We start from the raw sequence: 121,896 nt of genomic DNA on the forward strand, positions 1-121,896 counted from the left end.
ACAAAGTGCAGGCACTCTTAGAGAAAAATGAAAAGACTGGAGGAGAGAGTGGCCTATTCACCATGTGTGTCACTGCAGAGGGCACAAGGAGGGAAGTCAGTGGATTCAGTGGCCTGAGCTGGTGACTCCTCAGCCCTCCCCCAGCCAGAAAAGAACAAAAGATTAAGCCCTCCTGCTATCCAAAGTGATAACAAGCTGTCAACTTCTAAAATGTAATCTGCTGACTCCGGGAGGAAGTGGTGGTGTCAGTGGAGTGGGCTGCCAGCTGATGCTTATCTTCTGAATGGCATGCCATTGATGGAGAGAGCTGTGGCCTGGCTGGCAGACACATAAAAGCCACCTCTGTCTGCTTCCAAACAAAGAGGTCTGCACGAGCAAAGTAATCCATAGTGAGTCAATTTTCGACATATTTATATACATATATCCCCTCCAGACCTCCTCTTGATTTGTGATTTGGGGCACAAAGGAAAGGTGATGAGAAAGATAAATGACATGGATAGAGGCCAATAGACTGGGGATAATAAGGAATTGCCCCCGACAATGCTGACAAGTGATGGGAGGCTCCCCTCTGTTAACTTGTCTCTTGAGCTCTTCCACTCAGTCTGGGCACAGATTGTTAAATGTAAAAGCCATCTTGCTGCCAACGCCAAGTCCTAATGCATACTTCAGTGGGCAGTGAGGCTGCGATATGGGAGCTGTCACCAGACTGAAGCCACTGAATCAATCCAAACTGGGCATTGTCCAGACTTTTAACAAGGGGATTGCCATACAGCTAATTGCCTGCACCTAGTGTATCTTTCTGTCTCTTATCAACCTCATGCCCCTACACCCCCACTCTGTTTGTTTCTCCCAAATGCTACAACTCCAAAATTGCTTTTAAATTACCCAACTGAGCTGCCAGATGGCTAATAAAACATGCACAGCCATCTTTGATCATATTAGCTATTAATATTGACAAGCCAGATTTTTTTATGTCAGATTTGTGTAGGGGTTGTATCTCTAATAGGGTAAAGAATCTGATTTTCTGGTCCATACAAAAAGCCACTTGCAATCTCAGTAGATATGGCAGAGAGACGGAATTAGTCACAGAGGAGCTATTTCAGGCTGTTTACAATGTGATTTCAAACCAGTACTGGGTGGGGGGTCTCTTGTGGATTTGAGGCTATTGATCTCTGAGCACCAGTCATATGACAAGAAATAGATCCTCTTGGTTGTTTTCTGTACAGCTGAATGAGAATGAAATGACTTTGACCTGGTGCTATTTCAGATACATTGGAGTCACTCTGTATGTGTTGGTGTTGTTGCAGTGCTTGAGAATGAACCTGAAGATTTAGTTGATGGATCTAAATCCATCAACTAAATCTAAGTTGAGCATTCATATAGGAAACTATAAGTAACAGATGGGTTGTTTTTTTTTTTCTTTTTTGTCCAATTTAGCAGATTACACTCTATTTAAACAAGGCTTTGCTCTAAGGCGCAGAGGTGTTTTGGGTAAAATGCTAAATTAAATGGTCTGTATTTATATAACGCTTTACTAGTCCCTAAGGACCCCAAAGCGCTTTACATATCCAGTCATTCACCCATACATTCACAGACTGGTGATAGCAAGCTACATTGTAGCCACAGCCACCCTGGGGCGCACTGACAGAGGCGAGGCTGCCGGACACTGGCGCCACCGGGCCCTCTGTCCACCACCAGTAGGCAACGGGTGAAGTGTCTTGCCCAAGGACACAACGACCGAGACTGTCCAAGCCGGGGCTCGAACCAGCAACCTTCTGATTACAAGGCAAACTCCCAACTCTTGAGCCACGATCGCCCATGCTAGCATGGCCAGAGTTGCCATAATCGCACATTGTATAATGTCTAGCATTTTCCATTTACCAAACTGTTTTAGTTTGTGTCAATGGCATGTTACTAAAAACAAGCTGCAATGAAAGTTGTCATAAACCCAAGCATTGGAAGAATTTGTGGCACTAGATTAAAATCAGTATTGGAGAAAATCAGTATTGCAAAGTATATAGGCCAAATATGACTAGATTCCCCACAGGCCTTTTGCAGCATCTGAAAGCCATGAATAACTTATTTTAAGTTGGTCTGACATTAGTCCCTCTATTCAGGACATTTCCATCACTTGAAAAATGATTCTGACACTGTCATATTAGTGTTATGAATCATGGTGGAGAGTGGTCCCTTACTAACACAGTACGTACTATTAGAAAGTGTTGTCTTGAGATTTCATCCAGAAATCACTTTTGCTGATCAAACAGTGACAGTAGTTGGCAAATATCAAACACGATGAGCTTGGCCTTGGACAAAAAGTCAATTTCCTGCCTTGTGGCTGGGTTACTGGACAGGTAATAAGTGTGTTTGAGCCTATGTGTAATTAAAGTAAATCCAGTGGGACACAAAAAAGATAATTATATTGACTGAAGATCCTGTTATTTGTCGTGCTCAATTATTTTTACACTGATGTGTAAGGTAGTAAATTTACAGTGCAGCAATGCTTATTCCAGATTTTAATTTAATAACAGCCACAAAAGCTAAAATTCTTTCCAATCCCTGGTGAAATATAAGAAAATATTTTTATTTAATACAACCATGTATTCAAAAACAACTTTGGATACTTTGTAAATGTAAATTAGAAATGAATGCAGTTATTTTCAAATCACATAAACCCTATTTTCAGCTGAAAATAGTAAGTACTTAATTATAAATAAATTGTAAAGTTGATGCATAAACTACTAATAACAAATCTCATAATGCTGTAGCAACAATTTGAAAGCATAAGTTTTAAAAGGTAACAATAGTAAGGTATTTACTAACAAACATGATTGTTTCTATTGTCAGATCGTGATTTTTAATTTAGCTGAAATGCTGTTATTTCCATGATTGCTCTCACATTTTAGCCCGTTTTGTCAGGTTTAGGAAATTTTTGTATTCATTCATTCATTCATTCATTTAAATTGCCAGCCTTTGGAAACTTGTGCATGTAAAAACTCAAAAAGGTACTCAGACAGTAGAGTAGACTACATCGCATTGCCAGTGACACAATGCAGTAAGACCTTGTGTTTATTTCACATACTAACCACTTATAGTTTATTGAATTCAGTCCACTGATCATCATAGCAAAAGAAGATTGGCAGTGTTGTCTCCAAAATAAATTATTCAGGAACAACTCTGCAATCAGGTAACATACAGCATGTTTTATCTGCGTTATTTCCCTCTGGATAGGCAACATACCCAGTGGGGCACTGTATTTCAAATACAGCTATTACATGGTGCTGTGCATCTTCCCACCTTATCTCAACTCCAAAGCTTTGTCCTTTTTAGCTAATGGCCTTCAGCAACTCAATGAGAGGCCATTAATGTCAATTCTGAGGATGCATCACAACAATCTAAACCTCATTTCTGACTCTATTACTGTCAGATGATGAACACATCTGTGATGAGGAGAGTTTTGTGAAATGAAAAATTAGTGCCCATCATGCCATTGACAGCCTTTATTCTAGAAGCTATTCAATGTTTTCATGCTTGACATATAAATAAACCCCCTAATTTTGTTTTCAAGTTAGGAAAAATGACCTGAAAATTGCACCTATCATAGTTTTCTTTCAGAGTATATGACAACCTTCTTAAGACTGCCATTATTTGAGAATATTATATTTTGACATTAAGGGGAATTAAGAACTTTTGTCCTTGGGTTTATTTATTTTTCTATTTTTTCTGTTGCCCCTTTTCTTTTATTTGTCTTATTCTGCCTTTTACACTAGGACCTTTTAGCGCAGACTTCACAGAAAATTGAAAGGCTTTCAGGCGACTGCCAGGCAGTTTGCAGCCTGTTTTCCTGAGTCAGAACCATTTTTGCTCATTGTGTTTTACTGCATTAGACTGAGCCCATAACAGGTGCAGGCCATTAAATTACATGAAGACAAATTGAGCTGTTCACTACCCATTTCCAATTTTCTCAGAGGTTGGCACAAAAGGGAATTAGACATAGATCCCCCTATATTTATTTCGTGATATCTCTGTGAGTCTTTGAGGTATTTTGTCTTCCTGCACCATAAAAACACAGCACTGCTTGTTTTATGAGAAGTGAAGGTTACACAGAGGCTAAGGGAGTTAACCTCCATATATACAGTAAGACTGCCTTTCATTTCCAATTGCTGCTCAATGATCATAGATGAGTTTGTCCACCTGCACTAGAAATGATACACTTACCCCCACTATACTGTACTGTATGCCTCACTGGTCCTTCGGCTTATTGGTGCAGAAAATAGGACCCCACCTTCCACACCCACTTCTATTGATTATGAATCAGACTGTATTTCATCACAGAATATTTCCTCATTTTTTTGCCAACTTCATTGTGGGTGTTTATGTGCAAAGAGGATTCCAGTGGTTCCATACAAAATTGCAATAGCACTGTTAAGAAATAAGCCCACTTCAATGGAAGGATTTGCAGAGCCCACTCAGAGGTAGGAGGGAGCCTTTCAAAGCCACCCTTTTTCTAAGGCTGTTTAGTGTACTCCACACTGAGACTGGCACTACTCAGCATGTTTCCTCTCAGCTTTCTGCCAGCAGAACCAATACCATATTTAAAAACTTAATGCTCCACCAAAGACCTGTCAAAGCCAGCTGTGTCTTTATATGTGTTGTTTATTATTTATTATTTATTAAAATCTTGTTGAAGACATTCTTACCTTTTATTATAAGTTTTCGTTATTTACTGGCAATGTTTAAACGTCAAAATGACTGTTTTCTAGATTCAAAAGTCAAGAATTAAAATCTTGCTGAAGAAAGAGACAGCGACCTCTGAACTTGTGCCTGTAATCTGCTGGGGCCTCTCTTTTAGTTTCCGGGTTACAGCTTCTGATGCTCCTATTAACACTGGTACCACTTTGAACTTTTCTTTTCACATCTGCTCCAATTGTTTCTTAAGCCTCTGGCACTTCTGTTTTCTAATGCTCCTGATGTTGCAGTCTGCTGGGATTGTTTCATCTATCACATCTGGGGTTTTCTGCTTTTCTCACTCGCTCTCTCTCCCTCTCTCTTAATATATATATGTGTGTGTGTGTGTGTGTGTATATATATACATATTTATATATATATATTATATATATTATATATATATATATATATATATATATATATATATTGTGCTCAGTGAATACCTCAGGCAGCAGAAACCCAAGAAAGAGGAGGGAGACGAGGAACCATCATGGAAGGACAGGCCCCTGCACGGTATGTACCACCGGCAGATAGAGGAGGTGGCTGATATCCAGAAATCCTACCAGTGGCTGGACAAAGCTGGACTGAAAGACAGCACAGAGGCACTAATCATGGCAGCACAAGAACAAGCTCTGAGTACAAGATCCATAGAGGCTGGGGTCTATCACACCAGGCAAGACTCCAGGTGCAGGCTGTGTAAAGATGCCCCAGAAACAATCCAGCACATAACAGCAGGGTGCAAGATGCTAGCAGGCAAGGCATACATGGAACGCCATAACCAAGTGGCCGGCATAGTGTACAGGAACATCTGTGCCGAGTATAACCTGGAAGTCCCGAGGTCAAAATGGGAGATGCCCCCAAGGGTGGTGGAGAATGACCGAGCTAAGATCCTGTGGGACTTCCAGATACAGACGGACAAAATGGTGGTGGCTAACCAACCGGACATAGTGGTGGTAGACAAACAGAAGAAGACGGCCGTAGTGATCGATGTAGCGGTTCCGAATGACAGCAATATCAGGAAGAAGGAACACGAGAAGCTGGAGAAATACCAAGGGCTCAGAGAAGAGCTCGAGAGGATGTGGAGGGTGAAGGTAATGGTGGTCCCCGTGGTAATCGGAGCACTAGGTGCGGTGACTCCCAAGCTAGGCGAGTGGCTCCAGCAGATCCCGGGAACAACATCGGAGATCTCTGTCCAGAAGAGCGCAGTCCTGGGAACAGCTAAGATACTGCGCAGGACCCTCAAGCTCCCAGGCCTCTGGTAGAGGACCCGAGCTTGAAGGATAAACCGCCCGCAGGGGCGTGCTGGGTGTTTTTTTTTATATATATATATATATATATATATATATATATATATATAAACAATAAACAAATCAATATATGCTTAAACCTCACAAAGACATTGCCGGCTCTGTTTCGCCAAAAATGGTATGACTGACCCTTAAATGGCAACTCTATCAACTCTGTGGCAATCCTCCTCCTAGCAGAGTCACAGAGGGAAGTGAGGCAGCATTAATTATGAGCCTCCAAGCTCGAGGGGACAGTTAATCTTTGTCATTTTGTTCCTGGAGACATTTGGTTCTGCCACCAAGATTGGCGCCAGGTCACAGCTCATGACCCTTAACTAAAAATAAGAATTCTACTCACGTTAATGGAAGAAACCTATTCTGGTTTTTTTTTCCAACACATCCCCTCATGGGTGTTTTAGTTCATGCAGTAAACTCTTCTCTGCCTGAAAAGTTTCCATGAACTGAAGAGAAAAGTTACAATTACCATGTCAAGAAAAGTTTGTATATTTTGCAACATGCTGTTAAATAAAATAAAAAAAATAAAAAAACTATGAAATGTTAACTTATGGAAACCTTTATTTAAGTAACAGAAGTAAATGTTTTACTGACCAGCTTAAGTGTATACTGCTCAAAAAATACAAAATAACACAAGAATGTGTTTTAGTAGTAAGGATTATGCATCTTATGATGGAAATGAAAGATACATTCAAGGACACCCTAAAAGTCAATGTGAAAGAATTATTTGTCCATGTAGTCAATTTTACCAAAATTACATTGCAGTAACTCAAAATGGTAATCAGCAGTTTGTATGGCCCCCACATAATTGCATGTGTGACAATGTTGGGGCAACCTCCTAATCAGATAACAGATGGTCTTGTGAGGGATCTCTTCCCAGATCTGGACCAGGGCATTCATTCCGATATCTAATGGTAGTCAGGGTGCTGTTGCCTAGCCTGTTAGTTCTCGATGGATATGCGTCTCCAGAAAATCACTGGCCCACCACCAAATGGGCCATGCTGACTGATGATACAGGCAGAAAAATGTTCTCCACAACTTCTCTAGACCCCTTCACAAGTGTCACATGTGAATCTTCAAAAAATATAAATCATTAAAATTGCTCAAAATATCCAAATTTTCTGGAAAATGGTTTTATAGCAAAGAAATTTTTTCTTAAAGTTTAAACTCAACTAACAACTGAACTATGCTTTCAATAAATCTGGATAACAGGAATGACAGGATAACTGGATATCAGTTAGCTAGTTTAATGTATTTTATTTTATGTTGTTAAGCCACATATTGTTAAGCTGATTTACAATTATCCAGTTGCTATTTTATTTTTAAATTTTAGACAACATTATAAATATTTTCTTTTGTACATATAATTTGTGTATAAGCTGTTTCCTATCTAATTATAGTTTCCTTGCTGAAATTGTTCAGGCACTGCAATTAAATTGTCAGCTACTTGGAAAAAATAAGTCTTTCACTTATGGTGCCACAGTAACACATTGATGTTAGTGGGAACCATCATAACTCAGGTGTAAAGGGCTGATTGATTCTTGCAGGCAACAAAGCACTGCAGAAAAAAGCAGGGGAGGACTCAGTGAGGCAACAATTTGACAGAATTGGGGCATCGCCTCGATTATACCTTCTCAGTGCCCTTTTGTGTGTGTTTAATATCTTTGGAACAAGACAGCAATAAAAACGATCATGATAGTAAAAACAGCCTTTTTTTTAAGTTGCTCCTTCAAAGTCCATCTATTCACATTAGACAGACCCTCATGGGTGCATGCATACATTGTCCCTATACTGACAGCAGGCTGAGGACACAAATGCTTACTTTTAACAACCTAAGCGCCACTGCTGTCTCCAGGGTCATGGGCACAGGTGTAGGAAATATAAAGAGGAGATTTCAGAGCTGCTTAAGCTGTTAATTCTGTTAATGTCCTCACACAGGTTATATTAAAATGCACACCCTGTTTGCCTTTCATCTGCTTTTTACCACGTGCAGAATCTTTTGCCGTGACAACGTGCTGCACCTTCAAGATGTTGAATAGTGCTCTCAAGAGAATATGCCACATAGCAGACAGGCAACGAGAAGCAGGAAACTCTGACTTGAGCTCCTATAAAGATTAATGAGGCTCCGGTTGTCGATGTCATTTTTAGGCCATCTCTGCATGGAAACGAGCGTGGGATGTTTGAGAAAAGAAACCTGCCGTGCAGCATCTCCTGGTTTGAGCTCTGTCCTTCTTATCTTGAAAAGACAAAGATGGGTTGGAAGAGATACAGATTCTGATGTTGGCAATCAGTGTGTCTATCTGAGGATGCATGTGGGGGGGTTGTAGGGAGGCAACGTGTGCTGTTGGGAAGGATCATCAGCTTCATTTATGTAATCAAATCTTACTCGACCCAGGAAAACCCCAACAGCTGCTCCATCTGGACTCCTCGCTTCTGCCACTAACATTTCCACAGTTACACCTGAGGTGGAGCATAGTGAGCTTTCTGTGACGCTGACAAGAACAGACAGCACATGAGGAATACAATAGTGGATGACCAACTATCTTTTCTGCTTCGGTCTCTTAAATGTATTTGTTGGTAGCCTAATGTGCTGTAAAATAGTGCCATTTTTCATAGATATTTATAGGCTACATCTTGACTGATTTTCCACCTGTAACTCTTCCCCCAAAAATAGTAAGTTTACTTATCTGCCACCTGTATTATTGAGATTTCCTGGCGATCATCTGTTCAGGACTCACTAAGACCAAGAAATAAAACATTAGTAACGTGAGATGATTAGTGATGAACAATGCCACAGGACATGTTTTTGATACACATAAATTTACACATCCATTTATCAATATCAGACAGTCTGCAACATTTGAGGCTCTGTAGATGTCACTAAGAGATACAGCTGTTTGTCACCGGCATAGCAGTGGAAAAAAATGTTATATTTCTCTATAATCTCCCAGTATAGACCCGTGAGGAACTCCTCAGAGTAAGGACAGCCATGGTCACTAATAGAAGTACAAATTTTCAGTTGTACTCAATAAGATATAATCCATTCCAAAGTCTTTCCAGATATACCAACCCAGTGCCGCAATTTCTAAATCAAATTTTTCTGCACTACTGTAATTCTTAAAATATAATTTGTTACCCGAATAAGCACAGACTCAACTGTGATGCTGCCTAAAACCTGACTTAAAATTTTAAAATATGTTGTTTTGACTTAATGCTTCTAGAAGCTGTATCTAGGCCGTCTTTCCAAAAGCTTTGCTATAAAATGTAACTTTGAAATTGGTTTTTACTTGTTGCAATGTTGATAGATCAACAACAGATAAGTGATTACACACAGATTGCCTTTAAATATACTGGAAGATAGCCAGAGGATAGTCAATTATTATCCTCATAATAATATAATTTCAGTTACTGAACACAACCAAGATCCAGGTTGCTTAACCTTTGCCTTTTGTTTATTTGTAATAAGTAGTTCCAGCTGGCTGGATGGTTTGTTGGTCTTGTTGTCACAGCCTTATTTTTTTTTTTTTTTTTAATTAACACAGTTTTGGTGTTCTGTTATCACTAAAGGTGTCCCATGTTTCCATGCATTGTCAACCCAGAGATGTTAATGTATTTTATTATTAGCATTAGTATTATTCATGGATTGTTTTTCTTTTTCTTTTAAGCTAAGGCTTAAATCACTCTTCCTGCTACACCGAGAATGAAATTTAATCATGCAAACATCTATACAAAAAATACACATTTCTGTGAATATCCTCATGGCTCACTGTATTCAAGAAGAATGATGCCGTGGATAATAAGTGATTATAAATTCCTTACTTTGTATTCTAAGGTTTGAAGAGGAAATGCAAAAAAAAAAATAAAATAGGCACTTTTCTTGCACCTCAATAAATTGACACTATGTTGAAAGAAAGTATTTAAGTTAGTTCCGTCTTCAGTGCAGACTGGCCTTATTTGAAGTGACTCTGTGCCAATCACAGATCACAAAGATAATTACCATGGCTAAATATGAACAGCTGATTAGGTAGACTTTTTATGGTTTACACTACCTTTAATACATGGGTGGGAAAGGCTCAATTCTGTGTCCTGTACTTAGGGGGGGAAATGCCTGAAGAAACTGAGTAATTATTTGTCAAAGTTATTATCAGAGTAAATCAGCTGACACTTTTCCAGCTGCCAGAATAAATGGTATTGCAGAGATTTATTTTTGTTCCAAACTACACTGTTTATTTCATCAAAGCATGACAAAAGGTTCCATTAATTACAATAGAAACAAATTACAGTCTCTTTGTAATATACAGTAATTGCTTTTTCCAAAGTCTTTTAAATTTGTTGCTAACAACGTAGCTCAAAATTAATGAAGGCAAAACATGTGAAACATATTTCATCAACTCGCTGAGCTTTACCTCAATCTATTCATCATTGTCCACAGGGAGGCAAACTTGACTACAACAGAATAGATTTCGATATTCTGACTCCTCTGATTCAATGTAAGGCCAAAACATAATAACTGCGAGAAAAATCTTTTTTGGCCAAATTTTTTTTTTGGCCAAATTTGATACAGTTACTAAGACATGACATCTAGAACTGACAGTTAACATTGTATACTAGTTAACTTTCAGTGATATGTAATAGTCATGTTGCAACTGTTATGGAAACTGTCTCTTCATTAATCCATCCATTTTCTTAATCACTTACCTAACTTATGGTCGTGGAGGGCCTAGAGCCTTTCCCAGCTATCAGACCCCAGTCCATCAAAAGCTTCCCACAATGAGATAAACCACACATGCCCACATATACCCTCATAGCCTTTCAAATCATTAATTAACCTAACAATCATGACTTTAGGAGAAAGAAGGCGTATCCAGAGGAAACCCACACAGCCATGGGCAGAATATTTTTAAATACAAGGGGTTGAGGTAACTAAATGGTTCAAATCTGGAACCTTATTGCTGTGAGGCAACAGCATAACAACTGCACCTGTGTGCTGCCTTAGGTTAACTCTAGGTTAAATACATAAAATAAATAAAGAAGTCCATATATATATAGCAAACTTGTTTAAAATGTTGCATGTTCATGATGTATAGGTTATTAAACTGTGATTTTAACTAGATTCTGTGGCCTAAGAGGTTTTTGTAAATTACTGCTTATGAAACTTGTTTAATGGCCTAAAATGTCAAATCAGCTTTTCAAGAAACTTGTGTAACCTGAATGAGTGAGAAAAATAAAAACTGAAAACAATGCAAAAGAACTCCTGCGCATTGTGTTGCTACTTATTGCTGAAATTCAGCGTGGCAATATACTTAACCTGATAAAGACTGTACAGACCAAAATGTTTCCGTCAAAATAAATATTCCACCAGTACATGAGACAGTGTGCAGAGGTTTTTCATTGTTTTGAAATTAGAAAAAAGAATTGAAACAGTATCTTCATAATTAGTCAATTATTCCCTTACAGTGGCATGACTACACTAATGTAGGTTTCATCCCTGTGTCTTTGACTCAGTGTTTCCTCCTGGCAGAGTTTGTGGGTGTTTTTCTTGTTTCTGTAGATATATTTGCTGGCCAAAGCCCAATACCTCCCCCGCATCATGTCTCATTTGTCCTCCTATGGCATTGCTCTGTCTTGACACTTACTCCACACTTATCCATCCACATGAGGAATCCCTCTTTGAGTGCAAGTTTAGTTTGCTGTGTAGTTAACTGTAATTAATGTTTTTTCTTGTTTTGGGGGTCACTCTTGCCAAAAAGAAACACAGAAGGTTTGATAGAACCAAGAAGCTCAGGTGGACATTGCAAAAACAGGGCAGGCAAGAGGTACTTTCTCAAAAATTATTAAGTTTTGATGCCAGCAGCAGCAGCTCACACAGAAACAGTCTTCATATCAGGTCTGGAATTGATGTTAAATGAATGGATGAGACCGTGGTGTGGCTTTAGATGACTGTGAAAGGTGTCTGACTTTGTCGTGTGTTGATGCAGGTGTAAACTCAGGAAGTGAGAAAAAATTCACAGTGAAATAACAGGAGGAAAGGCAAGTCAAGGAATAGCAGGGATGGTGGCTGGAGTTCTGAGCACCTGGCTCTAAACAAAGCTAGAAAGCAATAAGCCAGTGGCACTATGTGGTGGTGAGTCAGTTATGTTGAAAGCCTCATTTTCTTATCAAAGTTATTAGAAATGTTAATTGGCATCTCAAAAAGCTGTTTCCTAGAAATTGCCAGTGATAATGCTGAAGTTTGGCAACTTAGGAACAGCACCTTGTACGGTTTAGATCCAGGTCATGCATGTCAAACCTGATGAACATTGACTCAGAAGTATTGCTTACAGATAGCAGAGCTGTAGATTGTTGACTTAGTACCTGGAATAGGAGGATGAGGAGGCTTCTAACTGCTGGGCTGGAGAATAACTGGTGTAATAGGGTGGTGTCTCAGAAACAAGCTGAAGGACAGTATGCAGAAAGGCAGGAATAGGTAGGAATGTACAAGGCCAGAGGTTAACTGACTCAGGAAATGGAGCTGGTTGGGTGCTAGTAGCTTATTAGCTTCTATTGAGATCTGAATTTCATTAGAATATTTAGCCATCCTAGAGCTAACCCAGCACTAGATGTAATGGTCTCCTCCATAAAGGCACGTGCTCTCAGCCTCCTCTCAATTTCTGAAGTGGTTTTACTTATTAGGCAAAAAGTCCAACAACTTATCACTCACAAAAAATGTCTTACCTTCCCAGGCTCATCTATAGAAAATATTTGCTCTGCTCATTCTTGATCAGTTATATGTAGAGTTAAAAAAAAAAACAACAAAACCACAGACAAGAAGGTAAAGCGCACAAAAAACACATAGCTAACAGATGTCCAACAAGAAGGTAACGCAACAAAAATGAACAATATGAAAAGGGTAACCAGATTTTAGGAACAACATTGAAACACTGGGAGAGAAACTTGCAGGTCACAGACAAACTGAACGCTATAATAGGAGAAGGTAAAAACAGTGTCACATGGGCTGGTACAAAGACAGGAAATTAAATTAACCAAAGAAAAACATTGTATTCAGATTAAAACAGGAAACAGAGGAACAAAGACCATGACACATGTTTGACCATAAAATAACAACTATCTGACTATGTTCAGGTGAGTGGGAGATGTAGGACAAAGGAAGTGTGAAGAATGGGAGAGGCCTCCCTGCATAGCCAAGCTCATCTAATGAGTCGTCTTAGTGTAATTTGGCCTTGTGGTTTGTTTCTCTGTTCCCCTTGCTCATCAAGGCCGGAAGGGTCAGCAGGCTCAATATCATTTCCTTAATTACTCACCTCATTAACACATGGCTCCTCTCACTCTATTGCTGCTCAATTGATACTCACATCAACTGCAGTGGGCCTCTCATAACACAGCCTGATCGATTGGGCTCACTCTTGTTACAGCTGTTAACATTATTGGCAAAGTCAAAAAAGAGGTCTGGGATTGGAGCTCAGGGTGTGTCAAGAAAGGAACCACTTTCTGATTATACATAGGCAGTAATATATGATGTGAGGTGACACCTTTTTTTCTTATGTAAATTACATTTACTGACAAAGATCATTTGTGGCTTCAGTGACATCTGCACTTAGCTTCTCCTGATGATATGTATAAAATAATACGCTTAAACTAAGAGAAAAGTAGAAAGCACATTTCTACTAAGCCTTTGGAAAAAGAACAAAAGAATTTTCCCCTTGTAATTCTAAAGTTGCAGATTAAAAAAAGGTTTGAATAATGCATAAACACAAACCTCTTTCAGGGATCAGTAGCCTCTCTGCTGACCAGTGATAAATCACGTCTGCACTATCAGTCCTGCTAAAGTTAAGCGGACGATAAGTCAGGTGCTAGAGAGACAATGATAAATTCTTATCCTTTCCAGTGGAGATGGGGGAATTTTTGGATCCGCTTTGGTCTATCTTGACATTTGTATTATTGATTCTCTTTCTTTTGTGCTGCTTTGGCTTAGGTTTCTAATTGGATCCATTCTCTACCTGACTTGTACTTTATAGTCCATTCAAATTATACTTTTCCCCAGAGTGTCAACATAAGGTTAAATCCCTTTTTTTTTTTTTTTTTGGAAGACTGCATGAAAAGGCATGCATTTTTATTTAGTATAATCCAAACAGAAAAAGGAAAATGAGATTGGATAAAATGCGTTGTATCAATGGTACATAAATACTAGCTGCTTAGTGGTTTCCCCCAGCAGAGGGAAATAAAAAGACTGCTTCTTTGTCCTTTATGCAAATCTTATTTTTTAGTTTTCCTTGAGTAAATCTTCCAGCAGTCTATTTAATTTTAAACAATTTTGCAATTATTGTACTGTAATTCTGATACATTTCACAAAGTGATAAAGTAAAGGCCTTTTGGTTATGTTTTTGGTTTAACTGAATATCCCAAATAGCATATTTTTAAGATACAGGTGCTACAGCTAAGCTGAACACTGTAAATCTAACCTAAAGGATACAGAGGGTAGCTTCTTATATTGGCACAGAGGTATCTAATACAGTGACATATCACTTCCACTCAGTTTGCTCCATTTATTTGATGCCTCTCTCTGAAAGGACGATATTGTGTTTGAGGCTGGAGTTATTGCAGCCATTTGTTTGCTGTAGAGTGGCTTTATCGAAGAGCAGATATAGGAGAGTATGTTTTCTGAATATAACAAGCTGCTTCAATCCTGTCCTCCACTTTGTCGGAGGTTTGATGTGATTAATACTGTCGTGGACAGGATTAATGAAAGTCTATTTTTAAAATACAAAGGCTTGCTTGTGCAAAAATACACTTAGAGCTACAGCTTTATGAGAACAAATAAGACATCAGGTCTTCCTCTGATTTTTTTTTTTTACTTTTTTATGTCTATTTTTAACCACTGTATATTCTGTCTATGCATCAGTGTATGTTTTGGTCTCTTTCTCAGTATCTTTTGCATATAAACATTTAATATTTAAGGGTGTAATTATTCTGATAAAACATAGTCTTCTGTCCTAGTGCCATTTCTTTGCATCAAGACAACAGATACGCTGTTATAGAAATACACCTTTTGTATGTAAGCAAAGTTTTGTGTATAACTGTATATCTGTTTAATATAGTGAATATATCTCTCAAAGAAATCATGCTTTTGCACTGGTACAACACATTCAAACAGATAAATAAATGCTATTAGAAGTATATTGCCACTTAATAGTAAATATGTACAAAGAATTGAATCCTTACTTAGTACTTGAACATTTTGAAGATTTGCATGCTGTCATATTGTACACTTAATTATTTGCACAGTACACAGCTCTTCATAATTTTGTGGAGATACGATACAATACAATACAATACATGTACATTTAGGAACACATGTAAGATTTGGATGTGGAAAGTCAACACAAAAATCTCAACTTTAGAATCCATGATTTATTGAGTTCAAAATCTTGTGAAATAAATATCAAAATTAGAAGTCGGACAAATTTCAGCTTGACATGACATTAACAGGCCATTTATCAGTCCCTTTTAACTAATGTTGCCAGTGCTATTATCCATCAGCAAGATATCATTCAATCACATCATCATATTCATCACTGTCATCAGTAATTATCATACCCTTGGTATCCTTGTCAATCTGGTAGAAAACTAATTATTAAAGGCCTTTTGAAAATGTTTCGTTTTACAATATCCACAGAGGATGTTTTGTTAATGTTTTACAATTTCATAGTACCTTAATACATATGGCATACTAATTTTAAATATTTAAATTTTAAATAAAATGCATTAAGAATTACATATTCCATCAGGGGGAATATTCTTTCCTGACATTCTGCGATAGTAAAAAGTGCAAAAACACTTGAGCTACTTGAAAAGTAGAAAGTACATTTGTAAGTCAACAGTAACGATAGGATAATGATGATTATTGTAACTATTCATTTATGTTAAAAAGCCACAATTTTTTTTTATGTATATTTTTTTTTATTTTAGCAAACAGCACATGGTGTTTTGGTCATGATATGCAGTGAGTTGTGTGTGTGAGTCCACATAGCCATGTCCTTACCAGTCAAGTGAAGCCGTTCTCTGGCTTGTGATGCCAGCATGCATGGTTTGCTGTGCAGCAGCCCGTTCATGTGTGTTCTTATATGCCCTGCTTAACAACAGTGCCTAGTCAAAATAATCAACCCGTTATCACATGTATCATTTGAGCGTGGTTAATTCTTCAGGTTATATGCATGTAATATATTATTACATTTACATAGAGAAGGAACAACAAAGGTAGTATGTAACACCTACACTAAAAGGCAAACTAATTAATTTGTCCAAAATCTCTTCAGAATAATTCCTGTATCTACACAATTTCGTACCACTTTATATAATAAATTTACCTACATGCCAATTTAAATGTTTTTTGTAGAGTTCTGTAGTGTTATTGGTTATTGCCTGGTACGGACAGCAGATGTCAGATAATTTAGCTCCCAAGATGCTTGTTTTCATTTTTAGTGTTCAAGGGGGTTTTATTTCCAGAATACATCTGTTGTATATTTTCACCTGTTTGCAGGTTAGCCCGACTCCTAACTCATTATGTGATGCTGAGGCAAAACCCCTCAGCATTACATTTTATTTCACAGGCTGAGTTTTCATTACTGTTTGTTGATGAGATGTTTCTCTCTTCCTTTCTTAAAGTGAAGTAAAGTGAATTGTCCCTAAACAGCTTCACTGTTACTAATTTGCTACATGTATGTGGTATGGCGGATGGGCATATTAGAGCACATCAGAGTCATCACTATGGCAATCAACAAATTCGAAGTGAAGGTTGCTGCAGATGGGTTAAATTTTAAAAATGTTGTATTTTAACTATAACCATGGTCCTTTCTTACACCAGTGGGCTTTAGGTCCTAAAATTAATCAAAGAGTGACTGAACACAAATAGTATGAAAGGAAAGTCTTAAAATAATAGTCCCACAAAAGACCGCATCCTCTTGGGTGAGCATCCAGCTAATAATTTATACCTCAAATCTGTCAACCTCTAATATGTTGACTCATGTAAACATAACGCATTACTGTCACATATCCAGTATATTTTAATATATAATATCCCCCCACTTGATGATTGCTCTTTCCTCATCAAACATCCCAGCGTGTCATTGTACTGACAGGCAGATCATTCTCCAGCAGTTCATAATCTCTCAGGTTACACCTTCTCAACCGATATCAGTCACTTATGGTATAAAGGATAAGCTGGGTGAGGCATGAGGAAATAGCTTTTTTAAAAATCACATCTGGGTAATGAGCCCTGCATTTCCATGGCAGCACCAGGGAACACGGTGGAATAAATGAATATCTACATCCTTGAGGTGTTTCTGTTTCGTGGGAAAGTTCCATGTTATTGGCCCATGGCACCTCCTGTTTTGGAGGTCTTAAGAGGGCAAGAAGAAGCATGAGGGAGAAAGTCATTATGAGCGGTCTTCCTCAGCACCAGCGTGGGTCAGCAGTGTAGATTAGCATTTTAATGAGAGGAGCACTTGGAAAGCACAGCAGGATGACCTATCAGGTGGCACTCAGTGTATGTAAATGATTAATTAGAGTCTCTAAAATTCATGGGGATCATTCCCTTGTTAAGCGAATGGGGAGCCAATCAGAGTGCAATTTCAGAATTAATACTGTCTTGCTGTATCACAGTCATCCACCAAATGGAATATGATGATAATTGAGTGTGGATTAATAAGATTTCTTTACAAATATTTAAGAACATTGTGACTGGAAGCTGCTATAAAAAAACATGCTGGAGAGCCATGAGCAGTTACTTGAAGCAACAACAAAGATTTTTATAGTTTTATTAGTTTAAAATTAAACCTGTGTTATATCTAAATTAGCAAAATCCTTTAAAAGGAGGTTTGTAGGTGAAAAACTGGCATGGTACCTGATTTCTTTTTTCCCCTAGGATTTGATTACCAGTTAAGTTGATTTTCTGTTGTGGAGTTGTTTTTAAATCCTTTTTGTTTTTTAATTCAGCTTAAGTTCATACTTCAGTTCCTGCTCCTCCCTCTGTCTTGTCTTTCTGTGCTCTCCCAGAGTTGGTTCTTTCGGATCAGTTTTGATTGGTGTTCATTTCCTGTTTTATTCTGATAGCTGGTTTCCAGTTGTTTATAGCTTTGGGGTTTTTTTTTTACTCCTGTCTGTTGTTTTGCATTTATTTGTGTCTTGTTCCCATTCTGCACGAGTCCTCTGTGTATAAACAGTTTTGTCTTTACGTCTTTCTGTCACGGTCTCGCTGGCAGACCGTGGGGATGTGGGGAAAGGAGGACCCAAAATGCAGGACTCTACAGTGCAACAGTGTTTATTTACAGTGGTGACAATCCGAACAACAATAAATCCCCCCGTGCGATCCCAACTCCCGTTCCGTGTCTTCTCCTTTATCCCGTGCTCCGTGCTCTGTCTCCGTTCCCTGTGTACTCTCCGTGTGCTGCCTCCTGGTCGCCACAATTCCTCCTGAGGAAACACACATACCAAAGGCAGCCGTGAGTACAAAACCTAACAGTAGACTTGCACTAACCTTGCACAATACACTTAAGACTGACGGGAAGTCACTCAACGATCCAGCGTCGAGGAGCTCTCAGCCACACTGTTTTGAAGCTCCTCTGACGAGGCTTGATCGGCGCCAGGTGTGTGTGGATTCCTGGGTGGGACCGGTCAGCTGGCAGGGCCACACCCACCAGGCCTAAAAGTGCCTGCCACGACCGCACCCTCACATACACAAGCACACACCCCTAAACACCTGACAGTACACCAACACGGAAAAACAGGACAGCAGACACAACCATAATAACAACAACCACAATAATGATAATAATAATAATAATAATAATAATAATAATAATAATAATAATAATAATAATAATAATAATAATAACTACAATAGTAGTCCACACTGCTCACGGACCCCGAATCCCTGGAACTGGGTCCGTGACAGTTTCACTTAAAAGGATGACTGTTTTACCGCCTGTATCTCTCACATGGGTTTTCCATGTCCCCAGTTCAAGGTAAACCTTGTTTTCTTTTTCTTTTCTTTTTTTTTACTCCAAGTTCTGATCTGCATTTGGGTCCATTTTAGGAAATGAAACGTTATACCTACCAAATTTGGAAAGAATTTGTTGTTATGCATATCAAAAATGAAGCTAACTTTGACAAGAACAAGCTAAAACATGCTTGTATATTTCATGTTACCCAACTTCTTTCAAGACTAAATAAAACAGGACATCGCAGCATATTGTAATTTGTGGGTGATGAGTGTGATTACATAAATAATATAAATTTGAATACAATGTTAATTTCATGAATTTAAAATAAGTTAACCGTTTTTTGTGCAGATTTCTTTTATAAATGTCCATACACTTGATTATCATTTAAATCTACCCTGGTAAAACAAAACCAAGAACAACAACAAAAAAACGCTCCCTCAGCAAGTCAAAGAAAAGTAATTTGTGAGAAAGATTGGGCGTGCTTTATAAAACTGCCCAAGCAGAGCTTATACAGAACATTTACTCGTCCTTTTAGTCACTTCATTAATAAAATTCAGTAGGTATTCAGGGTGAGAAAAATATTAAAATAGAACTGACTTTTTAACCATTTCCCCTCAAAGACTATTAAAAAGTATCTCAGAAACAATTTGTTATATTTAATGTCTGCCACAACCGGCATTAACTTTGTGAAATTTGCACTTAAAATTTGAAACGTGTCATAGGTCTGACGTCCAAGGTAAGGCATCCTAACTGAAAAAGAGAGTGTGAATGGCTCCTTTTCTGATGTGAGCGGAGTTTCCTGATTGGAGATGATCTATCATCCGTGTGAGACTGTGCAAGTCAGTGTGTGTGTGTGTGTGTGTGTGTGTGTGTGTGTGTGTGTGTGTGTGTGTGTGTGTGTGTGTGTGTGTGTGAGATTAGTGGAAAATCCAATATCACATGAATATCATGAGCTATGCATCTCTTTTTAGTTATACAAAACTGCATCAGTGGTCCAGTAAAAATATATCAGTATCACAACAGTTTTGCCCAGGTGTATCCCAACACCGTCTGGGGAGAGATTCATAGTAAAGTTAGACATAGACAGTATTCTTCACCAAACTATAATTTTAGTAGGATCAGGAGGCGCAACACTGATGTAACCATGCAACAAGGTCATTTTAAGGAGATTCATTCCACGCAATGAACGTGAACCTTCAAAATGTCACAGAGTGTTGATTCAAGAATATCTTTGTTCACCTTTTATAGTTCAGCAAAGCAACTCATTCATACCTGAAACACATCTATTATCTATCCTTAATGTATATGTGATAAGAGCTTGTTTTTCCTGTACTGCTCAATGCTGGTTAACAACTGTTTTTGCAGGAGTGAGTTTTAAACAGAACTCCTTATACCTGCACATTTCCCAAGTTACTACATAAAAAATTCCTTAGTAGGAGATCAGGTTGGGGCTTTTTTGTTTGTTTGTTTTAGTTTTACTTTGTGAATGCAGGAGGAATAATTCAAACTACTTTCATGCAATTGAAGGCCAGTGCAGCAAAACCTTGAACAAAGCTCAGGCTGGTCGTGTATACATGTAATCACCACCCAGGGATTGTGCTTAGTGGTTCTTGGCATCCAAAACACTGCCTGCCCAATGCTTTCTTAATCACTCTAATTACACTGCTGATTCTTTTTGCTTTTGATTACTTCCTGAGAAAAAGCCAGTGGGGAGCACACTAATTCATGCACAAGATTTAGGTAAAGCTTTGAAAACACATCCTAAAAAACTCTAATTGGAACCTCGTGGCCACAGCAGATATGTGCCTGTTGATGTGACAGTTTGATCAGAAGTTAGTAGTGTGTAGGATTCTTTAATTTAAGAATTAAATCCATTGCTTTATCAACATTTTGTTGCAACAGAGATACGTTTTCTGAAAGGTGCTGGAAAGACAAACAGGTTTGTGTATTGCCCAAGGACACTAAAGCACATGGAGGGGCTAGATAATAAACCACTAGCCCTGGAAAACCCAGAATCACCTAAGCTATAGCCAACATATTCTCATATTCTCATAGTCTGATTTTCCTTAATCAAATAAAATGTGACCCTAAGTGGTCAAACTAAAGGAATGAATTAAAAGCCATTATCTCAGTTTCATTACACTTTTCTTCATTGCACTACTCTGGCAGTTGTATGGGTTTCAACACTGACATTCTCATTATTGTGTTAAACATGAATAATGTATGAGAACGTTAATATTCTAATTCACTGTGTGTTTAGTTTCTGTAACATCCTGCAGTGCAGCTTTCACTTATTGCGGCATCTTTTTCCTCACATTGTCTGAATTCATTTCCATTCTTCAATCTTCTGGAGGCCTGTACATACATGTAATTCATGACAGTATTGACAACAATCTTGAATGCACTTCACCACCAAGAACTCCTTGTGTAAAACTTGGGTTTATTAAATGGATCATATAGCAGTGAGATATTCATACGGTGCTGTGCTGAATAAAATGGAGACAATTCCAATTCCAGTAGCCAGGTCCCACTCCCCAACAAAAACCACCATCATCACCACAACACTTTGGTTTGTCTGGCAATAGAGGCAATAAATAATATATTACAAGACATAATGATAAGTTAATCAGCGGGATAAAATATCCTCTTGCTTTCTTACAGGATAAAGAACTCATAGCAATAGATAACCGGACATCTGGCAAAGTGGAAAGCTATGTTGTCCATCGTTATAACAGGGGAGCACACTGCTCACTATGAGGCAATACTAGTGTGAGCCAAATCTTTTAATTAATTCTCAAATTTTCATCACACTGTGAAAGTGGTCTGTAGATTAGCAGACTGGATTATAAACAATGAAATTGTAATTTTTTTCAAATATACTGCACACCGTGGTCAAATTTCACTTTACGAGTGATGTTAACAGATGTTATGTTATGGGTTTGTGCTGGCTCTTTTTATTTCTTCTGGCTTTGTTGCACATTTAGCGATTGGAGTTACACAAATCCCCTGATAAGTAGCAATTGAGGCTGCTTTATTTCTCAGCAGAGATTTATTTACTAAGTCGTTTGGGAAATTAAGTAAAAAGGGGGAAATGCCTGTTTTTGTTTGGTATGAAACTGAAGACTTTCTATGGAGAGTGGATTTCTGCTCTGCTGATAATGGCTTCCTCCTTGGAGAAAACACACAGTGTTGTGCCAAACCCAGCTCGGTAAATTAAGGGTTTCATATAGTGAAGTGTTATCCCTCTGTAATAGGAACAGAACCACTCCACCAGTCAATAATGAATGAAACTAATAATAATGTAACTACCTACATTATTCAAATGATCCCTCAGCAGACAGAACTGTGTGTAATGACGCTTTCTGTTTGACAGTATGAAACTGCAGCCGTTCATTCAGAAGACACACAAAATCCAGAGGTACATGACATGATTATGCATGCTTGTCGTGTCATTGGAAAATGACAAGGCCATAGTGCCTGCATGGCTTACACTTTCTTTTTTTTCTTTGAAAAATCTCACTCAGAATTTGAATTACCTCATTCTCAATGCCAATATACATTCATTTCTTATTCTAACTATATTATAGAGAGTTTTGTGGTTATTTTACAAATAAAAGAAAATTGCACAATCTTTTGAGCTGTTCACTAAAAAAAGTTTTTCACAAGTGATTAACTAGATAAACCTGGACTCTGGGAGTACTGTATATCACATTTGTTGGGAATGGGTGTACACTCTATGAAAAACATTCGAGACTATCTGAGACCATACCACGGCCGTGATTAGATATATTACAGCTATAGACTTGATAATGTTAATGATTACCATGGTGGTGCAAGAGATTACCCTGTAAGTAGGTGGTCAAAGAACAAAACAACAGACTAGTATTTACCAAGTACGAATGTATTTCCCTGGTGATACGTCTTTCCGATTCTGAGACCTTATCCTTCATTGAGGTAGTGTAATGATCTAGTACCTGCTCCATAACCTAGTTCTAATTGCCCCATTGGTGCAGTGTTTTATAATGGATGTCTCTTACAGGGAAATATTGGATAGTATGGCCTAATGACTCTGTGAACAATGTAGCAGTTAAAGTGCTCCAATTAGATATGGTCCCACCTGTGACTCTAAGGTCTCTGTGTTGCGGAGACCAAGACTTTGACACAGGTAAGTGGGCTGCTTAAGGAGAAGACAGATGACACAGCAGAAGCATCTCACAGGCTGACTGCATTATCCAGTTTACCCACCCACTCCCAACCAAGAGTAAGGCAACCAGCAGGGCAGATGGGACCAGAATTTGACTCATTTAAATAGGCCTTGGAGTTGCCAGTTGGCATTTAGCCTGTGAACTGAGGCAGAAAATAACACCGTGTAAATAATGAAATAAGCCTTCATTTAATGAAAGATTCAGGCTCCATGTCCTTTAACTAAAAGTTTCCCACATGCCAGTGAGTGATGTGGTATACAATGAATATTACTCACTTGTCTCTCTTCTTTCTACCTGTCTTTCCTTTGGTTATATACTGTCTTACATCTCTCCAACACAACAGATTTGTTTCATAACATAGCAAGCTAATCAGTGCTGTTAACAAGACAGTTACACAATAACAGATGGGTAATTTACATGTAAGACACAATACAATGGGGCATCATGTATGAAACATATGGGGCATACCATCTAATAACAGAGCAAAGATAGTGGAAGCATGACAAGTATAGCTTCAAAGCCAACAATGTGTATGCATCAGGAGACGGCTGGTAAACAAGATTTATACTGTGAACACTGAGGGGGCTGAAAACCCATCAAACCATAACTTATCATGCTCTTCTAATTAGCCTTTTCTACTGTGCATTTCAGTGCCCTTACCAGCAGACAGGAATTATAGGTTATTAATATTCTGCTATTACTTGCAATTCTCGCATAATTTTTCATAAGCATAATATGACTTAACAACAAACGATGTCAAGTCACATCAGCACCGCCAGCAAGATTCCTTGTTATACTTAATAAACAGTTTGTCACGGAAAAGAGGGACCCAGGCGCGGTTCTTGCTCACAGAAACACAGTGCGTTTATTTACAGTGAAACAGACAAGTCCAACAATCCATTCAAAAGTGCAATTTTCCAATCGTGCTCGTCCCTTGCTCCCAGTGCGTTCCGTGTAGTAACTCCCTTCGTGTGTGTGCTCCCCAACTCGCTTCTCCGCTCGCCCCTCCTGGAGGAAGAAGGAAAATCCAGCGTTAGCCACACGCTAGCCGAATAACACACTCACACTGCTCGCACAGACTGTACCAGTTCGGAGTAATAATCCCACGTCGACTGTCGCCGTGAGTCCAGGTTAAATACCCCTTTCTAGCCTGGAGGAATGATTACCAACCACTGGTCAGGTAATCAGCTGCAGGTGGGCCGGCAACAGCGAAGGGGGACTCCCAATGACGACAGTCGCCAGGACACGCCTCTCCCACGGCGCGCACTTCCGTAAACAACCCCGAGGGCCAGGGAGGGAGAAGCAAACACATATACAGAAAACATAAACACAAGCAGGGTCGTCCGGAAAGGGCCGTCCGACCGTGACACAGTTGCCTAAATAATGTTCAAGAACATAATGTAACAATCAAAGTCACACAAATTTATGGCAGCAAAGGCTTTGTGTTTCCATGTTGGGAACATGCAAAGTCAATTTGTATTTTCAAGTCCACCCTCGGGCGCAAAATGCCAAACTTAGCAGCTTTTCAAACCTCAGGAAGTTGCCTGTCATTACCTGTTGGTATCTCTTTTACACACAAATGTATTTTAAAAATGATGTAATCTTGTCATTTGTTTGGCATTTAAACTGTAAAAGCATATTTTTTTCTGGGGTGACTTACCCTCTGGTATTTCACTGGTTTAAAACTATAGAATGACTAATCCTGCATTATGCACTGCCCCCAAAATCATGTTGACCATGTTAGCCTATAGTAGATAAAATGACACGTAAGTAGTAAATTTATAGAACTAATTTTATTGTAGGTCTTTGGCCTTTATTGGAAAAGGGGACTCACTGCCGTATAAGAGACAGCTCACTTTTAGCATAGTGTAGGGCGGTTTGCCCTTTTCTTTCTGTGTAGACAGGTTAGGTGACTGACTTCACAACAAAAAATATAGAATACAAGAGAGAGGCAAACAGTTTTAGACAAAGTATCAAGGGAACAAAATTAATTGGTCATATCTTTGAGCCCAAAGTCATCATAAGATGCAATACAGAAAGAGCTGTCTTCAAGAGTAGTATTACAATAAAGGACAGCAGTAACTGGTTAGTGAAGAAGTACAGTTGAGAGAAGTAGGCAGGTAGATGTGTAAATCATAATGTCTAGGATCACTTGTACTAAGCATAGCGCTAATTTTGAAACGTGCTCATGTTCTTGCTTGTTTATGATTAATGATTAATTAGACAAAATTAGATAATTAATTTCATGTTTCATGACTTGCGTTTTGAGTTTTCTAGGTCTCCATTGCAGAGTTTGCTTTTTACTACAATGTAAAACAACAGACGCTCACTTTTTCTGCCATTCTGTCAATAACAAATAAATGTGCATATTTTTTATTCTATTTAAAGCCACATTAACAAACAATTCAACTCTATACATCTAAAAAAAACCACTTTTTTTAGTGTATTTAAAAATACTGTAAATTCTAGTAAACACTTTAATTTTCTCCTGTCTCAATTATTGTAACTCATTTTTCACATGCATTTTTCAGTTCTCCTTAGTCCCTCTTTAAATGTTCCAGAATTCAGCAGCTAGGCTGTTAATAAAAACTAGCTGGCACTGACACATCACCCTTATTCTTGTTTCCATTCACTGGTTTCCAGTGAAATTCAGAATTTTGTTTGAAATGTTACTAATAACATACAAAACCCTACATGCCCAGGCCTATATAGCAGATCTGTTGAGTCTTTCCAAATTCTGAGCGGGGTGCTTTAACTGTTCCATGCTCATATCGAATTTGTTTGGCTCTTGGCATATCTAATGCGCTTCTGGAAGAGTGCATGTAGGAATGAATGTACGACTGTACATTTGACTGTGGGTTTGGATAAAACCATACATTAAAGATAAGAATGCATGTCCGAACAAACTCGGAAGCACTTTGCAACTCTGTGTTTTCAAGTGCTATACAAATAAAGTTATTATTATTATTAAATCAATATAGATGCATTATAATAAAGGGATCTATTTTTTTTTTCTCTTTTTGTATATTGATTAAATCAAGTCAGAATAAAAAAAATAGCTTGAAGTGGCATCCACATGCAGACTGAAACTCACAATGTAAGTTTCTCCTCCTCTAGTGTTTATTCAGTCTTATCAAAGATTCCTATTACAGTGAATATTCCATGAAATTTCCCCAGTGCCTTACACAATACTGAAAAAACAAATGAGTTTGTATCACACAGCAGAAATGAGGATCTATAAACAAAGCAGAGAATTGTTATCTGAAATAAGACACTTTTTGACAAGATCACATCCTCAGTAGAGGTCAGATGTCTTGGGTCTGATGCGCTCCTCGGTGATTGGATTATTCTGCTATTCAAGCAGAAACGCTGCTTGACACACAAATGTAAAGTGAGAAAATCCAATGTGTAAGGCCAAATGAGATGCTAATAGAAAAGAAGAATTGCCAGAAGAAATTCAAAGGAGAGGCAACGCATATGATATTTTGAGACTGAGGGCAAGACTGATGTCTAATGCCATCTCAGCTTTACTGCTATAAGAGGAGGATGAGACTCAGAGAGAGAGATAATCACAGAGCGTGATCAGCTTTTATGTAGGCAATCATATCAACACTAATCCCTTCCTTGCCAAACAATTTCAGTGTTGGCATGCTTGTAGCTAGGCACCCAGCTGGCAGCAGCATTCACTGACCAGTGCAGTGTTATTTGATTGTCTTGCACAGTCTTTCCTTTTTGATAAAGCACACAGTTAGGGCTGGATCAGTTGGCCCTGAATCCTCCCTTAGTAACAATGCAATAGGTCTAGGCTACCGAGGGCTTCCCATGATGCACTGTGTTTCTTCTTCACTCATCTTTTTCACTCACTGTGTGTTTATACACCACTCTGCATTTAATCATTAATTATTGTTAACCTCTGGCTCTCTTCTACAGCATGTCGTTGCCCTGTCTCCCTCCCCTCACCCAGAACCGGGCACGGCAGATGGCCGCCCCTGTCTGTCTGAGGCGTTCTTCCTGTTAAAAGGGAATTTTTCCTTCCTTCTATCGCCAAAGTGCATGTTCACAGAGGGTCCTCTGATTGTTGGTTTCTCTTCTGTTTTCTCTGTATTATTTTGGTTCTTTACCTTACAATATAACACTCCTTGAGGCAATGGTTGTTGTGATTTGGCACTATATGAATTCAATTTAATTGAACTGAGTTTAACATTCTGCCACACAAACCTTATTAGACCAGGAAAAGGCAGCCCAACCAAAACTAGTGTAATCGTACCAGCAGATCAGCACTGAAGTCTACACCACGCAGTAGCCACCTTTAATTAGCCCATGTAAGCCGACCCATATTCGTTGCACGAAAAGCTGTTCCTCTCACTAAATTAGCCTGTCAGTCAAAGTACATTCCCAAGACTCTCCCATTTCCCTCTGCTGCTGATTAATGGCATAAAGTGAGTTTATCAATGTGCCATATGCGGAACACAATTCATTACCCTCATCTCCAGGATTCAGCAAAAAGCATGTCCTGCTTCACTAGGTGTGATCGTCCACAAGCACACACACAGTAATAGTGCTTGTTAGTATGCTAATGCAAATATCAGTTTAACACACACCTACAATTTTCCAAGGAGCATGTCATGAGACAAGCAAGTATCCCCTCCAGGATGACATGCATCATGGGAGAGGGAGACCAGGAAGGCTAGCTATTAATCAAATCATCCACAGCTAACAAGCCAAGCTTGTTTTTCTTGCTGCACCGGCAAATATGAGCCCGGGGATTCACAGCTGGTACATATGCAATAACCCCAGGGTGACTTCACACAAAATGGAGGCTATACTTGTTCACCAATCTGATTATTTTACTGGCTTCAAGATACTTTATCAGTGATGATTCATACAAAGCTTACATAATGATTGCTCTTTTGATCGTTGCAGTAAATGAGATTCTTTGGTGGTAACTAATGTCCAAGATTTTCTTTTTTAAATACATATTTTATGAAAAAATAAACATTCAGGAAAACAAGTATTCTTAAATTCTCAGTCAAATGTCAGCTCTAATTACACAACATGTTCCAATATTTTAGCAAATAAATGTTTTAAACATTTAATTTAGAATTGCGCAGTCTATCTGAAACTCTGACCTTTGTAAACAATGTAAAATTTCATGTAAACTCTACAGACAATTTCCATTTGTTTAATTCACATGAATTTATTACACTTAAATTAACTTGGGCAGCTGTGTGCGCTCTATACATAACCACAAAGGATAGAGACCCTTGCCCCTTGCACTGTAAAATCTAGTGTTGCTATAAGTAACATCACTTTATCTGGTAAACCAAGGCTTCGGTGACTCCTAAGTAGCTGGTGCTGCCTTTTATCCTTGTGTCTCTAACTTTATCTTGGCAGATGTATGATGTCGTCTGAAGCCAGAGCTCCCAGTGAGACCTTAGAGACAGCATGAACAGAGAGTTGCTCCATAGTAAAGAGATGCAACAAGTTCAAAGGAGAAGCCTGTAGTTCAGAGAGTATGTGTGAAGTAGTTACCTTAAGGTGCTGGAAAAGCCTAGACTTTGCTTTATTTGTGGCATATATATTCTCACTATAAGCTAATTTGGCTCTATGATGGAACATATTACACTGCCTTAGCAATTCCTTAAATCCCAGCGCAAACTGAGAACATTTTCTTCATGAAGGGTATATGTAAGCTATTTAGCAACCACCATGGACAGGTATCAGGACCATTGCTGATGTACCTTTTGCTTCTAGTAATGTTGCTCTTAAATCATGGCTTTTATCTTATTAAACACTATCTAGTAGTTTTCTAAAAAGTAGATCACATTAGAGAATAGGTGTGCAATAATCATATTAAGGCAGGTAGTTAAAATTACTTTAAGATGACATTAACTTTTAAAGACATTTGTAATGTCTTGTTGAGCTAGTCTTATGAGCAACCCTGCTAACAATAACAAGCTTACAGTGTAACCAAACATGACCATTTGTTTAAAATAGTTAGTGTAATAGTGTATGAGACCAGTGTCCTGAATTGTAATAAACAAATTTCCTATAAATATTGCACGCTATAATGTATGCTTTATTTGCCCATGAATCATTAAACCTTAATATTGTTGTGATAACATCAGCCTGTTACCCCCTCTACTCTAAATGTCCCCTCTGCTAACCTATCAGCACCGAGAGAGTTTCTATGGTTACAACGACTGTCTATGTCCACATGTGCACCTGCATCTCTGCAGCATCTCCTCAAACTGCAAAACTGAGGTGTGAGCACAAAATGCTTTTTGTAAAATGTGAGTAATAGGCTCAGGAGGGACAATTTTGGCTCTATAAAGGTTATTGTATGATTTGTAAACGAGAGTGAGTGACTTCAGAGAACAGATACACCTTCATCTTGAACTAGCTGTAACAATGATGCTAACCTTACAAATCTGTTCCAGTTCCTGACTAGATTAACTTTATTTAGGCTGCTTTGCTTTTAAATAAATTCTGAAAATGTTTGACATTAATGACCCTCTGTGCTTTTTGCATGATGCAAGCATTGAATAACTTCAGAAGACCGTGCAGTGTAGATGGGTTTTTACATTTGCACACAGGAAAAAAAGTACAATGCAATTTAAGCTTTGTTGGAGTTGCTTTGCTCAGCTTCTGACCACAGTTGAAAAATTCTTCCTTATTTAAGGAAATGCTTGAATGTAAAATGGCAATTTGCTAGAGTCACGTGAATTGTACAAGTAAGAGACATAATATCTGATATTTATTAGAATTTGCTTTCAAATAACAGAATCAAACTGAAGATAAACACACAATGTGCAAACAGAATTCTTGTTGTTTTCAATAGTACAGTTGTTATAGAAAGAATTTAACCACATGGATTTACATAAATGTACTTTTGATAAGCATTGGCCTTGAAAATATACAGAGTAGCCAATGCAGCCCAATTAAACACCATCAAGGAGGCATGTTTTACAATACATGACCCTTATTAGTAAAACCAATTCATTTACTTTAGTGAGAAACACAAATTGGAAAACCACATGGGAAATCATATCAAATCACAGTTTTGTCTATAGACTAATAGAAGTGTATGTTGGAATATTGGTTCGATTACATCATGGAATTACAGATTGTGATTGCTTGTGAATAAAGAGTCGACAGCAATTGCTTCTTATTTAATTTGCATGTCAAATGACTCAGGAGTGAACCCCCCACACCACCCCTGCCTTCTCATTTACTAGTCTATTACTGTAACCGCTATTGAGTAGATTGACACACATCTACGCTCACCATGTCTGTGTGTATTGTTACTATAATGCAGCAATGAAAGATTCTCAGTATAACATAATTACTTACAAAGCCTTTCACTATTGTGGGAAAGTAGTTTCTATTCAATCACAGTGATGAAATAAAGCGCTGATTTAATGAGTTATAAGATGAATATTAGAAGGGTTAAAGATATCTCAGTGGTTACAAAGTTTTTGCGTTTGTGTTGTTTTTAAATGCAGCTTATTCTTTAGCTGTTCTGTTATTGTGTATGTGCCTATATTTGAGTTTTGAGTTCAAGAGGATGGCTTTTTAAATGTTTTTGATGTGTTTTTTGGACATAAAAGTATGTATGGCTGTGCAGTACTGTATGTGTAGTTACTTGCTGTCTGTGTTTTCTGTTAACTTGCAAATCAATTTACTGCTGCTTTTATAGTGATGAAATGCGAAGCCTGAAAGAGGCAGTGAGAGAACATGATGGTGATGAATTTAATATCAGAGTTTAACGCCGGGCGGAATAAACATGAAGCACATTATCTCATGATGAAGATGTTAGCCGGACTGACCGTGAATACTGAAAGCTTTTTTAAGTAGAGGTTTTGAGAACTGCCTGGTGATTGTGTTGCAAATCAAGAGGAGGCAGCAGGGGTGCAAACCGCTGGGAGGATAATAGACTGTTGTTTAAAGGGTCAGAGAAAACTAACTATACAAACACAGCTTCTATATTACCACTTACTCTTTTTCAATTCGACTCGAGGTAAAAAAAAAAAACGTTTCCTATTTTAATTTTTATTTTATTTGTTAGCTTTGTAAATGCTGGGCAGCATTCCATCTGGAAAGTAATTATGCAGGGATGAGTGTCAAGTATAACTCGTATGATGTTGGTGTGAGAGGAGCACTGGGAAAGGTCGCTGATTTATCAAACTCTAAGTGATGTGCTTAGAATGTGTCCATGTCTCCATGTTAAAACTATGTCCCTGCTACCCTTGGTACCTGGTTCATATTTAAAGATCCAGCATTGATTTCAACTATAATCTATTCTACTCACCACTATTTTAATCCTGCAACAGAAAAAGATCTGTCAGTCCGTTTGTCTCAGTGACACGTGTAGCAGACCTTGAAGTCATTATCCAGTTTCGGTATTAAAAAGTCCCCTGAGTTGGGACACTGTGTTACAGAGATCGCACCTCAGCGCTTATAAGGTTTGTATCAACCACAAATACACATGAATGGTGCCTGCAGAGCCAACAAGCTGCAAAAGGTTTTATAGCTACTACTGGCAGCCCCATTAAAATAACACTCTGAACTTGGCTATAACTCACACTCCTGCACATCTCTACATTGACCCATTGCTGCATAGATTGGACGTTTCTGTCAAAAGGTCTGCTGTCACTATAGGGGAGGTTTATGAGGCATAGCCAGAAGCCACGTTTATTTTATGACAAGCTTTTCAACTGGAAAAAAGAAGAAGCAGCAATATCATCAATTCCACCACATAGCCATGAAATATTCCTTTGTATGTTTGTTGCCATAATTTTTTGTGCGCGTGTGTGTTATTAAAGTTCTCGTTTATAGTTCAGCGTTGTTTGTTCAATGCAGCTCATTTAATTCAGGCAAACCATCTTATGGTCTGCTGGACCTTAATGCACCTCTAGCCTCCTACACTTTCACTGAAGCTCTGTATCATGCTGCTGTACTTGTGTGCCGTTCTTTATATTTATTTATTTTCCCACACTGCTTCTTATGTTGTGCAGCCTGCCGGTCTACTGAAAACACTTTTTTAGACAGAATATATGACTACTACTTGAAAGAGTGACAATTTATCCTTGTACCTTCTTATTTTGCCTGGTGTGAAAGGTGTCAGAATTCTCAGATGGTGATTTATTACGTACAAAATTCAAGCGATCTCTCCTGAGAGATAGCAGCATACAGTAATAGTTTCAATAAGACCAATATGCCAGGGCACTGCTGCACATAAGGTACCCTTAATTAAATCACTACTTAACACTATTGAGATTTGTTGTCTTGACACAGTTACTCAGATTACTATTTTTTGCAAGCCCAATACATGCACAAAACAATTGATGTGGAGTTATACAGATTTGCTTCAAGATTTAATCTTCGGGATTTCGATCTGTTCAACAGCAAGGAGGTAGCATCTTAGTAACCCCAAAATGTTGATTTGGTGTCTAAGTACACGGCAGCTCAAGGTTTCTCTCAGCGTTATGTCTGCTCTATAAACAAGTAGACTTTCTATTAAACTGAGTATCAACCTTGAATGTGTGCAGAGGCCATCTTGTCATCAGTGAAAGAATTCAGACCATGCTCACTTAGATTTTTATTTATCAGTAAAGCCTGTCTTATATATGGAGAGAACACAGACAAGACATGCATACTCTTTCGTTAAAAAAAAAAAGGGTCCTTTTCAGAGACAATCTTCCGCTACCTATAATGGCAGCTAGCCAGCAACATGACATATGACTTGTTGTTAAAGAAAAACATGTAATAGTTCAAAGGTTGCTTTTATTTTGAGTCTCATTTTCAACAGCCACATTAATATTTGAATGAATTTACTTTTTAATTTACTTTATCTTTAACTCACATTACTCAAAGCATATTAGAGGTGTCTCCAATCACCATTATTAATCATAATCATAAATAGACACCCAGTTCTGTTGGATTGGGCATCTTTTAATGTCTGTTTATAAGAGGGGACACCTGCAGTCAGCTGAGACTGAAGAAGTCACTTGGATGAGTGACGAAACGTTTCCAGATGTCCAGATGAACAGAATCAACTTTTGGAGATTTAATGTTGTTTCCCATTTATACCTGCTATTTACATGTGATTTATGTCTGTGTATGGTGCATGGATGATGACATCCAATCTGCAGGATTTAGCAAGATTCTATTCATCTTATCATATTGTGACCTTTAGACTCTTTGGGTGGGCTTTCTTTCTTGAAAATGTGGCCATAGAGTAAAGAAATTTATGTGGGCTTATATGGTCCATTTCTCTTAAGGTTATGTTGTGTTTTGTCCCATTCGTGTTATTTTTTTCTTTTCCTTATCTGACAAAATCTCCAGATCCAAGTTGCCTCTTAATGCCAACTGCAAATAGATGCTTTTAACTAAACAAGTCAATTCAGTTAATATCCACTGAATGTGTTTTTACTCTGATTACTTTACTGTTTCTCCTAGTAATTGCAAAGGATTGTAGATACCAAGATTCGTAGCTTTGTTGTCATTGATCTACAATCACAGCAGTTTCTTGCATAGCGTGGAGGCTAAAATAAGACATTAGAAGCCTGGCAGGTGTATTAAAGTCCATTAGGCAGATTTATTGTTCTTTCTAAGAATGCTTATTTGAACCAAACATCCATTTCACATTTCCAATGAGTCATGCTCGATTAAATTCAATGTGACCGAGGAGGGTGTTATTAAGCTGAGCGGGTATGTGAATTAATTAAAGTCCTACTTTTTAATTCAATATAAATGTCAAGCTCTTTGTGTGGCAGGATATTGAAATCAATCAAGCTTTAATATAACGAGATTCTCTCCCTGTGACAGGGATCCACACGTCTATGTCACATGTTGGCGGCTCATGTATCGTTGTGGGAGGAGGTCTGAAGACTCAGACTGTCTGTCCTCTGATCTAGAACTGTGTTTCCATGTTTTTGACACCAGAGCAGAAGCGTGGCATTGGAAAATAGCTCCTTCTTAAGAACAGTGAATCACAGCTGGAAAACCAGATTTGTTGTGGCTACTTAACACTATGTTGTCATTGTTGCTAGGAATATATTGCCTTTAGCATTTTGTCACAACCAACAGAAATTCATTGGCCTGAAAGTGACAGCTAATCCTCAGTTTTATATGTCCCTTTGTGGCAACTTTATAGGGTCTATAGCAAAGAAAGGGATTCACTAAGGAAAACAAACTCCCATGTACCAAACATCCAGTTTCTTGTTTTCCGTGAACCCAACTATAAAATACAATCTCCTTATACTACCACTCACCACGTAGCAGTAATTTCATGTGCATGCAGATGAGGTTTGAAATTGGTATAACACACAAAAGAGTGCATAAAATTGCTTCCATATGCATGACACTGACATCCAACACTGTGTCTGTCATGTTAGTAGGGTCATTATTTATATATGCAGCTGCCTGCAATAATGCACAAAAAGAGAAATTAGGGGAAAAAAAGGTTAAAAAGGTTAAAAATTGCATTTGATTTCTCCCTGTAAATAAACACAGGACTACCACCAGGATATCTAACCTGAAAATCTGTATTGTCCTGGTGTTTTTACAGGTATTTAACTTCGTTCAGGAGTAAGGAGGAAGTAGCAGGAATAAAATGTGATTTTGTCAGTTTTCTTTAGTGCATAGGGAACGTAACAAAATTAATCTATGAAAAACATTTCAAGCTGTATCAGCGGTAATTCAATTCAATTCAATTCAATTTTATTTATATAGCGGCAAATCACAACAAAAGTCGCCTCAAGGCGCTTCATAGATACAGAGAAAAACCCAACAATCATATGACCCCCTATGAGCAAGCACTTTGGCGACAGTAGGAAGGAAAAACTCCCTTTTAACAGGAAGAAACCTCCAGCAGAACCAGGCTCAGGGAGGGGCGGCCATCTGCTGCGACCGGTTGGGGTGAGAGAAGGAAGACAGGATAAAAGACATGCTGTGGAAGAGAGACAGAGGTTAATAACAGATATGATTCAATGCAGAGAGGTCTATTAATACATGGTGTCACTATGACAAAATCTTGGAACTGATTTGTACCTAATGGCAATTAAAATGTACACAGGCCAACCACCAAGTCACAATATCCAAGCTGCCTATCTGCATGGCCCTGGTGTTTCTTTGGGTATTTAACAGCTTCATTCAACAGTAACGACCCAACAAATCCCAGTTGTGATTTTATCAATTTTCATTAGTGCACACGGAATGTACTCAGATGAAAAACCAGAGGTGATATCATGCTGTATCAGCGGTAATAATGTCAGTAAAAGTGAAATGTATACATAATAATGACTGTCTTTTAATCATCTCTACCTCTAGCCAAATCATTATCACTTGGTCCAGTTGAAAAGTTGCAGGTAGTAATCATAAACCAATTTATATTCTAATGAGCATGACATTAGATGGAAGTGTTGAAAGGACTGTACTCAACGATGCTAAGCAAAAGAAAGTTCTGAGCCCCATTAAAGGAAGCAGAAAACCAGCTGACTATGATTTGTGGTAATTGGCAAGGCGTTTTGCTTGAGTGCACATACACAGCACATTCAGTCACACTGTGTGGCTTCAATTCAAAAAGCAGCAAAAAGCATAATTATGTTTATTACTTTTCCCCACACAAAGTGAGTGCAATCGATCCCTACTGGATGGTTTCAGTCTCTCACAAGATATGACACTGGGTAATATAACACCTAATTATTTTTGCTGACTGATCTGGAGCATGGCAACATTCACGTAATGAGCTGCACTTCTGCCCTTCCCAGCTGATTTGTTCCCCACAAGTTACAGCGGATTGGTTAAAATAGGGGCTTATGTGAATTTAAATCCCCTGGCAAAAAATAAATAAAGTGCAGCACTCAAGGCAATAAGAGTCATTTGTGAACCAATTTTTTAAAGTGGATATTCCAAAAAGATGTTTTGATATAAAAGGTTAATATTCTAAGTTGTGATCATATAAAATAATAGATTTCCCTAAAATTAGATTAGTTTCAAAGGTTGAATAAATATGAACCATAACTGTCAATAAATTCCCCAACACAACAGAATTTGTATAATGTCAATGATTTGCCCAAAAAAAAAATACTACCAAAGGGAATATGGTTGAAACACTATATAAATACCAAGCCATAACTGGTTGTAGTAATAAATACAAATTCAGCACTGTAGATGGACAGATGTTGACTTGACATGCCCAAGTCCAAAGAGTTAAACAAAGAGTAATACACAAGCACTAGGAAACCACAAAGGGGCACATAAGGAAACAAGACAGCAAAATAACATGGCAGAGAGAAAGCTGATAAACAATCTGAGGAAGGGCAGATGTAGAACAAGACACAGGTGAGCATAATCACACAGGTGAAGATAATAACTTACAAAAAAGGAAGTAATAAAAGAAAAGACAAAGTAAAACTGAAAATAATCCATTCATCCACCCACCCATCTATTCATTCATCCATCGATGTTTATTTTAATTCTTTTTTTCCACACTTTGTGTAATACTTCAGTTTGTGGTGCTTGCACAGTCAAGTCACAGTGGCAACACTTTACACCAACTACACGTTCAAATTCCTCCTAGGGGATCGCCCCACCCAAAAAACTCACCTTAAGTTCCACTCCTCAGTCTGGCTCCACGAGAGGGCCCCAGTTTCCCACTTCTGAACTAGGTTACAGAGTTCTGAAATTTCTGCTCCATTGGGATTTTTCCAAATCACTCATTGTACCTTCCATCCACTGGGACCAGTTTGCCATGGGAGACCCTACCAGAGGCTATTTCCCAGGACAACAGAGATCACAGGAACAAACCATGTGCGCGTGTCTGTCCGTCTGTCTGTTGGGGCCAAAGGTTTACCACTTCTTAAACTTCATTACAAGAATCCACTTCCTCCAACAACCAATTTTCTTTTTTTGCACACTAAACTGAAAGTGCCAGACTAATTGTGCTGAGCATAGACTGCAAATATATCGGCTCTAATTAATTAACAGTATGCTGCCTTCAGTGCCTGTGAGAAATATCAGAATTAGCTGAAATTTGTTAGTGGGGATCGTGAGAACTACAATGTGTCAACAATATAAATAACACAGAATGGGAATGGTCACATTTTATGTGATTCTCAGCCTGTTGAGATATTCATAGGCAGAAAATGTGCAAACTTTGAACTGAAGATGAAAATGTGATGTTTGTAATATATCAAATTAACGATATTAGAAATTAAGTGATTGCCACAAAACATTTTATTAACATAAAAAATCACTTAAAATGTATTTTTTGAGGCTATGAAACCTATTTGTTCCAGGTGGATTCTCTTTTTTCCTCCTTTCACATTTACTGCTACACCTTTGAACAGAAGAATTAGTGCTACATAAAGGCACTAGCTGTACTTCAAACGAGTCATGTGTCAGAGAGCTGGAGGATCAATGAACCTAAGCCTTAATCCATTTTCTTTGTTAAACATGAACATTACCGTGCTAGTCTGCTTTTTGAGGTCAAAATTAGCTATACAAAAGAATCTATAACCATGTAGAATTTTAGCATTTTAATAATTATAGCGCATCATCCTCCCATTAAACCGGAGTACACCACTATAGGCTATTATGCAAATTTTCACTGCAGTGTACAGGTGGGAATTTGCACTGCTGCATAACATTTATTATATGATGGACACCTTTATTCCAAATGCCTCAGAGTAATATTACTGCAAACCATTCAGCTATACAGGTTTTGCATTTCAATTTAGCGTACTGTTCTGTGATTGACAGCTTATCTGAACAGATCTGAATTGTCAGTCCCACCTGCACTATTCCCAATAGTTCAAGGCAAACATTAATAGGTATTTGCAAATGGTTTTTGAGCTAGCTCTGATCTGTTTATTCAAGTCTAGAAATCCATTGCTAATATCTGTGTAATTAAATATTTAAGACAAACTCCCATTAACTGAGGTAATTACTGAAGATAGATGGTTGGCTCTGTTTCATTACTGGTTCAGAAGATAATTATATTTGCTATCAAAAGCAGCTATATGTAATTCTCAGTGTAAAGGCCTGGTCAGTCAAAATCAGATGTTTTTCTCTGGCATCACGACATATTTAAAATGCAGACTGCTCCTATTCATTACATTTAAAAAATCATTTTGTCAAAGCGTGCAATGTTTTTAACCTTACATGCTAAAATCAAAGGGCAAGCTGTGACCAGGCAAATTTGAATGCATTATGCACTCGTGTGACCGTGATAGTTATAAACATCAGCTTTTGAAAAAGCAACAGTAATGCGCAGAAAAGAACCCAAGGTATTTTCCATCAGTTTTAATTAAAACCATAAGACAATGTGGTTCCCATAAAACACACGTTTTTGTCTTTGAGTGTGGTTTTTTGTTTCTGGAAATCATCACTGCATAATCACAACAAAAAGCGTAATAGTTTTGTTTAAGAGATGCTAATAGATTAAATTAATTATAGGAACATTCACTACCATTTGCACAATGTTTTAGGGAAGAATATGTATGATATGCGGGTTTATAGTGCAGCCACCAGTGATTTTCTTAATTTCAACAAACCAGACCATGTTAAATGTAGATTAATTGGAATTAAGGTGAACACTTAATTCATTATAATATAATTTTCCTAATGTTTTATTTAAGGGCCCTGTATAATTTATTAGATCCCCCACAATTTATTATGAAACAGGAATGCAGGGCATGAAACCTAAAAAGGAGACAGGTATGAAACGTGTTCAAAACCAATGGCTTGGATTCAGTTCTTACATTTTGAACTCAAAAATTCATTCTTTATTCCATCCTTTTTGCATAATTAAAATGAGCAATTCAACAAATGTAAGTGTACCTTATTTCACCTCATCTGATGATACAAACCACCCCACACTGTTCCACACATTGATTTTGGTCGATTTTGCCTTGGGCAAGGCCTCAAAGCCAAGCTGTATTTGCTGGCAGAGGCTAGAGTCCAAGGGCAGTCCTCACTGAGGCCCCAGGGATGATGGCTAGGGGCAGGAGCAGGAAGACACAGGCCGATAAAAGACCGCAGGGTATGGGTCTTGCATTAATTAGAAAGTAGGGGGTTGAGAAATAGCTATTAGGAAGGAAAACGAGTCTGCAGGGATTGTCTTGAGATTCTCTTGAATCGACCCTGGAGATTTCTCTGTTTCATGGTGAGTGAGGTTAAGTTGCTCTTTGCCTTTTGCTGTGTCCGGCTTCTTGACACAGAGTAATGTGCATAATGTGATGTAAAAGCAGAAGAATGTGGTAATGCATATAATGAAGCAGAACAGCAACACGGCAGCACTTCACACTGTATTATATATAACAATGACTTGGAAAATTATCGTCATTTTTAAATTTGGGGGGAAATTTGCAATAATGACTTCGTAAAGAAATAAATCCTCAAGTACTTGTTCTGTATGTTTCTTTTTTCCTTCATCTGTTTGGCAGATATTTAAAATATAACATGAACATTCTTATATCTGTTCATGCTGTAGTAACAGCAGAGGGACAAAGTTGATGAGCCATACCATGAAGTTGGGAAAGTGTTGTTGAAGCTGGGTTAAGACAAAAGGTGACAGTAAGTGAGCAGCAGTATGGCTTCATGACAAAAGAGCACTACAGATGTGGTGATTGCTTTGAGTTTTGATGGAGACGTAGAGAGAACGTCAGAAGGAGCTTCACTGTGTTTTTGTGGATCTAGGGAAATGATATGATGTAGTGCCATGAGAGGAACTGTGGTACTGCACAGGAGTCAGGAGTGGCAGAGAAGTCTCCATGGATTATAATGTTTGCGGACAACAATGTGATCTGCAGAATGAGTAGGGAGCAGGTGGAAGAGAGCCTGGAGAGGCATGTTCTGGAGAGAAGAGGAATGAAAGTCAGTGGAAGCAAGAAAGAATGTATGTGTCTGGATGAGAGCGAGACAGGTCTAACAGTGAAGCTGCAAAGAGCAGGGGTAGTGAAGGTAGCTGAGTTTAAATACCTGGGGTTAACCATTCAAAGCAACAGTACACAGGAGAGGTGAAGAATGCATGAACGTTAGTGGATGGAGATGAGTGTCAGGGGTGATTAGCAGGATAGCGGCTAGAGTGAAAGGGAGTGTTTATAAGACAGTAGTGAGACCTGTTATGATATTGATGATGACAGAGCTGGGAGTGGCAGTGCTGATGCTAAGATTTTCATTGGGAGAGAGAAGGAGGGACATGACTAGAAATGAGGATAGTGAGGGAGTGGCTCGGGTTGAGCGGTTTTAAGTAGAGATGGCACGATACCACTTTTTTATGTCCGATACCGATATCATAAATTTGGATATCTGCCGATACCGATATAAATCCGATATAGTGTGTTTTTTAATCAATAAAACTGCTTTTTTAATATCTTGCTGCTTTTTGTATAAGTTCATACTCAAGTTAAAAAACAAACAAACACTAAAGCTATTCTGTTATACCTGTATGCAAAAATTCACTGCACCCAAAATATTTCATAGTTCAGCAATGCTGATCAATCTAACAAACTTAAACCTTCTCCATCCTCCCTATTCTGGTATTTTAAAGAGTAAGCAACCTAACTAATAGGGTTGCAAACTCCCAGCAAAAAAAAAAGAAAAAAAGAAAAAAAGGGAACCACCCTCCACCTCATGATGCTTAATTGACATAATCAACTTTAATTTGATGCAGTGTGAAAAAAAAATTAAATCGATTATTTTTCAAGAATAATTAAATAGATTCAACATCTTTCTTCAACAGAATTGCAGACTGCACAGATGGTACCTTCCCAAAGGAAAAAGTACTATAGCTTACTAGGGTATATTAGACTTAATAGTTAATATATACAGTAATGGACTTCTATACATTTTACATCAGATTAAAACTTTGGGTGTAAGATTCAGATAATTATTTATTAAAAGCTAGACATTTTAAATGAGAATAAGAAAGAAAAGTATGTCTTTGTGCTCCCTTTTTCCTATCGGCCCCCCTGGCCAAACTTTGCTAGATCCGCCCCTGCACAGTTACCAGCTGTCAGCTATGTAGAAAGGGATCCTGGTCTTGAAAGTAATATTAAATAAATTCTAACAATACATCATCAAGCTTAAACTTGCTGCTGTTGTTCAGCCGCTGGTTTCCTCTTTCTGGCGCGAAGTGGGCAATAAAAAAAGAAGAGAGACGACTCCCGACAGAAAAGCCGATCAGCTGATTATTGATCAGAAAAGAGGCAGTCGCGCCATATATCGGTTGTTAAGCTTAACGAGGGAATGTTTTACAAACATTCAGAGATGAACTTACACACTTGCTTTACTTCTCTCTGGGATAACTTCCTCGGAGATAAAATGCTGGTTTGGTAGCGAGGCTACAAATACACACAGCTGCTCTATCACCTGATGCATACTGCTCCAACATGCTAAGGTTATAAGCAGAGTTACGCCATGTCGCAAGTTTTGTGAGGTGCTTTTTTGGATCGGATTACATTTTTTTAATTCTCTCCTGTTAAGATATTCATTGTGTGTACTCATGTTGTACAGTGTTTAACTGCATTATGGTTACTGTGGTTTAACAGAGACAGTATTTTAGTTGCCACCACAAGGAGGCACTGTTTCATTGTAAGAGCACGGATGCTGCGTCATCACGCCCCTAAGAAAAAAAAAGTATACCACAACGAAAATGGCACCCATGAGAAAAGTTTTGCCGCGTGTTAATGAGGAATAAAGTTCCCAAAATATTAAGGACATTTTTGCCTCCGTCGTCATTTTCCTTCGAGTTGATCGCTGTCGATGCTGCAATACTCAACAGGTTATGGGCCCAGGGCCGACTCGAAGAAGAGTTTTTTCTCATAAAGATCCGGAGCCACAACTGATAGCGGGCTAACGGCTAAATAGCAACATGGATCAACGAGGAGCAAGCAGGCTGCCTCGACTCATGTTTGACGGAGATGAGACCAGGTATGAACTTTGGGAAACTAAGGTGCTTGGATATTTGCACTTGTTGGGATTAAAAGACACCGTTCTGAAGGAACCGAACGGCGCGGCTGAAGTAGCAGCAGACGGTAAGAAGAACGCTGACGCTTACGCCGAGTTAATCCAATTCTTGGACGATAAAAGCCTCTCACTGATTATGAGAGATGCCCCTGATAATGGGAGAAGAGCATTAGAAATACTAAGGGACTACTACGCGGGAAAGGGGAAGCCCCGAATCATCAACCTGTACACCACGCTATCGTCGCTTCAGAAAAAGAGGGAAGAGACTGTCACAGACTATGTCATCAGAGCAGAGGCCGCCATTACAGCACTGCGCAATGCGGGTGAGACTTTAGGTGATGGATTATTGATTGCTATGGTTTTAAAAGGTCTACCTGAAAGTTTTAAGCCATTTGCAATACACGTTACTCACGATAAAGACGATATGACATTTGCTGAGTTCAAAACAAAGCTACGGAGTTTCGAAGACACTGAAAAGTCAAGCGCATCCGAGTGTAGCGACAACGTAATGAAAACAGGAGGAAGAACCGGGCGTGAGCACACGAGATCCAGCGCACAATGCAGATACAAGAGCGATGTGGACATTGTGTGTTTCAAGTGTGGACTAAAAGGCCACCGAGCAAAAGTGTGCAGACGGAGGACGTGGTGCAGTCATTGCAAAAGCAGCACACACAGTGATACCACATGTAGACATAAAGACAAACAAGATGGCGCGCGGAAGGTCGCAGATGAGAGCGGCAACGGATCCAAAGCAGAAACGCCAGATTATGCCTTCAGGATTAAGGGCGTAGACATCAAAGTCCAGCAGTCAGCGTACAGCATTGAGGAGAAAGGCCTGTTGGTGGACACTGGGGCTACCTCACACATCATTAACAGCATCGCCAAGTTCAAGAGCTTCGACGACGCGTTCAGACCGGAGTCACACAGCGTAGAACTGGCAGACGGTACCCAGTGCAGGGGCGTCGCCCAACAGAGGGGGGACGCAGAGGTGTTCCTGATTGACAGTACAGGCCAGCGACGAAAGGCAACGCTGAAAGACGCACTGTTTATTCCATCATACCCCCAGAACATATTCTCTGTAAAGTCAGCCACTGCATTAGGAGCAACAGTCACCTTCAAACAAGGGCAGGACGTGTTGACCCACAAAGACGGTACTAACTTTAACATTCATGTGTATGGAAAGTTGTACTATTTGCAGACTGAAGTAGAGGGTAATGATAAGTGTAACACCTATCATGACATACAAGCATGGCACGAGATATTAGGCCATTGCAACTATGAAGATGTAGCAAGATTGCAAGGTGTGGTTAACGGTATGCAGATTAAGGGGAGAACCGACAGACCTGAAAAGAAATGTGAAGTGTGTATCCAGGGAAAGTTTGCACAAACCCGAAACAGAGATCCTGATACCAGAGCAAAGGCCCCTTTACAAATGGTACACACAGATTTAGCAGGCCCGATAACCACTGAATCTATTGATGGCTTCAAATATGTGCAGTCATTCACTGATGACTATTCAAACTCAGTGTTTGTATATTTCCTGAAGACGAAAACTGATACAGTGCAGGCAACAGAGAAATTTCTAGCGGATGTTGCACCATATGGCAACGTAAAATGCATTAGATCAGACAATGGGACAGAGTTCATATGCAGAGATTTTCAAACCCTGTTAAGGAAAAATGGCATTAAACATGAAACATCAGCCCCGTACTCACCCCATCAAAACGGTACAGCCGAGAGGGGGTGGCGTACTCTTTTCGAGATGGGCAAGTGCATGCTGATTGAGAGTCAGCTACCGAAGTGCCTATGGAACTATGCCATTCAAACTGCTGCTGTAACACGGAACAGATGTTTTAATAAGCGAACAGGGAAAACACCCTACCAAATGCTGACAGGTAAAAAGCCAGACCTGTCAAGAATGCAGAAATTTGGGTTGGTGTGCTATGGATACAAACAGAACAAGGGGAAACTTGATTCAAAATGTGACCAAGGTTTCTTTGTAGGTTATGATAAGAACAGTCCCGCCTACTTAGTTTACCACCCTGAAATTGAGAAAATTCAGAAACATAGACTTGTTAAGTTTGTGAGCAAGGTAAATGTAGAAAGACAAACACAGACAGATGAGGGAGAACTAAATGACGACTGTAGCAGAGTAAGACAGCCTGCGGCAAACAGACCTTCAGAGAAAAGTGACATGTACAATGAGGAGGTTCCGGAACCTATGGTGACAGACAGAAGTCCACAAAGCAGTACACCTGATGAGTGTGAACGAAAAGAGACAACTGTGACAAGTGATGAATTCGTCAACAAAAGGTATCCTCCTAGGGAGAGAAGAAAACCGGGACATTTAAATGACTTTGTAGCTGCCAACAGTAGCAGCGATGAGATCCACACTACCATAGACTACTGCTACAGGGCAGTGTGTGGTGTCCCAAACACATTTAAGGAAGCCATAGAATCAGCTAACTCAAAGAACTGGATCAAAGCCATGGATGAAGAAATTCACTCGTTACGGGAAAATGACACTTTTACCCTAACCACTTTGCCAAAGGGAAAGAAAACTGTAGGGGGGAAGTGGGTTTATTCCGTTAAGAGTGACATTGAGGGAAACGACAGATACAAGGCAAGGTTCGTAGCCAAAGGTTACAGCCAACAGTTGGGGATAGATTATGGAGAGACATTCTCACCAACAGCCAACTTACCCAGCATAAGAGTTTTGTTACAGAAAGCAGCGCAGGAGAGCCTGTTACTCCATCAAATGGATGTGAAGACAGCATATTTACACGCTCCCATTGATTATGAAATCTACATTGATCAGCCAGAAGGTTATGAAGAGGGAGAAGGGCTAGTCTGTAGATTACAAAAATCCTTGTATGGGTTAAAAGAATGTGGTGGTATCTGGAATAGGATCTTGCATGAATACCTAACAGCGAACAGTTTCAGGCAAAACCCAGCAGACCACTGTGTTTATACCAAAGAGACAAAAGATGGTAAGGTGATTATGATCATCTGGGTGGACGACCTGATAATTGCTGCTGGCAATGAAAAGGTAATGAAGGATGCGAAAGAAATGCTTTCAGTCAAATTTAAGATGAAAGACTTGGGCAGACTTAAGCATTTTCTGGGTATTGATTTCACTCAGTCTGATGGATGTGTAACAATGTCACAAGAAACCTATGTCAACAAGATACTGATGAGGTCTAACATGCAGAACTGTAAACCCAGAGGAACTCCCTGTGATCAGAAGTTGTGTTACACAGAAGGTGCTACTAAGATAAGAGATGTGAGGATGTATAGGGAGGCTGTAGGCAGTCTTATATACCTCGCATCAGGTACCCGCCCTGACCTGAGTTTTGTGGTAAGCAAGTTGTCACAACATTTCCATGAACCCACAGAAGAACAGTGGGGAACTGTGAAACACGTGTTGAGATATCTCAAAGGTCCAAGGATAAGAAGTTGTGTTTTAGAAGAAACACAGATGAGAATTTAGGTCTAGTGGCCTACAGTGATGCTGACTGGGCAGGTGACACTGCCGATCGACGCAGCACTACTGGGTACTGTGTACGCCTAGGTAACAACAGTTCTTTGGTTTCATGGAAGACCAAGAAACAGCCCACTGTGGCGCTCTCCACCTGTGAAGCAGAGTATATGGCTTTGGCTTCCACAATGCAAGAGTGTATATATTTAGAACAGCTTTTGAAAGGTATAGATGACTACAGATACACTCAAACAGTAGTGTGTGAGGACAACCAGGGAACAATTGCAACCTGAGTACAAGAGGGGGTGTTAAGATATTCATTGTGTGTACTCATGTTGTACAGTGTTTAACTGCATTATGGTTACTGTGGTTTAACAGAGACAGTATTTTAGTTGCCACGACAAGGAGGCACTGTTTCATTGTAAGAGCACGGATGCTGCGTCATCACGCCCCTAAGAAAAAAAAAAAAGTATACCACAACGAAAATGGCACCCATGAGAAAAGTTTTGCCGCGTGTTAATGAGGAATAAAGTTCCCAAAATATTAAGGACATTTTTGCCTCCATCGTCATTTTCCTTCGAGTTGATCGCTGTCGATGCTGCAATACTCAACATCTCCCACATCCAATCCAGGAATTTACGTCAGTATCGGACCGATACTGATACAGTCTCGGTCGTTGTGTCCTTGGGCAAGACACTTCACCCGTTGCCTACTGGTGGTGGTCAGAGGGCCCGGTGGCGCCAGTGTCCGGCAGCCTCGCGTCTGTCAGTGCGCCCCAGGGTGGCTGTGGTTACAATGTAGCTTGCCATCACCAGTGTGTGAATGGGTGGATGACTGGATATTTAAAGCGCTTTGGGGTCCTTGGGGACTAGTAAAGCGCTATATAAATACAGGCCATTTACCATTTACATAAAATCCATCTCTAGTTTTAAGACAAAGTTAGAGATGCAGGGTTGAGATGGGCTGGACATTTACAGAGGTGGGATTGTCAGAGATCGCAAAGGTTTAAACATTCTATACTTATACAGATACTGGTGTTGAAACATATTCAAGTAAAAGCTGAAACACTGATTCAACTTCTTTACTCAAGTTAAAGTGAAAAAATATAGGCTGTAAAATGTACTCAAAGTAAGAAAGTAAAAAAGTAGCACTTTGTTGGACATTTCTACCAGCTATTTTTGTGCAAAGCTAACAGAAGCTTATGCTATATTAATAAAATAATAAAATAAAATAATATTAATAAATGAGAATAAAAACTTTACTTCAGTTTAAATTGTAATTCTACATCTCTTCTCCCCTCTATTTTTCTTTCTCTCCCTCTCTTTCTTTCATTCTTTCTCCCTGTCCTATCCCCCAGTCATGTCTATCCCGTCTTTAAAAAACGAAAATAAAATAAATACATAATTATAATAAAGGTCAATCAAATGGACCAATATGGCAAGGCCATGATGATCCACTTGGTAAAGTAAATCCACTTGGCATCTTTCTTGGCCTTCAGACAACAATTCTGATGGCTAAAGATCCAAATGGGACAGGCAAAAGAAAAAAGAAATAAAGAAATAAAGAAATAGTAATTCTACTAAATGTACTTAGCTTAAATCACTCAAGTGAAAAATGAGCAGTAGAAAAACTATTCTCTGTTGCCTACAGGAAGTAGGTGCAGTCAGGGGCTAAAGTGGGATTCAGCAACCCTAAAATCAGTTGTAGTGGCTCAGCGTGGGGAAGAGAATCACAATTTCTATTTGTTCCAGTGGATTTTCTTAATGTACAGGTTGTGATCAGCTGAATTCAACAAGATGGAAGCAGATGTCTTATGAGTTGTGTTGTTCCATCCTCTACACTCATAGTACACTGTTTTTGCTGCCTTTATACTAAAAAAGTTATGAGGAATGCAGTGAATGAGTCTAAACATCAACAGCTTAACTTGAAATCAATCTCTGTTACACTTAAAGTAACCAAACTCTGACCATGAACGCCACAGCCACTGTGCACTAGTCCAGCACAGTGTTTTATTTTAAATCCATCACACTAAAATATAATGTCACAAGTACAGACCAAATATCTCATTTGAAAATGTGAGAACTTACATATCAGTATTAAATTTCCAGTTTATCAAATAACACTGAGCAGTCCTTACCTTTAAATCTAACCCGTTTTCTTCCTCAGCTGTCCTGTATTTCGTATCTTTCTCTATCTATGAGTGAAGTTAGCTCTTTTTCCTTTTTCTCCCTGTAAAAAACAGCAGCTGTACCTTTAGCTAGCGGCACACTTCCTGCCAAACTGCACACAAACAGTTTGTTTGCTGATGTTTGTTGAGCTGATAGAAAGGCTGCATTTTATATTACCTTATATTACCTGCTACTTAGAAAACATAATTCCTTTTATGCTCCTGTTGCTCCACGCTCCTCTTTAGTTGCACTAGCTACATGCTAAAGCACAGCAACCCCATCTACATCTGCACTCTTTCCGGTGTTGTGCCTAAAAAGCAAACAAACAAACAAAACTACCAACCCAATTTAACCTCTGACTATGGCACATGGTTCTGCCTCTTTTATCTCTTTTTATGTGTTATACCCTGGTGATTAACACATGAATAGCATTGCCTTTCATGTGTTTAGGCTGTTAGGCTCAAATGGGTTTGATGATTGAAGGCCTGTAGCAATGTGAAAAATAACTCGCCTCAAGTGCATTTAACCAAAAATAACAAGCTTGTTTTTAAAATGTAAAGAGTAGAAAGTACAGATATTTGTTTAAAAATGTAGGGAAGTAAAACGTAGTAAAAAGGCAGGAAGAAACTAGGAAGACCACAGAAACGACTCATGGATATAAGTGAGGAAGGATTATCCAAAGTATTGATGTGACAGAGGCAGATGATCTAAAAGGATCAAGTAGCATTATTTAACTCACAAGACAATTTGGTTCTGACATAGCCAAGTTCCCTTTGGCTAAATATTTACCATTCAGGCATACGGCAATACTTTTTTTGTTGTTGTTGTTTGTTTATTTATTAAACAATGCTAGAGACCAATCATTTTGCATATCCTTCTTCTACTATCCATCATGAATTCCTTCGTTGTGAAAGTAAATGGCTTGTAAGACACTGTCACCAAGTTGTTCCTCAAGGGGCATTGTTCCCTGAGATGACTATTGTTGTGATGTGACACTATATAAAATAATGAATAATGAATTGATCTGATTTTAAAATTGTGGCTAACTTTGTGTCCTTCTTTTCTCATCTCTCTTCCCATGCTGCCATTCAATTGTCTGTTTATGCTGATAACCTGACAGGTAAGAATTTTTTTTTTCATCCAATCCAACTGCTTTCAGCTTAACTTATTGATGGTAAAACCAATACTTAAGCTTCACTAGCTTTCAAAGGCTCATGTTAGGTCAATGTAGCACTTCATTAAACCATTAGCTGAACACTGGTTTTGAAAAGATTCCACACAGCTATTACTTAAAAGCAGCGCAATACTAAACATGCCAAACGAGCATGGAGTAGTCCCTTATTGTTTTTTACTAAGAGTTAAGTAATGCAAGTATTAGCGAGCTCTTCCTCACACAAGAGCCCTATGATTTGGCTGCCTGGGGGCAGTTGTCGTTGGCAGACTTGAAAACAGCAACAAGCTGAATATTGATTTCAAAAGAAATATAAAGCAGATTTCGGATGAGTTCCACAAGGTTGCTTGTTCACAGAGAAAGCGCATAATAGATATGCAAAGTACATCCCTATGCACAGTGCAGCACAGCAGAAAACATTTCAGCAGAGCTTGCATACTTGCATTTGTTTGAAGATATGAAGGCTATTGTTTTTCCCCTAGAGGAATTTGGCTTGCTGAAGGAGGACATTTTTGTGAATTGTTTTCTATTTTGAGGTGCTTGCACAAGACATGTAATGAATCTGTTTATGAACAGCTACATAAAAGTAACCTTAGAAATTGAATATTGTTCATGGATTTAAAGACTGCTTAGAAACTGCCGGTCGAGGGAAGTAGTCATTCATGTTCGTAGTCTCAAAACATAGCAGCTTGTGACAAACTGATTTGTAGTTTAATCTCTGAGAATGAGGATGGCGACGAAGCTGCTCCTTGAATCTGACAGGTTTTTTTTTTTCTATTGACTGCATTGATTTTGCTTTGCTGGGTATGATGTAATCAACTTGGCGTACCAACTATTCTAAAGCACTCACTACCATGATTCATTTATCAGAGCTCGAACTCAAGTTAAGCATAACTGACAGAAATCTTTGTGAGGCTTGAGATGAGGAGGCCAAATATTGACTCTCTTAACCACACCCTCAGAGGGCAGTTTGAAGTAAAACCTGTGACCGCTGCTTCAAGGTCCCTGAACTCAGCTGCTTGCTTTGTATTGACTTTCTGATCACCTCCAGTATATAACAGCCTCGTTCTTTTCATACTACAGTGAGTGGAATATGTTTGGAGATGATTATTTTACCAGCAAACAGCTTTGTTATACCAGTCCTTTTGAAACTATTAAAGAAAGGGGCATTTTGATGTCAGTGTGCTCCTCCAATAACATATTATATTCAATTATTATGGACATTTGACACCTCCAGAAGGCTCAAGCTTAATTCTGTAATCCCATCAGCAGCTTACTCAACACAGCCACATTCAACTATTCATAAAGTTTATACTTTTTGTCTTCAGCAGCAAATTTGCCACCCGACACAAGATCCAGCCGATTCTTTCAGACACAAATGATTCACACACTGTGTCAGAAAAATATTGACATTTACATACTAGGAAGATAGCAAACAGAATAGCAAGACCTTGATTTGTATAGAGATAATTTATGTAGATATGCCACATCCAAGACATGTCCCAGACTGAAATAATAAATTTTTCAGCAACAACCAAACTATTATGTACAACAAAAACTATATTTAAAAAACAGGCTCCCTTATACACATCATACCTACTGTACGAGAGGAGCTCAGTGCATGGCAGTCCACATTCTACATGATGCTGTGAAGAATGAAAGTAACACTCCCGCAGAAAATCGAAGGCACAGCAGGAGCAGGCACTGTTCTCATCTCTGTCCAGTTACAGTGGTACTCTTTTGAATTCCCCTTTAACGCATTTCTTTACCCCCACCCCCCAACACCAAGCACCCACCCACCCACAGCTTGTTTATTGCATTCATAACACCGTTTTTGATTTTTCCAGGGCAGCAACACGACACATCAACTGCCAGTGTATTGTCGAGATCATTCTGTCACATGAGAAGCGCCTGCCTTGTTTGTTACCGCTACTCTGCTGAGAGCGGGCGGGTAGCATGGTCTGCCTGCTTGGCTCCCATTTCACAGTCCCATCTAGAGCAGTCTTCCCACATAAATTGAACCCCATACCATGAGCTTGTCTCCACCACATACAGCCACGCTGTCTCACAGTCTGATTTATCAGGGTCAGCCTCCCACGACTTAGAGTCATGCAGAAAGAGCTAAGTCTAATGCCACTCTTAGCCAGCCCATCACATTGATGAACCAGCCTTATGTGTGTCCTGTTTCTGTGTGTGTGTGTGTCCTGTTTGTGTGTGTGTGTGTGTGTGTGTGTGTGTGTGTGTGTGTGTGTGTGTGTGTGTGTGTGTGTGTGTGTGCATGCATTTAAGCATAGAGAGGTTTAAGCATCCATTTGTGGGCATGTGTGGCGCAAAGTACAGACCGCTGATAAAGTACAATGGCTATTTGTGTTGTGTTGAAGGATCGATGTCTAGTGTTTTCATAGGGTTTTTAATGAAAGCCAATCTTTTATTAAATTGATTTCTATGCAGTTAGCAGGAGTCCTCATGGAAGGATTTGATCAGGATAGACAATAAGACATAGCATAAAACAGCATTTCCACAGGAGCTCTTTTTTCCTTTTTCTGTTTTCCCCTTTTTTTTCTTAAGAAGCTTGACATTTTTTGAGGAGGAGGATGAGTTTGCTAGTTGAAGCAGAGCTTGAATGGGACACATGAGAACAAGGTTATGAGGACCCTCAGACAGAAGGGCTTGAACACATAGAGGGCTTTCAATTTGTGAACACGCCGCAGTACTTGACACGAGTGAATATTTGCAGAGCCAAAATGTATAAAGATGAGATACATATATAGTTAGCCATGAATTTTTATGCCATTTTAAAAAGGCAATATGTATTGTATTTATTTATTTTTTTGGATAATCAAACAAAGTGGTAAAACCTAATTGAGGAACAAAACGGCAAGAAAAAAATGAGTGTTTAAAAAAATGAGATCATTTATCTTCTCTTTGCTTAAACAGGTCTTAGAAACAGTTTGTGTCTAAGACCCCTTTTTGTAGTGTGAATTAATTACTAATTTTGTTTTTATTTATAAAGCTGTCTGTTAGCTGCTTCAATGCCTCAGTGACTCAATCAGCATTAAGCTAAATTGCAAGCCTCACTGTGACCTCATAAAACAAGTCTGGGATACATTTTTTTTTCAAGACTTTTCAAACTGTACTTGCATTTTCAGAGTCTCCAGCCTCCAGACATTCTTCAAGAAGGCGTAACATTGCTGGCTGAGTCCAGCCATGTTAGAATCTCGTTATGTGAAACTTCTCATTAATGGCACCACAGCCGCTAGTTTCATCACGATCAGAAAGAACACTCTTTTTCTTGACTCTTTTTCTCTCAAAATAAGTTTCACTTGCACACAAGCTACTATGCCAGGCACTCCCCTGCTATTGTGAACAACTTTATTTTCAGTGTGTTGCTTAAGGATGTGGATGGGACAGGGATTACCCCGTAATTAGCAGGAAGCTCACTCTAGCATCTGAGCTGAAGTCGCTATGTATCAGCCACTGCAGATATGAAAAACATAATGTCACTGACCGAGTGACTGGTGTTGGTGATAAGTTGTGATACCAACAGCTAGAATGGCACTGATTTATTTTCCATTATTTATCTGGGCCTTTGGCAGACACTTCCTCGAATATAAGAAATTCAGACATTTCTCCAACACAATAATTATTTGTTTATAGCCTTCTGGCATTGATTATTTCCCTGCACAGCGCTGTCCTCCTACAGTGATCAAATAGCTAAAGGATAGAAAACCACACAGGCCTCACTCACCAGCCCACTGGCCCATCATGATTATCCGCAAACACGGGTAGATGCAGCACAAAGCAGCCTGATTATCACCTGACCGTGGGCTGCTTCTTCACAATATGGATGGCTCTGATGGAACTGCAGGCTTTGAAGTCACTGAAAATCCTACGCTCTGTCAGCTCCCCCAATGCTTATTTTCTTTGGGGGTTTTTTTTTTTAACATTCTCCTTCCATCAAATATTTGTGTTCTTAGTTATTTTTTGTTAAATGAGGCTTTGAGACCTTAAGTCTGATTAAAAAGGAAAGTAAAGCCCTTTTCTCTAACAGAATGTTATCTTGTTTCAGGCAGATGCTTAAAAGTGACTTAACACTTGAGCTCATTAAAATGAAAAAAAAAACATGTAATTAATTAAATTTTCTGTCAGCTTCAGTTACACTGATAATAGTATTAGTTTTCTGGAATGAGCATTGCACACTTTGATTTATGCCTTGAGCATGAGCTGCAACGTTAGAATTTCAGAAAGGCATTGAGAAACAGCTAAGATCGGCAACATCTGAGGGTTTCTGTTCATTGTTAAACCTTATGACTGACTCTTACAGTCACTGTGTCACATCAAAAGCTGATAGCTCTAAGGAAAGAAATCCAATTCTTCAGGACTATTGTTCGATAAGTGAAGGAGAAAGAAAGCTGCAATTCTGATTTGAAAAAAAAAACAGACTCAGGTCTATGTCTGATGTTTGCAACATGAGAAAAAAAACCACTTAATTTGTGGTGCTGTTAACATGTGTCCCTACATCCGTTGCTTTTTGTAAAAAAAAGAAAAACCCTCTTAGGGTTTTATGTTCACTCATATTGTGCATTATGTGCATAAATCCTAGACAGCAGCTTGTCTTCAATGCATGACTTGTGCAAGCAAGGACTTTGAATGGCATCTGGATCTTCTGAAATTCAGCACAAAGCATTTGCTGTATTACATTATCAGACTCTATTGTCAGTAAGTAATGGAGTGGGTCCCTGAAATGGCAGCTGTTTTGATGTTGAACAAGATCTAAATAGGATTCAGAACATGCTGTCCTTATTTTCATCCATTTAAATGGTCATTGCCTTATTCATGGCTACATGTGGTGTCGAGTTATCAAGACTTTATTAATAACAAACAGTCCAAAAGAAAACACAAGCTGTGGAAGCAGGTTTCTCTGTCTTTGTCAGTAACTTCATTACATCTCAGAAGCCGAAATGTTTTTTCTTGAATTTTTTTTTATTCCAAAAAAACACCACAGAACCCTTTTGGAAACCACCTGAAGAGTTTCACTCAATATTTCATCACCACAGATATTTACCAACAATCATCAGTGTTTTTGTATTTACAAGTGGCACTTAATGTCCTTCAGGTACATACTGACATTAGTCTGTTTAAATAGTCAATATTTTAAAACCATAGACATTCTCCCTAGGGTTAAACTATTAGACTTAGACCATGATGAAAAGGATGTTAAATGTTTAAAAGAATTTATTTTAACAGGTTCCAAATGCAGAACTGTTTTTCAACTGTTTTTGACCTTAATTACACAATATGATGTGTGAGGAAAAAAGCTAATTTTCTGTGGAAGCTAATGGAAAAGGTTCTTGCATTAGATTCATTTTTAAAACCACAAACACATTTTCTTTCCAACAAATTGCAATTTATATTGCTTAAAAACACACACGGCTCCTCAAAATAAACTGACTTTGGATTATAAAATCACAAAAACAATAAGACAAAGTGATGTTGGTACAGCAGATTCCTGCTTTTTGTTGTTCTATTAACCCAACAATAAGAAAAAAACTTACCCAAAGTGTTCTGCAAGTTTCACAATGCAGTAAAAATAAGCAAACCCTTTTAAACCACAGCTGTAGCTAACATCATTTCACAAAGCTTGTCTAAAGCTATAGGAGACAGTGGGGAGTAGTTTGAAAGCTGGAGTCAGCCCTTCACAGCAGCAGGGCAAGGTCACCTCCTTTCTGCCCTGTATCAAATGCCAGTTGACAAGAGAAAAACATGCCTTCACTTCTCAGACACTTAAAAGAGGTACCATTCAAGGATTTAGTGGGGCTACTGCTCCTTTTTGATGACGCAACGCAGAGTAAATACTTTTGCTAGAAAACTTTTGACTTCCATTGGAATATTTCTTCAACATACACGTGTAAACCTGGGAACATATTTTTATGCATGTTCATTGCTCTGAGAGTATTCATTCATCCATTAAATAATACTAGTAAATAATAAGAATGATTTAGAGCCAGCTACCATCCAAGCCAGCCTTCAGAAGAGCAAAAGGAAACGGGTGAATGGCTTTAAGAACACTCAAGCTTAACAATATAAATAAAGCATTAAAAATCTGATAGTCTTTCTGTTTGGGGTGGCTGTAGCTCAGGAAGTAGAGGAGATCATCTACTAATTGGATGGCCGGTGTTTCAATACCTGGCTGCTTCAGTCTGTTGCCAAATATCTTTGGGCAAGACACTAATCCCAGGCTGATTTCCGATGCATCCATCGGTGCATGAATGTGTGTGTGAACGTTGGATAGAAAGCATTTACTGAGAAAACGCATAGAAAAAAGTGCTTCAGTGAATAAAGAAAGGTGTATAAAGTGTTTTGAGTGCTCAGGTAGAGTAGAAAAGCAGTCCACTTGCCATTACAATCTCACTTTTTCTGTTGACCAATAACAAGCAAATTTCACTGTTTGTGTCACATGCATCAAAACTAATTAAATGTGAGTGCTTTAAGATCCCTTTATTGAAACATGACAATTAAATATGAGCTGCTGCTGCCTTATCCTCATATGCTCTATGAAGAAGGGATTGTATTTGTATGGGAGACAGCAGCAATGACATTTCCAGGTGGCTTTACTGATGGAGGAAAGACAGCGAAGCAAAAGGATTTAAAATCTTATTTGAATCACTTCTATTTATATGCAAAAAAAAAGAAGCTTTAAATGGCCTAAAAAGGGTGCATATTTTGCCAGTAAATTCTTCAGGTTGTTTCCAACCATAGTGACTTTCTATCTGCTATTTCCAAATAACCAAAGTGTCAGAGAGTTGTAATGGGTGACTTTTTGCAACATTAACTATTTATTGGAATTCTGAGCTGCACCTTAAAAGTCCCACCCATGCCATCCATTATCCTCGAGGAAGAACAATGCATGGATCTGAACACAAATTCCAGGAGAGAATGAATTTGAGTCCATTTTTCTCACCTGGCAATTCATTTGTCATCCTCACAGCCTGAGGAGCGACTGCTACCTCCCAGGTCTCTGATTAAACAAGAGAGAATTAATAACAGGTGTCTGAGGAAGGGGAGGCTCTGCCTATTGAAAAAAGGTTCCTTTCGAAAAAAGGGCTAAGCAATAAGCTACAATCTGCAATTAAAGTAAAAGAACATGGCACCTTGAGCCACAGTATATTTGCTGTGTCACAACAGCTTTTCCCAATAGCTGTCGTGTTGTTCTAAAGAAACCTAGTAAAGCTAGACTGAACCAGACGGAATTGATTTAAACTGAATTGGAAGAAACCGATTAAGGAAAATCTTTTATTCTATTAATTCATTTGATCCTTAATGCAGTCACATATTCACACATACCCTTACTTTGAACTGCCACAAAGAAAAGATGCAGTCATATTCTTTAAAGCTAAATCCACAGTATAATAAGTCTATAATTTAAACCTATACATAACTTCCCCTTTAAATGCATCAGAGATGGAAGAAAACAGAACATTCGAGTTGCATGCTGGAAGCCAAGGTAACGAATTCAGGAGAATCTTTGATTACCTCTAATGTGGTTATAGGTAATGGTGACCTGTCTCTAAGGAGCCAAGCCAGAGCTAAATTATATTTCAAATCCATTAAACCTTACCTCAGATCCATGATTTGCTTCCAGCAAGCAGCTACCCAGGGCAGCAGGTAATTGAATTTCAAACCTGACACCAGGAAGCAGATAGGCCCCTGAGCTAAGTCCTCTGCATGAGGTGGAATACTGTTATGCATAAAGTCTTGATTTATTTGGGCCTATCAAATCTTGTAATGGGCTGGTTTCTGCCATAGAGAGGAATAACCCCATTTGTTGAAACAACACTTATGTGGAAAAATTTGATTGCCATGACCAACAGACATAATGGTTATTAAATTTAGGGATTTAAGCAGACTCCAGCTGCACATGAGACTTTAAACAGATGGGGGACATGCTTAATTTAAAACTGAAGACCATGTTATGCCATGCTTCCACAGATCTGATTCATTTACACCTTTCTGCTAAACTAGATTAGAATCATCAAACCCTGAGGATATTCATTATTTATATTTTTGGATGTGGGCTAAATTTACCAAATTCCATCATTAAACATCACATTTCAAGTGACCCCAGATCGCTTATTAGAATAGCTAACGGATCAAAAGCAGAGTTGATAAAAACATCAAATAAAAAATTGAGATCCTGTTGAGCAGGATTTTAAATAGAAAACCACCTTCATAAGGCTTTAATTCAGTCTGGTGGCAGCCAGACTGAGCCACAACCTTGATGTGCTTAATTGCTTACAGTGGGCTGAACTCCGGGGGAAACTGGACAGTTAATCGGAGGAGCATGCACTCGGGGAGAAGTATTGGCTCTTCTTTCTCCTTGCTGTCATTCCTGCTATTTCCAGACATCCCTCACTGTGGAGTCAAGCTAGACGACACCAAACTCAATAGTGAATCAATCATTAGACCAATTTACCAATTAGACTCATTGTACTCTATAAATAAACACATCACAAGTCTCCCTTTCGCAGTCCCTAGAGATCCTGTCTCAACATCCAGTTCAACAATCAGGGTGCAGAGAAACACGTCACATTGATCACAGACCTCTGTTATACTTTCTTTGGCAGGAAAATCATCTCCTCTTAATGAGTTGCCATAATGCAAACAGAGTAATTATACCTCTGCATCACCTCTGCTTCCACCCTATCTCATTCCCGTAGTGTCAAATACTGTCTTGTCAAAACTGCTGGTGACTCCCACATCTGCACAAGGTATCGCTTTGCGTTAGTGCTGTGAGGTGCCAGGTTATGTCAATAGTGAGATGGCTCTGTAAAATCAAAATCGTAACATAGGAACACTTGACCCCTTGTCATCAAATTTAAACATAAAACTCAATTTTTTAGGCATCAGGTGAAAATAAAATTAACAAAGACTTTATTACTCATTAATGGTGCACCATTATCCTTCGGCATATAATATTGTTGTACTGCCAAACAACATCCTGTGCATGTATCTTTGACACCATCAATTAGTACTGCAATGAAAATGAAAAGCTTCATAAACTTTGGTTGTTGCGTTTCACATCGTGATTTAAAAGGAGCTATTCATGTCATGTATACAGCATAATTTACTATAACTCATGGACTTAGTTTTTAGAGCGCGTAATCCATGGTTAACATCCACCTATGAAAAGAACTATCCAAGCATATGTCACCATTAAAAATGTAGGTGTCCTAAGCGTCAGACTGTGCATTAAAATGAGAATGGCAAGGCACGTAGGTATCATCTAAAATGTCTGGAAACACCTGAGTGAAGATTTTAAGACTTAGTTTATAATTTATAATGAAAAGAGAACCTTTGCAATGATACAGCAGTTCCTGGCATCATCACCTCTCCTGGCAAGCCCTCTCCTGCTCTCAGCCTCAATGCTGTAGCTGCCACTGCGGCTGCTGCTGGAGTACAGCCTGCCAGGGCTTCAGCATGCTATACCCACCTGTCACGTTGCAGAAAAAAACATTTCATTCACGTTGAAGATATATGTCACTAGCTCTTACAGAGAACCACAAGCACTTAAGATAACTGTCAAATCACCAAGTTTTGAGGGAAAATATCTACTCAAGGCAGAGTATACACAGACAGGAGATGTCAGAGGCAGAATCACTTAATTTGGCAAAAATTTACAGAAACATTTACAGGAACTGGTCTGGTAGTAGAGAGGTGCAGACATATATCAGAAACCAGGGGTGAATCCCAGTGCATACTGATGTACATTGTAGGGGAATGAGATCAGCAGTAGTATACGAAACTGAGCACTAAGATATTGTGCTCTGAATGGACAGATTATGAGTTACCTATTCTATAAAACAAACTCTTTTAAACGTTTTTGTTGTGTTAAGTAAGACTATTAAGAAACGCATGTAAAGCGTGGCACATAGCTAAGATAAGTAAGTCTTTCAGCACCAGTGTTGCTTCAATGGACGACCTCCCAGAAGCTGAGAGCACTCCCAGAATAGAAAAAGAACTGGTTATTGACTCTGCAGTACGCCCAAGCGGGCTTTATGATTTAGTGCAGTGAGCCGTCAACTCTCTGAGCAATGTGCAGCAAACAAAAAACATTTTATCAATATTCCATCAGGCAAGAGCCCTCTCCCTGTTAATATAGTGCCCAGACACATCTTAGCACCCAAGAAGATGGTGCATTCATGTAGCAGCTGCCTTGCAGCCCTTGGGACAGTTTGCCTGGGACGCCATTAGCCATCTGATGATTTATTTATTTTTAAAAAATTACATCTCAGAATATTTTATCATTTTCAGTTGGTTGTCTGACATTGAACACCATGAAAAAGTATACAACTAAAAAACTAAGACTAAACAAAGGTTATGGTAAATTTTCTATCCAGCAAAGGAGATCAGCATGTGTGGGGGGAAAAACTTAGTGGCCCCTTCATGTAGCAGCTGCCTTGCAGCCCTTGGGACAGTGATAGGATTAGAAGTTTGACTTTTGACTTTCCTTTGTTTTCTTATAGGTTTTGACACTGATTTGTTGAGATTAACAAAGTATCATATATTGTTTTTTATTAAAATAGACCCTCAGAAAAAAAAGATTATCTCAGTGAAATGCTAAGCAGTTGTTGTTTTACCACCTTGTAAGGCTCCATTTAGTTTTATAAATCCCTTCTGAGGACAGTACTAAAAAAAATATTGGTTGCTGTTATGAAATTTACTTCCAGTTGAAATATACTTCAAAGTTGTGCTGACTTCACAGAGAAAAGATAGTTTGTCCCCTTGTATACAAACAAATATATCACACTATTTCACAATTTCAAGAACTGCCAAGAGACTGGCTGATTTTTCAACATAAGTTCCAATGCTACACCAAACAGAACTGCCAGAGCAAGTGAGTACTTTATGTATCTATTATATAACTGTATATCTGAAAAGTCTTCTTTAATTTTTTAATGCTTGTTGAAGTCTATGTTGAGTTTTTCCAACTTTTTGAACTCCATTCAAAAGGCCTTTGTTAGAGTTATTTTACAGTATCATGGATCGATGCAAGAAATCCACTGTGATACACTGTGATGTCAAATCTAATATACTGTTTGTTTGTTTTGTTTTTTTATTAATTCGATACCTTATATACAAGTTATGGACCCATGCCTCTGTCACTGCCTATGAGTCATACCTCTATTTCATTCATCAAGTGTGAGATAAAAGTCATGCACTAAATAGGTGAGTTTTCCAGACTACCAGGTTGGTAGTTGTCGGGACTCGGTTAGGTATTTACGGGGAGGAGCGTTTGTTTACAATTTTTATTGGACTTATTATATATATTATATTACATTTTATTACAGTAAAAGTCTAATTTTGTGGCAAGAGGTCCAGTATGATGGAGGGGACAATAAATTTGACAAGGCACAAAAGACTCTTGTGTCTTTATTTCAGGCAGAGCACTGTTGGTTTAATACTAAAATCCTAGTTGGATGGCAGTAAATCAGAGTTCAGAGGTGCACGTTCACAACGGTTCATTTAAGAAGGCACACATGGCTTTTCTAGCACTGCTTCTGCTCTGGTGAGCTACAGAGGTGTCAGCACAAGGTTTAAGTCCATTGCTGGAAAAAACATCAAGTAAATGCAAGCAATCTTTTGTAAGCCATATAAAATGGAAGCAAACACAAACTTTCTATGCAGTGTGACACTACTTAGAAAAACAAATCTGTGTTTCCTGAATCAACAGTTCTCCATGAGCTCGCTCAGTAAATCTATACGCTTGACAAAGGTAAAATTTATGGCAGTGTTTTTGAATTATATTGATTTATTAACACAGTTGCTCTGATTGTGTTCACCCTCTAAACGGCCTAAAAGTCTCTTTCACTAAGCCAGGACTTTGGCATCTTGAATGAAGCCGCAGACTGAAGTGAGAAAATGTGCCACACCTTCCTGTTGCTCCAACCAGTTCAAAGCTTCCACCAAATGACTTGCCTGGCCTGTCACAGCTTGATGATTCTATTTATTTCACAGAAACTCCAAAATAAAATCCCCATTGAATTGTATTGGTTATTAATGATACTGTATCTCACCAGAAAATAGCGCACATCTGTGATGCTTTTTACTCTGTTACTGTGCTGTATAGAGGAAGAGCGTCAGTAATAAAGCTATATTTGCATCTGGGTTATTTGGCTTTTATGCTTTTGTTTTTCACTTTTCCCACATTTTCCCAGTGCAATTTTTACTGTATACTGAGTCTGAGAATAAGGGGGTGGGGGGGACTTGGTGTGGTGAAATAAGCAAGACGGTACTCTGTGGAGGGACACAGAATATGTATTGCTCCTTGTGCTGATGATACTCATCATATGGCAGCTTGCCATTAAACATGGTGTGGTAATCCAAACAGCCCTCTGTGATAAGTAGATGCTGCCGTAGATGATTGCAGCCCTGAGGAGAGTTGAGTTGAGCTGCTGAACCGAAGCCCAGTCCAGTCGCTTCTACCAGCAGCATAGAGGCTGCAGTGAGATGAGCACTCGTCACAGCCATCAGAGAAATAGATGACACTTTATTTTGAGTGGAAATCAGTGAATCCAGGGCTTATGATCACCACAAACAGTCTGACAGAATTTTCATTTAGTGAAACAAAAGAAAATCAGTTCAATCAAATTTGGCAGTTGTTTATGTTGGTAAAGCATTTCAATAACATATTATGTTGAGACACTTTTTATAGTGTCACTGTGGAAGTGCACAGGGAAATTTTTATTTTCAATGACAGGTAAAAAGCTACATTCCCCTAGTCAGAATGCTTTACTTAAGAGCCAACTGAGAGCCGGAGTTGAATGTGAACATTTGGACAGCAATAACGTCATAATTCTCTCCTGGCAAAATGAAATGACCCCAAATGTGAATAGGTGACCCCGGCAGAATTCAGTGAAGTGAGGGATGTGCAAAACTTGCCGACACAACATATTATATAGTCCTTCAGCTTTGGCACAGAGGCAAATGAGGGATTTGATGGGGAGCACTAGAGCAGTGGCTTGAGTGGCAGAATGCTCCTAAAGCCCCAGCTAGTTCTAATGAGGCAGCTTGATGTAGCAACCAGGTCCACTGGGCACAGGAAGGACCAGCTGTCGCTCGTACACTCGCTCAATCCTTCCAGCAAAGTTGCATTCACCGTTCAGCCCATCTGCTGCTACCAAGCACAGTCAATATTTAGCCACTGGGAAAAGGACAGATACGGTTTGCACCTGGATCATTATAGTGCCTCTGGAAAATTGGAGGTTTTTTTCTCTAAGCCTTACTATAAAAAAGTAAACAACTTGTTTCCAGCCCACACTCTGAGACCTCTTGGACTTCACCTCCTGATGTTTCAGATATTCCTTTCCAGCACCCCAAACAGTGTTTACTAATGAGGAGAAAATATAACACATCTCATTGCTAGATCGCATCCAGAGACAGTTGAATAAGCTCATGTTGCATGACTCAGCAGTGAATCATGGGTCGCCGAGACACCACTGAGCAAAACTGACATGCAATATGCCAATCCTCGCCTCGAGATGAGGCATTAAAAAATTACTGAAGAGGAGGAAAACAACAATCCATTTCCTTCACAGAAAATTGTTATGCATCTTTCTCAGTTTTTCTATTGCACACTCTGTGTGACAAGTGTGCTCAAGGCATTATGATCTGCAGCTGTTACGAAGGCTGAGGCAAGAAAAACTGGTAAGTTTCTGAAGTTTGATTAGAGCTTCAAACTTTATACCAATAAGAGGTATTAGTATAAAATCTGACGTGAGGTTATAACAAAGGCCGACCCTCAAAAAACTAAGTACCCAAAATTCTAAATGTTTTAGTGTTTGGGTAACTTTTCATTAATTTTAATTGTAGTGTGTACCATATGATAATTAAGTTTACAAATCACCACAAATGAATCTGCATATTGTGTTCAAAATGTGTCGTTATGTGAGGGCTTTCAGTTTAGCTGCTGAGTGGCAGCTAAACTGGAAAACACAGCAGACAATCATACGGATACACTGATGCTTGCAGAGCAGAGGTTGACAACTGACTCCTTATCACTGTAAAGATAAGTCTTCTAGTGCTTGTCATTGGCTCACTGTATCCATCTGTTGAAGTGCTCTGGTAGGATAAAGCTGTAATGTCACATAACTTTACGCATGCATAATAGAATTTATTTTTTCAAAAGTTTAAACCCTACTCTGAGGGAAAAGTCACTAATCCTTTTGAGTGTTTTTTTTTTATCAGTTTTGACTTGTTTTTACACACATGCACTTTTTATGACCTTTGCAATTAAAGTTAAGACTTTCTCCCGTTAGATAGTGGCTTCAGTATAACTGCCTGGAAGCATTACTAAGGCTGCAGCTGAGTTGCAAGGCATGCTTCTGGAAAGGCTTTAACTTTATATCAGAATGTATGATGGAGAATTTCCCAGCATGTACTGGTGGCCACTGAGGATTCGCTTACTTAGCTGCTAACACTAAAAGCAACAGCAGGATCCTAACCTTAGATGTAACATCTGTCAAAATTCATCCCAGATCCCTGCTAAATGAAACAAATGCATTGCGTGTACTGTGCGCTAGACATCACATGGGCAATCCAAGGAAAGTATGTGTTCATGATGAAATAACAGTAAAACTGTTCTACTCCATTACCCTACTTCCAGAAGTGAAAGAGTAAAGCAATAAAGACTACATATTTGTCGGAATATGAAATCTGTGTTGGCTAAATAATTACAGTACTACCTTTATGTGTGGGAGTCTTGTGCATCATGATGTAGGAGTACTATGCGTTTCTGCTTGTGTTAGCTTTTAAATGTCTTGAAGGGGAGACAGTGTTTAAGAACCTTGCAAAATATATCTTATATTAGTTCTTTTCCCAGCTTGACTTGTTCTGCATCTAATGTCTCCTGTGGCATGAATTTTTATGCAGATTCATAGAACAGCATGCTTTGTTGCAGCAGCCCCTGTCTGCTTACATGAAGAACTTGAAAGGACACATTTATGTCAGCTTTCTACCTCAGCTTCCAGGCAAAAAGAGGGTGGTGCTGCTTTACCACTAATTTCCAAGTTATGAGCTGGATCTTGGTATTATCCTATGCGGCTCAGATGAAATGAAAAACTCCTACTGGAGCTAATTTGCATTGGATGAAGCTCTTACTATTCAGTATGTGCTTGGCCTGAGCCTATTATGGAAATGAAGGTTAATTAGCAGTCTACATTTTTTATCTAACAGATATATGCTAAATATTTAATATCCCTGTGTGGTTTTTTAAGTCAGTTAAAAGTGACTCAACAAAACCTGAAAAACCTTGTAGATTTCTTTGTAGAATGAACCTGCTGCACCAGCTCACTATATTCCATTGATCCATTCTTTTCCAGTTATCCTTCGCAGGGGGGGTTGGAGCCTATCCCAGCTATCATAGGGTGAGAGGCAGGGTATACCCCGGACAGGTCATCAGACTATCACAGGGCTAACACAGGGAGACAGACAACCATTCACACTCACATTCACACCTATGTGCCATTTAGATTCTCCAGTTAACTAACCCCACTAACTGCATGTCTTTGGACTGTGGGAGGAAGCCAGAAAACCTGGAGAGAACCCATGCAGACAGGGACAGAACATGCAAGCCCTGGTGGTGGGGTCAAACTCAGTACTTTATTGTTTTGAGTCAAGACTGCTAATCATGCTGCACCATGTTGTTCTGCTCAAATATATTACCAAAAGTGTTTGCTTGTCTACCTTCACACACATGTGAATTCAACTGGCATCCCATTCTTAATCCATATGGTTTAATATGATGATGGCACACCTATTGAAGCTATAACAGTTTCAGCTCATCTGGGCTTTCCACAAAGTTTAGAAGTGTGTTTTGGGGAATTTTTTAACCATTCATTCAGAACCGCATTTGTGAGGTCAGATACTGATGCTTGACAAGACGGTCTGGCTCACAATCTCCACTCTGATTCATCCCAAAGGTGCTCTATCGGGTTGAGGTCAAGACTCTCCACACCAAACTGACTGATCCATGTCCGTGTTGACCTTGCTTTCTGCATTGTTGCACATGTTGTAACACAAAGTTGCCATCTCCAATCTTTTCCCACAAAGTTGGAAATATGAAATTGTCCAAAATGTCTGTGTATGCTGAAGCATTAACGTCCCAAAAAGGTGATTCTGTTCATCTAGACATAGTGTTTTCAGTGATAAACAGATGAAAAGTCAGATGAACAGATTCAACTTTTGGGGATTTTCTTACCTGGATTATTGATCTATAACCAGTATTGGTTAGAATTATGAATCTTTTAAACAGCCGTACCAATGCCTAACATGATTTAATGGAATAAAACTAATAGAGTAATCTGTGATGTAAAAGATGTAGAACTGCAAGTTGCCTTTTAGGCTGTAAAAAAAATCCATTCATCCATGTACTATCCAGAGTCAAGTTGAGGTGGCAGCAGGCATGGTACATTAGTCATGACTTCCCTGTCTTCAGCTCATTCTGAGAGATCCCAACAAAATAATTTAAATTCTATTTCATATACCCTTTCATAAGAGTTTACTTTTGAAAAGCTATCAGCACCACCAACAAAACTTTTTAAATTGGTAACCTTTTTCTAAAATCACAAGTGCATAAAACATAAATATTGATGGATTTTATGAATTTGAATCTGAAATCTCCATTTCCATTTTTTTTTTATGGGGAACCGTTACCTGTGTGTGCTTATGACTTGAAGCAGAAAACCCCAAAGGAATGCATGTTCTTCTTTATTGTCACATCAGGGCATGTTATCCATGACCTCACTGCCACATTTTCATGTCATTAGATACACATGTAGTGAGGCTGTTATGAGGCCAACGTGCCTTCAGGGACAAGCTGCCCTTTTCCATTTACGCGTCTATAATTGCATTAACATCAGAAAAAGCAGACCTAAAACACTGGGGTAGCCCACTGAAACTATGAGCACTGAAGAACCATGGCACTGCTTCTGTAGATTTTCTGCTCTGTCAGAAATGCATACAAGATTTTAAAAAATCACAAGGCATTTTTGGTTTACATAATAGTAGTTGTGTTTTATTTTTTTCCAGTGATATATATTATATTGTTCCCATTTTATTCCCAGAGATAAACAGTAAAGGACACAAACTTTAGAATTTATTCCAAGGTCAATAAGAGCTAAGTTAAACAGTTTAGTTGAGGGGAAAATGCCTCTTTTTATAAATAAACACAGAAGAGTATCAGTATGTCTAAATCTATTATTATTCTTTAGTGCCTCCTTGTCAGATTTTTCAGGGTAAATTGATGCCCATGAGTGGAGTGCTGAGTTGTCAGTCTGTTCTGTCAGTTTTCATGCCCTTCAATCGACAGCATACAAAATGAGTGCCTCTCTCCGTGTAAACACAGGATGATAAGGCAAGCAACCCTCATAATCTCCTCTGATTCCCATGCTCCACTGCTGTGCACATCATACACATCTTGGAGGGCTCATTTCCATTTGGATTGGAGGCCCAGTTCAGGGATTTCTTTTGTCGTTTCAGCCAAATGCCTTCAGCGGAGGCAGGTGCATCGCCTGTTTTCATCTGAATAAACACCTTCTGCGCAGTGCACTGTGTTTACTGTCAGAAACATTTTAGTGTAATTGGTCCAATACAATGTTTATAACACTGCATTAAATGAAATTGAGATAGTATGTAAACTGACAGCTTCATTATTTTTCAGCAGTTCCCAAGTGTATGCGTGGGAACAAAGAATATTGTGAGTGAAAGAATAAACTAGAAACTGCTTTGAAAAGTCAACCATCTCATACTTGTTGTTGCAGCACCAGGTTTAGTTTGCAAATAAAATAATAGTCTTACACTTTCTCTCTTTGACTCCCACAGGTTCCAGAGTTTGTAGACAGCAAGAAAAAAACATTACTGTAGTTTAATGAGAAAAAGTTTTCACATGGTTGATATTTTCTGAAAAATGTTAATGCACTTTGCTCATACAACATATGCAGACACCCTGTGGTGTTATTAACAAGCAATGCAAAATGCAGCTCATTAAGTCCTGATGCGTTTTCTCATACAAGGTGAAGCATCAAGCATCATTCCTCTTCCCCATCCTTTCATCAGCAGCCACTCTGTCTTCCATCTTCATCTTAATTCTGTCTTGTTAATCTTAACAGCTTTTAAGCAATCCTTCCTTTAAACGACTGTGACCTCTGGGTGATGCTGATGCTGAGCTGCCATGTGAGCTAATAATATTTCATTAGAATACAATAGCCAGAGTAAAACCCAGCTTCTAAAGCTGTGCCAGGAGGATATACCCAATACCAAAAGAACCCTTTCAAATGCAGAAAAAGGAGAGTTCTCTTATCATCATTCCAAAAAAGTCCACTCAGAATATATAACATAGCAGCTTGCACTTAATTGTGCCATCAATACCCTGTTTTTTGGATGACAAGCTGTTTTTCCTTATAAAAAAATAGAAATAAATCTGACTTTTTCATCTGTGCATAGAAGAAAAAGAAAGCTTCATCAGCACCATCAGCATATGGCACTTAGTGGAACTTGCAGGTATATAAGGATATATCCTCACTGTACCAGATTAAAGTTTGTCCAGTTTTGGCTTCTATCTGTTGGCACACCTGCATGCACTCATTCTTATATCTATTGCCCAAGCATACTTTCAACACACGACATGTGAGTTGGGAATTGCATCAGTGTAGCACAAGTGAAAAAATGCAGATCAAGCAGGAAAAAAGACAAAAGGTGGTTTTAAAACAGATGGTGCCTTACAGTGCACATACATCTACAGCTCATGAAGAGTTGAAACATAAAGTAGAAACAACAGGGAAAAAAGAAGCACTTAAAACTAATGTAGCAGATGCACAGTTGTCACAGGTTCTCAGTGGGTTTTCAGTTCACATGCTGATTATTTCATAGAAACCTTCAAACCGTTTTCTCTTTAGATATAAAAACACTAGTACAGATTAAAGTGGAAAGGCTTTATCAATCTTGCACTATTTAAGCTCCATAAAGCCTGTAGAAACATTAAAGTACATCTATTATATGTATGCATATACATATATTTATAATTTTGAAAACTTGCAACCTTTTTGAGTAAAATAGCAGCAAGAGTCCAGCAGCTGTAGTCATAGCAATGAAAAGGGACGAAAGGTTTCTGTGTTACCAGAGTGCTGAAAAGAAGCATCTTCTATGGGACAAAGAACATTTGTCAAACATTACATATAACAAATAGAAATAAATAAAAGAAACAAAAAGGGAATCTCAGTATTTGATAGCAAAAAGAGCTTTTCTCTCAGCCCGAAGCGTTACCCTGTTGGTGACTGCATCAATCATATTTTTTTTCTGTCCTCAGATTACTTTGATGTATGCAGTGCATCCAGCCCTATTACTCCCAGGTACAAAGGACCCCTGAGTCCTGTGTTTTTCACCAGCTCAGCACTTTACACCTATGTGGAGAATTATGATTCTGTGATACTGTGAAGGTCAGGTTGTTCATACCTTACCCCTTGCCCTTTGATTGGATGATTTAAATTTTGTCACGCCTGGCCTTCAGCCCACTATCAACTCACCCTTGGGTGTGCCACTCTAGAAGTGGTCCCCCCATGCAGTCAGAGGCAAGTGCTAGTCTGGGGAGAATAAGCCTTTAGCACAGAATAAATCAATTTAAAACAGAGGCTTTCAATCGGGGAAGATGACGCTGTTGTCCTCTTTTGCCTGGTTGTGTACATGTGGCACTAGACAACTCTACCCTGAGCACAGAAACTTGACTTGTCTGGCAAAAGTGCTTTTATGCCTCGTAATTCCTAAAGATCGATAGAAGCAATCAGTGACCCACAAAGCTCCAAGGTTGACTAGGGGTCTATTTATAGCGGCCTGCATGTTTGCTCTGTAGTGACATGCGGTGCCAGTGAGCCTTCAGTTGAACATTGAGTTCTGGCTTGTTAGAAAAATAGGTGCCAGAGTTAGCAACTCACTGATGAAATGGTGGTGTTGGACTTGGTGTTAGTAGTGTTGATGGTGTAGGCAGAAGTGTAATACTTGACTACTGAAGTGAGGAAATGAGGTCAGAGGTACTTCCGCCATGTACGCTTCCAAGAGTTTGAATCACAGCTGTGAGTTAATGCATAGTGAATAGGGGTTTCATGGCGTGCATTGCAAAATCCCAAGCTGTAATATTAAACTCACATGGTGCAGAAGAGCAAGTAATCAATTACAAGCAAAATAAATTGGATGGCAGGGAAGGAAAGGATGGACAGCTGATGACATATTTATCAAGGCACAATCACCACCAAGGAATTTTCCAGCTCTGCTCACGCTGAGTGACAGATGGAGAGTGCTGCCTCTTTAACAGCTTCCCTGGGAGACAGGTTTTAAGGAAATGGGACCATGCAATAAATTTCAGCTATTTGGGGAGGAGACTTGTGTTTCAAAGCTGCAGGGCTTGTAATAAAGAATTCATCTTTTACCTGCAATAATAAAACAAAGGAGGTTGAATTATGCGTCTAATCCCATTGCATGCATTTCTAACTAAGTTAGAACTTGCTATAAAAAGCTGATGAATCCCAAACAATGAGCTCCTTCTCTGTGAGTGTGTACCTTATGCCATATTAATTAGCACAGAAACCACACAGAAACAACTATAGATGATAAAATGGAAGTCATATTTTTTTAGCTTGCAGCTTGATCCACTGCATTACACTGGGTTTTTAGCTGCCTCACTGACTAAACAAAAGCCCCTCCTAGCCATGTAGAGGACAGCTACAGTGAGACATGTGTGTTTGTTTTTTAGGGGTTTTTGTATAGTTTTTTGGCCCATGATGCATGCTCCAAATGAATCACACAAATGTTTATTTAAAGAGATTAATTCCTCTTAGAGTGTATTATTCATCAGGTTTCTGAGGGCATCCTTGCTTATAATATAGCTTGTCATTTTCTCCAACCGACTGAAGCAAGGCTAAATTGTCCTGAATAATTCAGGGGGATGGTAAATAAAACACAAGATGAGGCTGGCGTTTGCCTGGATGGAACAAACTGAAAGGACTCTTCAGTCTCCAGGTGAGGAGTGCGCTCCCCTTTCAGAAGCAGGGATGCAAGAGTGAAATGCACATTATTTAAGCTTGGAAACACTGGGCCTTGATCCAACACAGGAAGCTACTGTAGGAGACAGAGGAGGGAGGGAGGAGCAGTTGGCAGCTCGTAGTTGAGCCTGGAGTTGGAAACAAGCAGTTCCAGTGAACAGAAGGCAGGAATTGAGAAGCAAAAAAGGCTTGAAGGGCTGGACACAGCATTAGATCAAAACCTGTATTGTTTTGCAGACCGGGGGCACAGCCTAGAAAATTGTCCTTAGGCGTAATCTTAAGTTTATTCTTACGCATCTGTATGCAAATGTTGGGGCAGTTCTCATCAGATTGTAACTGTCTCTATTCATACATTAATGCAGTCTTATTTTTATTTCACAGACTTTAAAAATAAACACCAATTACAACATGTATAAACATTTTGGAACCCATCCACTTGTAATGTCTCAGAATATCATTAGCTAATCAAGTCTTAATTAACTTGTTAGAACTACTCTGAACTGTTCAAACTGCCACCAGGAGTCATATGCTAATGACAGTTCCAGACACTATAAATTCTCTTGCTCTTCATACCATAACATGCAACAATGACAGATTCCTTTAAGCAAAACCGCTAGAGATCAGAAAATTAAGCTAACTGATGGCTACAAAAGCTAATTAAAGATATAAAAGTCTTCCAGCTTTCAATTTCCACTGTTCAAAATACCATTAAGAAATCCTTGTTAAGTGGAAGTCAATACACAATCTAGAAGGTCAAGAAAACTTTTAGATGAGATAGCACAAAACTGTAGAAAGGTTTAGCTGACACAGGGGTGGTGGGTCACCGCTTCTGTGCAGTCTTGGTTGGACAAACAGTTCAGAATCATGAGAAAGAAACCTTACCTGCAAACTCATCATAACAGTACCTGTCTGAAGTCTGCAAAAAACATCTGTGGAAGCCAGACTCAGTCTGGGAATTTCTACTCCAGAGAGATGAAGCTAAATTTGAGCTGTCTGTCAGCAATTACCAATGATGCAGAAAAAGGAGCAGCATGTAACAAAAAGAATCGGAAAAGAATTGATGCAGCGTGGCTGTGATGCAGAAAAATATTACAGAAGATTGGACACCAGTAAATATCATCAAAGACACCACTTTGGGCTATTTAAATGCACAAATACACACACAAACACAGAGATACATGCACACACATATTGAACTTTTTTGGGTTGCGTCACAGTCTCGTAACATAAAAATTGCTGAAAATAGCTACAAAAAGAATTTGCCAGCTTTGCTGTCATGTGTGGTTAACAGGGGACTTAATTAACAGGATTCTCTATTTTTAAGTATGCCATATAAAAAGTAACCATGTATGAATGTATGAAGTATACTGTAAAAAAGGCCCATCCATTAATTTTTCATGTGTTTCATTCAACAGTGTATTTGATTTCCTTAATTCTTAATATTGCCATAAATGTATGGTACTGTTAAGAATTTCCCTTTCACCCTGTGGTAGCTGGGACAGGCCTCCAGCCCCCCACCCTGATAAGAATAAACAGAAGAGGATAGATGGATCCATCCATCAGTTATTTCACATCACAGACATGTTTGTACTTGTACAAAAAAAGTTTCAGATGGTGGTACTTTCTCAGTATTAAAACAAGTTGTATGAGACACTCAAATGGAGCACACATGCAGAAAAAACATTCAGAACGCCGTCAGGGACGCTCAGTGAAGTGTCTGGTGTGTTTACGCTACTTTCTGTGTTGGCTCTAAATAAATTTTTTATCAACATGAAAATTTATGTCCTTGTGTATATTTTATATATTAATAAGGTATTAATAAATAATTTAAAATAATTAGGTTGACATGATCACATTTTGGATGAATTTTCAGATATGTATATTTTAATTTCCCATTAAAAAAGCCTCTAATGTTTATTTTGGGGCAAAAACTAGATATGAAAAAACTCTTCAGTTTGTACAAATGTGTGCACTAAATGAATATGTTACAGATTTGTAACATCTAAATCATACATTGCAAAATTGGAATCAATATAGAGATACTATACTGTAGCTTTAGATAAGTGGGCATAGACAGTAACAGAGATAGGAGGTAATCAAAATTAGAGATGGACCGATCTGATATTATGTATCGGTATCGGTCCGATACTGATGTAGATTCCTGGATCGGATATCGGAGAGAAATAAAAAATGTAATTGATCCATTAAATATCAAAAAAGCACCTCACGAAACTTGAGACATGGCGTAACTCGGCTCATAACCTTAGCACCTTGGAGCAGTGTGCTCACGTGATAGAGCAGCTGTGTGTATTTGTAGCCTCCTACCAAACCAGCATTTTATCTCCGAGGAAGTTATCCCAGAGAGAAGTAAAGCAAGTGTGTAAGTTCATCTCTGAATGTTTGTAAAGCATTCCCACGTTAAGCTTAACAACCGATATATGGAGCAACTGCCTCTTCTCTCTCCCTCCCTCTCCTGTTGCTACTTCAATCGTGAACTGATCAATGATCAGCTGATCGGCTTTTCTGTCGGGAGTCCGTCTCTCTTCTTTGTTTATGCCCACTTCGCGCCAGAAAGAGGAAACCAGCGGCTGAACAACAGCAGCAAGTTTAAGCTTGATGATGTATTGTTAGAATTTATTTAATATTACTTTCAAGACCAGGATCCTTTTCTACAACTGTGCAGGGGCGGATCTAGCAAAGTTTAGCCAGGGGGGGCAATAGGGCATGAACAGGGAAAAGGGTGCACAAAGACATACTTTTCTTTCTTATTCTCATTTAAAATGTCTAGCTTTTAATAAATAATTATCTGAATCTTACACCCAAAGTTTTAATCTGATGTAAAATGTATAGAAGTCCATTACTGTATATATTAACTATTAAGTCTAATATACCCTAGTAAGCTATAGTACTTTTTCCTTTGGGAAGGTACAATCTGTGCAGTCCGCAATTCTGTTGAAGAAAAATGTTTAATCTATTTAATTATTCTTGAAAAATAATCGATTTCCGTGCATTTTTTTCACACTGCATCAAATTAAAGTTGATTACGTCAATTAAGCATCATGAGGTGGAGGGTGGTTCCCTTTTTTTTTTTTTTTTTTTTTTTTTTTTTTTTGCGCTGAGAGTTTGCAACCCTATTAGTTAGGTTGCTTACTCTTTAAAATACCAGAATAGGGAGGATGGAGTAGGTTTAAGTTTATTAGATTGATCAGCATTGCTGAACTATGAAATATTTTGGGTGCAGTATATTTTTTGCATACAGGTATAACAGAATAGCTTTAGTGTTTGCTTGTTTTTTAACTTGAGTATGAACTTATACAAAAAGCAGCAAGATATTAAAAAAGACGTTTTAATGATTAAAAAACACACTATATCGGATTCATATCGGTATCGGCAGATATCCAAATTAATGATATCGGTATCTGTATCGGACATAAAAAAGTGGTATCGTGCCATCTCTAATCAAAACTAATGGAAGCTCACTAAGCCATTAGAATAAATTTTCCACTGCACAGCATGATGAAATATGCTAGCACATAGTGTGCCACGTCATGATGGGTCTCTTCTTAGGAAGTCACTGAGAGAAAGTTATTGGGCATGACTGTTTCCTACTGTAGATAATTGCCAGTCTACAAGTTTGCCATTTCAGTGCTTTGCCAAATGCTGATTGTCTCAAAACTACCTGCCTATTAGCTGTATACTGTACAGCAGTACTTGTCTCTATCTGTTTCATATTCTGATTGGCATAAGGTAATCTTACCATATCAGATTAGAATGAATAAATAAAATGACTTCCATTAACTAACTTCATAATATTAAAGAAAAAGGAAGATACTGGTTGATTTTTTTGAGTGCATACTGATGTACTGACACATTAATTATCCATCCATTTTCTTAACCACAGATGTAATCCATATCTCAGTGGGGGTGTGGACTATAAAAGCTGACATTAGGAAAAAAGCAGGTAAACTCTGTGCATGTAACCAGTGAGCTGTGTAAATTCACCATTAATATCACCTTTTTTAGTTATTCACAACATATCTCACACTGCCACCTACATGTATCACTTTCTCAGATACTCTACTCAGGGAGTTGTTTTTATCTATTTAACTGTTTGGATAGAAAGTGTATCTGAATTTCTTTCAAAGAACAAACTGAAACCTGTAGCCCAAGGCTGTGCGAGTTAGAGTTACCCTAGTTCTTATTTCTGCCTGCAAACACCCTCTACTGAAATCTGGAGTGAACATACACTCAGAGGAGCTCTTATTTCATTAACAGCTCGGTTCTCTGAGCATCTCTAGCATAATACAGGCTTTGCAGTCCCCCAGGAGACTCCAGAAAGCCTGTGCCCAAAGTCAGGGAATGATTCACAGTCTTTCATTCATTCTAATTCCCACCACCACCTTCACATGAGAGTAGGGAGAGAGTTTACAGCTCTTGTCTTCATGTGGGGAAGTGCATGTACACCATTTCCTGTATAATTCCTCATTGTGATTGTGCATAAAATATTGGATTACGGTTTGTCAGCACCGTCCATAGACGCCACCCCAACATACTATCCAGATCCTCTAGAGGTAGTCACTCCCCATTACCCATCCTAATCACTGAGCATGCTGCTGTCTCCTATTAATGGACTGACAGTGTTGGGCAGCATCTGGGATGTGAGATGCGTGGCACACGGCCTGCTTGAATGAGCACCTTATTGGCCCATCAGTGCAGAGCGTTGCTTAGTGTTCTGTTGTCTGATCTAATGAGATATCCTGCCTGGTAGTCACCATGTGAGGATAAGGGGCTGCTTCAATGCAGGATGAGAACCACTGGGAGGAGAAAAGACACCAGCCACCTCTGGTTTCCAAGTAGCAGATGATTATATCACACTTTATATCTGCAGGGTTATTATTATGGATTAAATTATAGATTAAACATAGCACTTTGATAGGTATAATGTGCAAACATCCATTACTAAAAGTAACAATGAAGGTTAATTTAAGTGACCTTTATTGATTTGGTACAAACATCTCCAGTTAATTTGATTTCCTTCAAGCTGAAGTCAGTTTCAGTTAAATTCAGTTTGAATTTACTTCAATAGCCTCAATAGTTGTCTCAAGGGGCCTAAATGTATTCTGAGTGCTCTCTGGGTATAAAGTTTTCCAAAGGTACACTCAGGAGCTTTTCATTTCTGCAACTTCATCATTGCACATGAACGCATTTAACTTAACTGTGGATGTCAAAGTAAAAGTCTGTCTACTGGATTTGACCACAGATAGGATCGAAGACCAAGGCTGGGAAATAATAAAGCTCATAATATAGTTGATAAATATTTGATGCGGTACCCCTGTGTCTTAATTTAGTGCAGCATTTTTAAAAGGGTTTACAGCAGCACTATACTTTAAGATCAGAAATTTAGAAAATGCTTGCAAGACATATATATCTCAGTTTGTATATATAATATGTTCTGCTACATCAGTACTTCTGCTTTAATGATACATGACACCAGTAAAGTCAGCCAGACAGTCGATACGCTTCACAACGAATGAGTGTTAAAATTGCGCATGTATTGAACTTAGGATCTGCACTCATCCCTATTTTTATTCCTGGCATTGATATGTTTTAGCTGGTCCCTGCATGTCAATAATTAAAACACACTCTCCAAAACATCTTTACCAAACATCTCTTAATAAGGTACCCTGCGGCAACTGTATCTGAGGAAAAGGAGACATGCCAATGTGTGTCTCCTACTATACCCAACCATACATAGCAAAAGGAAAGATTTAGTTCTAGTAACATTTTGTTAGTGAATTAGAAGCTTATGGTCTAATTCGAACCATCCAAAGAAAAACCTTTTCCTCGAAGAGTTTCTTTCACAGCAGTTTTCTTCAAATACTTTCTTCAAGTACTGAAGTTTACATGTAGAAACTTGGGGTGGTAGTCTTGGACTGTAGACTGTAGATACTGCTCAGTGTAATACATACTCATCCTATGGTAAATGGACTGTATTTGTATAGAGCTTTATTAGTCCCTAAGGACCCCAAAGCGCTTTACACATCCAGTCATCCACCCATTCACACACTGGTGATGGCAAGCTATATTGTAGCCACAACCACCCTGGGGCGCACTGACAGAGGCGAGACTGCTGAACACTGGCGCCACCGGGCCCTCTGACCACCACCAACGGGTGAAGTGTTTTGCCCAAGGACACAACGACCAAGCCGGGGCTCGAGCCGGCAACCTTCCGATTACAAGGCGAACTCCCAACTCTTGAGCCACGATCGCCCCATGGTATTATGGTGCAATATAAACTAGATAGCTTTTTTTCAGTACTGTGGTTTTCTTAGTATTTATTTCAAAGCAGCTCAATTCCACAGCCCTGACCATCAAAGCAATCTACCTTAAAAGAAAAGAGCGTATGAATAAGAAACACAAATAATGAAAAAGAGGGGGGGAAATGCTGTAGTGGTGGAGGGTACACTTATGTTTTCATTGTTGTACCAACCTTGCATAACGACTTGGCTCAGGTTTTGGTAAGAGGTCATTAACTAAGTCTCCAGGAAACTAATAAAAACCAGTGTCCTCTGAAATGATAAAAGCATGTCTGTGTATTCATCTATGTGTGTGCTTGAAAATGAATATCACCATACCCACACTTCAGCTTGAATCATTTCACAATGATGAAGATGAGTTTAGTGAGGTAAATGGAGGAAACTAAGACAACACAACTCTCTTCAACTCTTCATTTAGAGATACTGTTTCGGTTTCCTTAACATTTTAATCCATATACTAAGCATATCTATTCAAGCCCCAGGCTCAGCTTTCAAACAATCTCACTTAGACTATCTCATCACAAGCTAGTATTACGCAAACACACATCATGTAAATAGTTTTAAGTAAAAATTAAAATCCCATTAAGTCAAATGAGTTGTTGACCTTCCCACTGTTACAGAAAATTCTGCATACGTTGAATTTTTCAAAACTATTATGCAAAAATCATCTCCTCCATGTCATTTTCAGCGTACATTTAGCTGCAAATATGAATTATTGCCACTCTTTATGGATTAAGAGAGAGAGCGAGACAGAGAGATGTCCTCATATCATTGCCATAAAATTATTATTCAGGAGTGTCACTTAATGCACTACATCTACATTTGCTGTCACTGAATCTAAGTTGCAGGGAGCAGTTTCAGACACTGAGATAAAAATGAATCCTGCTGTGGTTATTAAATTATAAGGATATTAAAACAGCTCTTCAGAGAGATATGAAGTACTGTCTATAGACCAGAGGATTTTAATAACAATAAAATATTGCTTTGGATATTCATAATAAAAATGGCATGATCTTTTCAGGCTGCTTTCTTTCATTTTGAGAATTATTTATTGGTTTCTGGTGCGCTGGAGCTCGATGAAGTGGCATTTTGGAACCAAGCTGTCTTCTATATCCAATTTAGAAAGAATAGCTGCCTTTTCAAAATGAGAAAGCCTGCTGATATAAATCCCTGTGTACAATATGTTTCCTTCCACTTAGTGTATTTGGTACGACCGTCCAAATATTATCAGTGTAGCAATAGGTAAGAATGAACAACCTTTTATGTCAAATTGATCACCATAATCCAGCTTTTACCTCATTCATTGTGTGCAGAATTTCCAATAAAATGGTGTTTACCCTAATGTCTGCACAATTTTAACAAAACGACAACATTTTATGTTTCCTAATAGGCTTATTTTCATCAAGACATTATCAGTAGTTATAGTTCACCTATAAGTAGTGATGCTTCACCTAAGGATATTGGAATTGTAGTTCTTTCACTCATTCTAATATTTATTTATGTTATTTCTCTCACCCCAAGAGGTCACGGCAGAGGTCCGCCCCTCCGAGCCTGGTTCTAGCACAGGTGTCTTCCTGTTAAACGGGAGTTTTTCCTTCCTACTGTCGCCAAAGCGCTTGACCATAGGGGGTCATATGATTGTTGGGTTTTTCTCTGTATGTATTATTGTAGAGTCTACCTTATAATAAAAAGTGTCTTGAGGTGACTGCTGTTGTGATTTGGCACTACGTGAATATAATTCAATTGAATTTAATTATTATTTCAGAAAGCTGTAAACAGCTTTGTTTACTTTAATAATGATTCATGTTTTTTTCAACAATCACAGCCAGAGCAAAATTATATTTGTGACTCATATATATGTTGCTGCTCAAGAACAAAAAGAAATGGTATATTTTATTCCTCTGAAGATATAAATTTAAAAGATTTCCAAAACCTAGTTTTTACATTTTAATACATTATCTTGCATGCTGGGATCTTTAATACAGTTGTCTATGATAAACTACTATCGTATAGAATGGAAGTTTGAGATGCAATAAAGACTCATTTTTTACAGTTCCAGTCAACATTAGTATCTAATGATCATTATCACAATAATAATAACAATGTATATTTCTGTTTCATTGAAAATCAGGAAAACATATGGTCCTGTTTGTAGCTGGAGGTCTTATGTCAGGGTTTCTTGTCTTCTCTAAAGTCAAGGCTAAAGACTCCTGAGCGTCTTATGCCAAGGCCTTGGGACTATGAGACCACCTGTCAGAGAGAACAGCTCACTTAATTAGCAGTTTTCTTTGCATGAATGGCAGAGCTCTGATAGCTACCCAATCAAGACTGTTTTTAAAATATGCAAACATATGTCACGTTTGTTAAACTTTGGCCCCTAAATGATTAGTTATTGTACATATTATTCAACTAAGCCCATAATTAAAATATTGGGTTAAATTTTTCTGATGTTACTTTTTTAGTCTTGCTTTTGTTTTGGTTATATTCACTGTTTTCATTGTTTTGGTTTCCCCAACCTTGTAAAAAGTTTATTTTAAAAATAACTGACACTAGCACCACTGACTAACAAATGGCCATGAGGTCATATTCAGCGATGCTAGTGTCAGTCATTATGCAAATATACTGTTTATAAGGTTGAGGTATCCTGCAGTAAGCTGAGACTGAAGAAGTCACTTGGATGAGTGACAAAACATTACTGCCACTGAAAATGCTACATCCAAATAAACAGAATCAACTTTTTGGGATATCCTTACCCAGATGACTGAGCATGCATGCATCAAGATACCACCAAGATACCCTCAAGTTACCTTGATATGTCATTAGCATGTGTCTGATGGAAACATATGCCACATATATGGAATAAGCATTGTGTAAAACGTATAAGTAGATGAAAGTGTGCTGTAGTGGCAAGCGCTTTGAGAGAGTGGTTGAAAAGACCAGAAAAATGCTATATAAATTGTCCCTTTACCATTTCTGCTGTTCTTTCTGCCCCCCTCTTGCTAGTATTGCATGTTCTGTTTTTTTCAGGCATCAAAATAAGTTTTTACATTCTATACAAAGTAAATATTCAACAGAAATTAACTGAAGTTCACTGATGACGTGTGTATTTTTCTTATGGTTTATTTACCCTTTTCAAATACAATACACTGAAGCCATAACTCATTCAGCTCTTGCTCTGGTAGAAAAAAACAAAGTGCCTCAGGTGCTTGTCCTAAAAAATAGCTAGAATAAAATCACTGAAATCATGAATAACTCCTTTAAAACCTTAATGTTCTGGACTTTGTACGTTTTTAGAATCCATAGGACTTAAGTTATTTAACTTCTTACAAAATGTTTTATACTTTGTTTATATGAGCCTGTGTAAATGTATCTACTGTATGTGATACATTTATCTCTGTGCTAAATTTATGTTTACAAATAATAACAACTATATATTACAATTTTATCAGATTTCTCTGCCAAAAGTGTTGTTCTGCTGTCCGTAAAATCCTGTGGATGTCCCAATAAATAGCAGTTGTACAGCTCTGGGAAATCACACACAAACAGAATCAATTTTTCCTCTATGACTGAGAATCAGCAGACTCTCATTTCATTTGTCAAGCAGGATAGCATCCATCGATTGGTAAGTCGTGTGCAGCCACACCATGACAGGTTTTCAAAGAATGAGTCAGATCCAACTTTGCCTGGGCATGTCTGCATGCAAGCCTGCGCCTGAGACAAATACCACCACAGCAGTTTCAATTCAAAACAGCCCACTTGCTGCTCTTCTTTCTACATTCGTTCGTCTGTAATTTATTTCATCTGAAATTCTATGTCGTATTAACACCCTTCTCTCTATGAAGATTAGAATTGTGATGGATTTGGTTTGCATTTTAGTTTATCATTCCATATGGTCACAGAAAAGTACTGCTTGCACATCAAATCAAAATCAGACTTTTCTTTTCTTTTTTGCAATTTTGAGTTTTTTGTATTTTACTGCTAAAGTGTGTGTATGCTTGTGTGTACATATGCATGTACCTGGTATGGTGAAGGTGTACACTGACCTTTGTCTGATGGATTGTTTCCTCCCAAATGAAGACATAAGGGAAGCGGAGTGGGCAATGGGGTTGGCCTTTGTGTGTATGTGTATGTGTGTGTGTGTGCTCTGAAGAAAAGAGGAAGGGGATTCTTGGAGTGTGTAGAGATGAGCTTTGCTCTGCCATCTAATTATGTCCTCCTCTTTCACCTCCCTCTACTCAGCTCTTCTCCAATACCACATCCCTTCTCTTCTTTTTTTCTCTTAGCTCTCATTCTGCTGCAGCTCCCAGCTGAGCCACAGGTGGTAGTAATCTCTGTCTGTCCTGCTGCTCTGACTGTATACACACAGAAGTGAGAGCTGGAGGGCTTCTGCCCAATAACACAGGCTTGCCCCTCAGACAGCACAGCCACACTTACATGCACATGCCTGCAGGGACAGCACAAACACAAAGACCTGTGTGCTTGTTCTTTTGAAAACAGTGTTCTGGAACATACTGTTTAAAGGTCCAGTAGGTATGATAAAAGAGAATTTATTGGCAGAGATGAAATATACTGTAGTACTCATTATGGGATGTTCATTAGCATAACATTGCATTTTTCTTTAGCTCAGAATGAAGCTGCTTATATCTGTGGAGTGTGTCCTTCTGAGCCATGCTTCTACTGTATCCTTGAATGGACAAACCTTTATAAAATACTGGCCCTGTGTGATGGTCATTGTTCACCACAATTTTCAAGACCTCATCAGACAAGATTTTGTTGTACAGATTCAGCTTTGGTCTGCAAAAAGAGAAGGGTTTCTACCTACCACATCTTTTAAACAGACCACAAATTTACTGAAATAAAATCCTTCTGAGAATAAGTGGCAACAAAATCTGCAAGAAAAAATGTGTTTTCAGATAGAAATGTAACCAGATTAAACAACAATCAGTAATACATTTGAATTAAAGCATTGGCAGAGATTATGTAAGCGATTATGAAAAAGATAACGTTATCAGTTTAATTAATAAGTCTTCTGTAATTTGCGTATGGTTTTAATCAGTGTTCTAAATCTATAGATTTTTACACACATGCCTTTCCTGTGCTTTTCCCCGACAACGTATGTTTTATATGATAAACAGATACAAAGTGGATCTGTTATCATTAAAATATATTTAATTTATTATAATAACTACTGGATTTATTAAATCATAAATCTAATCATGACACAGCATCTTATTTAAATATATTTTATTTAAATATATTTTTTATTTTAACTAAAATGCGTGTTTTTTTTATCCAGCGTATTTCTACTCTGAGGTGATATTTTGCTGCTTCAAATCCTACATAATGCCAGCTCTCAGTATTAATCATATGCAATTTAGATTTCTGTGGCCATACAGTTCCATTCTGATGTCTACCCTGAAGTTGAAAGGAACTATTTTGTTATGAGGATTAATTTTCGGTTCTCATGGGAACTTACTTTTTCTTTCTTCTTTTGTTCTTTCCTATTTCCTCTCTATAACACACACAATTCCCTCTGGAATTAGCTCCCTTTTTATGTGGGCCTGGGTTCATTGTATATGACGGTGGCCTTTCGTTTTGCTAATGTAGGTGATTTTCTTCCCATGAAAGCGCTATAATCCATCTCCTGCTCGCAGGAGGTGGCGATTTATCGTGCGCACTGGGCGTTAACACGCCACAGCTAAGAACAGATGCAGTGCTTTAACAGATAACCGTCTGGAATAAGATGGAGCATTCAGATTAGCTTTGGTGTCAAATAAATTGCATGCTATTCAAGTACATCCAGAGTTCTAAAACACTATTCTCTGTATCAGATTTGCCGTAGGTTTTGGCATGACAGAGAGTAAATGAAGTGTAGCTTCGCATGGGTTGCTTTCAGACGGGACCCTCAGCATCCCTATTTGACAGTAGAGTGTTCACATTCAAGCACATAGCAAACACATTAAACACACAGAGACACATCTGAACCTGTGTTTTTTCTCCGAATCTGATCTTTGAATGCTTTCCTTGTCATGGTCCGTGGCTGCAGGCTATAGGAGTTGGTGGTGTGGAGTCAAATGCAGATAAATATAGGTGGGAAAACTAAATCTTAACAAGAAGTGAGTTGGTTTATTGTGGCTTAAGAGTAGGTGCAAAACAAAGGCAAAGGGTGACCATAAGAGCTAACTAAACTGGAAATAAACACTAAGAACATTATACTTAACATTTAACATATAACATTTAAACAAGAGCCGTGGGAATCCTGATACCTGAGATATGGAAGGATTAACAGACGATATGACCAAGAACAAAGGGAAAATCCCACATGCACACACAACAAATACAGGGTGAGGGTGATGAGGGAAGTGGACAAATAGACATAATGATACATGGGAAGCAAAATTAGACACACTGAACACAGGACGAGAGACTGTCAAAATAAAACAGGAAACACACTTGACACAGGGGCCGGGAGGAAGGGAACACACATAGGAGCAAGACGGACTGGGGAGACAAAGGGAGGAGACACAAAGAGGGAAACATGGAAATAGTTAAGGGAGACGAGACACGGAGGGCAAGGGAGCGAGAGCGATGTAACACAACGAGAGGAACATAGGGACAGTAAAAGGGAGATGAAACACGGAGGGAGGGAGAGGAAGCGAGAGAGGAAGCGAGAAACAAAGACATGACTGAGGAAACAGACACAGAGGACAAGACAGACTCCCACAGAAGACACAGGGATGAGACAGCAACAACAAAACATGAAATACAAATAACCTCAGAAACATAAAACTAAACTCAAGACTAAACTGTATAAATGTATTAAACCTCTTTATAATACAAAGAAAGATCCAAATACAGAATAAACTCAAAATGTTGGGTCGATGACCCAGCCCACTGACCCTCTGTGAGCCTAGTCCTAACTCTTGGTTTTAACAGTTTCACTGAAAACCTACATGTGCACAGAAAATCATCAGAGTTTATCTTCAAAAAAATATTCTCTTTGGTGAAACCTTTAACTTTTCAGCCTTTCATTAAAGTTTGACAGGCATAACCCAAAGAGTGAAAGCATATAACATTATGCATTTTTCTGTGAAATTCAATTCCACTCTAATATCCTGGTATTAATGTCTAATTTTCTGCACCATGACCATGTTCACTAGAAAATTCCATTTTTGCCTCGAAATGAAAACATTTAAGACTTCAATTATCTAAAGGGTAATTACAAATGCATGCCTGTAGCTGCATTAATGTTGTAATAAAATGCTTAATGTGGGAAAACGTGGTTTGATACACTGTATCACCAACAGTGTTGCAGTTCCACATTGTTTCTTTTGCAGAAAGTTTTGGGAGAGGGGTGAAAAATGTATCGTTGCATCCTCGCATCTACTGCTACATTCTTTCTCACAATGAGTGAGGTAAGCACCTTAAAGGAATGAACTTAAGAAAAGAACACTGGTTAAGTGGAGCTGGTTCAAGACCTGACTCTTGTCTTCGTAATCACTTAATCACATTTCCTCATTGACGTTTACAGAGATCACGCTGATAGATTCAGAATTCACCGAAGCATGAGAATGCATTTGAAGGTGCTATTATACAAATGCAGGATGTCTAAGAAGAAACCTGGACACTGACAATCAATGACCATGTAACTCAAGTGTTTGCTTGCTCTAGAATGCTGTGGAAAAAGTTGCATTATCCTGAATAAACATCCTCCAGCCTCGCCAAACTGCCAACAATTCTGCATTTCAACCTCACAGCAATTATAGCCCACCATGTGAGGGTGAGGAGATGACTTCAGCTTTTCTTTTTTGAAGGCAATGTTTATGAATATTTGAAGGACCTTTCAATTTGGTATAAAAGAAAATAGGGAAACAGCAGCCTTTGTGGGTGGCATTTATCCTGCTACACCACAATACGCTCCTCTTCCTAAAAGCCCTTTACAACAGAAATGTTAGAGACCTGCTATATGAATTCTCTCTCTGTGGCAAAATGTCAGTATCACCCAAAGGCCCTTTAGCCACACCCACTGGAGTGATGCATTTCCCTTCTTTCTTTCATTGTATCTATTCTATCTCTTTATATATTTAATATGAATGATTTTTCCAAGATACTCAAAAACAGTTGGAGGAGGTGACTCCAGAATTATTACTCCAATGAGTCATCTCACAACAGATGGCTTTCTTTGTGCATGTGTGCACGTGCATTTGTTTGCATATTAAACAGCTTCCCAGTGAGAGCTGTGAAAAGAAGCAAACACAGAAATGGAAGAAAAGATGACCAAAGACTGTGAGTGGCGCCCACATAGTGGGGGTTGCTGGCAGGTCAGGATGATTTGCCCTTCCATGGGCTCTCTTCACACCAGTTGCATTGGACTCAATCCAGTTCCAGCCGCCTCCGGTGAAAGCAGAGCTGACCTTTTACAGCACTCTGAGCTGTAGGATATAGACTCAAAAAGGGTTGTGATCCCTGTCTTGGCATCACTCATACTGACTTTTATTGCTTTCTCTTGTTTTGGTGCAATTCCATCACTGGAGTACACACAGTGTTGTATGGAATTTGTGGCTATACTTTTTTCCTAATCCAGACATGTATGTTAAGAGGTTGCATAAGGGGTCACAATGAGGGGGAGTCCTCTTCTATCCTTTATTGTACAGTAATAGTTTTAGATTTTCTCTCATCGTCACTTAAACAGAAGTGAAAAAATTCTAAAAGCTGCAGCGTCCTGTCATCACCCTGCACAAACTCATCCATGTCACTCCTCCCACACGGCTCCTTCTGGCTCCTGCTATCAAACTCAAAACGCTGGTGTTGGCACACACGGCTGAGATTCAAGTGATGTAGAAATTAAAGCTTATTTCATTGCTGCAGTCACGATGAGTTGCTCCAAACTAGCACATCAACTAAATTACTGTAATGAAAATGTAACACTGGAGACATCAGGATTGTTTCTACAGCCCAAATTGCTGTCTCCTAAAGAGATAAAGTGATTCATTTTGTTCAAAACCACCAATATCAAAAGCTGCCCATCAACTTGGAGACAGCTTGCCAATAGTAATACTATCCCCTTATCTGTCTTACATTTCATCAGACAAAGCAAAGAGAAAAGAAAAAGAAGCTGATAATGTGTTCAGTGTCTTTTGATCTTGACACAGTCTGTCCTACAGCGCTTCTCTAGGGATTCAACTATTTTTTTCTACTTGATATGAGGCCAAAAGTTAGATGGATATCAACTTTTTCTTTATGGTTTCAGAGAAATTTGAAGACACCAAATGAAAAAGTATAATGTGCATGAAAAGGAAAAGAGGAGTAGATACTGGTATGAAACAAATCATTAGGCCTGAGATGAAGAGAAGAAAAGAAGTAAGCTATTTGCTATTATGAAGATAATATTTCTCCCCTGCTCATCTTAACTTTCAAATGTCTCACTTCAGTATCATATCAAGTTCTAGCCCCTTTATTTATTTATTTTTTTGTTAATACCGTATCACTGTGAAAACAATATCCCTTCTGCTGCTTAACTTGAGGAACAAAGACAATTGGAACCTAAATATGAAGGGCTGATGAATAAGAAAAGAGCCTCCCCTATATGTGTTGTTTGTCACAGGCTGAAACATCTGAATTGAGCTCCTGTGTATATCCTGCTGTAATGAATGATACCGCCCAGGTTTCATTTGCAATCAAGGTTAATTAGCAGATGTACAGTTGCCTGTAATCTTTGGGGGTTATGGATTATAGGCCTCTGTATGATGGATGGAAACCCTATGGACTAGCAGTGAACACTCAATAAATAAGAGCTAATTCGAAGCGTTGGTACTAGTATGTTCTCCAGATTGTTTAGTTAGGTCAAATCGTTTATTCGTTTAACACTGCCAGGTCACATTTATACTAATGTGGCAGCTGAACTTCATTCGACCATGGCCTGCAATGACTTTGCCAAATTCTTCACTGAAAAAATCCAAAAAATTAGACAAGCAATTGGTACATCAACAGCAGATCCAGGATATGTACTGTGTCCACCAAAAAACTGTTTAAACACCATGAAACAGTTTCAACCTATTAACAGCAAAGACCTGGAGGACATCTTAGGTAAACTGAACTCCTCCTCCTGCTGTTTAGATGTCCTGCCAACAAGTTTTTTCAAAAAGGTCTCAAAGACTTTAGAGTCAGACCTGTTACAGATCATCAACTTTTCTTTATTATCAGGTGTGTTTCCAGAATCACTAAAAACTGCTGTAATCAAACCTATACTGAAAAAGGACAATCTTGACAAGACACAAATGAACAACTACAGGCCGATCTCAAATCTCCCGTTTTTAAGTAAGATCATTGAAAAAGCAGTTTCTCAACAGCTCAGTTACTTCTTAAAACAGAATAATTGCTACGATGCCTTCCAGTCAGGTTTTAGACAGAACCACAGCACTGAAACCGCTCTGACAAAAGTGTTTAATGACATATGTCTGAATACAGACAGTGGAAAAATGTCAGTCCTAGTTTTACTGGATCTCAGTGCAGCATTTGATACAGTTGACCACAACATATTACTCAAACGACTGGAGAACTGGACAGGTCTTTCAGGAACTGTACTAAACTGGTTCAAAACATACGTAGAAAACAGGAAATACTTTGTATCAATAGGTAACTTCACATCTGAGCAGACAAGTATCACATGTGGAGTTCCCCAAGGTTCCATCTTAGGACCCCTTCTGTTTAACATCTACATGCTCCCACTGGCACAGATTATAAACAACAACAAAATAAACTATCACAGCTATGCAGATGACACACAAATATATATCACAATGTCACCAGGAGACCGAGGCCCTGTACAGGCTCTTGGTAAATGCATTGAGGAAATCAATGACTGGTTGTGCCACAATTTTCTCCAGCTAAACAAAAACAAAACTGAGGTAATAGTCTTTGGCGCCAAAGAAAAACGATTACAGGTCACCAGAGAACTTCAATCTATACATCTAAAAACCACAAACCAGGCGAGAAATTTGGGTGTAGTGATGGATGCAGACCTAAACTTAGAAAAACACATTAAGACAATAACAAAGTCAGCTTACTATCACCTCAAGAATATATCAAGGATAAAAGATCTGATGTCTCAACAGGACCTGGAAAAACTAGTCCATGCATTCATCTTTAGTAGGCTTGATTACTGTAACAGCATCTTTACAGGTCTACCTAAAAAATCAGTCAGACAACTACAGCTCATTCAGAACTCTGCTGCTCGAGTCCTCACTAAGACCAAAAAAGTGGACCACATCAGTCCAGCTCTGAGGTCCTTACACTGGCTACCTGTCCGTCAGAGGATAGACTTTAAAGTTCTGATGCTGGCCTATAAAGCTCTGAATGGTTTAGGACCAAAATACATCAATGACCTCCTGACCCAGTATGAACCATCCAGATCCCTCAGGTCATCTGGATCCGGTCTTTTATCAGTTCCCAGAGTCAGAACCAGACACGGAGAAGCTGCATTCAGCTTTTATGCTCCTTATATCTGGAACAAACTCCCAGAAAGCCTCAGATCAGCTGAAACACTCAGTTTATTTAAATCCAGGTTGAAGACTCACCTGTTCTCAGCTGCATTTGAATAAAGCACCAAATCCACACTTTAAGCTTAAATTTCAAAACTTACATTTAACTACTGATTTTATCTGCTGTTCTGATTTTATCTGTTTTGATTTTATATACTGTTTTGTTTGTTTGTTTGTTTGTTTGTTTGTTAATTAGTTAGTTAGTTTATTTGCTTGTTTTAATCAATTTTAAATCATGCTTTTTATTTGTTCTTGTTTCTAATGTCTCTGTAAAGCACTTTGAATCACCTTGTTGTTGAATTGTGCTATACAAATAAACTTGCCTTGCCTTGCCTTGCCTTGCCTAATGTGGCTTGTGATTGTTAAAGAGGTCTTATGCTACTCATTTACAGGTTCACGTTAAAGCACATAAACCAATAGGTTTATATGCTTTAATGCTAAAAATATATATATATTTTTCTCTCACTACGCACCACTGAAGCAGCACTTTTCACCCAATGCCTGAAACTCTCCTCTTTAGCTTCTGTCTCTTTGGACATTCATTGTTTGAACATGTGCCAGTCTACCTGCTAGGCTGGTATTGTAAGAATTTGTTACATTGTGATATAGATATGTAGTGGGAAAAAACTTGGACTAGCAACAATGTATCTTCTCCCTTTGTGGTCGTTTTGTAACTTTGTGAAATTTTTACATGAACTTAAAAAAACAGCGCATAACACAGAAAGGAACATGGAAATCCCCAAGAAGGTCAACAGTTGCCTTTCTGAGTTGACATTGTGTCACAGGACTAGGTCTGGTGACCCAGTGGTTGTGTGAGTTTTTTGACATAAGTTATACTTTTCAGATTATGGTTTTCTGTTTGTAATGAAATGATAGTTCTGGTTTCTAGGGTTTTTTGTTTTGTTTCTGTTTCTTCACTGTGTTCCACGTCTATTCACTTTTGTCTCTGTGCTTCATGTTTCCTCTGTTCCCAGGTCTGTCATGGTTCCACGGCTCAGTGTCTAGTCTGCATTTTTGTGAATTGTCTTGTACTTCCTGTTTTACTTTGGTAGTCCATGTCCTGCTTTGCTTCCTGTGTCTCCTTATGTCAGAGTAATCCCAGCTGTGCTTTCCTCCTGTTTTCCATTTCCCCCGTTACTTGCTGGTGTATTTAACCCCTTTGTTTTTCTTTGTTAGTTGTCACGTCATACTCTTTCCATGTTGTGAGTTGACTCTGTGCTCCCTGTTTCCTAGTGGTATCAGTTCCTGTTTTTGTTTGTTTTTCACAAGTTTATTTTTTCCAGCAATAAAGCTGCCGTTTTAAGTTACGTTTCTCTGTTCGAGTCCTGCATTTAGGTCCTTCGTCCTACCTGCTACACAGCACATTGTGCCATTTTATTCTGTGGCATCATTTACAATGGTCTATGAAGAGCAGCATTTTAAGACCATGTTTTTCAAGCACACATTGCTACTAGCTTCTAAAAAAATGTTATCACTTTTTGAATTTTTTTTTTTTTTTTACATCGTGGCTCTACAAGGTACTGCAAATGGGCTGAAGCAAGTTATTTATAAAAGGTTAAGAAAAATATTTTCATTTTCAAGTTTGGTCAGTTAAAAAATGAACAAGTGGAGCTGTCTGCGTTCAGCCCTAGCAAAACATTTTTTAACGATGTTGTTCGTTTCATATACTTTTTAATCTAGCATATAGTATATACATGTTGTAACTGACTCAAAAAAACATCTGGAAAAGCATTTAATGAAATAAAAGATACCTCAGTCTGGAAACCATAGCAAAGTACTGTTCATGTTTTCTACACTGAACATGCCCCTGATAACAGAGAATCAGCATCACCAAGCAAGTGATTTTTACGAAATAAAATTTTATGTGTCACAATCAAAAAAGACATATAAGAAAGCAATGGGCATAAAAGGACATCACATCTTTGTCTTCTGTGTTAACCAAAGTTGCAATTAAAGGTGTGGCCTGGATGCCTGGATCTTAAGAACATTCTTATCACTGTTCACAGTGATATTGGAGTTCGTAGAAAATGTATACCATTTAGTAATTGATCAGTATAGACAGCTTGTGCTGCAGTGACTAGTATCTGGCTCTTACAGTGTAAATATAAGCAGAGTGAGAATAAGTGTCTGGTACACATATCCTGCATTTAATTTAATAATACAGTTTTTAAAAAAGCTCACATGTTAATGCAACACAGGCTCTACTTCTTTATTTCATTCGTTCCATTCATTTGACACATTTAAGGTTTATTAAAACCATTTTGGTTGTTATATTAATGCATTTATACTGTTTATTAGCAAACTCTTTCTCTGTGGCATTATACTTGAACTGCAGGACAGTTATAATTCAGCTATATCCCTGTGACCAAAAACTTCCTATTTTTTGGTCACTTTTTAACACATTACTAAGGAATCACTAGGTTTTTATCTTTTATACAGTATTCCGTAGTTCTTTTTTTATTATTCAGTTGTACACCAGAGAACCACCTGAAATGCAGGATGTGGCATTAGATATTCAAATGACGCAGCTCATGTTACATCAAAGTGCCATAACCTTCAAAATGATGGAAACACTCAACAGGAGGCACTTGTTCCATGCTGGCAAACAGCGCAATTACTACAGAGCACTGTGGGAGATGAAGGGTGCAACCCAACCCAAATAACACTTAAAACTTCCTGTATCCTCTCTGACTACTGGTGCAGAGTTTTATTGCAGCTCTACGATGCCCTCCATGTTAACTGAGTTAGAGAGGGAAAAATTGCAAAGGGTTCACAGGCACAAAAACAAATACAGCAAGTGTGAATTTGATGTTTACCAAGTGGAAAAGCAAGATAAGTTTATTCTGCAATTTTGCTGCATGAAAGAAAAGCAATTAAGATGATATAGAAACGAAGAAAGAATGCTGTTGCTAAGATGTTCCTTGATTACAAATATATATAAGCCCACATTCTTCGCGTACAGCAGAATTGGTCGACATGAAGGGGGAGCACAATTCTTTTAAAACACTCATTCAGTTCTGAGTGTTCTTAGCTTCTGACTAGTGTTACACTTAAATAAGAGTAGTAGGAAACATTTTTATTTATGACAAGTAATGTAACATTGTAATTTTGCAATTCAAGTAATCAGTTAACCACTATTACAGTCAGCTGTTTAATGGGTTTCAACATGTCTCTGTTCCTTTTCTTATGACAGAATAAAACTTGACTCATTGACAGAGCTGCGTGCTACTGGAGTCCTGTGTCAGGTGTTGTCAGTCATTTTTACTAGCAAGATGGCAAAGGACTGCCCTTACATTGTTTAAGTATTCATATTGTTTTGTGCCAGGGTAATAGTGGGTGGCTGTCAGCTACTGAGGAGCTCCTTTTCACAATTTTGAAGAAACACCTGCAAGCTCAGTACACCCCCACAAACAAGTGACAGGGTCCATTCAAGAGGAGAATGATGCAGTTGCTAAAGCTTTGAATATGCAATGTATCAGTTAAAGCTGTCACTCAAATTAACAAGCTTACTGCATGCTATATGGGCCTCCTCCCAGGTGGTATGGAACACCTCAGTGCACTTCTTTGCTTAGGCTGTTGCCTCATGACCAAGCACTCGATAAGCAGCAGAAGGGATGGATGGATGGATGTTATGTGGTGGAGGAAACAGTGCCAACATCATCTCTCCATGGAAAAAGTTAAAGTCAGTCCCCTCACAAGTACATGTAGACCAGAGTACTGTACAATATGTGTATGTGAAACACTCTGAAAATGCGAAATGCAAAAAGTTAATCATTTTTTGTTAATGTGAAAGTCCTATAATGAGTTACTTTTGTCATTGGGTAAAGCTGTAAGAAGTTACCTTCAAAACTAATGTTACAAAAGACCTGTTCTGACTCTGGAAAAATAAAATATAAACCAAAACCAATAGCTAAGAGATGTTCTCTAAAGCTTCAGGGAACTGCAAAGTTCAGTAATAACCCCCTGTCAATTTGTCATTTCCAATGACACTGTCATACACAGTAATTCAACCCATTGTTAATTTAAATATATTAGTGCAGCTTATCAAAACATATGACATGAAAGGGGCTAATATTGATGACAGCTGAATAGCTCCCTGCCTTTGGTTGACCATCTCTTTAGGCACCTACAATGAAAAGCCGACTGAATTTCTCGTCCATTTTCTGTGGAAGCATTGTGAAGATTAATGACAGGTATTAAGTCTATAGCCATGTCATACTTCAGCTATTTAAGTTTCTTTGAATATAAAAATTGGCCATGGGGAATAATATTATCACATCAGCCCATAATCTCACCTGTTCATTACCGCCATCTGACAGTGATTATTGTAACACGGCTGCAATTGTTCTTCATATGGAAAGGCGTATTCCACTTTTATAAACTCTCCTTTTCTTTCTTTCTTTTATTAATGTGGCAAAATATTATTTTTGTGGATTGGTTAAGCATGTCATTTATTCATTACCTGGCAAATCTCTGCCTGGCTGAACCTCTGGGCCATCAGGCGTGCCCAAGAGCTGGGCCTGTAATAAGGTTTTAAGTGCGTGTCATTAATAATGCTGCCCTGACGTGACACAAGGCTGATCTATCCTGGTATGTGGGTTTGTGGGCCACAATCATTAGGCAGGATAGCTGGCAAGGTAGTTCGCTGCTTCCACTCTCTCTCTCTCTCTCTTCAGTGAGCAATCGGCTGTATCCTTTTAACTTTCAGCTGCTGTTGCCTACAAGTCTGTCTATCACCTCCCTGACAGCTCATCATCCTGATGTCATCTGCATTGTGTTGTTCACGTACACTTGCTACGGATGGTTCTCTATTAGACTGATGCACAGGACAGATTAATGGATTAAGCAGCGTGACAAGATGTTTCCTGATGCATAGGCATGAAGCTCAATCTAATGTTCAAACCCTGCTGGGACACAACGCAGCACAGTCAATTTTGCCTCACAAATAGTGATATGCATTTTTTTAAAAAGCCCAGCTATCTAAAACTTCTATTCAATTTTAATAATTTTACTCATGAAGTAATTGTATTGCTTGTGGTCTTTGAAGTCTGGAATATGCCCAGTTGTTCCCTGCTACCCTGCTTCCGGGTCCAAACTACTCTGCGTTTATTAAGGCTGTTGTGTTTTTAACATGTTTCAATGTTATGTATCTTGTTCTATTTAATCTGAACAAGCCCCTTGGGAAAAAGTCAGTCATCGCTGTCGGCAACTCTCGGTTTTTACTAGCACGATTCATAGGCAGCACTTCTTTTTTTATAACTTTTTTTTTTGAAAAAGGTTAGGGTTCATCTTCCAGCTTTACTGTGCTAATGTGTTTATATTATGCTAACCATAGCTGTGTAGCTAGCCACCATATAGCACATCATTGTATTCCAGCAAGCCCAACTTCAGTAACCCTACAAACATCACTACTGTTTAGTTTTCTGTCTTCATTTATGTCAGAAGTGATAGCAGAGCTGTACGTTTTAATTTTTCAGAAATCCCCCAGTCAGAACATGGTATGTCATCTGATGTCATGGGTGTTAAACTTAATTGTTACACCTGGTAGAGCAACCACACTGATCATTTTATTAAAGATGAAAGAATTTAGACAGTTTTTAACTCTCATTGGTGTCGCAGCGTTGGTTTGATTTGGGACCTGAATCAGAGTTTGGACCCGGCGATGGCTAATGACATCAGACTTAAAGACCGGATATCTCTTGAATGCAATCATTTGTATTACAATCCAATTTATTTTTTAATTAAACATGCTATGTTTGTCTTTGCTGTAATTTGATGTACAATACCAAATATGTAAAAGGTTTAGTTTATTATTAGATTTAAAGGCATAGACAGCTTCACACCTTTATTAATTTTAAGTAAATACAGGCTACTTTTAGCTATAAACTTTCACACCATCAGAATTTCTGGAGTTTGAAATATAATTCTGATAGGTTTATAGGATTGGTTAAATACGACTACAAGTTACAACCTAAAAATACGTGATGGACATCTCTAAAGGTCTCTCTAAGTAAACCTTAAATATGCTCTAGTCCAGTTCTGAGTCCAGCTCTGAGTCCAGCTCTGAGTACAAGATAATACTACATAAAAGTCAAAGTACTGTCTGCATAAAATACAGACAGGACTTTGAAAATGCAGGCAAATGTTTGCTTTGTGTGTGTGGTTAATTACTGGCTGACTCTTAATTAGTGGAAATATATATGTGATGCTGAAACATTATTGTGAAAACTGTGTTTAAAAATAATAAGTGTTTTTCATAAGCATTCAAATAAATAGTAGTAAAATAAGTGTAACTGATGACAGATCAGCATGTGGTTAACAGGTACTCCATATGAATGACTGACCATAGTTCATGAATAATTACAGTGTGAGAGGCCCATGAGAGCGTCTCATCTCTACCCACTTCTCTTTGTAGTTAATTTCATTGTCATATTTGGGTCACATATTGTATTGCTGTACTCTGCTGGTATTCTGTTTCTGTGCCTTGTGCTTCTTTCTCTTTTGTTTCTCCATTTCTCTCATTTCTTTTTATCTCTGTTTCTGTCAGACTGCCCCTTGGTGTGATATTTTTCACTACCACACTCACGCGCCTCTCTACATCTTTCTGTCTCCCAAACTCTTGATTTTCTTCCTTTTTTTGTTTACACCCCACATCCCCTGTACAGCCCACCAGGGCTTCTGTCCTGGCTGTTGACATTGCATAAACTGAAGAACTGGTACATTTGTTATAAGTCCATTGTCAGCTACTGAGCAAGTGCCGAGTTCAAAGTGAGCCCCATTCAATAACACAGATCTCCCATAGAGCCAACGTTCTTGCAACGCACCGCCGGCCAAACTCCCGCTTGGCCGGAGCCCTCATCAGTCGAACCTGTTTTTCATGCAACATCAGAGCTGTCAGTCGATCCGCCTACTGAGAGTATAGAAACCAGTCAAGTTCTGCAGCACAGTCTCACAGCGCAGTACACTACAAAACAAGACAAAAAGATTCTGCCATAAAAGCAGGAAGCCGCAGTAGGGGAAGGCATATCTACTTTCACTTTTTCATTGTACACATTCCACAGAAGCTGTGAGTGCAATGATAAAATAAGCTTAAAGTTTTAGGTCAGAAGCCTCAAACAGCGAGTACCACGATAACATGTTGAGGAAGCTACATAGTTTTAACCTAACAAGACTGGGTGTGGAGTTAAAGTATTAAAGTGTCCATTTTCTGCAACACACAGCAACACAAAGTGAAGCTTATCTGTCTATTAGACCTATCTTTCTCTGCTTTTCTAAAAATGAAATAAAGGCAAACTTAATTCTCAAAACATTTCCACCATTATATGTGATCCAGTCTCTAAAGTTATGATGCGTTGTGAAACTTGTTTGGTGTTGTCTCACATTTCTCTGCTTTCTTTATTAACTCCATCTAACCTTTGCATGCCTGAATTTTATTACTAATCCTTTAAAATATTTCTCTGACTTTCAGGCAGTTTCTCTCGATTTGCACTGTTGCTTTAAATGTACAGATGGACAAGTGATTGCAATTGCAGAAAAGTGAGTTTTGTCCTTGCGTGATTAAATTGTAAAACAGAAGCTCTTATTTTTCTCTCTTTCATTTCAAAGGACAATCTGTGACAAATGACATGGCAAAGCTGCACTGAATCATTTTATGGGACAAAGAGTACCACATTTTATAATAGCATGCACCGCTTTCAATAAATCAGCCTCCCACTCAGACACCAGAATTTTTGGATGGTTGCCTTCATTCCTCAGAGCTCTGTACATTAAGAAACTAAGGATACATTGTTGACTATTGGAGAGAAAGCACTTTGTTTGGTTTTCATTCTACACAATTACAATGTAGCAGTGGCACTGAATGCTGGCTGTCTGCAGTTGCTCTGAAATTTCTTTAGGAACTAGAACATTACTTGCCTTGCATCTTAAAGTAAATATTTAAATCAGTTTTCATTCCTGTGGGTGCTCATAACACACAAGTGTGGGTGTTTGTTTTTTACTGAGAATATACTGAATGATATTGTTACAACCTTTTCTTAATAGGTACCAAGGGAAATAACAATGGAACAGCAAAACCCTTTCCCAAAATCCCTATTTGCATTTTTTTTTCAGTGTAGCAATAAAATACCGTTCATTTACAGTCCAGTAATTATCAGTAAACATAAGCTAAATAATGTCAAAGGCAATAGTGGGTCTCCAAGGCCAAACGAGCTAATACAAAAAATAAAGGTTTAACTAAACAAGCAGGTTATCAGCAAAAACACAATTCTACCCGATGCCAAAGAAAACGCAGCAGCAGCACCCACTCAGCATGCAGTTCAGTGGCCAAATGGCAGGGACTCTCAAACTGGATGTGTGCTCCACTGACAACCAGATGGTGTTCAGGTGTAGGTGATGAGGCATCTGGAGGTGTTACAGAATAAACCTGAAACACATTGGAGACAGACAGCTCTGTTTCAAAAAAGACAGAAGTCAGTGGACATAACAGAAACAAAACAAAACAAGAGAAACAGTGTATTTAAAAAATCTGAATTATGGGAAATGCACATCTGTGAGTGTCATTTTCAGGAAAAATAGAAAATAAATAAACAATTCCTTCATTTATAATCTCTCAGCAAGTAGTTTAATAGGTTGATGATTTGTCCTTTGAAGATACATTATGTAGGAAAATAAAATTTGAAGAAACTTTTGGAAGTTAGAGTGAGATTTGTGAATAACACAATTTTCTTAATTTTCCTAGTTTATAAAGACTAAATGAATATATGGAGCTCATTTTTTGTCACTCTTAATATGGTTGGAAGCACATATGCACTAGAGATTTGGAAAAACATGACACACATGATGTGAGGTGCTGATTAATAATAAAACGTAAGACAACTGGCAAGAGTTTTAAGTGCATGTCTATGTATCCATGTGGATGTGTGTGTGTGTGTGTGTGTGTGTGTGTGTGTGTGTGTGTGTGTGTGTGTGTGTGTGTGTACAAAGCATTTCACCACTTCAGTAACTGTACTTAATGTAAAGTAATTAGCGGCATTATTTGTTGGATTGAGTTTCCTTCTTTTATTCAGCCCAGTTTGAAATATGCCAAAACTGTTGGTTCAGTGTATAGGTATCATAGTTTCCAATGATGGCGTGTAATTGTTCACTCCTCACAGTCAGGGTGCAGGAATTTAATATACCCTCCACTTTATTTCTGACTGTAATCAGCCAGTAGCTATTAGATGAGAGATTTGGAGTTATCAAAATAAATGTACTTACTCATATAGCTCTACTTTTCATCACACCATCACTGGTGTTGCGTTGAGGTTGTGTGTTACAGATGGCAAAAGCTGACTTTCCGCTTAGCTGGATACAGAAGGCCTGAAAGAATTCACTACTGACATGAAACTCCCTCACTCTGCTAGTTTCTTTCTTCACTTTATTTCCCCTTTGTCTCTCACCCTTTGACTCCATCACTCTGTCTCTGTCCCTTTCTCTATTACATCTCAGCCTCACTCCATCGCTCTCTTTTCCTTGATCCTCTGTTACCTGTCAAGACTTTTTTTTTTTTTGCTTTTTTCTATCATATCTGTCTCAGTTCTCTATGTGTGTGCCTTCATGTATGTGTGTGTTTGCGTGTGTCGGTTTTTGTCCTCCATTACTTTTCTTTCTTCCTGACTTTCCCTCATCAGATTTTACTCTTTTTTTTTCTCTCTCTCTGACAAGATATAGGTTTGCCCTCCCACCTTGACTTACACGTGCACACACACGCACTGATGCACACATCCCCTTCTCTCTTTCTGTCCGTCTTATCTGGATCTCTACCTGCCTGCCAGCTCTGGCCCGTTGCCTGCCCTCCTTAGGGAACACAGCAGAGAGGAGAGGAGGAACGCCTAAGGCCCAGCCTCCTTAGCCTTTTTATCTCTCTCACACACACACACAAACACAAATGAACACACACACCCTTACATCACATAGTCACAACACAAACTGAAGTTTCACATGAGTACATGAAATTGCAACTTGACAGAATTGCAATTCTCATGAGTGCATTTCTCGATGAATCAGTTTTTTTCCTGTACAGCAAGATGAAACGAAATTGCATTTTTTTTTTCTGCTACTGAACTTTTTGATTGTACAGCACCTGAACAATTTAAGCAATCTGGCCTTGCAGAAATTTGCCTCCGTGTATATTACATACAATGATACAGCATGCCTCAGCACTCCCAGCAATAGTGGCACTGGACATTTAAATAACTTGCAAACATGTTTTAAAAAGTGGCTTACAGAGGGTCGCAAACAGGGCAACATAAAAGTTGGATATACTCTACCTACATGTTATGAAATTTAAGAACCATCTGCAATTTAATAAAGGTTGTTGTGATAGAGCTTGCACAGATTTCCACCTTGCCAATTAGGGTAGATTATACATACACTTAGTTATATAGAAATGGATGCAGGAACTGTACCAAACTTCCTAAGGTAGACAGGTGACACGATGTCCATCATACAGATAGAAAAACTTTGATTGCTAAGGACAAATTCTATGGGACCTAGAAATTATCTTCCATTCTAAGAACATAACTTAAAATGGACAAAAAATGTATTAAGTTATAACAACACAAAATCTTGTTTTGTGTTGTAATAACTTAATAGTTGTTTTGTTATATTTGTTTTCAATTTTTTGCTTTGTTTTCTTTAGTTTTTAATTTGGTTGATTGTTTTTTTTCTCTGACTCCTACCCATCCAATTTAGACAAAGCTAAGGTGGGATAGCTGCACCTCTTGTCAGAGCACTTAGTCAGGATCTACTTAACAACACTTTCCTTCATGTAAAGGCAGAAATGCTAAATATAGAAGTTATGCATGGCATTGTAAAAAAAAAATAAACACACACACATGCAGGGTATCTATCTTTTCCATCTCACTGAATAGCCTTAATGAAGGCTTTGATACCGCTTATCAAAGTCTCGGTGTTACAACAATCGTAGCAGAAAACCTGCCCACTACCAGCAGTCTCGAGGGCAAACTCTAACCTCAGGTGTGTACACAGAGTGAACAAGCACAAACGACTACACACCATACTCTATATGTGCACCTGATCATAACGTATACACACGCACACACAAACATTAATTCACCTTCTTGTGCATGCCAGCGGTAGCAGTGGGCGGTCCCTGGCGAGACAGAAACACACTAATGGATAATGACAGGGTTTGACAGCAGGAGAGTGAGCTGAGTCATTCTGGGCACACAGGCAATGAATAAAAGAATGGGACTGCTGTCTGAATATCCCTCACTGACTGGATTTCCTTTGATACCGTACTATTCCTGCCAGTCTCCCTTGGTAATCCTGCTCATTACACTGCTGTCCCACAGTTCCAAGACTGGCAGCAGCGGCCAGTATGACAAGAGGGACAAAAAGTTGTCTTCACTGGAAAGCCAGCACCATCCTATAGGCTGTAACCTGTAGTCGTAAAGTTTTGTCTTCCTCTTGATGATAAGTTACGCAATGAGCTTTTAATGTAGACTTTTCTTACAGGAAGTGGAACACAAAGTAGGCTCAGAAAAATTAATATGTCTCTTCAACTTGCCAGCCTCTATTGTCTAAATTGTACGAAAGCACCATTGTTGCTGAAATTTATGTGACACATCACTCGGAAAAATATCACTCCATGAAAGCTGCCAGTCATATCATCCAACCGTCTCTCAATGCATCTGTCCCACTGAGTTGAGTCCAATTAAAACCATCACCAATTCCCAACTCTGGCCAGAATTGGCTTGTTGTTCACAAGACCCACTGTTTGGCCAGAATCATCATTTGCTGTTGCTCCAGTCTGTTCTCTCAGAGCATCAGACACAAACAGCTCTGACAAAAGGCCAGTTGTCTGGTTTGTCTGATTAACCCACTACTTCTAGACAACTTGTGAAATCTATTCCAGAAATCTCTGACTTTCCGTTTTTCCTCTGACGTTAAATGTTGAGCTCTTTTCGTCAGTGTCACATTGACACGCAAATGCTATTCCAATTATTCTGCACCCTCTCTGCTCGCTGTCAAATTACCAGCACTGGGAGCGGAGCACGGCTCTCACTGCACCTCTCTGGCATTTTCCCTGACAGGGAGAAGAAAGGAGTCTGAGATAGCAGAACGAGGGAGGGCTTGGGGCTCAATGAGTATTTTAAATGCTGAAACCAGGTAATCAGGCAGACTCAGTCTGAGACCAGGAGTGTACTGTTGGATCGAAGATGTTTTGCTATGGTTTTCAGCAGATTGTCAGAGCAACACTGTATATTTGAATACCTGGCCTGGTGCTTTGCATGGAAAGCAAAAGAAAGAAATAAAATATAAAATGCTTGCAAACTGAATTCATACTCCATAGTGGTTTACTCGGCAATGTTTTACAGTCAGCTGCTAGGTGTCAGATTCATGACAGGAAGATTTTTTGTATTGCTTCTGCTTATTGGTGCAGTAGGCAGTACAGAGCAAAGAGCAGAGGCTTAGACAGATGATGTGAACATAATGCTAGTTTGGATCCCTGCACTGGAGAACACAAACCTAAGTGTGGCATGCAAAACATCCTGAAGCAGTGTATCAGTCATTTCAGTGTTTTGGTGTTAAAAAACAAAAAAAGAAAAAGAAATTGCATAAGCAATGACAGATTAGCTCCACATTTTCAGCAATTTTTGGTCTTATCTAGTCTTAGAATTTGCCCCAGCAGTGCCGCTTTAGTTCTTGTTTTGTTTTCTCCTCAATAGGCACAGCAGTGGGTTGGTAGTCAGCAGTATGTAGGCTGCGTTTCTTAAATGACATCTCAGCTCCGGGGACCTTGGGGCAACATCCACCTGACGTGTGTAAGAGTTATTTCAGGCATAAAGGAGTGTCAGTCAGTCAATGTGACAGCCCTTTGCAGCATTCACATACACACATATACACCTCTCATTAGCACAGAGCTGTGAGGGGCTGAGTAAGTGCTGCTCTGCTCAGATGTTCACACACACCTCACTGCCTGTCAGAGCCCAACCACACACAGCACTGTGAGACTACAGGTCTCTGTGGAATAAATGCATTTACGAAGGGAACTTTTATTTTCATTATCTGTGCAGGACTGAACAAAGTGAGAAATCTGCTGCTGTAACAGTTGTAGCTCTAGCTATACAAAAGTTGTAGGTCTGTAGTTCTGTTTATTGTTTGGTGCTATTTTCCTTTTTTACCGGTTATCACGAATGTAGCTGGAGTGCAGCACAAATGGCATAGAGAGGCGAAAGAGGAAATTATAGGTTGGAGTCTGGAAGCTAGAGGTGATGCACTAAAGAGGAAGGGAGGGGAGTCAATGGACGATAGGAGATAAAACACTTAGGGGAGGGCAGAATAAAGGATCAGCATCTGCAGGGGAAAGAATACTAATGGAAGGGATGCAGTGGAAAACTGAAGCCAATAACAGGAAAACAAGAAAGCGCTTGAAGCTAATCAGGAGATCCTGTGAAGGCCTGGAATGTTCTTATTTGTGGAGTGACTGAAGCCCAAAGGTGAGCTGGTAGACTCACCTTTAAGAATGGATGGCTTAAGAATAACTGATGGAGAAATAAGGTTTCCTGGAGGCATAAACCCAGGTGACGCTCCTGCTATTCCCACCTCATAATGCATGTTTTTTTATGACAGCTAATCAATCTGAGCTGTTTACACTTTAGTGTCCAGACTCTTAAGCTGCCTTCCCAACTCCAATTACATGTTTCTCTGAAGTAGTGGGGAGAGATAAAGGTCATTGTTAGCAGCACGATATGTAATTCAAAAGAAATGGTCTTACAACTCTGTGATTTCATTTAAATTACTGCATGCTGACCAGCCTTACAAGGTTGTGATGTAATCTTTAGCCCGTGGGTTGTCTTGGACAAAACAATCGCAACTACAAGATCACTAAAAAGTGAAGTCCCAACAGTTCACTGCTGAACTATGCTAAAAATGTTAGCAGCTAAAATTTGCCCCTGATCATAATTTTCTGAGATTGTAACTATTTCCAAATAGTTACAATTATGTGTCATAGTGAAACTAATCTAGTTCAATAGAGCTAAAGTTATTTTAGAAAAGAAATAATATTGGCCAGAGTGGCTGTGTAATTTTTTAAATCTGTGGATTTTCTCTGCATGAATCCTTTGTCTGACTACAGCATACAAATCAAACACTGCATTACAATATTATCCTCTAATTTTTAGTTTTAGTTGCATTTAATGCATTTGTTGTTATTACAATTTTTTTTGAAGTTTTAATGTATTTTAGTGTAATAAGGCATAAATTATCAGGGCAAGATCTTAGTGGGATTATAATGATTGCACTTGGTTCAGGATTTATTGTTTTATCCTTTTTCATGATGGTATGATGTATGGACATAAACTGTAGGCGCAGGGCAAATACCAAAGTTGCTGATCTACCAATATGTTGAGGCAGCCTCCAAAATATTCACTTAGTATTCAGCCAAGGTCCCTGTGCTTTACTCACATGTCTGGACTCATCAGTCCCAGCTGTAATCAGTAGTGCTCTGACAGCAAAACAAGGGGTGTGTAAGAGAACGTGAAGCTAACTCAAATGAGAGGCCAGCGTAAACAGTGACAGGGCCAATTCCAGTTCCCAATCTCACTGCAAATAGAGGTGAACAGGGGAGCACAGAGACTTAACGAAGACATAGCAGCATCTGATCACAGCACCTCAGCACGCCACTAGTGTACCAACAGGTCGTGATAAAAGGATTACGCTTTGACTTTAATCTAGAAGAAATGAAAAATATGGGTGGAAAAACTTAAAAGGGGTCATCAAGCGTGTGATCTAATCCCTCTAAGAGCTAGTGCACAAAGCTGTAAATGAGTTTGTAAAAATAAAAAATATGCCACTAAGGGTACGCAATTATGGTCTGAGTACTTTGTATTTGTTTGAAGCAAGCAGTCGAAGCCATCATCTCTTTTTTATTAAGAGCCATCAGGAAGGAAAAAAATATGGTGGATCATGAAAACTGAGGGCAACACAGTTTGTCTGTCTGTATATCCAGTTCCAATTTTAGCTAATAGTTTCCTATTCAGGTAAAGTTTCCTCTCAGGGAAAGCAAGCCTCTGTTTCAGCACCAGGAGCTGTCCATGGTCCAACAGTGTACGGAAACAATATCTTCTCCCATGTTTAAGTGATGTGCCCAAACTAGCTGAATATGCAAGTTCTAAAATGTTTTGGAGATCTTGTTTGCTGTGTATTTATTTATTTGAATGTAACGTGAAGTGGGGATAAGGGAAATAAAGCTTTTGCTGATGCAGGTCCTTCTGTACGTGATTGTCCTTTATAAGCAGGAGGCAGAGTAGAAGAGTGAAGTGAAAATTGTGCATGCTTTCCACAAAGGGCAGAAGATGTTATATCCCAACAAATATGAGTGGGAAGAGCAAGTCTTGGTCAATTGTGTGTCAAATTTTAGGAATTTGTTTCTGCTTGTGATTCTAACCTCAGCAAATAAGCAAATACATTTACTTTACACAATGTCTGACTTTATGCTATACAGGATTTAGGGCTGTACTTTGTTTACAGATGATTTAATCCCAATATTGGCAGGGTTTGTTGATGTTAATGAGGTTATTTCAGATTGCTGTAAATGAGGTCATTTTTTAAGGTGAATTTGTGATGTGAATGATAGAACACGAGTTTGTAGAAGAGGAGCTGATCAGCATTTCCTTTGTTTCCATGACTATGAGGTACGGGAAGGAAAGAAAACCCATAATTGATTTCCTGATAGGCCACAACAGAGTTAATGAGGACTCCCTGTGTCATCTGCATATTCTAAATATTTGTAACAGAAGGTGCACCGTTGGAGTCATCTCCACACATGGTAGAATTTTAGTTTAGAATTTGGCTTTTACAGTCGACTTAAATTTGCAAGAAGAACTTCATGCTGTATTAAATAAGTTGTGGGGGAAAAATAATGAAACCTTAAAATCATTTTAAGGTTCTAATGAATGTAAAACTAAGTAACTCATATGAGGTCTCATATGGGAAAGAGGGTATTTTCTTCTAAAAAAAAAAAAAAAGTTTTACATTGCCGTGGACTGAGAGGGTGCCAACCAAGAAAAACAAACCCTGCTCCAAAGTCGAGACCCTCAAGCTTAGCTGGAATTTGCAGCTGTCCACATGGACAAGCCAAATGCCTTCTGGAGGAAAATCTTATGGTCAGACTCAACAGCTAGCTGACACATTACAATGACTCAAACACATCAAAGCTGGTTTTGGAGTTCTGGAATGGCCTTTCCAAGCGCCAAACCTTAACACTATTGAAAATTGTGGGCTATGCTTAAAAGTCAGGTCAGTGCCCGTAAACCATTTAATTTAAATGACCTCTACAGGGAAAGATAATGACCCAAAGCAAACAGCAAAAGCAACCCAAGAGTTTTTCAACACAGCAAAATAGAATATTCTTCAATGGCCAGTTATTGAAGACAAAACTTGTGTTTTGGCAGAGAACAAGCAGCAACTGAAGGTCACAGCTCTAAAGACCCGGCAGAGCATCCCAGGTGAGAAAATTCAGCATTTGGACATGTACTTTGGTTCTAGACTTTAAGCAGTCATTGACTGCAAATGATTTTCTACCAAGTATAGTAAAGAATCCTTACATTTATAAATACTTCTGAGCCTCTGAAATTGAGGAATTATGTATTGCAATGTCTGTAATTTCCAAACAGTTAATGCAATTTTTTAAACTAATTGAATGAAAGCTAAAAGTCTACACTTCAATCATATTCTTCCTTTTTTAGTTAAAATCTACTCTGGTCGTTTGCAGAGGAAAAACTGCACATTTTCTCATTGTCCAAATATCTTATATAGAGGATATGGTGAAGTCCTGTATTAAGGTTGTCTTGTAACAATCATCACAGGAATCCTTTTTTTTATCTAACCATTCCTGTTCACTTTCAGTACGGCACAAAGAAGGACTTCATGGAAATTTTAGAGAAATTTCAGGATTCTAAAAAAAAGCTTGACAACATCTCTCCTTACTATGTTTGTATCCCATAGGCATCCTATTGCCATTGGCAAGGGAGTTCATAAAGAGAGTACTGCAGTGTGTGCACTGTGCCTATAGTTCAAGAGCTCTGCAGCATCTAAATAAGATATGTGCCAATTAAAGCCGCTTTGCAGCTTGTCTCGGCCCAGATAATTCACTTAACCCTGAGCGTGCAGCTGACAGGTAGCATTTGTTTACACATCCCTCCTCATGCAAGCTGCCAGGCCCTTTTCTCTACACGGTATTAAAACAAGCCACCTCCCACCACACCCCCACACACAGCTCACTGGCTCTCTGTTTCCATGGAAATCTGCCCTAGGAAGCTTTTGTATCTTCTAACCTTGAAAGCACCCTAAGTACGATCGACTCTCAGAATATAATGTTGTCAAAAAGAATTGTCATGACGGTAATCAGTGCTATATTTGATATCCCCGTTCAGCAGCTTCCCATCTTCCTAGTTCATTATTTCCCCTCCTGCTGTGTTCTGTGCCTGAGTTAACAGCATGAGAAAAGAATCTGAAGCTTGTACAGAAAAAGAAGCTGGAGACTGAAGCATATCATATTTATATATATTACCACTGCCCCACAGAGACAGCTTCTCTTTATCATTAAATTCAGTATGATATTATTTGGGATCTGTATGAGCAGATTTACTCCTAAAGTGCTAAACAGTGTATCAGTTTAGAGTAAAAAGGCTCCTCCGTTGACACCTCAAAATAATTTTAATAGCATAAAGTAAATTACAGCCTTTAGTTCCAGCTTTCAAATAATCAATAAAAATCGAACTGGAATTTAGAATCAAAAAATATACTCTTAATACAACTTGCTACTTCCCAGAGTGGCATTTTTAACCCAGTCATAAACTCATGCTGGGGCAATATGATCAATGCAAAAGTACACAAGCTGTGCAGGCGCACTGTCTCAGAGCAGAAAGTGCCATTAAAATAGCACAAAGATGTCAGCGTAGCACCGCAACCTCACATCATAGTGGAGCTTGGGTTTCATCTCACTGAATGTGGATTGAGACTTTGTATGCTGAGTCTGTATTCTGCCACTGACAGTTAAGAGCTAAACCATGTGTTATTTATGGTACATGAATGGCACAATGATTTAACATGACTTGGAGGGAGTGCCATCATTTTCATTCGAATTTCAGTTGAGAGAGCACATTCCTGATGATATAAAAGGCCTCACAGAAGCTGACCTTGATTTTGGTCAGTTGTGGAAGGGAAGCCTTCATGTGGCATGTTAAACAACATGTAATTGATGAATGCCACTAACTCTGTAAACCCTTGTATGAGCCCTTTGAAGAGCAGTTAAAATGGCCAAGGAAGTCAGAAGATCATGGCATTATTATCAGCATCACGGTAATATCAACAAGTGTCAATCAAGCAACTTTAACAAATCACAGCTTTCGATAACCTTTTGAAGAGAAGGACTTCCAGCAAAGTTGAGAAAAGTCAAAGCAAAAATTACAGACCCTGAATCTTGTAATTATCCTACACTGGAAACAAAGTACAAACAATAAAGGCTAAAATAGGACAATTAGGACACAAAGAAAATAAGTGAAGTGCCAAATAATGTAATACAAAAGAAGATACGACCCTGCAAAACTGCAGCAAAAAAAACAAACAATAGGAAGCAACTTGACAGATATTTTCATCCAAAAGAATGGCATCTTCTGTTTTTATCTGTTGAGACATTCTTTTAGACCACTACACATATATTATGTGCCATTATTGGTGGACCAGTAGAACAGTGGCACTGTCTCCAATAAATCTGTTTCACAAAGGCTTTCCTTATTATGTTAAACACGATTGTGTTGTGTTCATGATTGTGTTGTTTTTCGGGGGTCCTTGGGGGAGGTAAAGTCTATGTATACCCTCCTGTGGGCCCACCACCCAAAGGAGGAGCTTTGTCGATCATTCAGCAGTTGAAGGCGGGTCCCCTCACTATTTGACCTTCAGCTGCCTATAGTGGCTTCAGGGACACGGCGCGTCATCTCTGTTGGCTTGTATAAGATTTAGAGCTGTTAGCTGAGGAGAGAAAGGTCTGTGTGTTTCTGCTTAGACAGCTGCCTCTGTGACCTGGACCCAGAACTGGGCATTATGGGAAAAAATCTTATCATGATCATTTTTCACTTCAGTCAATATTTCTCTATATAACGATATAAATCAAATCATCAGTCCTGTCAGTCTTAAAGATTCCTTTTTGTTTTGTTTTGGGATTTTTTTTATAAAAACAAACTGTTTAAAGTTGTTGGAAATAGAGAATTTATCCTCATTGTTTTTAGTCCTACTGCTTTCATGTGGAGTCTTTTTAGTTTAGCAGTTAAGACACAGACCATGACGTACAATATGTGAGTCTATGTTGTTTTTATAGTGTCCCACTTTATTTGGCACTGTAAAACATTTTTATCCTCTGTCCCTTGACCTACATGTTGAGACAATGTTCCACATTTTGACTGGCTTTATATTTCAAAGGTTAAAATTGGAGGAAAGGGAGTTTAAAATGCTATTACCATGCTACCCACGCAATGCTCAATCGGGTAAACTGAAGTCACCAGCTCGTCAGATTTTCACAGTAATGAAAACTTCAAACACATATAAAGAAAAAATAAAAACAGCTACAATAAAAGCCTAGGAGACTGGCTATCAATTGTTGAGTCCAACAGAAGAAGATGCTCTGGCACTTCCTTTGTTTTATTTGTTTTATGAGGTGAAATGACATGTTTTTTGTTGGTTTTATTTGTATTTATTTATGTATTTTTATTTATTTTTAAGTCAAACATGTCAAAGCTTCAGACCAGTTGTCAACATTAGTAGTGTGCTTCCCACACACACATACCCTTTGCTTCTTGTTTATTTTTCTGGGATCTTTATATCACTGGTGTGTCATTGTCCACCACATTTCCTTGATTTCTATATAAAGGCATGATAATATAGTTTCAAATCAGTTTTTCAGATAGGCTGTGTAATCATGTCCTCCTGTAGGACTCATACTGAAGAGTTTTTAGATGTTGTCATTAAAAGAGAATGTAGTTTGTATCACTAAACTAGAGGAAATCATTTGTCTAGTGTGTGTGTGTGTGTGTGTGTGTGTGTGTGTGTGTGTGTGTGTGTGTGTGTGTGTGTGTTTTCTTCATTTACAGTATGTTGTCAATGGTTGGATTAGAAATCTGTTACTGATTCATTTTTCGCCAAACCTGTGCTTTGTGTGGCTTCCTCTCACAAGCTAATCTTCAGAAGACAAGGCACACAAATTCTAGATGGTCTGTGTTTGGTCTTTAGAGAGTCTCTGCAAGCACATCTTTAATCTCGCTTCACTGATTGCTCACCCATCACCTCCTCCTCCCCCCAAGCAGCTGCTCTCTCTGGCCCAGTCCTGGAGGATTTTAAAACATCGTTTTATCTCTTACCACAACAAGTTAAAACATCAATGGACCAGAGCTCAAAGCCTAATACCACCATTCTCAAGCGTCTTTCCAGCATACCAGAGCCTTGTATTCCCACACAGAGTCAAGTGGAGGAGGAGCGTGTGTGCAGAGTGCAGGTGTGGGTGGTTTGTTGGGAGAGAGAGAGGAGTGCAGCTGGTTGGGGTCACAGTGCCTTAGTGTGCTGAATGACTAATGAAAGGTTTATAGTGGCGCAGCATCACTAGTCTGAATTGTAGGCTGGAGAAGGACACGCCTTGTCTGGCTTTTAGAACCCTCCTGGCCCTTCACTAGTTAAAAACAGGCTGCTGCCTCAAAGCACACTGTGCGCTGTCTATCTTGCGTGCTGCACAATATCGTTTATTATTTAGTAAATATTGATATCTATGACTAGCTAGTTTATTGTGATGGTGCTTTGTTTTCTCTATTATTATGTTGCTCTTTGTTGTTTGCTGTCTCCTCTGTTTGTTTTTTTTGTTTGTTTGTTTGTTTTTTTCTCCATACAGGTGACTCAGGAGTTCTTTTTTTTTTTTTTCTCTCTCTTCCCCCCCCTTCTCACCGTCTCTTCTCCCCTTTGGTTTTCTTTCTTTCTCTCCCCCTCTTTCTCTCATTCATTCCCCCTGTCCTATTTATTAAAAAAAAAAAAAAAAAAAAAGACAAAGGATGAACTGAAGCTCTGCCATCACGTAATGTCGCATACTGCTGTTTCTGATGTCATTTAGGAAAAAAAAAAAAAAAAAAAAACAGGCATTTAACAAGTTCTTCCAGAACATAGGGCCACAGTCCTTCACTTAACAAGCTCATTATTTCGCATTGTTTTTGTCCTTTGCTCCTCCTCGGTGGCAGTGACAGGGAAAAAGATAATCTTTGATGTATGTCTCTGTTAGAGAGTTGCGTAAGGATATGTGAGAGGGAAGGATGATAATGGATCTGCTAATGATGTGGCCTTTGCTTATGCAGTAATGCTGGGTTGTCTGCATGAATATTCATGGCTATGTCTGTGAAAAAGTGGTGGCAGCTCAAGGTTATTTTAGAGGGCAACAGAGGACAAGACTCAAAAGGAGATTGTGCTATTTAATAGTTCTCTATCATCAAAAAAATTTACAGTCAGATACCTGAAAATCAAAGCAAAGCTTAACACATGACTTCTTTTGATCTCTGCTATAAATGCCATATCTTGCATGTAGACTTGCTTACTGGAAACCTTTAGAGCTTCAAAAGGAGAACTACCAGAAAGTGACATTTAATATCTAGGTGTAAAAACAACCTTAACTTTATTGGTTGACTAGGGAGGCGGCATGTGGTACCTACATGTGGTACTGCTGTAGCAAGTCCCTTTTGTGAATGACGCAGTGTACATTAACAAATCTGGATACAGTTTTGACCTCTGGCTTCATCAGATTATTAATATAACTTCTGGGAGATAAAAAAGGATAGACATTAACTGTAGCTTTTATATCTATATGTGAATCTGAAAGGGTAAATGTATCACAATTATCAATCATTACTGTTTCACTGCACAGGAGTTGAAATCAATAGCTTAGTTATACTGAGTAGAATTTACTGAGTGTGAAATTACAATCAAACAGCACAACCAAATACATACTACAAAGATAAATGATGTTTACAAAGCCTCCTGAAATCCTGTTTACAATGTCATATTATTTGTTTCTGTTATACGCTGTCATGGAAAAATGTTTTTCCTCTTGAAATGTAATTTTGACTCCCAACTTGAGAGAATTGCATTTTCAGCACTGAAATTCAAACCCTCTTTGCAACAGCATTTTAATCAAATCAAGCCATGTCAGAGTCATTTTCAAATCAATTTTAACAACTCACAAGTGCTGAACATGACAACAAATTATCCTTCATGCTCATTTCAAGGCATTAGGCTTAAATGCCTTGTTTCACTTCTTTTTTCCTGTTTCTCCAGCCTTTGCATTTGCATAACAAATTATATAAATAAAGGAGCAATATTAAAAATGTTATTAGTGTCACAATTATGTATCATAAGGATTTCCCATATCTTATCTTATCGCCTCACAGTTCTGTTAATGATTCACTAAAATGTTTAACATTTTCTCTCAGACTGAGTGTGCAGGACGAAGCAGGAAGGTGATATAGTCATCGTATCACAAGCTTGGACAAATATGTATCAACAGCCAGACAAAACACCTCCTAGAAGAAACCAATTAAACCTTTGGAGATTTCAATTACTCCCTTGATGGGGTTTTCAAGATCGATAACCACGCATGTGTCTTGACAAGATGCTTGGTGCTACCAGGGGCTCACTTTAGAACAACAGACTCTCACAGACCGTTACTATTTTTGTGCTAGGATGTGTCTGCCTGACAATAATATTTGCGTGTGTTATGATAAATATTTATATGTTCGCGTTTCAATATAAAGTGAAATTCAAGATGCCCATCCTGCTCTTTTTAGTGTTAAGCGATCAAATGTTTTGGCAGCACCCAAACACGATCAGGAAATGTCACATGCCGCTTCCCTAGTCTGCCGCTCTTCTTTTTCCTCCTTAGCCTTTTCCTCCAGTGTCTCATTCAGAAGAATGAAGACAAAGATTCAACACACAGAGCCAGACAGCAACAGAGAGCTCTCTAGCGCATACTAATCTAAAACAACACTGCATCTAGGCAACATGTTTTATTCTATCCCCACTGAGGCGTGTTTAAGTGTGAGATGTGTGAGATAGGGCTCTGCACATCTCATCACTTAGGAAAGGTTGTGGCCTGCATCTTCAGCACCCCCCCCCCCCCCCCCCCCCCCCCCACCCAATGCAGGTTCCTATCACTTCCATCCTCATATTGGAAGTGACAAGCCACTCAGGCAGAGGTGTCTTCGCTCACCCCATCAGCAGCCATGCAGCCCCATTCAGAGCTGTCAGCCTGATTACATATCAGATGGGAGGGGTGGGAAAGGGAGTGAGGTGAGGGGTGGGGTACCTAAGGAAAAAGAGATGTCCAGCCGGAGACAGACCACTAAGCACATCGTCTGTCCTGCTGCTGCACATCTGCCAATACACATCCACCTGTCACCAAGGCTGCCACATAACCAGTCTATATGTCTCCATCACTCTCCTGTTGATTTCTAAAATTTCAACAACATGTATCTTTCAGTTTGTGTGTCATTCTCTCTTTTGGTTTGTAATTGGCCTCTTTTTAAAAAAAAAACTTTTTGTTACTTCGCTTTGTTGTTTTTTTGGGTCTCTCATTTTTAGTTAAAGTTCAGTTTTATTTGTTTAGGGTTTTTTTCCCCACATTTCACTGAAAAGGGCTTATCACAGGGAGCACAGCTCATTTACCAGCTATTCATGCTTGGTGGCAACTCATTACTCAGATAATATTACCTATCCTACCTCTTTGCACCAGAAAAGCAGTGTTAGTTTGCTCGGGATGAAAGAAGATGTGCTAACTGAACAGAAGCACTAAATTATTGGAGGTTGTCTGAGGTGTATTTGAGGTTCCCAGCTTCTTCTATGAGGACAAAAATACATGTTGTTTGCCTAAGCACTGATTTTCTTGTCTTTTTTCTCTTCTCTCTCCAGGCGTGAAGCTTGGAAGTACTCCACGGCAATCCAGAGAGGTATGTGTTTACTCCATTTCTCCCAAAACACATACACACAGGTTGCTCCCACCTGTTATCTATTGCAAAAAAAAAAGTGATTGTCAGCCTTGTACCTCTCAGCGTGTCTGATAGCATCTGTGTAGAAAGGCTGACCTCACACTGTGCATTCAGCCAGTCAGACTGAAGCTGAGTTTAGTGAGTAAACGATCCCAGTTGCACCAGGCCAGTTTCCTCGGGGTATTATCACACCTGGAGTTTTTTTTCCTCTGTTCTCCCACAGCAAAATTTTTTTTTTGCATTTATTCTTTTTGTTTTACTATTTTCAGTGTTTTTCAGGTGTAAAAAGTATACATTGTGTTCTTTATCCAAGTCACAAATACATCCACATGGGCTTAAGCTTATATAGTAACATACAAATATGATTTCCTTTATTTAACATTAAATATTCACAATATTTAAAAATAACAATAACAACAATAATTGAACCCTTTGATTTAATACCTGGAGAAATCTTGTTTTGAGTCATCAAACAGGAGGTCCGTTCTATAACTGCAAGATCAGACCTGCATATTGTTCAGAAGCCATTTTGGACCAATCTTCCTTAAATAACTGCTTCTATTCAGCCATATTTTTTTGGCATGAACTGTTTTCTTTTGATTCCACAGCTTCTCAGTTGGATTAAGGTCCCTGATGGGGCCACTCCAAAAGGTGGATTTTCTTTCTGTTGGTTGCTCTGTTTGAAGTTATTCGGTAGATTTACTTTAATGTTTGGGGTCATTTTACGCTTACGCTTGCATCGCCTGGCATCATGACAGTATCCTTTAATATATTGTTTTAAATGTGGGAGTTCATTTTCGCTGTGACGATGCCAAAATGCCCAGGCCCAGAGGCAGAAAAGCATAATGTAATGCTCTCTTAACTGTGCATCACCTTTGGAATGATGCTTCCAAAGGTTCAGACACAGTGCTGCCTAGCATTCCCAAATAATTCAGCTGTTTCATAAGTCCTCAAAACATTTTCCCAGCAGAGGCGTCAAGGGCAAAGGTTCTTCTTTTCAATCTTTAGATGAGAGGAGATGGTTACTGTTGGAGCTCAGCAGCTTCCTCTATGCTATCCTACTATCAACTCTGTCTGTTCAATGATATATGTATTTTAGAGACATGAACACAGATGTTAATTGGTACACCTTTGGCCTTCAGAACTCCCCTAATTCTTCAACACAGTGTTGGAAACATTCCCCAGAGATTTTAGTCCATACTGGCATGACATCACACAGTAGCTGCAGATTTCTTGGCTTCACCTCCCGTTCCACCATATCCCAGGGGTTAAGATCTGGTGACTGTGGAGGCCATTTGAGTACAGTAAGCTCACTGTCATGGTCAAAAAACCATTTTGAGATTATTTGAGCTTTGTATCATGATGGGTTATCCTGCCCGGAAGCAGCCATCAGAAGATGGGTACACTGTGGTCATAAAGGGACAGATATGGTTAGAGACAACATTCAGGCTGCGGCATTTAAGCGATGTTCAGTTGGTACTAATAGGGCCAGAACATAATACCCCCCACACCATTATACCACCAACTCTAGCCTGAACCATTATTAAGAGGCAGGCTGGATCCATGCTTTTATGTTATTTATGCCAAATTCCTATCCTGCCATCTGAATGTCACAGTAGAAACCGAGACTCATTAAAGCAGGCAATGTTTTTCCAATCTTCTATTGTCAAATTTTGGTGAGACCAGTGTAGTCTTCTGCTGCTGTTGTAGCACATTTAATTCAAGGATAAATGTGTGTTCAGATACACTCCTCTGAATACATTGGATGTAATAGGTAGTTATTTGAATTAATACTGCCTTCCTATCAGCTTGAAGCAGTCTCGTCTTTCTCCTTTGACCTGTGACTTTAACAAGGCATTTTCTCTCAGAGCACTGCTGCTCACTGGAGATTTTCTCTTTTTCAGATCATTCTCTCTAAACCCTAGAGATGGTTATGTGGGAAAATCCCAGCAGATCAGTTGTTTCTAAAATACTCCAACCAGTCTGACTGGGTCCAACAATCATTCCATGTTCAAAGTCTCCTAAATCTTCTTCCCAATTCTGTTGCTAGATTTAAACTTCAGCACTTTGTCTTAGTCGTGCCAACATGCAAGGAGTTGTTTCCAAGTGTTTGTCTGCTTAGGTATTTGCATTAACAAGCAGTTAAAACAAATACATAATGGTTTTCCTGACTCTGCCTAAAAACTGCAGATGCATCTTGCAAACTCATAAGAAGATTATTGCCATTTTGTGTTCACACAACAAAATTTTGTTTGGTAGCTCTGGGCACAGAGGAGAAGGGGCAGTTAGCACACTCTTTTACATACATACCTTTTATAAGCTTAAGGTTTCTGTAACCTACACCTCCACATTTGTTCACATGCACTTTCCCCATCTATGTTGTGAATTTTTAATTGATGCAATCAATATGGGCAGGAACAATACAATTATTTGTATATTATTAGTCATAATGTAGATTATGTAGATGTAGTGTAATATATAAATAAATATGTGGCTGTGTTTTAGGTCATTAACAAGGAAAAACAGTCATATTCATTCATTTCTTTTAATTATTAGGGGTTTTGAATTTTATTAACTACAGAAATTATTACTTATGATTATCCCTCCCTGTGATTCCACATCACTTCATATTTTGACTTCAACTCGTTTTTATTAGCCAGTAACTTGCACAAAAACAAGTTAGAATTAAAGTAAATGGAATTTTTCTCATCTGAACATATAAAGCAAAATTAAAACCTTTGAAAAGTTTGAGTAAACAACAAAATGTGTTCTAAATGTTTTAAACATCATTATAAAAGGCAATGAGGATTTGAGTTGAGGCTTTAATGTGCTATATTTTTCATCATTAGCACAAATAATATCAGGAATAAACATACATAACAAAAAGAATAGAGTTCACTTAAAATTAGCAAAAGAGATGGTGAAGTGCTAAAAAAAAGAAGAATATATCACTTAAAAGCCAGTTTTAATCAAGTAATGAGAAAGTTTTTAAAAAGAAAAAAGACATTAACAACCAATTAAATTGCTAAAACAAAATACACAAAAGGGAAAGTTAAGATAAAAGAGCAAGACTGATCATCAAGATTTAACGTTTTTCCATAAATTTCAGCAACATGAGATGGCTGGGAATGAAAAAGGAAGTGCAAACACTTAGATAATTAGCCAGAATAATCACTTTTTTCCGTTTGGATCATAGATAAAATAAATTATATCATAAATAAAGATACATCATCTATTTTTAATGACAACCTGCTATGAATATTACATTGTATGCATATGGACATTCAAAACAATACGTGGTCTAGGGCTTCACTCTTTGATGAACAAAACATGTAAGGATCCACTTTAAATATAGATCTGTAGCTTAGAAAATGTACAAAACTGTTTTCATACTATGAACTACAATGGTCAGGTAGTTCCTACTATGTTCTTTCAGCTGACCCCTGTTTGTTCTCTCTGTCTCTCTGCTGTGATCATCAGCACCAGAGAGAGACTCACACCGGTGTAAACCCTGAAGAATGTGTACCAATATCTGCCTTGCACTCACCTTAAACACACAAGGACCTTCCCCCCCATCCTTTCCTCCCTCCAGATGAACGAACATGACCATTTACGTCTGGAGAGGGATGAACCAAGATTCATGGTGGTCTCATCACCTTGTCTGTTGTAAAATTAAAATTATACATCCAGTCCATTGGCTTTATGATGCCATTACAGCATTTAATTGAAATAAAATGTCAGAATGCGTGATGGCCTTGGGCATCATCTGATAGTAATCAGGCAGTAGATGATTCTAATTTGGATTCCTCATTAAGTGTTTATAAGACATTTATATGGCATTACAGCTCAGTTTATTGATAGGTCATAGATGGCATTGGGCAGTGTGTGACATTTGTGTGTACCAAAGTTAGACCTTTAAGCTGTAGTGAAACAGCACCATCAAGTGGCTAGTTGAAGAATAAAAAATCTGGGGTACATTTCTGACACTGAAGTTATAATATATACCATATTAATAAAAAAAATATTTATATTAATGGTTCTTCTTTGCATAGCCACCTGAAACTGTCCTTGTTTGTTTAGTCTAAAGAGGTCTGCAGCTATCAACTCTAACCTGTTTTGTCATTGTTTTACAGACACTTTCCACTCGGGACCGCGAGAGAGGCAAATCTGATAGTTTCCAGGACCTCCAAGTTACAGAAAACATCCTGTCCAGCGCGATCCCTCCAATGCAGTTCCCACATTTTGAGAAGAGCAGAAAAACAGCCTCCCCTGGGTCTCAGGAGCAGGACATAGGTTCCCTTCATGTAACGAAAAGACAACGCAAACTGCTAAAAACAAGTCCTCCAATTCGACACACCAAAAATACCATTTCCTCATCTTCCTCATCCTCAGTCTCATCCTCATCTTCAATTTCCTCTTCATCCCCAATGTCCTCCTCCATTACATCGGGCTTTTTTTCTCCAGAGAGCTGGCAAAAGCTCTCCGGTATCCTGGAAGCACGCCAGCAACTGATGAAGGAAATCTGTGCTAAGTACAAAAGCAGCATTTCAAAGACCATCACACGTCATCATGTGAAAAGCATCTTTGTGGAGGACAAGTACAAGTTGCTATACTGCCAGGTCCCCAAGGCAGGATGCTCCAACTGGAAGAGAACCCTGATGGTGCTGGCGGGTAAGGCCTCCAACACTCAGAGTATTAAGCATGACACAGTCCACTACGGGCAGCATCTCAAGAAGCTTGATAGCTTTGACCAACAGGGAATCATGCACCGTCTGCAAACCTACACCAAAGTCATATTTGTCCGTGAGCCCTTGGAGAGAATGGTGTCAGCTTACCGGGACAAGTTTGAAAATCCCAACAACTACTACCACTCCCTGTTTGGGAAACCCATCATTTCCAAATACAGGGTGAACCCATCAAAAGCAGCCCTGAAGACAGGAAATGGGGTCACATTTAAAGAATTTGTCCAATACCTGCTGGATGTCCACCGGCCTGTAGGAATGGACATCCACTGGGAGCAGGCAAATCAGCTGTGCAACCCTTGCCTCATAGATTACGACTTTATCGGCAAGTTTGAGAACATGGAAGAAGAGTCTAACTTTCTCTTGCGATTGGCAGGGGCACCACCTAACCTCACATTGCCCAGTTTTAAAGACAGGAACCCAAGTGACAAGCGGACCTCTATGCAGATCACGGAAAATTACTTTTCACAGGTCAGCGCTTTGGAGAGACAGCGAGTATATGACTTCTACTACATGGACTATCTGATGTTTAACTATTCTAAGCCTTTTAAAGATTTATACTGACTTAAGAATTACGTGACTGCTTCACGTCACATTTTCACAGTCACATTCCACTACATTTTTACCATAACTGTAATTTTACCATACCAGTCTTTACTCACATGCTCAAATAGGTCTTTGCGTCTTAGCAGAGAGATCAGAGAGACCAAATTTCACTCAAAAACACTTTAATTACATTTTTTTTAGCAGATTATATTGATTTGTAGACAGTTTGTGTGCTGTTGTATTAAATACTCTAAATTGTCCTAAAATGCGAAGCGTTTATTCACTACTAGCAGATGGTGAGGTAGAAATTTAAAACTGTAAACATTAAGCTTCTAAAAAGATTTATTATTGTTGAACAGGCTTTAAAAAATATGCCTTACTCTAGGTCAAATAGCATTTGTAAATGTGTGTTTATGGTTTAAGCACCAAGTTTACCATAGATTTCAAGCACATACCTTATCTTACTTACAACAATATTCATAAATGTAGTAGCTTGAGTCCTTGGTATTCTTAAATTGTTCACAGTCAAACCCTTTCATGATTTAAAATGTTTGCATTTACTGTTTGACCTAGGGCAAGTTAGGCATCAATATACCTCTATGTATCAGTGCATACTAATACAGATATTTGATGTGAATGGCTTTACTAAATATAACTAAATGAAACACTACAAATACTATAAATCTTTAAATGTGTCAAGTGCTGCCCACTTGGAAGCTGTGTGCGCCTATTGTAGCATTTTATACTTCTAACTTTGTCATTTTGTGCTTTTCCTTAACACATACATGTGCTGTAGGTCCTCCATCAATAGGGTGTCTAAAAGCAGGGTATAAAGTGTTGCTATGAATATCTCTCAATATCTATTAGTGTTGCTGATTTACCAGTCGATGGTATTGGAAATTTAAAAAAAAAAAAATACAGGCTAAAAACAAAAACAGATAAACACTTTTTTCATATTACATATGACATTTTTCAGTAATGTACAATTTGGACTTTCCAGCAAGAAACAGATAACAAGTTTGCACAAACTTCTTTATCTGCCACTTTAACCACCTCATAATATTATAAAGCAACCCATCCCCTCTGTATATATCATAGCTATTCAATACCAACATATAGGCTTTTTTCTGACTCTACTGTGTAAAATTGTATAATGGGCATTCAGATGAATATATATTTTTCTATGTATTTCTAAAATATAAATATATATATATATAGATATATATATTCAGTTCTTCTTGGTGATGGTTACTTCCTTTTTGATGTCATTTGTTGTTCTTTCAGTAATATCAGTGTAGAGTGTTGTGTAACTGAAGAGTTTCTTTCCAAAACAAAATATCCACCAGCTGAAAACCAACACGTCTCAAAAAAATTTGAAATGACTGCAAACTATTGATGCAGCATTTAAAAAGTGCAAATAGCTATGTTTGAGTGATGAATTGATCTTCTTTGGTGCTTTGGAGTTAGGGTAAGATTTTGTTTAATATAAATGGATATGTACAATTTTGGAAATTAGCTCTTTGATTATTTATCCCAGATTCATTTTGATGCTCAATGGGATAATAGACCCTGTACAAATGAGCTGCATTCCACCTAGTTAGCCATCCAAGCTGAGGACATTTTTACCCATAGCATACCCGTGCTGTGTGTTTATATGTGTAGTACTGAACTACCTGTTTAGATGTTTTTAACCCCACTGCACATCTTTTCATAAAAATATATACACAAGAAGGCTGCAGCTATCGTATCCTTTGTGCAACATGGCTAAACTACTATTCCCAACACAAAACCCAACTGGCAAGTCATGTTGTTCTTTTCTTTCTTTCTTTTTAATATGCAACATGATGCAGGTCAGACTACATATATTATGTGCACTAGTTAAAACTGCAAAAGAAAAACCCCAAAAACAGCAGTTTTTAGGTCCTAAGCAATCAGATATTTAAAAATGTTTTAGACATTCAGACATTTTAAATACAAGACCAGTGGAACAAAAAGTTGTGAGGTTAAATACTCTAGGTTTTCATCTGAGTTAAAAAAAGAAAAACAAGGAAAGATTAAATATAATAAATGTTGAGTTTAACGTAACGTAAAACCCAGACAAGTATTCAAAAAATTTACATTTAGTTAAAATCAACTTGGTTTACTGTTTCATCTTTAAGCTGTGAAATGGTAAACATGCCACAATCAGAAGTGGTTACAAATGGTGTATAACACACCAAAAGCCCACAACCCACACACACTAAACACCTTGATTAAAGAAAAAGTCATTTTAATGGCAGCAAAGATGGATTTGATTTATTCGATTCTCTGAACAACCTATGGGTGATCTCCAATAAAATAGTAGTCACTATTTAGCTCTGTTATGTCCTTTGCAGCTCACTGGAAATTTATTTTATGGTAACAAAAGTTGTATTTGCCTAGAGAAAAGAGGGAAATCATATTATTCAAATCTATACACTATAATACTTTTTTAAGACCTTTAATAATTTTGGTGATGGTAACTGTATGAACTTTTGTCAGTGTAGTGTTGGCTTTTGCAATGCCAAAATCTAACCTTTGTTTAGGTTCTGGTCAAAATCTATGTAGGTGTAGCCAATCTTTGGCCAAAACAGCTAATGCATTATGATGAGTATTACTTTTGTAAATACTCTGTCAGTCCCTGCCCCCCTTCTAAAGAAGATTTCTTGGTTTTGTGGGTATACGGACAGATCAAAAGCATAACTACAGTAACAAGTGAATGTATAACAGTTTATTGTTGGTGCAAATCTGTAAAAGAAAAAAAAAAGATTATCTTAAGCCCTTTGCCTTATTTTACACTGCCAATCAAATGGTGTATTTCAGGAAGATATTTTTCAGGAGGTTATTTCTGGCTGATGAGTGTCTGCTAATAAACTGTCTTTTAGCATTTTCATGTGTTATTTCTTTTTTTCATTGAAAAAAAATGTTGTTTGTCAATCTCGAGTTTGTGAGCTTTGTTGAGCTAAAGGGCTCCAGAATGTAAACCAGCAGCATTAGAGCCAGAGCCATGTGTGACTCCAAATAAAATTTCTACCATGTATTAGTTTAGTTCTACAAATACTCTGTAATTAGCACTAAAAATAATGTGCAGATAATGCTGCTGGATATGTCATTACCTTTTAAATTTTCACCAAATATCACCAAAAGTTACAACAAATGATTCTGACATTAATGTCTGTTGCCCTGTAGTTACAAATCCCAAGTCCATATTGTGTGGGTTACAGGAGTTAAGGAAATTACCAAAATAGTCAAAGTTGGTTTTTACACATGAAGCTGTTCCAGGTTGAAATTGACCAGTTGCTTATTCAACTAAGATTGCCATAAAAGGTTTCCCCTCTCACAATGTAGTGCTTGAGGTCCGGCCTGCAGAAATCAACAAATAATTTACAAGTGCCTTTAATTAATTTGATCGACACTATTGTTGTTTTTTAGGCCATTTTTGTATATTTCAGAATATAAGCGCATGGCTTCCAAAAATGTGTTATTAGAGCAATACTGTACAGTGATAGATGAAAACAGGTATGATTCACAGAAGGGTTCATAAGGTTGCCATTTTTGTCTTTCTGAAACAAAGCAGTGTGTGACTAATATGAGAGGTATTCAAGAATGCGAGGCAGTTAGAGAGATGAGTGAATATTTTAGTTTGTAGTGGGTGATGTTAACGTTGTTGGATGCAACTGAGGATGAAATTTGTTTGATTAAGTGTACAAGTAAAAAGATACTCTGTGAAAGCTGGCAGCCATGGTAATACTGGTATGAGAACAAAATATAAATTCTGTTTTAAACAACAAAGGCCCGATATTGATGCTCTTTTAATTAGAAGACGGTATTAAGAAAAAACGAACATGTAAGCTGCTCGGTTAAAAATTGAACTCATGTAGCCACGATTGTTATGGCACATCTGACAATGCTGGAATGTGATACAACAAGGAGAACTGACTTCTTGGGATCATGCCCCTCTCTGCCAAATGGCAATCAATCTAGAATAGATATAACCGCCAAACTGTCAAGGTGAGTGAAGTAATCAACACATGAACAGGAGGAGGGTTATTACTGATCAATCAATACACTTAATCATCTTTTTTTCTTAACTGCTTATCCAATTCAGGGTAACAGAGGGATTGGAGCCTATCCTAGCTGTCAGGGGGTGAGAGGTGGGCTACACCCAGACAAGTTGCAATGAAGTGGTTTGTCAGCAGCGATATGTCACCAGTCAAGGCTACGGGGGAGACAGACAAGCATGAACATGCAAAGTCCACAGAGAAAGGCTCCTGTGAGCTGGCAGATTCAAACCCAGGACCCTCCTGCCTCACCACTATGCCATCCCAAGCACACAATGTCACTGTACCAATCAAGATCCTGTAATGGAAATTATTTTGATGCACAGAGCAGGTCCCCCCCTCCATGAGAGACCCAACTAACAGCAAGTGTTAACTTTGTGAAAAAAAGAAAGAACATAATTTAAAAACAATTTCTTCAAACTGCTGGATTTATAAGCGAGTAAAACAAAAAGTACAATAGTACAATTGTATCCACTTGCTCAGTTTTGCAT

At 38.6% G+C, this 121,896-nt stretch overlaps 1 protein-coding gene and 2 long non-coding RNA genes across 4 annotated transcripts; 1 reads left to right on the forward strand and 2 right to left on the reverse strand.

The window, feature by feature from the left end:
* Nucleotides 1-18,329: 18,329 nt before the first annotated feature.
* On the reverse strand, nt 18,330-18,871 carry LOC106676912 (uncharacterized). The gene is made up of 2 exons (XR_001342506.3): nt 18,587-18,871; nt 18,330-18,497 (listed from the first exon to the last, which is right to left on the reverse strand). It is a non-coding gene; the product is annotated as an uncharacterized LOC106676912 (long non-coding RNA).
* Nucleotides 18,872-23,404: 4,533 nt separating this feature from the next.
* LOC143419917 (uncharacterized) lies at nt 23,405-24,586 on the reverse strand. The gene is made up of 2 exons (XR_013099942.1): nt 24,318-24,586; nt 23,405-24,240 (listed from the first exon to the last, which is right to left on the reverse strand). It is a non-coding gene; the product is annotated as an uncharacterized LOC143419917 (long non-coding RNA).
* A 17,021-nt stretch (nt 24,587-41,607) lies between these two features.
* chst8 (carbohydrate (N-acetylgalactosamine 4-0) sulfotransferase 8) lies at nt 41,608-120,231 on the forward strand. Of its 2 annotated transcripts, XM_076874782.1 has the most exons (4): nt 41,608-43,358; nt 104,425-104,478; nt 111,962-111,999; nt 116,172-120,231. In XM_076874782.1, exons 1-4 carry the CDS (start codon nt 42,113-42,115, stop codon nt 117,342-117,344), a joined length of 2,511 nt encoding a protein of 836 aa, XP_076730897.1. In that variant the 5' UTR covers nt 41,608-42,112; the 3' UTR covers nt 117,345-120,231. The 2 variants fall into 2 exon arrangements, with proteins under 2 accessions (XP_076730897.1, XP_076730932.1); XM_076874817.1 differs by lacking the exon at nt 104,425-104,478 and having other exon boundaries at nt 41,609-43,358.
* Nucleotides 120,232-121,896: the final 1,665 nt, after the last annotated feature.

This window comes from Maylandia zebra, linkage group LG1, assembly GCF_041146795.1.
Source record: "Maylandia zebra isolate NMK-2024a linkage group LG1, Mzebra_GT3a, whole genome shotgun sequence".
In the NCBI taxonomy this organism is placed as follows: Eukaryota; Metazoa; Chordata; class Actinopteri; order Cichliformes; family Cichlidae; genus Maylandia; species Maylandia zebra.

Excerpts from the sequence above, each read along its gene's own strand:
- chst8 (XM_076874782.1), top strand. The coding sequence starts at position 42,113 with ATGGATCAACGAGGAGCAAGCAGGCTGCCTCGACTCATGTTTGACGGA. Across the intron at positions 43,359-104,424 it reads CGTGTTGACCCACAAAGACG|AGAACAAGCAGCAACTGAAG; the intron begins GTACTAACTTTA and ends GTGTTTTGGCAG. Across the intron at positions 104,479-111,961 it reads GACCCGGCAGAGCATCCCAG|GCGTGAAGCTTGGAAGTACT; the intron begins GTGAGAAAATTC and ends TTCTCTCTCCAG.